The sequence below is a fragment of the Clavelina lepadiformis genome, chromosome 8 (genome assembly GCF_947623445.1).
Source record: "Clavelina lepadiformis chromosome 8, kaClaLepa1.1, whole genome shotgun sequence".
Taxonomy (NCBI): domain Eukaryota; kingdom Metazoa; phylum Chordata; class Ascidiacea; order Aplousobranchia; family Clavelinidae; genus Clavelina; species Clavelina lepadiformis.
This window is the reverse complement of record NC_135247.1, coordinates 1,800,204-1,910,447: the sequence shown is the minus strand read 5'-3', so window position 1 is coordinate 1,910,447 and position 110,244 is coordinate 1,800,204. Positions and strand designations below refer to the sequence as shown.

Genomic DNA, 110,244 nt, shown 5'->3' with positions numbered 1-110,244 from the left:
AGACATTATTCGGTTAAATCATGAATTTTTTAACAATTTGGTAACTTATTTCGAATAAACGATGCGTTTATTGCTAATAAATTGATGACTTTTCGGTGATGAACGAAAAGATTCGATGACCAGACGGCGATGGCTGCTGAGGTGATATGGTACGGTACAGTATCGTCAGCTCAGTAGCTGCACAATAGATCGAGCACTGGCCTCGCAATAATGCGGCTTGTATTCCGAGTTTAATACCCAGCCGCCCTATGCTGTTATAATGGCTTTGTACAAAGCATTAACGTCTTTGCTCCTGTTCATTACACCTAGTGGACAGTTCCAAATTCGGCCAATATAATGTAAAACCAAAACACAAAATAAAAAAATGCGAGGCAATCGAAACTTGCACCAAGGTTAGCTCCACAACCCGGACTAGAGCGAAGAGAAATCATCCCTGAGCGTAAGTTGTTCAAAGACAAAGAATAAAAATTACCAGTGTTGTAATGACTTGTGTCACGTAATGACGATTTTTATGACAAGAAAAGCGACTTTAGATAACAAAAACGGATAATTTTCTTGCTCCTTATTAACGTTTATGATTTTCGCTATTTCAACTCGTCTCATTAGGAGACGCAGTTTGCTTGAACAACCTTTAACCCCTATGGTTTGTCCACAGATTTTGTCGTCACTAGCGTTGGTGCTAACGAAACTTCAGTATGTTAGTGGTTCCTGTATCTTTCCTTGGTTTCTCCACTTACAGTACAATGCTACTTCTTATGCTACCGATGTTACATCGCCCACAGTGACCTTTATTGATCTCACACGACCCGATTCACCGTTTCCACAGTCGCCTCCCTCACCTTCACTACCGCTTTTCGACCAGGTCAACAAGGCTCTAGTTACTTCATGCCTCAGTGCATTGATCTGGCTGAATGGCAACGAACGTTGATTCGTATCGTACAAAAACAATTTCAGCCGTTTGGAAAAACATTTTGGTACCAGTTCTTGCATTTCTTGCGCCACCAACCACTTCGGCTGCAGATCTTCTGTCTTGGTTTCAGTGAATGGAGGAAATAGTTCAGCTGGTTCCAAAATTTCTTTCACCCGTAAAATTCTATACCATGATAACTCCTACATCCGCTATCCATTTGGCTCACTTGCAGCAGTTTTATAACTTAGTTTTATAACCTACTCGCGTTTTGTGTTGCTGACGAAAATCTGCAATCCGAACAGTTCAAACAATATTTGCAAAACATGTTGCTCTCGGCGTTTTCCTCCACGATGTAATTGTATTATCATCTGTAAACATCATTCATTTGTCAGTGGTAGTATCACTCATCATGTGCTTGTACATGCTCATGTTTGTTGCCACCAATATGTTACATTTAAATTGTTAACTTTTTCCTTGTGTAAGGGGCAGGAAGGCAGTTTGGGTAGTATTTTCTAATGCCATTACATCATTTCTTGCAAAATGTTTTCTAGTTATTGATTGAACTTTACGAAATTGTTTTTGAATTTGCTTTTTGCTTGAACACGCCACTTGCTCGTCTGCTTCATTTTTCGCTTTTTCAACTTATATTTTATGGATTTAACTAATTATGAGTTTAGTGGCCGTGCTATAGTTGTTACCGGCAATTACTAACGTTATTTTTCTTGATTACGTTTAAAGCCTTTTCGACTTTGTTGCTTTTTCTTGTTGATTGGCGTGTGTTAGTAAAAATTGGCTTGAATTTTCGTCCCCACCGGTCTTTTGATGAAAAGTGAAGTGATGAAGTGATGAAGGAATGAATGAATGGTAAAGACTTGAACTGTCGATTAACATTTGGACACTTGCTTTGAATAACTTCGTGTGAACACTCATTTTAGTACGTTCTCAGGTTGTTTTCCAACATCTATTGTGATACGAAACCTTTATTGGAAATGGCTCGGGTTCCAAATAGCGACTGTCAGAACAGCGACTATCAATAGAGCGACCACACGACAGCGATTCATTTAAAACAGCGACTGCCACAACAGCGACCTCACTTCTTTTATTAAATCCAAGGCTTACGCGCACACGCACTTCCATCCCCCACACCTCTCTACACACGTATGCACGCAGAAACAGACAAATACTTGTCTTCGAAGTAATTTACGAGAGGCATTACTTCTGCTGGGTAGTCTGCCACCAATTCATCAAAGGCATCGCTCACTTCATCCACTGGTAGAAAGGCAAGAGCAAGGAGCATTTTCAGTGCCATCCGAATATTGTCGTCTTGCACATATAACCGTTGCAGTCCGTTTTCCTGAATCTTTCTCCAGAGCGATTGTCCCAAGTGAAAGTAACAGCCGTAGATGTGCGTTTGAGGAAATGCTTCAATGAGCGCAGCTTTGGAAGCTAGTTCAAAGTCGATCTGTACACTTCTTGGAGCGAGTCCAGGTTTCAGTGATTTGATTTCAGTCCACATTTGAGAGTATGTTACTTGTTGCTTATTTGGGAGTAGAACAAAAATGCAGGGAAGCACATTGTTTCGTATCATAGCATGCACAGTGTATACTTGATAAAAAAGGGATGGTGACACTTTGAATGTACCATCACACATCCAGTGTTCGGAATCGTGTAAGGTTGGAAGAAACTGATCTGTGCTGAAAATAAGCATCCGATGAACATCTCCAGGCCCACTGTCATAGAGCAGGAAGCCACGCTGGTCTGTTGTTTGTCTCAACATATCAGGTATGAACAGTTCTCCTACATTAACAGGAGCTGGGGGGTTGTTGTCTGTTGCTTTCCTTTTCCGTCTGATGGTTTGACGCAGATTTGTGGAAGAGCCAACAGCTGCTGCAACTTCTTCATTAACTTCGGTCAATGCATCCTGCACGATTCTTCGTGGTGGATCCCGTGTTCTTACTGCAGCTGTTTTTACACTGTTTTCAACTCTCCTGGCTGCCACTTCCGTAGGGTTTGGTGGATGCGTGTGGACGCCACTGCTCACTGGGGGTTGTTGTTGCTCACGATACTGAAGGCTTGTCGTTAGGCGACCTTTACAACCTGTTTTAGCACATCTCCAATTGATTGTATTTAACTTTGTTTTGTCTTTCCTGTACAAAAAGCCTTCATAACTTATCATGTCACTTCCTTTTCTTGAAATTATAAAATCCATTGGGGCAAATTTTTCAAACGACCTTAAAATTAATGAAATTTTTCAAACGACCTTAAAATTAATGTGACACGTCATAGTGTTGCCTTCCATTTATAAATGCCTCATTCGACTCAGTGAATTCAACTCAGTGAACACGAGTTAAGTCGCTATCATAACAGTCGCTGTTTTAATGCGGTCGGCATTTAGACAATCGCTGTTTGGAATGTCGCTCACTTGATTACGTCGCTATTATGAAGTCGCCATTATGACAGTCGCTGTTTTGACAGTCGCTATCCTGCCTGGATGCCATTGGAAATGCCCCCTTCTTAACCTTGACAATGTTTAATTATCCTTGTCCGTATATGTGAGCTTTAGCTAGATGTAGGGTATCTCCCATTGTCTAAAAATTGTTTTGCTCGCTGCTCCTGCTACAACTGGCAGCGTTTTTCATGTCGAACATCTTAACTCCCATCACCTTCACGTTATACAAGCTCGCACTTCTACCAGCGACTTAGTGAGCAGAGTTTGCCGAGTGGATAACTAAAATCAACAAATGAGTTTGTAATGAAAAGTGGTATATGGTACCTTAACCTGTAAGGTTTACCCACTTCACTACAAAGGTTACACAACAATGACAACTGTATATTTTGATTATATTGAAGGTTCTTTAAACGCACACATTTAGATAAGACATTGGGACAGCTACATAATAAAGTCGACCACTTTCTAGGGTTAACTTAGTAGACTGTGACGCAATGAATAGCTATAAATGAAAGAATAACTCACGTCACGATTTATAACGATACACAGGAAGTCATGCATAGGCGACACGTAACGCAATGCTTCGCAAAGTAGATTTTCCAAACCAGGAAGTATATATTATTTTCCATCTGTGTGGTATAATATGCACCGTACATCACAAGTTGTCTAAGCCAGGGCTTCTCAAACGTTTTAGTTCTGCACCCCAATTTAGAAACAAATAACGTATGTGACCCCGGGTAGCCTACACGTTAAAGATATTAAAACAATAAACGTCTAATTACAAACCTTAAGTGGTATTTTTTCTCTGGCAAAATCATACAAAAGCACACAATCTAACAAAGTACAGTAGTTGTAGCCTACAGTAATAAAAGAACCTCGTAATGGAAAGAGCAAAGTGAATAAAAAATTAACAAAAGATAATTCAATTTATTAAAACTGAATTTGTTTCAAGTCCCCAAAATCACATTTTGCGACCCCAAACCGGGTCGCGACTCGCGTCCCACAGTTTGGGAAGCCCTCTCTAAGCGAGTCATGGTGATTGCAACTCAATAGACATCTTATAAGCGGTGGTATTGCTTATGTTCTTGGTTATTCGTATTATTGAAAAAGTGTACAGCATCTATAATAAAACATTTTCTTGTAAACTATTTCTGTTGTAATATTAAAACCTTTCGACCGAAAAAAGGTTAGAGTAATCTAACCGTACGTAACAATAGAGTCAGATAACAGGTAATTTAAGTAAAAATACCTTCGTAGGCCAAAATATCTCTTCAGAACAATGTAGTAATGGACAACGTTGGTCAACCTTGATATGGTACCGGGCGCGGTTGGTTAAAGCGTCTGACTTAAAAGAATACGTGGCCATTGTTGTAAAATATAAATGCTAGCGCTTTTATTTTTAATAAAAACATAAGGGTTGAATGACAGAATACCAACATACCATGAATACGTCATTATGGTTGTGATAGTCAGATAGTGAATACAAGTGATACAACGATGGCAATTCAGCAATTGGGACGCGTAATACGTTACTTGCTAGGGTTTACCTTCCAAGCTACCAGGCCAGCGGCAGCAAACACGTTGCTACGCGAATAAATTCATTAGTTTGCACAGAATTGTTAATCAGTCTTAAATGAAAATGCAGCATATCGTTTTTGCCATTGTTGAAGAAGAAGGGTTTTAAAACAATTTGGGTGTTTTAGGTTTTGCCAGTAGGCCCGCCTATTGTTATTGCTATTGAGGTCGTAGCATACAGGGCAGCTAGCCTATGGTCCTAGGCCCGACTTGAAACTGAAAGTAGCTACAATATAGGCCTATAACAGTTTTGACAAAATATCGTGCGTGTGAAGAGTAGGTTAGTCGCATTTTAAAGCTTGCACTAAGTGTTGGGTTCATGTGATCCTGTTCATCACAACGGCGAAGCTTTATTTACAAGTTTATTTGGATTTAGGCCATTATAATTTGGTGATCATGCAACCTATTTTTCCTTGTGTTGAGTAAAATATAAAACTAAAAGCAGACTCCGGTTGCAGTTTTTAAAACCAGAAATATATTTCACCCGAAGCGGGTAGGTATCAACAGTCTTCTATTTGAATAAAACAAGATCTGTCAACATGTTCTACCGGCAGATCGGTACAAGACCAAGTAAAATGATTTTCTCAGAAAATAAACCCAGACCCCCCAAAAATACTTGGGTTTTTATGTTATCACTATGCCAAGCATTGAAGCACATGCTAGGCTATGACAGTACTGCAGTATGACCTGAGTAAAATTTTATTTGCTTTATGGTAGGTAGTTAATATTTTGTTTATTATATTTCAGATTTTTGTAGCTATTGTGATGGCTTATTTGAATGGTAGAAAGCTTGTTGTTAAAAATCTTAAGTGTAATGCTTTCAGAAGTGTTTGTGTATTGCAACATTATTCTCATGCTTCTAAAGCAGCAAGACTTCAAAGTGAAAAACCATCTGAAAATGCTGACAGGAGATTTAAACAGGAAGATTTCGACAAAAGATTTTATTTGAGCCAAATTTTAAAAACCAAAAAAGCGTATTCTTCCATAAGAGTATCGGAGAAAAATTATCATCACACTCAAAATCTCCACGTGCTTTCCAGTGATTCCCTTTTGCTAAACATCAAGGGTAGGATATATTTTATTAACACAAGTAACTCTTCACATCGTCGGAAGCAATTATCTGGGAAAAGCATGCCGGAAGTTGATAGTTTGTTTTTCACCAGATTTGATTTGGCAAGCTTTACAGGTAGTTTGTTCCAAATTTTTTCTAAACTTCCTCGTTCTGATACTGGTCAACATAGAAACATCAATATCTTTGGCCCTCCATGTATCGCCAAGTATATGAGAAAATTGTATGGAGTGCTTTTACCCAAAATGGTACAGACATCTGGCATGTCTAACTACACTTTCCACTCAGCAGAAGTAAAGAATGTTATACATTTTCAAGATGAGCAAGTTGCCATAAAAATGTTTGGTTTAAATCATGTTGATAAAAAACCAGAATTTTCAGATAATGACAATTGTGACACATCAGCGTACATTTTTGAATATTTTCACACTCAGAAGACAAAGCAAATGGATTCAGACCTCGATAATACCGAGGAAATATTGCGAAGTTGGAGAGACTTTGATACTATTGATCAATATGTATCCTACATTTCAAACTGCCATTCAAAACTCCAACTATCTGAATGTAGTTCCACACAGGACAAAGAACTCGTGTCCATTTGTATTTTTGATTGTCCTACCTTTCACCACTTGGAAGATTTATCAAGAAAATTCCCTCTGCCTGAAAGTAGCACAAACAATCATTGTATGTTGTGTGTTCACATGACCCCATCTGACATATACGACAGTGAAGAGTACAAAAGTTGGACTCGTAAGTTTGGACCTGAATGCAGTCATATCCCTGTGAATGAAGAAAACATGAAGTGGTTGAATAATCTTGTTACACTTCCTGACATTCACAGAGGCATCAATCATATTTTGAACCCTGAACTATTTCCACTCCACGCCAACCAGCATTTACTGAAGTATATGCAGGAATCCCTGCATGCATTGAATGCGTCCGTTGAACCTGGCATATACGTGTTAACCAGCGGTCAAGTGTTGGAAGCAACGCATCCCAACTGTGTCCGTCAAACATCTAAAGATCTTCTTACACGATTGAGCAATGTTAAGTCATATGATGTTTCTCACTGTGGCAAGTCTTCTAAATCCTATCCATCTCTTGTTGTGCTCGGTTCTGGCGGGAGTCAGCCGTTTAAAACAAGGTCCTTTCCTTGTTACTTGCTTCGGGTTGATGCCAGAACATCAATCATGATGGATTGCGGTGTTGATTCTCTTACACAGTTGTATAAGCATTATGGAAAGGAAAAGGCTTTGTCTATTTTACTTACCATTAAAATAATTGTGCTAACACACAGGCATCATGACCATTGGGCCGGGTTTATTGAGTTGATGGACAAAATTACTGCTGTTCGAAACAAAGCTCATTTTTCAAATCAGGATAAAGTGAAAATTTTTGCTCCACGCAAGTCATTGGATGTTGTACGAGATTGCAGAGGAGATTATGCAGAAATCTTCACATTGGAAGATGTTCATAAACATCCTGACATTCTAGAACGTACGGCTGAAAGTTCACATTTAAGTAAAATCAGCTTTGTTAAAGTGGACCACTCTGTGAATACATTTGGAGTTGTGATTGATACTCTTAACGGGAAAAGAATTGCATATTCGTCCGACACGTTACCAATGTCAAAAAATCTTATCAGACAAGGTCAACGTGCTGACTTATTAATCCACGATTGTTTGCTAACGAATGAAAAAGAAAGACCACTTGCCGACCACAGAATGCATAGCACCATGCAAGGAGCAATAAACACTGCCGATGCGATGAACGCCAAGAACCTAATGTTAACACATTTTTCGACTAGGCTTGGTGTATTGCCTGTTGATAAAGTTAACCCAAGTAATCTGTATGAAGGAAACGTATTTTGCGCGGTAGATCACTTAGAAGCGTCTTTGGATCAGTTGAATTTGCTTCCAGCCTTTCATGATGCCAAGGTGCAGTCCTATGGCGGTGAAGTAAAACATGGCCAACGTTTGACTGCTCAGAATTTAGTCAACGATATTGAGGCAACCATCAATCTTCTCAACCAGTCATAGGATGTGCCAAAGTATATTGTGAGCAATCTTTATATTATAACTATCAGGAAAAATTATCTGCAGCATGTAAAATTAAAATAATAGTTGTAGTTTCATGTTTATATATAGCCTTATATGATTTCGGTTCCTTTTTTTGGTCATGGACCCCTTTAGAAAATTGGTTTGTGACCCCTTACATAAAATAATCCCAGAAACTAGTTGGCTCTATAATTTATGTAGATCATAAATATGCTATAGTTACTGCATTGGTTATTCTACAGCAAATTTTTCACAAGATCTTGCTAGATTTACACTGAATCCTTAGTCAATGCAGCTTCTGGATATTCAACACCCTGCAGCTTATGCATATGTTGCATTAAACAACACAATAATACATATAGTATTGTGGATGATACGTACTTTGACATTTTAATGGCCGTTAATGTAAATCAACTTTATTTTCACAAAGAACAAAATACGTGCCAAAGCTCGAATAATTAAGAAATAAATGTGAATCAAATCTTTTTAATTTGTTTTGTTTGATGTTTCATGGCATTCATGTTATGTCTAAGAGTCTGTCGCTCCAGGATGGGAACCACTGCTGCATGATAAATTATGTGATGAAATGGTTTTATTTACAAACAATCATATTACCGTAATTTTTTTTAACTGTTCCTTTTCCTTGCTAACTTTGTGAAATTTAGTAACAGTTGACATCTTTTACTTAAAGCTTTCATAAGATCAAGTTTGAGTGCTATTTAGCATTGCGGCATATTACTTTTTGACCTGTTTTAATGTCATGTTAATTATAAACTTTCCTACACCATCTAATTTTCTCGTGAATTTCTTTTTATTTTTAAGTTATTTTTGCAGCTTATTTCTTGTCAACTAAGATAATGATTAAATTCTGATTTAATTGCACTTGTGTCCCATCAACCAGACTAAGAAAAATAAAATGGTGTCAGGAACAATTCAAATAACCGGAGAAAAATTGTCAACGTCTGAAGTGAAGGAAATATGCAGGTCACTGAAGGATCATACGTTGGTTCTGCTCTCTCTCCGTGGTTGTGAGGTATAACTTGCTTGATAATGTAATTGGCATGAAGTGCTATGTCAAACATACACAAATTTTTCTATAGATCAATTATGACAACTTTCGACGGCTCATGAAAGCAGTTGGTAAAACGAAATCTCTTCGACAGTTGAACCTTAATCTCGGTGCCGTTGCAGACGTGGAGTTTGCAAGCTTGTTGTCTGTTGCCTTGATGACCAATAGATCTATTCGATCGCTTTAGTAAGAATGGTTACTTAGCTCAGACGACGCAAATTGTAACAAAGCAATATCATACTGTATATTTAGTCAAAATTACTTGATACTTAATCTGTTAGAAAGCCTTTTTTCAGACTGTTTGCTATGAAGTTAATGTTGTTTTGATGTAGAACGCATTTTTTAAAACAAATTGGCATGTAAACTTACAATTTTTAAAGGAATTTTTTAAACATTTATACATTCTATGACGCAGCATGCACGGATGCCCACTTGGTGAGAAGGGTGTGAAAGCTTTGATGAAATCATTGTCGATGCATCCATCAATCGTTGACCTTGATCTCGGAGATTGTCTTCTTACTGATGCAAGCATCAAGATGATTTGCAATCTCTTGCCACCAGATGGAGCCAAACATGGTTGGTTGTCATGTGCCAACTGACAGGACAATTAACACATTCATACTCCCCACTTTGTAGATTTTTGGCGGAAGTTAACTTATCTTAATTTACTATAATGTTACTTGCAATTTACCAAAGTGAACATTATGCATTTCACTTTTCATTAGCCATTTTTTCTTGGAAATCTTTCCTACACTCACCAGTCACAAACATATATTTTTACCAGGATTGCACGAGCTTGTCTTGAGCGCGAACCCTGCAGTGACAAGTAGGGGCTGGTCGAGGTTATTTTGTGCCATTTCTGCGAGCTCTTGCTTGAAATCTCTCACCTTAGATTACAATCCTTTGATCGGAGATGGCGGGGCAAAGTTGCTAGCTGTTGCCGTAGCGGGGAATCGAACTCTGAAAACAGTTGACTTGGAAGGATGTGGATTGACCAATGAGGCAGCACAGGTTCGATAAGATTATATTCTATCTACTTGCATTTATTTGTCTTTGTTTATAAAAAACGAAAAGCTGCGCGAGCAGAGTTGCAAATGTTCAAGTAAGAGCATTCAAGTAATGCTTGAAAAAGATGCAGTGAAGTACTTCTGTCAATTTATTCTTTGTTTTGTGTACAGTACCATATATGATTTCACTACATGTAATCTTCTGGTGGATAAGAATAATTTATGTTGCTCGGCACTTTATTGTATTGTTTTTGTAGGTATTCATTGATATGTTGGAAAGTTACCCAACACCTCTGCGCACCTTGGTTTTAGCCGGCAACAAAATTAGTGCAAAATTGCAGGAAGATGTTGCAAACTGCTTGCAAGACTCCTCCGATGAAGACGATTAAAACATCATAAAGATGTTTTTACATTGCGTTGTTAATGTAGTTTAGTGTTAGTCGTTTAGCTACTTTTAAACTGCACTTTACGAGAGGAATATAATTTCATTCCACTTCAAACATTTACTTTGACCGTGAAAACTGTTGGACTTTTAAAGTAGTTTTTCCAAGTGAAGTGAGATCTGGTAAAAATACGCTGACACAAATTCTTGGTAAATTAAAATTTGTCTAATCCCAGTTTGACACAGTTCCATGCCCTACTAGTTTATAGGTGTTACTTGGCAGGAATTAAACACATTCTTGTTTTTAGTTTTGGGTTCTGTCATAAATTCTTTCCATTTGCTTTCCATGCAAATGATCATTTCATTTCGTCTTTAATTTTCAACATTCCAATATTAACTAGTATTATCGGTTGTTTTGTTTCTAACTCATTCTTATTATTTATATACATTTTTAAACGGTTGTCTACGTTTTTGTATGGTCTTTGTACAAAAATTAAAAATCTTTGCTGATCCAATTTTTACAATTTAATCTATTGCTTGTTACCATACTGTATAGTTAAATGCAAAGGAGTAATTTTTCGTACAAATTTTAACAGCTTGGCTTGTGTTTCTGCTCACATATATTTTTTATGAACTCTGCCTGTGACTGTTTGAGAGTTGGGATTTGAAGTTCATGACCAGTATAATTATTATTTCAATGACTATCACTGTCAAGTATATCATACGTTCACTGTTAATGTAATTCGTATTTGTATAGTTTTATATCATATTTTAGTCATTATTTTACCTAGCTTTATACTGTAGTATTATTTGAAATGTTTTGCTGTGATGGGGTATTTGCACATACGCCAAACTTCAGATCCTATCACAACCAATCAAACCTTATATTCTTGAGCAATATGGCGCTATTGTGAGTTTGAATTCTTTACCTGCAATTATCCTGTATTTTGCAGTATTTAGGGACATTTGTGCATAGTGATTTTTTTATTGGTTGTATTAATGAAAGGTGTTTCATTTGATATTAATCTTGAGTAAGCATCATTTTTCAGCAATTGAGCAATTTGCAATTTGTTTCTTTGTTTTACACCTACAAAATGTGGACATTTTAAAGCTAGAAAGTCACCTCAATAATTTGTGGAATTTTTAAGTGTTGTAGACATAAAGATTTTGACTACAGTGTGCATTAATGCTGTTAATTTTCTGAAGTAGTAGCATGTAGTCGACTTACAATAAAAATTGTAGTAACTGCAAAACTTGTGGTTAAATCAATGGAAAATAATCCATTATGTAGAAGTATTTTCCTTCCACCAATAGCTAACAACTTTCTTTGGAAACGTCAATAGAAAACGATTGGTTTGCAAATACATCAAACTGTTTTCTAATTGGACTAAATGTTGTCTTTAACGTAAGCAAACGTCATTTCCTTGACAATTTTAGAAGGCATTATAAACGCGTTTGAAAATTGAGAGAATTCTGGGCGCGAAGGTATGGTAGTCAATATGAAAATAGGAACGGAATACTTTCCTGGATTGAAATTTGCAAAAAATATTATCGACAGGCTAGACCAGCGACTAATTCTTAATACATTCTCTTAAAAATTGCTCTGCTCTGGATGATCACAGCGAAATATCAAAAAATAAACAAACCGTGCTTATTTTAGAGCGAGAAAAAATTCACAGAACGCGTATGCTACAAAAATTAAAATAAACGTTTTAAGTTAATTATTTTTGATATAATTGTCAACAAAATATTTTAAAATAAATTTATGATAACCTTATATTATGAAAGATTACTCTTTACTGCATTATAATACTGTTTTATGAAATACCATTTCTTTTATTACCACCTAACGAAGGTTTATATGAAGTTATTCAAACTCAAAATATTACAAGATTACAAACGAATGACAAATGGCAAAGTAAACAGAAACGAGTATAAATGTCTGGGAAACTAAATATTACTGAGTCCGTAATGCGCGGGCAGGGCTAATTAACGGACATCATTATGTGAGAAGAGAGGTAATAAAGTGGTTTTTCATCGCAATTTGATGCTGGTTTTAGGAAAAATGTCCAGGTTAGCAATTTGCTAGAATAGTTGTAGTGGAGATACAGACCTAGCCCTATCAACTTGAATCAAGCTAGCAAACATTCATAGTGAAAAGTGTGGCACTTGTACACTCAGGAAGTGTATCAACGTGCACACCAAACTTTTTTTTATTTTAACGCCTATTTATAATCTATAAACAAATAAAAGCTGGTTGTTTAAACGCCAATTTATAAGAAATGAACAAGAAATTAAACCGTCAGTGCACGCTATCACCCCAAAATTTGCGCCTTTGCACGCACGATTTCTCGTCAAAAACTGCCGTAATTTCCAGTCAAGGCAAACAGTCAGATAATGTCTCGATTTTAGACGGTGTGCACTGGTTGACTGGACAATCAATTCTTTGTTCATTTGTTACAGATTAGCATTCTAAAACTAATTTGGCTATGTTTATAATAAATTGTCGTGGATGTGAACACTTTAGCATGTACGTGCACCGAGGTTCTTTGATAAGTCTTGTGAGTGTGTCCAACTCAAGCTCATGAAAAGCAGTATTGAGTGGACCTAAGCCAAACTCTGTGGTTTGCCTGTATAGAAAGTTTGTATGATACGCCAGAGATGTCCAGCGTGGTGAAGGAGCAAATGTCATTTTGCCACTGGTGTAAATATCAGCTTTAGCCTTTCTGGTGTAGCGTCGAAAAATCGTTTCACAAGAACTAAGTATCATATATAAAAATTGCAAGTGCGAGCCAACAGCTTCTTAATCGCGAAAAATCAGCTCCATTCATTAAACTAAGAATTAGGCTAGGCCTAGCTGTGGCGGAAAATGAATATAGTTTTAATATTGGTGTAAGCGTAAAGCATAGACACTAATTGTTTTGGTGTAAATCTTTATGTGCTAAAATGGTGCTCAATACAAGAGCATGTGCCACGTTTTTTGATCTAGTGCTGAACTGCACAACTAAATGATATCCAAACTTTGGAGGTGGGGCTGAATTTCTAAATTAAAAATGATATATGATGCATAAGATTTAGCCTAAGTAGTGCAAGGTGTTAAAATGAAAATGAAAACGTGAGCCAATTAAATAAGATGACAACTGCTGGAATGAAAATACATTAATTTATATGATAAAAAAGACTAATGAAGATATGCAGGAGAATTTCAAATATAAGTTAACCTAGGTTGTGACTTGTTCACACAAGATGTACATTAGTATAAGTTGTTGGGGTCTAGTGCAGAAGTGCATAACGTCAGAATGAATTTGTATCATATAACTAGGCCCAGCTATTCAATTTGTGACGTCTTTTGGTTGTGCACTTTTGCACTACACTCAGTTGTAAGTATTTTCGGTAACTACTTTTTATCCAGAAAAACTTTAATATTTTAAAATATATAATTAACTTTGTTCTCAGAAACAGTAAGTCAATATTCTTAGAAATATTAATAGTAATGAAATATGAGTGAAATATTATAGTCTAGTCAATGTTTTTGCTTAAACATGAAACCTCCACTTACTGAAGTCTACACCATGGGCGCTGGGCAATACAATGCCAAAGCGTCAAAGGTACCGTATGCTAGAACCTAGTTGTAGTGTTTCAAACAATAAATAACTTTTTTTGTCATATGTATAAAAATTGTTATTTGTATGATTCTGGTATGAACACCTGTAAATTATCTAAGGTAGCATTGTTATATATTGTTATTGTTACATGTTGAATATCTTAACATGTTTTCGCTTTGTTAGAGTTTCATTATTCTTACATACAGATTCGAAGTTCTATTACGTGGATAATTAGCTTTTCGTCTCTCAAAAACAAGGGAAGAAAAATTTGTTCTGAAGATTGTTTCGAAAGAACTGGTGCTCTTACATCGACTGCTGCAGAATATTTAATCAGTGGTGAATGTTTTTTCTGTAGTTTTGATGATTTGAAGCATAGATAGGCTACTGTGTTTTGTTTATACAGTTAAGTGGGGTAAAAAATGTCATTCAGCTCTTGGAGAACTTGAGAAGTCATACATTTTTCTGCACTTTTATATCTATTTGGCAGCTTTCAGTCTGACATGCTTTTTCTACGAAGGAGTCTATTAAAACTATTGTTATTATCACAAATCTATTATCAAATATTTTAGAACAATAAAAACACATCAGAGGTAAAAAAGAACAATTTTAACTGAACACTGCTTAACATTTGCAATGTTAGAAATATGATACAGCAGATCATTAAACGTTCACTTACTGCCGTTATATACAGTTTTTATTAAAAAAACAAATATGTCTGCAACATATTTTCGCATACCATGAAAGTTAAAGTTTGTTGTTGAGCACGTCACATTCTTACTTGCAAATTTTCAGTTTGTTTAATTGTGATTAAGAAATTTAGATCAACAAAATCATCATACTTTTTACTTTTGAAAAACTGAACGCAAATAAAATTTGGAAAATAAAAATCACAGTGTGCAATTGAGCAACTTTAAGAAGGTCAAAATGCTAGACTCTTACCAGGTTTACAACGCATACTGGCAAATTAAGTTGTGTTTTTCGTTATAGCAGTTTCACTTTTAAAGAAGAACTGGCTGTCATAACCAATTCAATAAAAAAAAATTTTACCCCACCTAATGTCCCCAAAATAACTTAAAAAACACTCCTAGATATAAAAACATTTTTCCTTTATGTGGTCACTGTTTTTACCTCAGTTATACGCATAACATGTTGCTAAGTGATGCACTTATGTTAATTCCTTGCTCTAAAGATTAAATGTGTAACTTTACACCCTAAGTTATAAAATACCCTTTCAGGTTTTCTTGTAACAGTTAAAAAAACACGAATAACATGTGGTATCTTACATGCAGGTACTCCATACAGAAGACTAATTTATTACGTGTTCAAAATACATCCTTCTGGAGATAGATATGAATCTATCATTCAAACTTTGTCTCAATACGGCATGTTTTTCCTCAAGAGTGAGGATTCCGTAATAACCTGTGATCAGCTGGAAGCAAACCCAATATACATGGTTTGTGATAACTTTGCATTCTCTTGATTAATGAAGTCGTTAAATATGTTCTTGTCACAAACAGTTGTGTTATACTTAAACTGAAGAGAACTCCTACTCTAAATGATTTGATAATCCTCAGGTTACTGGTACCCATATAGGCTGTGCTAGTGCTGTAATACTGTACTTGCAATAACAGGGTACGACACTCTGCGTACTTGGATAATGCTATATTCGAGGTGCTTTTAACCTGGTAATATGTTGTTATTGCTTTCTATAGGATGCACATTTGCAGTTGATTGACATGTTAATGAACGCAGCGGCTTCCAAATTATGGGCTTCAACATTAAATGTTGTGACATCTGTGAAACGTTTTTCTACTTTTTTTGCCTCTAAAGAATTGCCGACTAATAATGAAGAATCAATTATTTTGTGGTTAGGAAAGGTATGTTTACTCTCTCCAGTTTTAAAAAATATTAAAGATTACGATTATAGCTGCTTGTATTCATATTTTGTGTGTTTGGATATTTTTATTCATAGGTTCCATATAGACTCTAATACAGCTGTACATATACATAGGTGATATACCCGAAGTAATGTTTTTAACTTTTTCTTCTGAGTTAGGTTTGCTGCAAGGTTCAACAGCTTGAAGAAGTGTCAGAAGTTCACAAGGTAGGAATTTTTGTTGTCTACTTTGTTTTACTATTTAGTTTTGCAACAATCTATATGCATTGGAAACTCAGCCACACAAACGCTTTTATAACCAACCAAACGGCCTGGGGGAAGGGGCTGTGTTTCTGCTTTACTGGTGTTTGGTCCCAAGCAGACTTAGCCAACTTGAGCTCTGACCCAGCCCTCTTATATACCAAGCCCGCAAACTGCAGTATTATATTACCAGATGTCAGAGACCCTTGACCACAGGGAGATCCTGAAAATAAACTTTGTAATTGCATTATACATATACGCAATATAATGTATTGCCGCACTAACTGACGTTATAGTGAATGTTTATGAGCCAGAGGATTTAGCAGCATCTAGCTTTAATCAAACTGAGTTACTACCTCAGTGAAATTACCACACACATGGAATTGACATTTGGGATCGTAAAGACAAATGGACATGGCCAGAAACTGAAGTGCTTGCTTTAACAAGGTTTAATTGCATAGACGACAATATAGGCAGAAGCTTGGGACTTGAAAAAGCCATCAAGTATTGGGGTAGTAGTGCACAGGAATTCCACTCATAATGATGAGTGAAAATTTTAGGAAAGAGTTTGTACACATATATATTTAATTATTAATTAGTTAAAGTATACACTCAAAGTTATTTTATCCTTGAGTTTTAGTCACCCATGCGCCGTGTATAGTTTATTTTATTCTCGGCTTGCATCTCAATACAACTTAAGTGCAAACTTTTTTTTATTCCTGTCTGACATGTTAGGAGTTAATTTAATGGCGTCCTGTTGTGAATTTTCCCTGATTGTGGCCACTCAGATGGCCACCCTCAGTGACTCATTGTATTTCTGAGGTCGGCTATTTTGATAGAATATGGTTTCATGTATGCTACCTTTACTCCATTTGGTATGTGTTGAATATAATTTGTAAGCCATAACTCCTTTTTTTTAAAACAACGTTCGACCAAAGTAATGTCAAGCAAAGTATGTTGCGTTTCACTCAAACTTCACTTCTTTTTTTCATCATCCAGTGGTTTAGAAAACTTTTTCGAGTGAGTATGGCATTGATGAATCAATTTTACCTTCAGATGCCTGCTTTCATTTCTTACATCTGTCAATATGTTGTTGAAAATGAATAAATGCCTGTTTTTACCTTCATGTTGTGGATTAAATGGTGTGTTATTGGCTAATCTGTATGTTATTGTTTTCATAATAAAAAATTTAAAATTTTCGGCCTTGCTTTAATTAAGAATGTTTGTGTGTCCAGCGACCATGCATCGGACATTTTTTATGACTCTGCATTCCTGCCCACTATTACACCCTCAGATTGTCCAATTTATTTGCTTACCTCAGTCATTAAATGCTCATTCTTTGTTGTTGTTAAAGCACTGCTGGCTGGCGTACAATACATTCTGAATTTGGTTTGCAGTTGCATCGTTCAAACAAGGCTTTAATGTATCTTTTTTGTGATAAAATATTATTTATTGGTTCATTGAAAATCGAAACATACATGTCTCATAGTCATAACTTTGAGTTAAAACTATCTTTCCGTACATTGTGAAGTCCTAAGTTATGCATTTGTTCAGGAAAAACATTGATTTGTAGTGTTATTGCATTTCTGCAGACGTCATCAAACAGAACGTATCCAACAGTTACTGAGGATGTTGATGATCTCTGTGATAGCTGTGTGCTGGCTCTTGTCATACATTTTTATTGCCCACACATGATACCTTCGGAAGGTAATGGATTTGTAGAGGCTTGCTAACAAACATTTTTTAGACTTCCTCGTAATTTTGTAACGGCAGCATTTCTGCCGTCATATTTTTCTGTTCACATAGAACCATTGAAATGCAGTTAAGATAGTTTTATATTACTTACATATTTCATGGTGAAAACTTGGTAAAAAATAAAAAAGCAAAAACTAAAAGCAGGTTCCATGTTGTTTGTTACAATACAGCAACATGCAGTCTTCCCTTTTCCATTTTTTAGCCAAGTTAAACCATGTATTTACATCATTCTAATATACATTTTGATGAGGGGTTGACACAGTAAAAATATGTAGTTAAAGTTAAGTAAGAATGTAGAGACCTTTAACAGCATTTGTGATTGTAATAGCCACTGTATGGTATCCAAGATTGACAAATATATATGGTATCTATATACAGTTCATTTTTCTTTCATTTTCTACAACAGATATCATTTTAAACAGTCTGATGTCAATAGCGGACTCTCTCCATAATCTTCAGATTTCCCTTGAGTTTTGTTACGAAACGTTGTTCCCCAGCTACAACCTCCCAAGCATGGAGGACTTTTTAAGTGCGGAAGATTTTCTTCAGTGCTCCGAAGAATTGCGACAAAACTTCCTTACATTTTATGCTTTTCTCTTTTACTGCTTTGAGGTTGACCCTCACCCAGAATTTGTTAAACCGAGAGGTAACTTTCCTTCATTATGATGCATTGAAGCCGACAGTTGCTTTGCAATAAGTGATTTGTCATTGCAGATGGTCATATGAAGAAATGTGCTTCCAAGCAAAATGAAACCAGACCTCATTCTGCTCACCAGCCATTGTTAAGGTAGATCAGGGGTGTCAAACTCAATCGCACCAGGGGCCAAAACTCAAAACTTATTTAACGCCGCGGGCCGTAAGGATAAAACTTGATTGAACGTTTCGTGACACGAGTACATGAATTGGAACAGTCAACGAAACAGCACCAAATTTTTGTTTTTTTGGCGGTTTTGGCTGGGAATAAATCGATTTATTCTATCGCATGATGAGGCAACTGTTGTGCTGCTGTATTGTGCGATTTGTTATAATCTTGTTTCTTGCTTGAAAAAAGTAAGTTATACTGCACAATGATCTCGCGGGCCGGAAATAGTTCAATGTATAAAATAGCATTGCGGGCCAAGTTTTATTGTAAAGCGGGCCGGATGTGGCCCGCGGGCCGGGAGTTTGACACCTATGAGGTAGATAATAAGGTCAAGTGCTGAACAATAAACTGTAGAATTTTGAACTTTCTTTAAATGAAAATCTTATGTGGTTTCAAAACCAGATTAAGCAACCTCCATGAAAAAAGTGATGCGGACGCCGCCAAGATTCTTCCGGAAGCAAAATCTTTGCTTAGCGAGGCAACAATAAGAAGTTTCTTACCAACGAGTCGGAGCAACAGTTCATGCAGCAACTCATCAACATCTAATTTGCAAGTGAGGAGTGTTGACAGATGACATATCCTGAGTTATCCTCGTCTTAATAGCTTGTTTACCTCACCGATGTGTCATGGCATAACCCTGAGCACAATCTTCAGTTAACCTGCTGCTGTATTATACATAAATAATAATGCTTATGCTGTGCTATTAGTTGCAATAATTTTAAAAATTTGATTTTTTATTGTTGTATTAATACTTGTCGGTCATGAGATTGAAGCTACCTTCACTCGGAACCCCAGTGATTAGACACAATAAAAGTAAACCCACAGAGAAAACTATGGTACCAAAACAGCGATCACCGGAACTCTTATAGTGGGCAGTCAACATGTTAAATATGTGTCTGTTCTTTTTTAGACAACTTTCTCTCGAAGCACACCCGATCTTGCTGCTAAGGTTGCTCACATGGGGGTTCCCCAAGTGCCACTGCTGCCGAAGAGACAACAGGAAGGACGGCCACCTAGTCGTGCCACTCCCAGGCTAGTATAATGCGTTGTGTTGCTGTAAACTATACACATCGTCACTTTACCATTTTGATACATAGTTGTATGAAAAGGATTGAGAAGAATGCATTAACTTCAAAGTTGTTGAATGATTGCGATAATTCAAAATAACAGTCGTTTGTGTGTTCACGGTTACTTTTTTTCTTAACAAAACGTCTCAGTTATGTCTTATTTAACTCAAAAAGTTTATCACTTTTTACTCGATTAATAGCTTCGTGTGAGTGCTTTAGAAGTTTGTTTTTAAGCTTTTGCTCTTGTTTTCTCAGACTCTCAAGTAGAAGGCTTGAAAATTCATCTTTACGAAAATCAACATCGCTTGATGATGTCACAAATGGTGTGCCAGAGGCAGCTAACACACCTTCGAAATGGAACACCAGAGTTCAGGCGTTCTCCGTGTACAAAGATGGTCGGTTTTATTTCAATTCTTTGCATAAGCCTGAATAGGTCCGAGGGTAGAATAATGTGTGCAGCTTCAAATACCTTGTGTTATTGCTAACTCTAATTGTCAGTAGCAGTTACAAGTAGTTAGTGCAGTTGATGAGGAAATTAACTGTGTTTTATGCATGAAACTCCATATTTTAAACTAAACTAATGTGCAGTTTATAGAAAATACAATATGTTTTGTGAATTGACAAAGCAGTTAAGTAGTTAGTGCACTTAGTGTTTTATGTGTGTAAGACAGCAAGTAACCTCCGCTAACTCACTTGTAGTTATTGTGAACATTTATTTGTAGAAACGGTGACACCAGAGCGACCTTCGTATGAAACTGATGCTCACTCAAGCGCGACATTTAATTATCCTGGCGGAACCAGCTTGCTATCGAGAGTCGAAGTTGACGACGAAGTGGATGATATTTTAAGCGGGAGGGTGCGAGATAGTGAGGTAAATTAAAGAGAAGATAGCGACAAATTCAAATCAAATATGATGTTATTGGTGTGCATTGGCAGACTTGCTGCGGCACAGTTAATCACCGACTGTTATGTACTTCTTGTGCAACAATTGTAAATTCTTGACAATGTTATTCCAAAACTATTAATGCCAAGATGTTTATTTCGGAAATCAAAATATTTCATGAAATCAAAAATATAAGATATGAAATAAAAAAGTGTGCAAACGGCTCATGCCACAATGTTGCAAAGTTGTTGATTAAATCGACTATCATGTCACAATCAAAAGTACAGTGTTGGCATGGCACACAGCTTTCAAAGACTCACGCTGCATGCTGATGATGTACCCGATACTTTTAAACGACATGTGCATAATTATGGCAATTTCAACATAGGACCTGAACCTCACACAAAGCTTCGACCTGGAGTGGAGCGGATTCACAAAAGGAGAAATGAATAAATCCCGCACCGATAAAGAAAATGTTTCAGTGAATGCTGGTGATATGTTGTTAGAAACCGTTCGAACAAACGAACACAGATCTCCGCTGTCAACGACAAGGACCAAGTTCAACGCTCGACCATTGACTGACAGCGGTGATTGGGTCGGGGACACGTCGTCCGATATTACGTCAGTCACGAATCTCACTTCGGATTTAAACGGGCTGGGTGATGGTTTGGATGATTTTTCGCCATTTATTTCAAGCACGTCTAAGGAAACCACTTTTTCAGCCAGCAGGTGAGCAACATGCCACTGCGCTTGCATTTTCTATTGCATTCTTGTAGTGTATATCAGTATTAAAATTTGATGTTTTTATCGGTTTTCAAGTTTCATGATAAGTTTTACCTGATATGCATTGGACCAAGATCTTTTTTCTTAGCATTTTATACAAAATGGTTTGGCGTTGTTAGTGAACCAGTCAGTTATATCAGAACAAATTCTCTCTGTTCCACCATTACCAGCTCTCACACCAAAACCAGATATAAAATACACAGTGTACTGTATGTTGTGTGTCAGGACCTCCAACGTTGGAATAAGTGCTGACTCACCTGAAAAAAGCAGTTTAAGATCTCCTTGGACATTGAGTGAACTTAAAACAAGCTACATAGTTGAAAATGGGAATTTCAACACGGCCGACTCTGCTCGAGCGGCCGGTTATCCCGTCATAATAGACCCAACTGAAGCCCACTCCATTCATTTGAAGGAGGAGGTAATTATTACCAATGCAATAGATGATGATATTATTTTATTTATGTGCAAGTAACTGTGGAAATTGTAACAGTTTCAGGATTTATTTGGATTATTTCTGCAGGAAAGTCGAGTAGGAAATTGTGCATTCCAGGATGAAAGAGCTGAAACCCGAAAGTCTCACAGAGCAAGGCTCGCTGATTCTCCTCTCAGGGCATCGGGTGAGTGAGTCGTTTTAGTTAGACAAAGTCATAAAATTAACGTTTGTCTGCAAAGAAATCTGACAAAAAACACAAAAATATTCACGAAAGGTTTGTGGTGAAGCTGCTTGGCCTGAGCTTTCAACATTTTTGTGTATATTTTCAATATGTTCGTATCATTGTGGTTCGTGCTGAATTTATTTGTTGTTACTCCTATTTATATCTTGTAAGTTGCTTCGATATTTATTTCCCAGCCACAATTATTTCACCGAACAAAGTAGCCGATACTTCACCTCAAAAAATACAGGAGACACGCTGGTCATGTTTAGCTCAGGTATTAAGCACAATTTTTTTTACTCACATAAAGTCACTTGTCCGAAATTATTCATTTCATTTTGGGCAAGGTAAAATTTCATTGGCAGCTATTTTCTACTATGGCATGTCATGTGATAAGCCTGCTAAATGCTTGCGTATTTCACTCGTAAGGTAATAAAAATTTTATTTCCTGCTCTGTAGCAACGAGGTTATCGTGATAATTCTTCAAACAATAAAGTCGTCACAAGACCGGACGCTCTTGAGCTTTTTCGTCAACTCGAGCTGAGCAGGCAGAAATCAGCCAAACGTGAAGCGGAATATCGGTTGAAAGATGCGAGATACGCTGAGCTTCTTCATCAGTTCGAATTATTAAAAAGAGAAACTGCTTTAACAAAACAGACAAATTTCAGGCTCAATGTAAGTGTTTCAGTCCACTAATCACCTTTGCTTTGTAAACAAAAACATAATTTTTAAGACGTAATTTGTTTTGTATCAAGATGCAGTTGAAACAACCAAAGAATTTAAAAGGTGAATTCATTTCGGATAAATCAGGTCAAAATTCTATGGTTTCATTTTTACGCTACCCTGTTTACCTCGCTAATCATAACTTTGATCCTTAATAGGTGTGACAAAGAAGGATGAGATTAGTTCCGATTACTCCTCCAAGAGTCCCAGTCCCGCAACATCTGAGAGGAATTTGGAAGGAAACACGTCAGGTTTGTTATTCAATATAAAATCTCTTTGTTTTGTACTGAGTAAAATTCATAATTTATTCCAACTATGAAATTAGCACAAATGACTTTTTCAGAAACTTTGCCTGCAGAGCAGCTGAGCAGTGACTTGTCCGTACTTCAAAGTCAGTCGAACGAGTCCGGAAACACTATCATGGGATCTTTCGACATGGACACTGTTATTTTCGTGCCTCGTAACATTGAAAAATTGAAGCAGTCTATCGATGAAAATCAAAACTTTAATAACCGGGTCATGCAAAATAATCAAACGCAGATTTTAAGCCGGTCCGATGTTGATGCGAGATTAAATAATCCGTCATCCTCTAACAAAATGACTCCCGGTATTACTTCGAAAGTGAACTCACCTCAGTCAGCATCCGGATCAAGTCGGAACAAACACAAAGATCTTTCCTCGCAAAGTCCGACTCGCTCTCACGCAAAAGCAAGCAACGTTGTTATGACGGAGACAGCTGTTGAAGACAGTCAGACTCGACGATCATTATTTCCTTCTGGCAGCAAAGGCCACAAACAAGATCCGGGTAACAAGTTGCTACAAAAGTCCACATCTTTGTGTATTCATAGGAGATACTATGGTGCATTAACTGTGCACTGAAAACTATTAAACAAAATTTCTTTGTGATTTGATCGTTTCAGAAACATCACAAGAATCTCATGACATTTCAATCAACTACAACACGTTTTCCGACCGGATAAAAAGCTCATCGTGTCAATCAACACCCTCGAAATCGCCTCGTGCAACCTCTTGTAAGTAGCTGCCTCGTTCAATTGGACATTCAGTGTTTGGAGGAATTTTTAATTTTTCTTCTTGATGTAAACAGCTCAAGCTAGAGACGACTCCTTCTCCAACCTGGATGATTCGGAGAGAAGAGGTATGTGTTTTGCTGCCAACCACTCAAGTATATGTTGGTCAATACAACTTTGCGATCATGATACTTCACCCAATTCTCAGTAGTTGAATGACGTGGATTATAGTGTTCTTACCGAGGGTCCACTTTTTATACAGCGATGGGTTTCACGATCGTCGATGAGAATAGTCCGGCGAGCAAACTTGCAAAGAAGAAGGAACAATTCCTCCTCTCACGATTAAAGAAAGAAGAAGAGCAGAGGAAGAAGCAGATGGAGCGAGAAAAGGAATCAGAAGTGAGAAAAGTCGAAGCCAGGTTCGTCTTTGATGAAAGATTCCTTTTCAAATTCAGGGCGATGGACAAAGAGGGTTATAGAATCCTTAAACCTGTCAATACATTACCATTTCATTTAAATTTGTTCAGTCTACAATTCTACATGTTGTTAGTTTTAATTTTCCAATTGGTAATTTGTAAATATCCCGGCAGACTTCAACAGGAGAGAGCTTTGCAGAAAAAGGTGGAGGAAAAAGAAAAAAGAGAAAAAAGATTGAAGGAGTATCAGAAAAGAAAAAAGCAAGAGGAGGAGGCGTCTCTCCATCAAGTTGGTGTCATCGGCTCCAGTGGAAGTGCAAAGAAGGCAAATAATTGTTGGGTTCAAAGTTTCTCTGTATTGTACCCATTGTAAATAACCAACTTGAACTAAACTCAGACTAGCAAACTTTTATATTGTAAAAATCTGCTCGTAATAAATAAATGAAAAAAATAATTTGTCGCTGGTACTTGCAAATTGTATCTTAAAAGATGTTTCCTCGACTGGTTTCAACCAAATTGTTATTTCTTGTAAAACTAATAAGTCGCATCACATGTTATTCAGACCCCCAAGGTAAAACTCACTCCACAGCACCCAGAACGTGATGAATCTTCAAGAAATTTGGAACACGGTAAGATGATTGAATAAACTGGCAACAAATATCGTCATATAACAAATGTATTTATCTTGTTCAGATGTGCCATCTACAAGCCGTGGGTTGACTGTTCCCTTCTCCCCGAAAATCTTTGCCCATAGGGTAGGGATTGAACTTGATGCATTTTATAAGCATGTGGTTTTTACGACATGTATTTTTCATACAAAGGTTAAAATACAGCTAAATTTTGATAAAATGTTCTTCTACTTTAGTCGAGTTCTCGTGAAGATGATTCAGATTCGTTGGGATCAACTCCAGGATCTGAATACACTGGTAAATACTGCATGCAAAGATATTATGTTAAACAAATAAAAATTATCGTCTTTTAAGTTTTACATCTAACAGCTATCCTAACGGTTTGATGACAAAAACGTTTTCAAATGCTTATCTTCTAACAGGGCCAAAGTTATACAAGCAACTTAGTGTTAAATCGAACAGGACTCTGATAATGAACTCTCTCAATCATTGCTGTTTGTCTGGTAAAGTGAATGAACCCGTTCGCAATAAAACGCTGCAGGTATGGATAATATGAAGAGATTGCAATGTAGAGTGCTTTTTATTATTAACCGAGGTGTGTGGTGCTCGCGGCTGATTAATTACCAAGGTTCTGTCAGACCAAATCAACTCGTTATTACTCTGGCGAGCAAAAAACCAGAGTAGTGGTGAAAGAGTTGGAATCGGCAAAAAATCCATGAAAACGATTTCGAAGCCGACCTTTGTAAACAAGATTCTCGCACATTGCAGGCACTGGAGCAAAGTGAAGCACGCCACTTGATGGTGCTGTTCAGGGACGGCAAATGTCAGTATCGTGGCTTGTACAGCTACCACCCCGATGAAGAAAAATTGCACAAGATTTGTGGGACTGGTATGTGTTATGCTCATACCTGGTTGCACATTAATGTTATCGTTAACTTGCACTCACAAATGCCTATTTGATAGTGGCCAGTTATTACTGCATGCAGTGCTAAGGTTTCACTTTGGCGATCACTAAAAAATTTGAAAAGAACACGACTTTTAAATGCTAACTGCTAATTTTGCTGTTGTAGTTGCAAAAGTAAAAATTTTGAAGGACTGTTGGAGAAATTTAAGCGATTGTTTCAGTCCCTCAAACACATTTAAAAATGCGTTGTAAGTATTAAGTTTAATTTGTTTAGGCCCACATACCATTACACCTCCAATGATTGAATCTCTCTTCAAATACAACTCTGGAAGAAGGTCATTTTCCAGTGTCCCTTCAAAAACATTGTCGGTCAGCATTGATGGAATCACTATCAAGAACTCTCTCTGGCAGCATGCAAAGAAATGAGATCTTTTTTGAAAATCTGCATTCTATGCTCCATATCATATTTTTTATTTCCTTTCGTTCACTGTTTGAAATGGTTGCATTTACTGTGCACACTGTGATAAGAATCATATTCACATTACTTTGTGGTTGACTTGCATTTATTCTGGTACTAACTCATAGGTAACTTATATTAATTACAAAGCTGTGAAAAAGTTAACACAGATTCCCAGCCTATTAAGGTGCTCTTGAAAATCTAGTACATTCGCAATTTATGACACTGTTGTCCATTCGGTACCTTCAAGCTTAATATATATAATGATTCTGTGTATATTTGGGTGTTTCGTTTACTTGTAGTGATACTTCCTTGGCAAGCCTGCTTTCGTTTTGTTCCTGCATTCAAGCAATCTGTATAATGTATATCAAAGTGGAGAATCTCTGATGACAGCGCTTGCCATTAATTGTTTAAATTTCTGTTGTTGCTGAGTACCAGTTACCTTTCCGTTGATTGTTGTGTGACACAATGTACTGTTATTAAAACTCTTCAATAGCAAACATTCTGTTTTAAAAACCATCGTTATATTGTGCAGTAAGACCATCGTAATATTTTACAATTTTAGGCAGCAATGAAAATATTAGTCATCGTCAAAAAGCTTTAAAATCATAACAATTTTTTCTTTGCAAGAAGTGACGTTGGGATTTCATCTTTATTTAATCCTTTAACGGAAAATAATCTCTCAGCTCTTTGTGTCAAATCTCCCCCACACTTCATACCACGAGCAATCAAAGCAGATTTCAACGCTTCCGGACCCAAAGATTTTAATTCCTCCACATTGTTGAAGGATGAGAGATCAATATCAGAAATGTCCTGCTTTTTTTCATCTTCTTTATCAGGGGTAGAAGTTCTAGTTGGGTCATCACCTGCTGCTGATGCATCATCACTGGACTTTTCTTCATGACTTCTCTTTGCTTCATCACCATCCTGGCTGATATCCTCTTCATGGGCAGGAAGTTTGGCGGAAGTCTCTTTCAGAATGCTCTGTTCTTTTTGTGGAGGAGCAGAGATCACTTCATTATCTTCCGTTTTGGAAGAATCGGTGTTTATGCTGGTGGAAAAGGATTCATCTTGTAAAGATGAACTTGATTCTGGAAACCCATTACCTTGCTTCATGGATAATCTTGGATTGATGTCTTCACCATCAGAATCAGAGGAGGAATCAGTGGAGTCGTTTATACTAAACCATAACTTGCTCCTTTTTACATCCACAGAAGATTTCATTTTGGAGCTGGAAATTTAGAAGTTTGATAGAGATGAAAAAGATTGAAGAGGTATTGTATCCATGACAACGATCATATTCATCAGTCATTACCTTGATGGAAGGTTCTCTGCTTTTCGCTTCTGTGCAGTGAGTCCTTTCTTTAAAGCATCTTCCACATTATCTGTTGCTTCTTCCAACTTGCGCTCATAATCGGGATCATTAAAATAGTGTTTCGGACGTTGAAGTTGCTTTTCTAACTTTTCAATTCTGTAAGTGATGGAAAAAGTGTTTCAAAAACTGGCAAATGATTCAAAGATACGAAGAATTCGTGAGAAAATGTTTCATACTTTTCTTGTTCTTTCTTTCTATCGTTGTCCGCTTTCTTTTTAATCCACTCCATCATTTTTTTCTCGTTATTTACATCCCGCATCCTTCTTCCACTGAGGTCTCTGCACGCCTCCCTGAAAAACAAATCCACAATTATAATTTCAAACACAATTATCAATTTTGCGTCCGTACATGCAAAGAAATAACTATTGTGTTACATTAACTAACACCATATTAAAAATAACAACCTGGTAACGTAAGCGCTATGATACTAGATATTAGTAAACTTTACATGTTCGTTGTCTTTTCAATTTGTGATCCGAGAGCCCGAAGCATCGATCCAAATCCTCCCTTGCCTCCACGAAGTCTTACATGGGCAGCAATGTAATCTCCTTGGACCAATATATCATCATCTTTGGCACAAAGACCATTTCGTGTCAAATAAATCGATGACTTTAAAGCAGACGGCAAAACATTGTTGTTAAAGAGAAGTCCAGCAAACTTGGCCATCGTACATGATGAATTCACTTCAACTTCAACAGCAGGCACAAAAAGTTTTTCAAGATGAACTTGCACTCTCATATTTTCAAAAGATGTTGATCCAAGTGATTTTCACAAAATATACGAAGTGTTGTAAACCTAGTAAGTATATTGGCCTATAGTCTATAATACCAGACAATATTCATAAGTTGGCCTATCAGATAAGGTAATCCAGCGATTTGTTAGAACTATCACAATATAGGCTAGCCTAAGCATACATAGATATGTGTAGGCCTAGTTAAAGCCTTAACGAGAGAGAATTTATTTTTCGCCATTCAAAGGAAAACTCAAAGGACTTTTGTCATTCCGAGGAAAACCATCATCCTACCATAACAAAAATTAACAGTTGCTTGGTGTGGGGCGGCGAAAGACCTTGCGGTCATCGAAGACTGCAAGTTTAATGCTTTGACTATTTAACTTGCAGGGAAATTAATTTTTAGTACAGACACTTGGACGTTGGGCAATGGCGTAGTACCCCTCACTCTTAGTAAACTTCTTTACAGTGAGCTGGCTGGCTCCCTTTAGGTTGTAATGGATTTGCAATGTTCCCAGCGTGCACTGGTCTGGCTGCTTATGGTCCGACTTGGTGCCCGAAAGTATCCATTGTCCACCATAATCTGTGGTTTAGTCGAACGTTCACAAAAGATTTAAAGATGTTTTTTTTTTGCCGAATAGTAAAATAATACACGGAAAAATATCCTGTAATAAATTGTTTGAATCAGGGCTGCAATTGCAGAGTCAACAAGAACCATAGCTATAGCAGCATTTTTTACTTTGTTAACCAGGGTTTGGAATGTTTTACTTACTATTTTAGCTTATTTAGCTAGCTACGACTTATTTTACAGCAGAACGAATAAGAACTTTAATTAGTATTTTAAAGACTTCAACACATCACCTGCTAATCTGCTTAATTTCACTTTTTTCAACTTTTGTTTTTTGGATTTAACTAATTATAGGTTTAGTGGCCGTGCTAGTTGTTATCAGCGATTATTACCTTGATTATTTTTGAGCACGTTTTAAGCCTTTTCGGCTTTGCCACTTTTTCGTATTCATTGGCTCGTGCTAAGAAAGGCATACTTCCTGCCACTCCAATGGGAAAATATTACCGCATTTTCACCCATTTTAATGGGCGGAAAGCAGACGAACCGGGTGAAACTGGCTTGATTTTTCGTCTCCACAGCGCTTTTGACAAAAAATAATATGATTGAAATATAAAACAGCTATCGATACATGAAACTTTTTGTTGTGATGCAGCTTTTAATTTTTTTTACGGATTTTTGCATGTAGCTAGTGTACTGTACACTGCAGGCTTCGATCCACTAGGTTACCGTGCATTCATGGAATAATGTGCTACACAGTGCACAGATCCTGGCACAGATGGTACATGAGTGTGCTGGCGCGTTACATAAATGTTTGACATAGGCTGGGCCTATTCGTGATGCGATTAAGTTGTTTACGAAAAATAAAAATAAAACGATTGATTAATTGATGAGGGCCGCCTTCCGGTACGAACAACGGGCTATAATTCCACAGTAAGCATAATTTAACGTGCCTTTCCTATAGTTAAATTAATAGCTAGGTAAACTCAAAACACTAGTCTTGTTGCTAGTGCAGAAGTGAAAAATGCACAATACATCTGTCTGTCAGCACACAGTCTCACAGTAAGCTATGTTAAACTCAAAGTAATTGTGTCATCACCATTGGGTAGCAGGGTGTTCATACACTGGTTAGTTGAGTAACCTATATCAGGTTTGTCACAAATATATGTGATATTATTCTGCACTAGACCTTATTTCACAGGAAAATGCTCGTGCCATAACTGCTCGACCCACTTTGATTTTTGTTTAAATTACAAGTGTTCTGGGCATTAGATTGTAAATATTTTGCTCAGGTGAGTGCCATATGAATTCTTTTAGGCGATAAAAAACTGTTGAAAATATGTTCCATGGTTCTTACTTCATAGCGATTTGAAAGCTATGCACCTTGGACTTAGCATTTCATTTTACACTTTGCTCCTTTTGCCTTGATTCAAAATTGAACCAGCATACATGTGATTGGATGGAAATTATTCAAGTGGCTAATAAATAGTTTTTGAAATATTTGGAAATAGATAAATTTGTAATAACATTTAGGGGGTCTAGTGTATGATACAAGTGCACAATCAGATGACAACTTTCAAGGGAAGTGGACTATTTTAAGGCATATCATATTTTGTTTGTTTGGATAAAGATGTTCGAAATGGTAAAAATTTCCAATCTTTGGTCCAGGCTTTCGTAATTCAAAATGTTTTGTGAATATATATATGTGTTGTACCGAGATATTTTTTGAGCGGAACGCAATTGAACACCTGGCTACAAAAAGTACCATTGTCTGAAAGCTTTCTGTATGGACGTTTTTAGACAATGTACAGACATTCATTTGCCAAAAATTTTTTCATTAAGCAATTATGTCTGTTATTTAGCCAGCAGAGCTAAATTTTGGAACATTATGAGTCACCTTTTCCCTGTGTACCTGACTGTAATTTTCTGTTTTGTGAGTAGGCAATGATGTGTAGAAGCGTGTCACATGTAGTGTGTGTTTCTGTGTAACTCTTGTTGTCAACATGAATTACCAAAAAGTGTTCAAAACTGAACTAGACTGGAATAAGATATTACAATCAGCAATTAAACTGAAACATAAAGAACGGAGGAAGTTGATCAAAAAGATCAAACGATCTTGTAAACGTAAAGCACTTGCTTTCAAACGTGATGGAAAATTACATGATGTTTCACAAGAAACTTCGCTTTCTGAAGAAAGCTCAGTTGATGAATCGACTTCGCCTCCAAGAAAAGTAATTGATTATCGTCAGTATTTCACTGAGCCACCTCTTCTTACGGGACAAGGAATGAAAAAAACTAGCAACAGTGTAACCTTGTCATTGAATCGTGAAGATGATTTGAAAACTGGTGTTCAAGCGAACAAAGTAAATTCACAAGAAACTTGTGCGTCAAATGACAGTGGCAAAGTTTCTCCAACTCCCCAAGATGAGAGTAAAGAGCAAGAAACAGTTCGAGTTGATGAGGAGGTAAAAAATGCTGCAATTGCCAAGTTGCTTGACCAAATAGATGCTGAGGCCAGTGAGTGGCGTAACCCATATGAACCTCAATCTGTGTCAGGTGATGTGACTTCCAAGAAAACTGATGTCAGTTCAGTTAAAGCTGTGTTATCTACCACCCCCGCAACATCTACTGCACGGCCTTGCACACTACGAACTAACAATAATAGAGTGCCTTGTCAATTTTATGACAAAGTTGGATCATGTCGTTTTGGTGACTTTTGTTCAAGGCTGCATGAGAAGCCATCTCGGACCAATACGATTCTCCTTCGTGGAATGTTTAACACATTTGCGTTTGACATAATGCAACGCGCCAAACGCAGCTCTCAGGGCGATGAAAATGACCTTGCCCTAGAGCATTCAGAAGCTGATTTGTACGATGAGTTTGTTGAATTTTCTGACGACGTTTTACCTGAATTAGAAACGTACGGAAAAGTTGTTCAATTCAAAGTGTGTTGCAATCGAGAGAACCATTTGCGTGGCAACGTTTATGTTCAATATCAGACGGAGGAAGACGCGGTGCATGCTTTTGAAAAGTTAAATGGACGTTTTTACGGCGGCAGGTGCCTTTCATGTGAATTCATAAATATTAAAAGTTGGAAAGGAGCAATTTGTGGAATGCATTTTAATAATCGCGTCTGTCCTCGAGGCAACAGCTGTAACTTCTTGCACGTGTTTAAAGACCGAGCACGAAGATTTTATAATGCTGACTGTGATTTTACTGCATCTGAACGGACAGTTTCAAAATACCGGAACACATTCCATGGAAAGCTGAGCGTTTCCAGAAATTGGGACACAAGACACCCTAAAAGCAAACGAAAACGCAGCCCAAGCCCCACAGACGCTAGAAAAAGCCGAAAGCGTAAGAAGCGCAAATCAGTTTCATCAGATTTAGATGAAGATTTGTTCAAAAAAGAAAGTAAAAAGTCAAAGAAGAAAAAACACAAAAAAGAGAAAAAAAAATCTCATAAAAATCATAAACATAAAAAGAAATCTCACAGTGCTGGCAATTCTGATTAACTCAGTTACTTTTTCCTGTGCTATAGATATATTTGTACGTAAAATATAAGGTTCTTTGCTTCTTGCGGTGAGTATTTCAAATTAGTGTAAACTTGGTAAATTTATATATGACGTTATATAAACTAATTTCAAGGACAGAGCTATAGTATCATACATTTATCAGCAGATGCATAAATGTGGCTTTTCTTTAAGTTGATGTGCATTATTATTAATATCACTTCGTAGGGCTTAACAGCATGAATTTGACCAAGTTTGTTGCAATTTGTTGTTATTTTCTGTGCTGATGTGCATTTCATAACGGAAAATAAGTAATGACATTTCAAGCACTGCAGATAAAGAAGAATTTGTTACACTAACGTGATTAGTAAAACTGTTCATTATCATGCAGCGGAGTTATTTTCTTACCAATACAGGAGAACCCTATTTATACTTGAATCATTTTGTATGTAAATGCATTAATACACGCAGTAAAAATAATATGTTAGAGGTAGGAAACACAGTTAATACCTTGCAATTGAGAATCACCCTTAATGCAAATCCTAAGCTTGACTGATGTCTTTTGTCAGGTATTGTGGGATTTTTATGGTTAGTTTTTTAAAATGGCCGACTTAGCTGATTTGAAATTTTGTCAAGAGCTCCCAAAGATTGAACTTCATGCTCACCTAAATGGGTCATTGAGTGATGAAACCTTGAATAAGCTCTTGAGGAGAGGGCCTACCAACAATTCATATGGTACGTGCAGTTGTTACAGGGATATTGTATTTTGTTGTGACATTAACATGCGTTTTACATTTACATTTTTGCCATATTTTGTAACACTGTCCCATTGTTTTTTGCTTTCCAGCTTCAACGATTATCGGCAAAGGTGAACGAAGAACAATGCAGGAGGGATTTGAAATGTTCCGAATACTTCATGAAATCGTTGTCAGCCCTGAGGTAATGCCAATACGTAATATTATTTTTCAAGGCTTCAGATGTTTAAATTCTTTCAACTTAAAAACTCGCATAAATTTCTGTGGTGTTGATTCAGCTGGTATTTTACTGTGTAGATTGTGGTGGAAGTCACAAAAGACGTGATAACAGACTTTGCTTTGGACCAAGTCAAATATCTTGAGTTACGAAGCACACCAAGAAATGTATTAAGCAGTGGAATGACAAAACGGAGCTATATGGAGGCTGTTCTGACAGGTAACAATTCATAGCTAGTCGATTAACTTTGGCTTCAAATCATGTTGACATCTTTATTCCGACTATGGTGAGTTTTAATCCGGAATGATAACAACTTGAGATCACTCAACGTAATTGAAAGGTTTCTTCGGCTTTAAAATAACAGAATCCAGTGTATTAGTATGGACTTGATTATGCTATGTTATGATCCCTTTGTTAGCTATTCAAAGATATCGGGAAGAGAATGAAGATCGATGCAGGATCGATGTCCGTTATCTTCCTTCCATTGATCGAAGCAAAAGTGTGGAGGAAGCTCACGAAACTGTGAAATTAGCCGAAGAATTTTCACTTTCAACCAATGGAAACTTAGTTGTGGGTATACATAAGCTTTCCGTAATTCACCGTGCAAAATTTGACATGACATCCGCCCTTTGTATGTTAATTTTTGTAGTCAGTTTTAAGCGCTAATCTACAATCAACCGATAAATCTGCTCTCAGGTTGAATAATTATCAACGCACCACGCTTCACCACAGGTGTAGATTTCAGCGGCAATCCTCATGCAAATGACGGCGCAGATTACATCCCTCCAATGATGCAAGCAAGAAGAGCAAATCTTCATCTTGCAGTGCATATGGCTGAGGTGGAAGGTAAGAAAGAGGAGACGAAGAAGCTTCTGGAACTTCTTCCGGATCGGATTGGCCATGGCACCTTCATATCAAATGAACCGGGAGTGAGAGATGTTGTGTTGAAGAAACGGTAAAATCTTCGTTTTGTCCCACCACTTAACCCAGCTACTTGGTCCCAAGCACAAAGTTTAACTTACAGCAGAATCACAAACTTACTCAGTCCGAGGATATAGACTTGGTGTTGCTGATAAAGCACAGAATCGCAATCGATTTTAGGCGGCGCCATGCCATTGTTGTAATGCCCTTCGGCAAGGCATTAACGACGCTGGCTCCTGTTCTTAGGTTGAAATAAGCAATTCTAAATTCAAACAATACCAGTAAAACTAAAAAAGTACATTAACGTAAAAACGCACAAAAATAAGGTCAGTGACCTGGGTTCGAGCGGTGAGAAATCATCGCCGGGTTTACTGTGTGCAAAGATATTTCTTCAGCCCAGGGATAAAGATTCTGATACGACCGTACTGAAGGCTCCAGGATTTTGCCTTAGAATTATGGTAATAAGAGCTTTCCAAATTTCTGGGAACCGAAAGCTTTACTGAAAAACTTTTTATTATTTCCAGAATTCCGTTAGAAGTTTGTGTCACGTCCAATATAAAAACTTGTACTGTCCCCGAGGATCACACGAAGCATCACTTCACTTGGTGGCGCCAAGAGCACCAGCACCCTTGCATTGTTGGAACCGACGACAAAGGTGAATTACTTGAATGAGTTACAAAACATTCTATGAAACATTTTGATATGATTCCTGAGAATGGTATCATCGGTATCACCGAAATACACAGCGTGTAACTTGTTGATTGAGTAATATGTTATTTGTCAGCAAGTACTGTGTTCTCTACCATTTTAAAAATTATACTTGAACAATCTAGAATAGCCAGGGACGTTGAAAAAATTTGAAATCATTCAGACCTTAAACTTTGACATAACGTTGGTCCATGCACTGTCCATAACGTTGGCTATCCACATAAATCCACGACGATGGGAGGTTTTCATCTATAACATTGCCCGGTTCAACTTAATATTCTTGCTACTTAGATTTAAATCAAGTTCATTTAAAACTTGTCCAGGCGATTTCAAACGAACAAACAAATTCTTTCCTGTCGTAAAAAGCGTCCCAAATCGTGTGGCCCCTCGCCGTTAGTCTACAACTCTACTGTCACGCTCGCTACGTTCTTCCAACGCGAAATCCTCTCGGAAAAATTTGGGACCCAACTATACAACTGCTCTGCTCATGTTGTGTATTTTCATATTCAACGTATTCAGCCTTTTAACGTCTTATTTGCGCAGGTATATTTGCTACAAGTCTCTCAAACGAATACTCCATAGCTGCCGGTGCATTGGGCCTTTCCCGCAGGGAGACTTTCAATTGGTCGAAAGAAGCTATCGATCACGTGTTTGCTGACGTAGACACCAAAAGCCGATTGCGTCAGACCTGGGACGATTATTGGAAGTCTAATTTGGAAGTAGACACGTAATTTAAAGACTCAGCGTCTCTTCATTTGTTCATAAGTTTGTTGCTGTTGGCAATTTCCTTTAAACCTCATTCAACCAAAATTGTTTTTTTTTAGTGCCAGCATTGACGGTTAAACAGTTTTTCCCGCTAACACGATTCAATAAGTTGGTGTCGCAAACATTTTTCCTGCGCGATTTTTCTGCCAATTAAATTAATTAGAAAATTACCTATATTGCATACTAACGTCAACAGACAATTTATTGATCACTGTAAACTTAGATAAAATGCGATGTCTATGGGCGCAATTTTTTCATTTTACGCTTTCGAGAGTAGCAAGTGGTCTGTATTCTACCAACAAAGTGTTTTTCTATAGATGTTGTTTGCGATATGGCTTCATATAATACGATTTGTTCCACTGTCGCTGTTACTGTCTGGTTTAACTTTTAGGCTAATTCTCTAGCAAGGATTAACACTGTAAATTTATGTTCAAAATAAGAGAAATTTTGTATCCAAAATAAAATTTGTGTTTGAAACTGCTTTGTTGGCCAATAAAGTTTGTTTTTGTTCGTTAAATAATTCACTTTGTGTGCTCCTTGGTATCTGGTGACGTCAACGGCTACAACCAATACATCGATTTGAACGCCTTCAAGTCCAACACAGATCTTCAGAGCAGAAACAAATTTTAAAATGGTGTCTTTGTAGGTCGAGTTATTTTTTTGGATTTCAATAGGGACCGTATTTTTTAATGCTTGGTGTTTATCGGTTCGTAATTAATCATGGAGTAGCTATGTAGGGCTATCTGGGTTTATCCGCAAAGCACATGGCAGGCTTTAAAGATTAAAAAGGAAGAAATTGAGACTAGATCGATGGAATGATGAACGATTGTTCCGTTTTCCACTACCAACCAGGTGACATTTAGTGCATCAGGGCCTATCAAATATTGATATATTTATATTGCACCGCAGGCTTTACATGGAGTCGTGCGTTTTACAGTGATTAAAAATCAGCCTCTTAATATACTGCTGACAAGATCTTCACGGATAAAATCACTTAAGCGTTGCAATGAATTCAAGTTTTGACTGCGAAAGGTTGTTTATATGTGCACCAGCAAGGAAAAAGTGTTTGTTTCTTTCCCAACTAATAATTGTATAGAGTGACTATTTCACCATACGTAGGTCACGCAGCCTGTTGTTAAAGATAACCGGCTAAGTTCGGAGTAAGACCACGCAAAAAGTCCGTTTTAGTAGTTTAAGGTTTCATTGGAGTTAGATTTAGATTAGAAGGTAGATTAAGGTTAGGTTTAGGTTACTATGTTATGACGTTATAACATTTAAGTTAGGTTATCACAAGAAGCTATGAAAAATAGCTTTAGACGCCCGTTTGTTTTCGGTGAAATAGTGGCACTCTAAACATTTTAACGTCGAAAACCAAACTGAAAAAAATAGAGCAGGCTGACATATGGAATTGTATAGGCAACATCTTAAAACCTGTCCAGCGAATAACTTATAGCATAGGCCGCTATACAATGCTTGTAAATGTAGGTCCACGCAAACTGTCTCTCTTCGGCGTACATTGGTAATCTGGTTGCGTTGGATTACGCATAAAAGTTTTGTACAGAGGGTTTCATGGCTTGCTAAAACAAATGAGATAGTTTCATGATTTCATTCCAATGTTACGCCCTTTGCAGCCTTCACAGTATACAGTATATTTACAGATGCTTGGTCATTGTATCCTAAAACTCTGATCAACTATTAGAGCTGGAATCATACTTCGCAGACTTGAGAACCACAAATTCAAAAAAGTTGAATATTTTTACTGAGTTCTTGTATACCTTTTTCTTGGCAAGTATCTTAATCGTCCATATTTTATTTTAACTAACAATTGGAGCGACTGTAGCTGCCAGGAAATAATGGAAAGCTCAGTTAAAAAGTTCCCGCATCTAACAACCTTAGAAGTAACAAAGGAGGTTGAAAACCCCGAACCAGTCACTGGTACAGTAACAGGTAAAAATTACCGATTGGGATTTCTAAAACTTGTAAAGCGTTTCTCGGTAATTAACATTAATCACATCACACTTCGCTTTTGAAGATTGAGCCAATAATAGGAAATTGCTTTGACGACAAATTAGCATCTAGTTTTGTAAAGCAGTAAGCTATTTTTATTTCTATGTAGGTGAAATCCCGCACTGGCTAAACGGAAGTTGGTTCCGGAATGGGCCTGGAATTCTGCACTTCAAGCAAGAAAGCGTGAAGCATTGGTTTGACGGGATGGCACTTTTGCGAAAGTACGTGCACTTGAACCATAGTTTGTGATGAACTGGGCTACTCGTCTAATGAAAAAAATTCAAGTCAATGAATGAAGTCTACCTATGTTTAACAACTGTAATAAATAATAATTGCACCAGTATTTGTATCGTATAAAGCACAAGCTGTAACAGTATTTGTCAGCAGTGTAGGCCTACGTAATGCGTGCTTTTGTTTTTCAGATTTCATTTTGAAAATGGCGTCGTCACTTACACAAGTCGGTTGCTGCACGGTGACAGCATGCAGAAGAACACAGCAGCTGGATGCGTGGTTGTGTCCGAGCTGTACACTTCTGCCAACAAGAATGGAATTTTTCGAAGGTAGTTAGATGTCTAATTTTGTTCAGCAATATTTGGATTCTCTCAAATGCTGCTTTTAAAAACGGCTAAAGTAACGTGAGATTACATTTTTAATATCATTTTTCTATGGGTGTTAATCTGGATTATCATGGCAAGTTAGAATTTTTTCGTTTTTTTAGAATTATTTCCTTAAAACTTTGATTTAAATCTTTTTATCTTAGACTAAAGAGTTTTTTGTCTTTGCCGGAACTGACCGACAACTGTCTCATAAATTTTCTTCCGCTTGGTGGCCACCTCTGCGCCATCACAGAGAGCAACTTTACCAGAAACATTGACCCTGTCACCTTGAAAACGAGAGAAAAAGTCAGTTTTTAAACTTTGTTATTGTTTTAAAGATCTGGTATTAAATTTCAAAAATGTTTGAATAGTTTATGTTACACCAAGGCAATGTTTTCGTCAGGCAACAATTCTAAGTTACATAAAACAAGCAAATGTTTAAAATTATAGACCTAAAACGAAAAATCCTAGTGTAGAGAAATTAAAAATAAACGTTAACCTTGGAATAGGCTACCATCCTATATCCTGCTTTTTAGTTTACTATATATCGCAAAAGTAGTGCACTTGGAAGCGCACTACTGTATGCTGAGCTGTGTATAGACTATAGACTGTAAAAAAAGTGAATTGATTGAACAATTCGTTTGAATTGCAAAAATAATATTGTAAAATTTCTTCATCATTCTTCAAAACAAATGTAGTAAATGTCCGTTAACCGTTTAATTTCAGGTGGATTTGGCGAAGCATCTTCCTATCAGTTTGATGTCCTCTCATCCTCTGGTGGATGCGGACGGATCAGTCTTCACATTCAGCACCTCCGTCGCCGGAACGACCCGGACCCGATACAATTTGATCAAGATCCTTCCATGTCAAGGTATTTTTGTTGCTATGATCTTCACGGTGTGCATTTGCATGATATGAATTTTGAAAGAAGGGATTAAGTTATAAAAAGAGTTTTGGTACTGGTAAGCTAGAGTCTACCGGGAAAACTTTTTCAGAAAAGGTTGACAGCAGACTTTACAAACGTTACGATGACGGATAACAACATCGCGGTTTTTGCTTCATTTATCCCTTTATCAGCTGACGTGCCGCTAGAAGAAGTTTTGAAGAGAGCAGTGGTGGTAGGAAGTATCGACTCAAAGTGGTTCTTGAGCCCGTCTTATTACCACAGCTTCGCCATGTCACAAAATTTCGCGATCTTCATTGAGATGCCGATGAAGATGAATATTCCCAAAATGGCCATTGCTCATCTTCGTCATATAAGCTACAGCGAATGCATAGATTGGCGTCCAGAGATCAAGGTGTGATAATCTATACTGCGAGTTTGTTGCGTTGTGTTACATTTATGTCCTTTATTCCTCAGCATGAAGCAACAAACTGCAGCTAACGGTAACAGGGCTGATTCCTGATTTCAAAACTCTACCGCTAGAGACGAATATATAATCAAGGTTCTTATCACACCTCATGCAGACCCGTATCCACCTTGTCGATAAAAGGACGGGAAAACGGTTTCCAGCTGTATTCGAAACCGACCCGTTGGTCGTCTATCACTACATCAACGCTTTCGAAGAGGACGGTCACGTGGTGTTGGATATGTGCTGCTACAAGGGCCAGGGATTTTACGAGAAGTTTTTGGTGGAGAATCTGGAGGAAGGTCCTCAAAATTACCGGAGCAAATTCGGCTCCGATGATAAGATTGTGCGAGCGACGAGATTCATTCTTCCTTTGACTGAGGACACGGTGAGTACGCTCTCGCATGAGCCGCCGAGAAGCTTTTCTCATCAAGTCTGCGAGTGATTTTTTTATTTTTTATTTCGAAAGAGTTCTTATGTTTGGACTCAGAGTTTTTTGTGCCGTGATAACAATTGAAACAGTTATTGGCTAGTTGCTTGTCGTATCGAAATTGCCTGAACTTTTTTACTACCTTTAGTAGCCAGTTTTTAACACAAACTTGGTTTCGTCTATAGAGCTTGTGTGATAAAGAAAACCTTGTGCGGCTCTCGTACACCAATTGCGCCGCAAAAGTGGTGAAGTTTGGCGAGATATTTTGCTCCGGCGAACTGCTTGTGTCCGGAACCGAAAACCCGACAATCAACAACAAATACCTGGGCAGAAAGTACAAGTACTTCTACTCGTCGGGTGGTCTTAGTCTTCCACCTGGAGAAATGGTATCGGATGCTTTTTCATACAATTAGACTTTCTTGTACCGCACATCATTTAATGACGTCATAGTTTTAATTTTCAGCTGACCAAAATCGACGTGGAGAAGAAACGTCGCATCCACACATGGAAAGAAAAAGGATGTTGGACTTCGGAAGCTTTGTTCCTCCAACGTCCAGGAGCCGTGTCTGAAGACGACGGTGAGTGATTTTACAGATGTAGGCTACGATGAACGCGAATTCATATCAGCGATGGCGGAAACTTTTTCAAAGTGAGTGATAGGCCAAGTGGGCCGACATGCAGAGTTTTTTTGTAAGTCTACCAATTTTTAACACGTTTTGCTTTTGAGAAAAAGCCATTACAAGAGAGAGAGGCCTGACCCCTCTCAGATCTACGATTTATGTCCTATACTGTTTTTGCTTAACATACAAGCGGAAAGTAACGCAAAATATAACTGACGGAAAGCACGCCCTGTTGCACAAAATCTTGAAAATATCTCAAGTTTTTATCACCCGTTACTTGGCCTTATAACAGCGAAACAGGCGTTTACACAAATTGGAAATACTTTCTACAGATTGGTCTATAGAGAACAAACTGGAGTGAGACTTGGGGTAAATTTTTATTACTTTAATTGAATGTGTCTATCGAGGTTACACTTTGCACTAATTTCTACATGATCTTCTAAAGCAATTGCTTGCGCTCTGCATTGCAAACAGACCACATTACAAGTATAGGCAGCCTGATAAGCTACATAGTTTGTGGTAATAAACAATAACGCATCAAGTGCTAACAAAAAGATTGGAAGCTGGTTAAAAACTGCATCTGAACATCTACGAATTTAAAACAAATAACAATTTGTTCCTAAGAATAATAAAAGTATACATTCACACGATAAATTCAGATTTTTTGTCCGCTGGAATGTAAGCAAAAATGGTGACGCCATAGGAATGGGAAACTAGGAGAAAGATATATCGCGTAAATATTGCAGTTTGCAGCTGATTATAATTGACAAAAACGTTTTACAACGGCAAAAGCTTTTTCCGAGGAAAGATAAACTTGACTCCATTTCGTGCTACTAACTGTAATTACAAAGTTGAGAATACAAAGTTCGGAGTTTAGTATCAAAGGTGTTGGCTTCATCAGTCTCTCAGAAGAATGATGTCAACGTTATCGTGGACTCCTTGAAGCAGTAATTCTCCCTCAAAGGCCACAATCTTCTTTCGCTTTGCAGCACGCAGCGTACCAACCAGCGCCTCGAATATGTTAGCGCATCTGTCGTCTTGGAAGAGCACGCCGAACTTCACAACGTAGCGGTTTTCAGCATCTTTAATATACAAGTCGATATCATAACGGGAATCCTGGGTTAATCAAAAGCACTTTGTCGGTAAAGCAACATGTTGCTGGTCAATTGTAATGGCATTTGCATTTTGGCCTACTGTTCTGTATTCATACAAACGACGACGGTAAGACCAACCAGAAACCTATTCTTTATCTTTCACACGTTCTTAGGTTGATTCAACCCACGAACAGTAAAATTCATGTTGACCAAACCCAGAACAACTCAACCAACATTTGTGGGCTAAATAGTCCTTGGGATGAATCGTCTTGGGTTAAATCAACTGATCATCTTATAATACATACTATAAGTATTTTAGGTATTCTACTGACATAAGTAGGTTCTGACAAAACTTTTTCAAAGTAACAGTATTTTCTTTCTTTTTAAGTTAATTTAACGGAAACACAGTACTTGGCGTCCCCAAGCGCTTCATTTCCTGTACCAGCAACTCGACTTCATGATTTACGTTCATCTTTGACGTATTTCCACTTAGCTTGTAGCACAGTAAAATTGAAAACTTGTAGAATATGTTGAATCAGGTTACGCTATGATTAGTGGTTACGGTACCCTGCAGGCTTATTCAGTAAACTGATAACATAAGTATCGAATATTAAACTAGAAACGTGACAGTTGCAAGCACATCTCACAAAAGTTTTGTTTTTCTGTAGTCTTGTCATAAAGTATATATTTATAAGTTTGCGATTTACATCGTTAACCCTGGTAACTGGCACCACACGATAAACAGTTAAAACTAAACTCATATCTGACATTTACTCAGAGAAAAAACTGTAAATTAAACCCAACTTGCTCTGCGCTATCTTTTCCTTTTTGTTGACTCGTTCGCCGGCTGCGTCACACACTGGCACGCTTGAGTGATTTTTTTCCGCCCGCGGCATTGCGTCATCTCCTTATTCGGCCTGTGTGCTGGCAAAATATGGCCCGACTGAGCTATGGTATCGCAATACTTATTCTCGAACTAAGAAGTATCTTTGCACAAATTAAACACGGGAATAATTTCTCACCGCTCAAACACCATTCAAAAAGGTTATTTGGCAACATTTTGCAATGAACTCGATACATTATTTTATTGCGGTTTTAGTTTTGTTGTGATTGTTTTTAGATGTAGCATTCATTGATACTTTTTAAACTACTTCGAATTTGCAATATGTTGGTATTTTTGCATTACTGTTTTCCGTTAGAAAGGCCAAAGCTCAAAAAACTGACAAATCTGCCTTAAATATATGATGTTTACTGTTGCACTAATGTCTGAACATGGGGCTTCCCCATATGATACATGTCATTTTATTAGCTAGTGATTACAGAAAGTTTTAAATACATTTGAGAGATTTCATTTATGTAGGACATCAAGAATCAAACCAGGGATACATTTATCGCAAAACAGACTTATCATGAATGTTTAGCAATATGGATAGAACAATAAAGCTTATAAATAATAAAAACTACCGGTGATAAATTTTAATAATATGCGCTGAACTACGACAGTTTGGCAAAGCATCTCTTTGAATCTCTGTAAGCTGTTATGGAGTAATGTTCAGAGGTTAGTAAAGAACGTCGGCTCCAACCCGTCGCCAGCCGCGGACGGAGAAGTTGTTTTGGCCGTGGATGCAGGCGCGGTTGGCGGCAGATGTACGTGAAAATGCTCGACCGTTGGTTTTTTCCTGGACATTTGAGAGAGCGATTTGCTAGGGCTGACAGTACACTGCAGTGACCCCACTGATGATCTTTTGCTTTTCCGCGGCGAAATAACGTACGACTTCGGGTTGAAAATTATCCTGCTTTAATACACAGGATAAACTGTGAAGTTCGGCAAATGGACGCCAACTTATCTAACAACCCGTGTATAGCCTCATATCTTGATAAGCAACCAATTCTTGGTGAACTATTCAAAGTCAAAATAAACTAACCTGGTTTCATTGTTTAAGTCGAAGTCTGCAGGCACTTGGTAGCTGTGGTTGTTTGGCAAAGTAAAACCGATTGCGTTTCGGCGGTTCTCCTATGTAAAGTCAGAAATACTGTACTTCAATAGGCAATCGCGTATTCTTGATATTTCATATTTAAAGAACCTCCGTGCTATAACTATAACGTCAACCTGCGCTAACCAAAAGTCTGGCTATTCTGGAGTTCCGCAATCTGCACTTTTCTGCCCCTATGGCGTATAATTGATCTCTTCGCTGTGTAGCCATCTCGAGCTGGCTCTGAATTTTCCGGATACCTATTTCGTGTCTCTTCTTATCCAGATCAATCATTTGTTTTGCTCGAAGCGTGTACTTCCCAACTACAGTTTTGTAATGGGCCATCTTTTCCGCTATTTTCTCCTTTATCGTTAAACAAAACAAAAGGTCGTTTTCATTTAAACCGAGAACTGTGGCAGTTTAAAGAAGTTACCTTTCTCCTTTCTTCAGCCTTTTTTAATTTTTTATCCAACGCTTCCGCTGTTTGTTGTTTACTCTTTCTGAGCGATGCCAGACACCGAGATGCTGCTGACGTATCTTTCTGCACACAAGGCTGCTTTTCACCGTACTTTTGCTTATGCACGCTCTTGTTATGCACTTCGAAGGACAGGCCATCTTTGGCCACCCTTTAAGTAAATGTTCCTTGCCTTCGATTGTCGTACTTAACTAATGCGTATGCTATCGTTGCTAATGTTTCATGGCTGTCTCTCAACAGTATGTGTACATACTCGTAGTATACCCGTACACGGGTAGGCTAACCTTATATTTGCGACGCTTCCTGATTCTTGCAGTCGCTTTAGTTCTTTCACTCCTTTGTCCTCAATTTTTACTCCAACAACAGTGAGATCAATTCCTATTTCCTCAAAACAAACACCACAGTTATTAATAGCCCTCAGACTATATAGCCTACTACGGTTATATACAGTAGGCCTATACCAGTAACAAACTTCAATTGGTAGTTAGCCAATAGGCCTAAAAGGCACCGTAATTAGTTGCTAACTACTGGTGTGCAGTGGCCTTTAAACGTACCGTCACATTACCTTTTGATTTTATCGTGCTCTCATCGTCTTCAGATTGGCCTTGTGACGTACCATTTTCCATTTCTTTTGGCATGTCCTTGATATCTTTCCATTGATAAGGGTCTTCGTATTTTATTGCTTGCTCCTTCTGTCTTTCTTCATCAGTAAGGCAGTCATCTAAATCACCGGGATCACATTTACAGCGCAGATTTGAACAGCAATGTGGTATTCCTGAACCACTTTCGGCATTGCTGTTGCTATGACGTTTTGAACTTCTTCGTTTGCACGTATGTTCGCTATTTATACTACATCCTTTCAGATTTTTATGAGAAGTCAGTCTTTCAAGAATCGCAGAATCAATGGGCTCCAGATGTGTGGGAATTTTCCTTCGCTTTAGGTGGTTGCTGCGATGCTCCATTGCGCTTATAAGTAATCGCTAATCAGCCTACGCCTCGTCAGCCGGAACTATTTTGCAAACAATTGGATATCGTGTCCGTAGCTTTATTTCCTAAATGCAGTACTGTAATAGCTGAAGTGCAATGAAGTTTCAAATTGCACTCCAATTATGACGACACAAGCGTAAACAATTCCTTTTAAAATCTGATTATTACGTTGAACCAACTACGCAAATAAGCAGGGATTGCTGAAAAAGCAATTCATTTCTGGACCATAACTTCACTTATCTTTATCCACTGTTTGAAAATTGACCAGCTGTTGAAAAATCACAAAAAAACTAACACGTTCAACGATCAATTTAGGACTTTCTATTATAAATGCATGCTGGTTTCATCAGGAGTCAAAGTGTCAGACATAGCGAGATTCGAGAACCTAAAAAACGCAAATTCGTAATAATGTGGTATTTTTGCCGAAATCCACTCACAAGTCACAAGATATCTCTTTGTAGCTCAAGCCGTAGACTTTATTCAGTGTTTTCTCTTGTAGTGGAGATTTTTAAGTTTTTGACAAAAAAGCTTCATATGTGTCTTACAGATGTTTCTTAAACAAATGGGGGTAAATTAGACCAAAAGTATAATTTTGGCTTCAAGGTGTATAAGCGTGCAAAATCCTGTCTTAAAATTAATTTAAGTAATAAATGGATGTCAGTATAATGACCGCTGTGAGACCTTTCCAGCCTCCAAGCAAAAGAAAATTATATTCAAAGAATCTATTATACAGCCCCCTTTCAAAATCTTGTACGCTCAAGGGCGACATGTTGCCGACAAATAAAAAAATTGGCAAGTTCCAAGTTCCAACAGCTACTGAACAGCCGTTTGCTGCCTGCTGACTTACGAGTATAGCTGTGCTACCGATTTTGCATCCTGACGTTTCATATTGAAAACAATATTTTCTGTGGGCCTTCATTCAAAAAATATTTACCGCAAAGATTATTCTTATGTGTTTTCCATTGCCCCAAAACTGGCGTTAGTGTACCGCTGATTTGTTACCGGTTGAAAGCAACGCGACGAATCGACGATGGTTCACAAACTTGGCTGGCGCTATTTCTGTATGAACAATCATATTCAATATACACATAATATTTTCATTGTAGCACACAGGTAAAATTCTACATTTTAATTCTTTATTTTGCCCAAGACGCATTTTCTTGCCCTGTGGGTCCTCCAAACCTGTGCGCTCAAGAGCTCTGGCCGGTTTCACGCTCAGCATCATCTTGAAGTATTGCAATTATAAAAAAAAGTTTAAATTTTGGGCCTCTTGTATAAGACGCATTGGATTATTCACTGCATTGTCCGCGTGTCCTCTCAAAATATACAGTGTGGTCTGATGACAAACGAATGAGGAATAAGGAAACCATTGTCTAGTTTCAAACACTGCGTCTCCTGTCTACTAACCAGGGTTGCCAGATCCCAGTCATCAAATAAAGCCAAGATGACAATAAAAAAGAGCCAAAAAGAGCCAAATAATTTTACTAACCACAAAATTACAATTCAACCCTAGATAATGGGTTTAAAAGCAAGAAATAATGAATTCCGAAGCCAAAATATACACCTAACACTATAGAGTCAACTGTACATCATCTTTAACACTATATTCTCAACATCTGTAAAACCTATATTAAAATCAAAAAACCAAATTGTTGTAAAGTTTGTTATGATAGGTTTGAAAATATTAATTGGCTACTAAAGAAATAACCAACAAGAATATTATAAGTAATAAGATAATTATATATTTCACACTTCCTAAATTAGGGATTATTATTTATGCAATTAAATTCAATTTTCATTAAAAGAGCCAAAAAACGCCAAAGAGCCAAAGCAAAATTTTGGGAGCCAAACAGTAATAAAAAGAGCCAATTTCGAAGAATTTGGCGTCAAAAGAGCCAATATGGCAACCCTGCTACTAACTAAACAATAATATTTTCTGTACGCAGGCTTGCTAATTTCATCTGTAACTTGTGAGGAAGGCAACCCGTTCATTCTGATCCTGAACGCCATGACTTTCGAGCAAATTGCCCGGGTACACTTTGACACTAATATTCCCCCTGATATACACGGCATATTTATTCCAGGCGCCTAACTGGTGTTGTGAATTTAATTGTTATTTTGTTCTGTGTTTGATTATGAAATCTGTCTGTGTTTAGTACTCCTTTTAACAATTTAACTGTTGTGTTGTTTTGTGCGTGTTTCGGAGTCAGACCCCAAACGTCTGCTTTGTTGTATCGAGTTGCTATTTGCTTATTTTGAGTTATATATTATTTGGTCTCTTCTGTAGGTGACATGTTTTATAAGTTTGTTTAAGCTTAGATAAAGCCAGGTGTTATGATGCGCTTCAGCTGGTTAAGAAAACCATTTATTTACTTTCATAGTAAACCCGCTTATGATTAATTAAATATTTTAAACTTAATTGGCAACCAAGGGAAAACAGTTATTGCTATTGCATTTTCCAATCGGGTTTGCTACATCTTATTCTTTCGATCAGAGCTTATGTATATCGAATGTGCAATACAATATTTATGTGTCAGTGATGTCCATTGCACAAGTTTTATCGGTGAGTTCAACTCAAGGTCAGGAGTTAAGAAAAAATTCGAAATGTTGGAGTCGGTCCAACGCGGGTTAAATCAGATTCTGGTAAACACCTGCGGTGAGCAGATAATCGTCAGACTGCTGTCGAGGTTGAGCTTGCTTTTGTACAGAGATAAATCCATTTGAATTATGGCAATGCCGCAAAAGACAGATGCGATTCCGTGTAGGATTTTTGTTGGCGGAATTGACCGTTACACTACAGAGGACGAACTCTACAACCTTTTCCAGGTAGGTTGAACGTTGAGATTTATAAGAAAACTTACTGATATTATTTTACAAATTTATGGTATATTGTAATCTTTTGACGCAGAGATGTGGTCAGATTGTAACAATCAACGTAATTCGTGATGCAGTTGGGCCATATGCGTTTATCACCTTTGTCGAAGAAGAAACAGCTAAAGTGGTGCTGTCACAGCGAGTAAGTGGCATGCTTTTATTTGTTCCCAAAAATACGATACAAAAAGCGATACCTAGTTGGCTAATATGTTAATAATTATGCCGCAACGTGGAAATAAATTGTAGTCTAGTATACAAGTGCACAACCCCAGGATGCCTTTGTATACTAGACCCCAGCTACTCAAAGTGTGACGTCATCCGGTTGTTCACTTTTATACTAGGCCCACAAATTGATTATCACATGCGATGGAGTTAGAGTAAAATTAATTTATTTCGAAAACGCTTTTTTCTTTTAAATCGACCAGAAATCAACCATTATATTCATGCAATTTAAATCCTTTGCGTTAAAATTTGCTGATCGAGTAACCGCTAAACGGAACGGACGATGCCACTAATTTGGGTTCATCGTGCGGTCAACTAGCCGCGTATCTTCAGGTTATTTCGAGTTCAAATAAGCTTTTGTAAACCTGGCGACTGATTAATTAAGTTGGCTACGATGTACAATATATACGGATATATTGTAGCTGAAAAGAGCATATAATAATACAGCTGGTATAAATCGCAGCAAAATTGCAATCGATTTTGAAGTATTGTAAACATTGCTGACTATTTTTGTTTTAGTATTCGTTTTACATTCGTGGAAAGAAACTACGACTGTCCTCGGCGTACTTGAGCAACAAACCTAGACCAAGCTACCGGTACATTTCATTATGAATTTTAAGTGTCACATTGCTTGCAGATTCTCGTGTTTTATACAATAAACAAGCAAAAACAAAACACAAATACTGTATTGAAACCATACTGGAAGCATATCTCAAGTTATGGTTAAGGGCGAATCAGTTATAGCTTTGTTTTGATTCACAATTGATATAGTTTGATTCAAAGTAATAAGGTTTTAATGAAAAGTCTGATAGAAAATATAAAAGGCTGTTGTATGGAGTTAAGTCTGAAGGGCTGTAGATGCCTTATACATTGCTTATAAGACGGGCTTGTACTATGTAGCCTACTATAGACGATTTTCGGTTGAAAGTGCATTTCATTCCGTCCTAAATTGTGAGTTATAGCCAAAGTTTACCAAAGTATAAAAGAATTCCAGCTTTACTACAAAAATGTTGAAGGTAGACGTTGCGCAATCAACAAAAAGTTGATGTGAGATCCGCTTCTAATGAAAGCGATTGCTAGAATTACTTTCGACTGAGGCTGACATTGTAGCAGAAAATATTCATTAATAAATTCCTTTCACGGGATGACGGTGGCGGGTTATAGTTAAAACTTTGTGAGACTATTTGAATGGTGAAGCTTTTCCTTTTCGTTGAAATTTTGGTCGGCGAACTTGCTGCATTCACCAATTTCTTCCTTTTCTCTCTCTGCGAGGCTGCCGATACTTGTTTCTCTCACCTGCTGTCCTGGTTCTGTTAGGTGTACGCCGACCACCAGTTTGTACACTGTGGAACCTAGCAGTCCCCCCAAAATAGGTCCGACTATTGGAATCCAGAACCAGTACATACCTTCGGGTTCACTGCAATTGAAGTATAACTTTTATCAAAAACATCGGGGTATTTATTTATACAATTATTGTACGATGTACAACTTGTCTCAAAACTAACATCCGCAACTTTTATTAAAACTCATCTTAAGTAAAACTTACGTGAAGACACCACTGCCCCATCCAGCTATCGACGTAAACAATCTGGGTCCCAAGTCACGTGCTGGGTTAATGGCGTAACCGCAATTTACCCCAAATGAGAGTCCTGTAGAAGTTTAAAAAAGGGCGATTTTTGTCTCAAATAGTCAATTTAACCGAGTCAGCATATTACAATCATGTGTGGCTGATATTCGGCTAAGATGAAAGAGGTGGAATTTATATGAAGTCATCTTTGACATAATCACACCATAATTTTGCATTTTCCGAGCAACCACAAAAAGCATTGTATGCTACATTTATAATTAATGCTTCAAAGCAAAATACTCACCAATCGTAAAAACCAAGAAACCAATTATCAAAGGCTGCAAGCCGCTGACTAGGTCGTTATTTCTTTTGTCGGTGACAGCGAAAATGATTCCCACCAACAATGCAGTCCCGAATATCTTTGTAAACATATAATTAACAGAGTTAGAAACCCACAATGCACCGTGTACTGCATATATCAGAGCAAAGGGGTTTACTAGGATACACAATAACACATCTTTGATGGCTTTATACTTACTTGGTCCCAGAGTCCGCTTGTAAGTGAAAGATAGGATTGCGGGTAGGTTGCAAAAATGCCGGCTGTGCCATTTGGTCCTAATATTTGTCGAACTCCTCCGTCGAACGCATACAAGGCGTCTACATGCATTCAATATAAAAGCAATTTTACATTATATGAAAGCTCTTTGACAGGGTGATCGGTCATTTCAACCAACAGACGAATAAATCCGGGGCGTTTTAACTCATCAACCCACAGACGTTGGCCCTGGGTAGAATCGACCGGGAACTGTTTGTAGGCTACCTTTTTCGATCATAACAAAGCTTAATTGTTATTCAAGCCGGAATATACACGTGTTGGGTACCGTGGTAAATCGAATACACTGCAGCGCCAGACAGAAACCCTCCGAGAACCTGCGCGAAAATGTAGCAGGGCAATTTGTAGAGTGGCAACTCGCCGTAAGCAGAAAAGGCGATGGACACGGCTGGATTAATATGGGCCCCTGCGACACAAAGGTAAAGAAGAACATGTTACTTTACATTCCTTCTGGGCCCTCTTGTTCTGACGACAGGCCCAGAAGACTTCTAGCGACAGACTTTGCACAAAAAGTGAAGTAACAGCATACCTGAAACGCGACCAGAGACGTAAACGGCCATTGTCACACCGAGGCCAAACGCCCAATTTATGGAAATGTATGTCCCGTTCGCTTGCCGGCTGAGAACGCTTTGGGCGACCGACCCATTTCCAAAAACCTGTGATTGTTTGAGCTTGATTATGGGAGTTCAGTTTTCGTCAGGAAAGTAAACAGGAAAGGATAAATTGATATGGAGGTGAATCGTCTCGGTGTTTTAAAATTAGGCTACAAACGTGCTCTTTTCTTTTGCAAAACCGACGCAAAATACTGCATTAGATTTACGAAGCATCATACAGTATACTGTAAAGTGATATCAAGAAACCTGACTACAGGAACCACCTATATATACAATGATCGACCTAAGACTGTGATAAAGAAGAGGTTAATTGCCAAGCAAATATACTTGTGGTTGCGTCTCGCTATGGTCGTGCTGAAATTTAAAGCCTTCTTCCAGTAATCAACGTCGATGTTGTTAAAGTACATGGGGCCTGTTAAGCTACCATAAGGTTGGACATGCTACTTGCCATTAAAATGAATGTTCCAAGACATTCTGAAAGCATTTCTCTGACGAGAACGTTCTTTATTCTAAAGAAAGATGACAGCCTGTCCGTTACCAGCTTTCGACGGTTGCGGTCAATGCCACCTGCAATAAAACATTAATATGAAAGAACATAACGCAAAACCAATGATTCATATGCAAGTATAATTTACGCATTTTGATCGCGCTTCAGACATATTAGTTTATGATCATCCATAAATGGAACCTATTTGGACGAATATTACAACATTATGGTCTCGTTGAAAAAAATCGCTGTAAAAATATAAGAAGTAGCAAAAAAAGAATACAAAAAATTCCAGTTGAAGTAAGTTCCTGGAAGAAAATCATGCATCCTAATCTTGTAACGGCCTAGAGCCCTAGACAAATGGTTCTCAAACTGTGTGCCACGGCACAATACTTCGCTCGTGCTGTGAGAGCTTTCCGGGTGTGTAGTTAGGATTTTGGAAAGTGTTCCCAAATATTTACGTTTGGAAATATACGACCACTATACAAAACGGTCGCAGTAACATATGTCACGTACGTGAGTGCTTTAGTTCCCAGGTCAAGCTTGTACAGCCATGCTAGGCGTATGCTGCTATAGTATAGCACAAGCGATGAAATGCATCTACAACTACGTACTGTTACGGTGCAACCTATTTTATGGTACGATTCGTGTCCTTCTGACATCAAAGTTGGTTATAAGTTGTTCAAAGCAATATTAACTGATGCACAGTTTGTAGCGCATTTTCGAATTAGTTACAATATTAAAGACAAAGACAACTATCACAAATCTTGTAAATCGCAAACTTTCTTTACCTTTTCTTGATGTAGAAACCATACTGTAGGCTATCAATGTCGCTAAAACAACTGTGTTTCAAAATTATTTGCAGAACTTAGCAGTTATCACATACCTATCTAACCTATATCTTTGACTCTGAAAGTAGCAGACAATAAAACCCAAAAACCGTACTCCAATATCTTGCACTCCGTTAATTTACCACTACCGTCTCGCATGGGTAATCATGCATGCAACAAAGGATATCGTTAAAATTTAATCACTTAGGCCTACCCGTGAAGCACTTTTTATTATGAGATGCAGCAAACATTACCGAGCCAAACATTGTTTGCTAACTTCCCATGCTAATGACAAATGGTACCACTCCCTACTCGTAGCGCGCTTGCTTGTAAAAAGCCTGCTGCTTGTCTGTTAGAATGCCGCCGTGAATTGTTCCCAGACGATATTCTGTAAACAAAACTCTACTTATGGGCTGGGCACTAATTGTCAAACCTTGCATTACCCAGGCTTGGCGTGAAAGACTAGCACGGCTCACAGCCGCCTCTGTTTTACAGCCTTTGAGATGTTAGAGTTAGACCAACATGATCCATGATAGCCTACATTTCAGAATGTCATGTAGATGACGTTATATAGGCCTAAGTTTTTTCCACAAGAATATTGGTTAACATAAGCGGGCGCTCCGGAGCGGAATGCAAAAAAATAGAATGTGTTAGTATTAGTGTTCGACTGATTTAATTCGTTAAAAGAAGATTGTATTCACTAAAAAACTCATTCTATCCTACCGTAAAAAGTTTTTCACAGATGAGAAATCTGCAACCTAGTAAAAATCTTGTTGATTTTAAAACGTCAAGACAGGCATTGATTTTGGTTTACACTCTTATTATTATATTTTGGTCATTTTGATAAAGGGTTTTCAAGCAACCACCCTAAGTAATTAATTCATTTACACCAGAATAATGTAAAGCTATAATCTATTATTTCTAATATGAAGTAGCCTATAATCTATAGGCTGGTAAACCTAATATAAATCTTAATGTATATTATTTGAAGATCAACACCAATGTTTTCTCAAATAGACTCATGTAGTGATGTAATGACTCGAGTCACATTTTTCAATGATTCGACTTGAATCGAATAAAATGTCCAAAATGGGTCAACAGGTTTAACACAACTCATACTGGGACGTCCGAAAAAATTTTCAAGTTAAAGGACTGACTTGACGAATATTCATGTTTATAGCAAAAACTACTCGTCAAGAGAACTTGAACAATCTTGCTTGTTTCATCAAGTATAAGGTTGCAAACCAAGCTCCTCGTAAAGTACAGAAGAATTTTCTTGTTTTTTAGACCTTGCAGGACGAGCAACTGAAAAAATTAATAAAGTTATATTTTCCAACGTCGCAAGACATTTTCTTGTTGTGATTCCGCAAACGTTTATGTGCATGTTGTCTAATTATGGTACTTTAAGAAGAAAATTGACTCTGGGATTTCCAGTGTTGGTAAATTTGACAATGATTATAAGAAACCTCTTTTCATGTATTGATTTCTAACACTTTCAATTTCGTATTGGTAGGCCTAGATTTGACATTTTCATTTCTTACTCAGAAGTCAGAACGGTGATTGAACTTGTTGCCAATCGCGCTGGGCAATCAGCTTTCCGGAAAGCAGTTTGTATCTCAATGAAATATTTTTTTGCGGCGGGCACCGGAAAACGAAAGTTGCAGTAAAATCATACATTGAAATTAGTCACACTCCAAATGCTGCAGACAAAGAACCCAATTAAATGCCATGAAATTGAAACCAAATGACTAATAAGAGTAAGCGACTAAGCGGGTACCCAATGTCCCTATCCTTTGGTATTAAAATCGGTTAATGTACCCTAAATTTGAACCCAATTCAGCAACACATGCTCTAATCTTTTTTAAGCTGTATTTTCTTTTTGATCTTAAACTTGGTGTCTAGTTTTAGCCTACATCTTATAAGCATTTAGTTTATGGACAAAAATATGAAATACACTTGAGAGCCATAAAAGAAACTCATGGTAAAAAAATTTTAAATTTATTGAGTAAAGATAATAAAATTATGTCCACTAACTTTTGTAAAATAAGACCGTAAGATGATCAGCCAGCTTTTGCGCCGTTTACAGTTTGCGCTTATTTTTCTGTGGGCAGTTGGACACCGCCCTATGGTAATCGTTCCGCTTCAGATAAACCTTGTTTGTTTAAGTTATTAAGTCAACAACGCCGGCTGTTGGTTGCTGTGAATCTCGCTACTACAGGCGAACGAGGGCGTGGATTGACTACGTGAGCTCAAGACAATTTGTCGTTGCAGCATCACAAGCTAGCCCAGCTTTTGAAAGCAGATATCGGATGATCGAAAAGTTCAGCTTTTGATTTTGAGCTGGAAGAAGCATGTAACGCTTGTTATCGACTAGGGTACCGGTAGTTTTGCGTCATGCACTGAACTAAACCACCGCCTTTATAGGCATAGTTAAATAGAGATAGCCTAGCTTTAAAGGCTAAATACAAGCTGACAGGCCATAGTGGAAAGCCGCCCGCCGAACTTTCTTATCTTCGCGCTGGTTAATAATAAATCAACAAACAAAAGCTGGTTGTTTGAACGCCAAGTTCGGTGTTGCACGTTGATGAATCTTGTGCGTCTAGGTTCCACTATGGTTAGTAGTTATGTGTAATAGTTGCAACTTGCAATAGTTGACAAAGCGAATTGAGTTAAGGCTAGTTGATGAGTTATATTATATGTCATATCATAGAACACACATAGGAAATCAAATGTGCTTTTTTTTGTTTGCAAAAATTCAGATAATTTTTTGCATATTGTAAAAATTACCGTGGTATGATAATCTTTATCTTCACACTGGGGAAAGTTTTTGCACGACTTAAACTCAACGAAGATTTCACATAACTCACTCACGAGCTCACGATAATGAGCTTGCTTTTGTGAAAGTTTTGATGCACACACGTTTTATTCGGTTTTCTTTGTTTAGTGCAAAAGTGCACAACCACAGGATGCATTTGTATGGCCTACTAGACCTCGGCTACTTATATTGTGTCGTCATTTGGTTGTGCACTTTTGCACTAGACCCAGGTTTCTGATTTTTATATTGTGTTGCTCAAATTTGGAATTGTTGATCAAGACTACTGAACAGGAGTAAATGTTGTTAGTGCTTTGCTCAAGGACTTAACGATGGTAGCATAACTTGGGATTGAACCCAGGTCGCGTTTTTATGGGCCAGGCACCCTAAGCGCCACCGAGTCAACCTCTTATAGTTATTGTGAACAGGTTTGTAGCTTAACAACCTGGCTTAATCTGAGCACATTTCTTGCGATTTGTGTGATGTCAGAAACATTGTCTGCTGCTGCATCGATAGAGGAGAAGATTGTTGCGGAAAAAGATGACATTCCTGGCAAAGGTATCACTTCACTACATGAAAGCTCATAGCGTTTAGTTTGTTGGAAGCACCGCCTCTTAATTCATAATTGGTTTGTGGTTCAGTTACTTGGGAATCAAACTTTTGAGTTAAAATTGCTTTGTTCTTTTTTACATCCTTTAGTAGCGAATCGAAAAACTCTCTCCGGTGGACCTGATGGCATCATATCTCAGTCTGCTACCCCTCCGATTCTGCCTCGAGGCTGCCGTCCACTAAGTCACCAGGTCGCAGGTCATAGATATGGACAGGGACGCTTGGGAATAGGTAATGCAAATGTGTTTTATTTTTGCACTTTAGATGTCACAGTTTGATATTTGACATTTCACATGTTTTTATTTTACTTATCAATATAACAGATTTTACTTTTTCGTTGCAAAAGCTTCCATGAATGCGAAAATTGCTTATTTTCATTAAATGAGTTTTTTTCTTGCTTGTAAAATATGTTTAATTTTAAGTTATTTCACTCAATATCTCTCATTTTGCAGGAATGCTACAATACATGGATGGCTCAATTTTGAAACCAGTACAGCCGCCGCCTAGGGGGGAGAGAGAAGTTAGGTTTTATAGAGAGTTGTTTGATCCCAATTGTGAAGACCCCGTTTTTCTCACACTTCGTCCGTTTTTGCCAAAACTTCTTGGGATTTGGACGCCCCCAGTTCCTGCTGAAAATCCCACCGGTGCACCTGCTTGTACGTAACTCCACCACTTGTTATCAATCATAAACTGAAAATTTTTGCTGCAGCGTATTTTTAACTATGACTGTGTTGTAATGACTTTACTTTCGTTCCTTGTGTTATGACTAGTTTTTTTTTTTTTTTTTTAAGACTCTTACTTGAAATTGGAGGACGCTTGTCGACGTTTTAGAAATCCCTCCATTTTGGATATCAAAATCGGTCGTGTTGCTCATGACCCTCATGCTGATGAAAAGAAACGAACGGCAATGACTGCAAGATATCCGCCTTTATCCGAAATTGGATTTCAACTTTTGGGCATGAGGGTAAATAACTTCTTTGTCTTATTAAAATTTTTTACCTTGATCTATTGGTTGCAATTAGTGTAAATATGGCTGATTTAGGTGTTGTGAAGCATGTTCACTTACACAGCAATAATACCACCAGAATGTCATTAGACCTTACCTTCAATGGTATGCATTGTGTATGTGCCCAGAGCAATGTGTGTAACTTTATCTCGTGATATTTCACATCATGTTTCTCTACTTGTTTGGTACATGTGTGATGTGCTTGATGCTATTGATTTACCAATGTTGTCTACCTATTGGCCCACACACAGTAAATTTTTCAAGCTGTTTGTGAAGTGAACAGTTCCATTACTGTAATATTTTGTAGATTGCCGGTCCATCTCCCAACGAAGCTGTTTTTTATGGCAAGGATTATGGCAGAACCTTAACCAAGGACAAAATCATAGAAGGTATGGATAAACAATAGCATACAAATATTCGCAAAAACTTGCTGCATGCAAGCACAACATTTTAAGCACTTGTTTCCTAACTTTTTTCTTCCATAAAGTCAGTGATGGTTTCTCATGTATCATCATTGCACAACATTTCAAGTGCACACTTCCATACGTTTTTGCATTTTCTTGTAGTTTGTCTGAAGAAATAGTTGATAGTTTCAAACTCAAATCATTTTTAACCCTCAGGTCTCAATCTTTACTTGTCGGGGAACCTCGCGTGGAAGAAGTACATAGTTAAGGCATTCATACAGCGTTTGGAGATAATTCTCAGTTGGTTTGAGTCCCAAGAAAGGTTTGTTGAATGTCATCGTTACCTCCTGTGCTTGATAAGATTAAACTGAAAAACATGTTATGAGATAAATAGCTTTCCAGCAAACTTACGTCGTTGTCATGAACAAATTTGAACCAATAATACACATAACCTGAATAGGCTATTTGCTGGACAAATATGCTTAGCCAATTACTATATTACGGCTGGAGTAAACACGTTAATGATAGCCTACTACTCTTAATGTATGACATACAAGTTGATTATACTACACTTGATACATGACGGCTTGGTAAAACAGAGTAAAGCACCACTGCTTACAAATCCACATTATATGTGCTCCGAAGCCACACGTGACAGAGGATTATGTCGTTTGAAATATTGAACCAAGGCAAACAACATGTTAAAATCTTTTGTTTGTCGTCTACCCATTGGTTAGTGTTAGTGCATGATATCCTGCTCCGAAGCTGACAATAAGTTTTGAAGAGTTTTTGTGTTTGTCTTAATTTTCTTTGTTGGATATAAACTGAATTAGTTTACCAGTTGACAGCTTATCAATGAAAAAGGCTTAAGCACATTCTTTATAAATGATCAAGTTTGTACTGGTGGCTTGCTCTATTCATGAGTGGTTTTGCACAGCCTTCTCGTTAATATAAATAAATTATGCATTATCTATTATTATCTGGCCACTCCTTAAAAAATTCCCTTCAGCTGCAATTACAAGAGTTCTGGACTGGTTTCACACCAGTTTGTTCATCTAGAAAAGTGACTCTGTTTATTAATTATACACAACAATGTTGTTAAAGGTTTGAGGCTTCCTTTGTGCGGTGAGTTGATTGGCTTAATCGTCCATTAATGGCGTGTCGCATTTATCGTGTAATCTTTCAGAGCATTAATTTTTCTTATTTTGAAGTACTTCCATCACATAAACCTGGGTTTCATTTGTCTTGTGAGCATTGGGCATATTCCAACTGTGTAATTAAGCCATCAGATAGTGTTGACCTTGTGATGGAAATTTTTCTATGGCCTTTGATTTGATTAATAATTAAATTATCACTATGGCATAATGCATATGGCCATGAGTAAATAATCTTGCACTTAATCAGAAATTTCTTTGTGGTTTAAAAGTTAAAAATAATCTTCCACATAAAGGTTCCAGTTCTATTCCTCTTCTCTTCTTTTGATCTACGAGGGAGAATTTCTGGACGGATCTTCCGATTCTGATGAAGAGTTCATCCACAAATACCGCCAACTCAGAATCCCATCAATGCCCAACGATACATATCTGGCGACAGTAAGAAAATTTCTCAGTAAGACCTTAGAGGAAGAGCTCAACGACAGAACAGACACCAGTAAGTGGGAATCTGACTGAAACTGTTCCAATTATGGGACTGTGGTGGCAGCAGTTGTGCTGGGCAAGCTTGAGAGTTGTTATTCAGGAAGTCTGTTAATCTTTTTCTACGCCCTCCGCAAACAATGATCTGTTTTAAGTCTTAATTCATAGCTTACCGCGACTGTTTACATTAGGTGGTTGCGCTTTTAAATATTAAGTCATAGATTTGATTCACGGATCGTTTTTAAACAGAAAATGAAGTTAATGAAAATGAAAGCTCAAAGCTGAAACCAACAACAACAGGACTTCCTGGATGTACAGCCAATGTTCAAAATACAGATAAAACGCAAATGGAAGCCGCCACAAATCAGGACAAATCTTCCAAAAGTACTGGTAGGTTGTTCAATTAGCCCGAATACCGATGTACTGAATGGAAAATGGTAATCTCGATTTAACGTCATATCTCTGCTTGCTATGTCCATATCATGTGACACAATGTAATGAAATAGGGCTCCAAGACAAAGGCACTATGGGCGTTGTCAGGTCCGGACACCAAGGAGATGATTTTGCGGTTCCAGGCGTTACAAGCGGCCGCGAATCTGGGTATGTTTTGGCAACACCAGATAATAACTGACATACTTTTTAATGTACTGTATATCTTACCAAGAGTTGCCAGGCTGCATAGTTACAGCGTTGTCGTTTTAATTAACAATTTTTTGACTTTGCGATTCTTCTTTGTCGCCAATAACACCTGACAAATGGGGATTCAATCTCAAACAATTACAATGGACGACTACTGTTTGCCATTCATTCCCTTGAAAAGAAATCAAAGCACCACCCACCACAAACCATTGTCCTAGCCGTGGTTCTCTTGTCACAGGCGGGTTTATAGTTTGCTATTCTCGAGCGTGATATGAAGCCTTTGTTCGGAAATAGTTGAACCAGCAGCGATCTTGAGATAAAAGTGACCGATTGCAAACCCTGGCATAAACCTGCCTTGGCATTACCTGGTGGTGGTTGCCACCAGTAGTTCACCGCTGCAGCATATCCGTTACATGTATCTGTTCCAGCGCTAGTACTTGTAAAATTGAAGTAGGCTGCTGCCTTTTGCCCACTGTCGGTTTCATTGGTCTCGTATTGATTGGCCAGAGCGCAATTGATGATCGTTCTACGCAACTGGCTCACGCGCAAAGAATCAAGAGGTCACAATAGTCTATGTTTGAGCTGATGACATTGTAATCATTCCTACCACAGAAAGCCCTCCATTCAAAACTCGTGTTGCCGGTTGCAAAATGTTTACAAGGAACTAGCTAATACTATTTATCAGCAGGAAGCATGCAACTTAATGGTCATTTTCTCATGTCATGTCACGCTTCAAATCTTACCGAGCTGATAGGTCTGCTTTCCGATATGCGACCATGTAAATGAGCAGAAGATTAAGAACAGAGAGTATTTGAAGTGTGTACGACGGCTTCTGAAAAAGCACTTTGGTAATTCATTTACTTTTGAGACCCGTGGTCCGTCTAACGCCTAGTTGCGTCATAAAACGGATCCATTTGCGTGTTTTACGACCCATTTAGAAATTTTGTTCAACATGTGTGATCAGCATTATTGTTACAACACCGCCGAAGTTGCTTCGAAACCGAAAACGTTTTTTGGGGGCAAACAGCAGTCTTAAGTAATTATAGTGAGCTAAGATATTCGGAAAACGAAAACTTGCCAAAAGTTTTAGGACTGCGCGTTAGCTGTTAACCGCACATTGAAGTTCTCGCATTTTGGGAGTGCAGTTACGTCTGCAAAAGTGTCCACTGCATTTGAGTGGACGTAAACCCCATGCAACTGGCCCACTAACTAACCATTCCGTTTTTAACTTGCAGATATTCAAGCGAAGCCGAATCGAAGCTTTCCACTCGTAGGGCGCTCGACAATAATAGAGATTTTGTGACGTCATTAAATCGCAGAATACAGGAATCGGCGTACGATTATCAGAAATATCGTTTTCCGCCCGATATCGTCGATATACGGTGAGTATTCAACAACAAGCTTTGCACGTTTTGCGAACTAAGTATCCGAAAGCAGCATAGCATTATGTGGGCGGAGGCTAAAATACGGATTTATTTGGAACAAAGATTCTGAGGACTAGCGGAGAAAATCCGCTTTCACCCATGCCCCAGTTGAAACGAAACGCGCTTAAAGTGAAACCTGAAACGTAATCACCTTTCTTTTCTTTCAGAATGATCGATTTTACCCACGTCTACGAGGAGCCGAAATCGGACGACAACTACATCTACGGACTCCGAAACCTTCTGTGTTATCTCCGGCAAGTTTTGAAAACCCTCTGATCACTGCCATGCGTTTTATTGCAATGTACCAGACGATTGACGTAATGGTTGATGACGTCGTGAGCCGAGTGCTTCACTGTTTTGTCAATTCTAGGTCGAAAGTTTTGACATTCCGTTCTGTGAAGCACTTTCTATGTCGAGCCTTATAAGATTAGTGCTAACCTTTTTCGTTTCAAGTCTATTGCGGTCTTAGCGCAGCAGCGCCTGAAAGATTTTTATCGATGAAGTCATGATGGCAATTGAGTTTCGTTTCGGCAAACAACTTAACCTTTGTACGTCATACTTAGCGATGTCTTTTTAAATTTTTGCCAGGTTTAATGTGGGTTAGTTTTTTCGTTGTTAAAGCGCTTTTAAGGTTTCCAATCGCTCGCATTAAATTTCAGTTGTCTCAAAAATGTTCTCAAAAATCGGTTTCGATTGTTAATGTTGTTGTGATCCCTACACTCTGTTGCTTCACCACGCACGTGCTAATTGACAGTGACGTCAGAATCACAGGATCTTTCGTCATGAATTGAATTGCGCCATCACGTCCAAATAAGCCGACCCACAGCGTTACCGCAACGCGCTATAAACAAAGAAGCAGGTTATACGTCACGATTGGAAAGTAAAGTTTTGCTGACCCGATAACTGCCTCGTCTGTTGCAAGTAACCGCTTAATTATTTTGTGTCGTTGAGATAAAGCGCCTTATGTTTGCACTCAGATCACCTTCTACTCGCTACAACCGCCTTTAAGTTGTGAAATCTCGCGATAGATTTAGATTGAGTTGCCTGAATTTATTTTATCGGCTGATCGCATCGATTAATAATTCCAGTTTTTTTTTGAACTTTACAGGACCACGTTAAAATCTTTTTTCTACAACCGTCGAAAATGCAAAGCGGTCATTAGTTTTGATGGCTCGGCTTAATATCGCAAGACTTGCGCTCAAATTCCTCTGCGACCGCATCATCGAACTTTATGACGTAAATTTTTTTCATACACTTATGAGCAAGGCGCTAAGCTGCTGATTGGATAATTTGAATTTTCTGATATGACGCGTTTATTCATACGCCAACAGAATAATGCCACGCTTTTGATACGCAAAGCTATGAAGTGATTTATACACTGGTCATGGTTGAAAAGGTGACTAATACGGTGTGCTGTGCAACTTGTCTATCTGGTGCAAAACTCATTCTTCCACAAGTCGTGCGCTCTTTCCGGCTAAAACCAATTCCCCGGCGTTTACATTTGTGCTCAAAACCTTCGCAGTTTACACAAAACTGATTTTGCCGGAATTGGTTCGTTTTAACACTGTCTTAGTCTTGCAAACCTGACAAATACACTCACTTAAAAAGACAGTAGTTAAATTCGTTTATTCTAGCAATCCTCGTCCAAATTATTCTGTTTTCGTTTAAAAATTTCGTAGTGTTTAGTAATTTGATTTCTCTGCATCCACGTAAAGGTGTTTCACATAACAAAATATTGCTTCCAAACGGCCATTAACCAATGCAGTTGTGATCTATGCTAGTCCGGAATCGTTACCGCCATAATCGTCAAAACCGGTGTTTTGCGTTTAAAAATGAGTAGAAATTTCATATGATCTGTAGGTTTAAAAGCGACTATATCTTGTTTTGCAAATAATTCTTGGTTTTAAAAGTCTTCGCAAGTCAAATAATTTTATCCGCTAGACGGAGCAGCCGGTCCTTCTTTTTTCGATGGCCTTTTAATTGAAATCTTTGACTATTCTTCAAACTTATTCGAAACAAACGTAGAAATTAAGTAACGCTATAGATTATCTTTATACGAATATATTGCTATTTTACATCGTTATAGACTTACATACAGTGGTTGTTATCTTTTTTGGAGATCGCTTTTCATTCGAGGTAAAAATCGAATTGCGGTTTTAAAAATGCGATACAGTCAAACAGAATTAATGTAACTGTGAGGATGCCCGCGCGCTACGTTACAAAGGTTTCAAAACGAAAAGATGCTGAATCTTTGAGAAACTTTTAACCATTCCAACGCCCCTCACTTCTTCACAACGATAACTTTGCAATTTTGTGTATTGCATCCGCACTGTATTGCCGTTTCGCGTGCCCGTAGCTCACAGCGTAGTTTGGCTGTAAACCTTTGAAGATTGAACCCCGTTTATTGCACTTATCATGGTTCTATGTCTCATATCTTTCTGTGTTGAGTATTTTGACTACGGCTGATATTGTGTTGTAAGTTGTGATCCATTTGATGTTTTACCCGAGTCATTGAGAATTTGCCGATTTGTGTCGTTTTTCTGACTTTTCTGTGTGGAAATTTAGTCGAAATCGGCGTGTTCATTTTCTCAGAGTTTTATGCAAGTAATGAACGTATCTTGAACGCACCGGCAGGTCATGGAAATTATCAAATAATTTGTTCACGTGAGTATCAACACTTTGAAAATGTCGCCGTTTTCTTTGCATAGGTGCGAGCCAGATAACCGCTAAACAGCAGATTTTTTTGTCAAGTTCTTTTCAATGCCGATTTTAATGGTATGTGCTATTTTAACGTTGATATAATTTTTCGCCCGGTACCGGCTTTACATGTCTGTAATTGCTTACATCCTTTATTTCTTGCGGCTCAATTCCATGTCGCAAAATAGAAAGAGGTTGAAAATCTCGCACTGATTTCTGCAATTATTGGCGCGATACGCCCTAGCCATAGATACTACATAGGCCTCCTACATGCTACAGACATTTCTAGAATTATGACAGCGTCTTGTAGCTTAATAACTGACCTGCTGAGTGCTACAGCTATGTCCTATCTTCTAGCTACGAAGCCATTTTGTAGACGGTGAAGGCAATAATCTGATGTGAGTAAGTATTTTATTTGTATAACAATGCATAGGAAATCTACCCTTTTGAAAACACACTTACGAATACTGCAAACACACTGGTTCGGAACACCAACCAGCAACCTGTGCATGATACTCTCCAAATTTCTTCAAACCTAATCTTGCATCCCAAGCTATCTTCCGAGATCCAACCTCCCACCAAAGACGCGTGAAAATGTGAGTGAAAACAACAAAGAAGTCTCGTGACGTCATCAGCACGAACAACAGCAACATCAAATGTAACACTAACACTGCGATACAGTAGAAATATTTCGCCGCAATCCGTTTGCGATCCTGAAAATGTCTTTTTTCAGGGCCAACATGGCCACGTGATGAGCAGCAAGCCTTAATTGAAGCGGTTAAGGTAATTGCGCGGGAAGGAGTCGTGGTCATGTGATATCCATGCTACGTCGTTGTTTCATCTAAGCAAAGAAAAAGCGACATTAATTCCCTAATTGGTTATTAAGCAATTAGCTAGTTCCCGCGCTGGTACATTATAAAAGCGAGATATAGCACACAATGTATACGGGAATAACGAGATAAGCCCGTAATTTTAAAAAAGGAGCCAATTGCATGTACTAGAGGTCAGAGGTCACATACCCCGGTTAATAACAGCAGATGAATCGTCTTCCTCATCTAGAAGCTCTGTCGGTGGAGGTGGTTGCTCAGATGCGCTGTATCCGACGTTCCAAGTGTCGCTGCCTTCGCTCCAACTTGGAGGAACTGGAAGATGAAACATTTAATACACATCAAGATAACTGTAGCAGGGTTTGCCTACCATCAGCGGTTAAAGTATTATCATTTAAAGCAATGGTGAAGTAAATTCCGCCCAAGTAATCTCAAACGGATAACCAATCTTTCAAGCTCCGTACCTTGCACACGGAGAGGCTGCAGCGGAGCAGTTTGGCCGAGGAGGCGTTCCTGGCTGCTTCTCGATTCTCCTTCAAAGCCGGAGTCGTATTCCGGAGCGATTTTTCCGTCGATAAACTTCACCCGTTTGTCGCTCCGCCCGTTTTGATCTTTAGAAAGCCGCCGATCTCCCGATGAGCTGAAAGACCAAAATTATTCACATCTGACCCGAGAGACTGACAGTTGTTTAACCAATGCCTCCCACAGCGGCTGTTATTATTAAAACCGCGATGACTAGTCAGCAATTATGGCATTACCGTTGTGGTCAACAGGACAATAAAATAAACACATCTAGACACACTCAGGCTAATAGGCCAGTTGGAAACCAACCGCAGGTATTTCATATTTATACATAGAAATCAGTGACATAATTGAGGCAATGGTGAAAAAAAACAAGCAATTTACCCGTCGTGACTCCAACTTTGCAGGATGTCGACGTGAGTTGGGCTGCTAGGTGACTTGCACCTAACCGGACTCCGACTGTGACTGTCTTGATGGTTGTAGTTCAATGGACAGGGGTCGTCTCGCGAACTCGTTCCCTGTTGGGGTCCCGTGAATACAAGCGGGTACTTTTGTTCCCCCGTCTCCTGTCCCAAGTACACGTGGCAGTTTTTGTCGTTGGGGTAAGTGAATTTCTTGTGTTCGAGGGGTTTCTCTTGTCCATTCAGGTGGCAATATTGCAAATGGTTTTGATCATACGAGGGATAGGCGGGTGGGTAGATTATTGCCGAGTTTTCGGGTAAGTTTGGCGGCTTGGTGGGTATAATACAGAAATCTTCTGCAAAATAAAGCAAGTTTTATGAATGAAAACATTTTTTAAAAAGTACTCGTAGATACGTAATAATTACAGGTCAGAGAGCAACAACAATATAAGAAAAGTGAGAATATCATCAAATATTTGTTACAGTTTCCACTTAGCGGGTAAAATCCTACCTTGGGCAGACGTGCTATGTGGCGCTGAAGAGTAACTCCGTACAGATCGTCCGCTGTTATATCTTCCCGATCGTGAGCGCGAAAAAGAAGTTCTTTTGCGTTTAAAGATGATTGCTGCTGAGACGACGGCCATTAAAAGCAGACCAAGAACCACAAAGAGGCAGCTAAAGAGAACCAGATTGTTGTCACCTAAAAAATAAGTTATCATAATCAAAATCGGGGTGATACGGCCCTTTTTGGCCCAAACCAGTAACCTTCAATCCCTACTGTTCACAGAATTTTCAATTTCATTTAGTAGTTATGGCGTTGGTTACATAGCTGTCCCGGTACTAGTTCGGAAGCGGCCGCACAATTATAAGAAACAATTTTAGCCGGTAAAAAGTTCATGAAACCATGCATGCGGCGAGTAACACGTAAGTAAGTACGGAATCGTCACACGCAATTTTGCTAGAGTATCCCGGTTTTTTTTATTGCGGTTTATGTTTATACTTGACACCGATGCACTTGTACCGTTAACCGAATGGATAAAAATGCATTCCTGAAATATAGTGCCTCCCATGTTTTAAATACATTTTCTGGAAGCTAATGAGGGCAAAGGCTGCAGCCACACCTGTAACCTTTCGCCAACGGGGCATAACGTTCTACACATGACTGGAGAGACGGGCTAAGTAAGACAAATGGGTTCAAAAGTGTTTTGCCTCAACCAAACTAGGCGATGTTCTCACTGCACGGTTGTGACTTGCTTCGTGTTAACTTGTCACGCTTCAATTGGCACCAGCGGGTCTGTGAATTTTCTGTAACTGCTGGTTACAAAGGGACATTTAGCGCTTTACACAGTTTGTAATTTGAATAGAAAACCCTCGTTTTCCAACTTGTTGATTAACCGCGGACCTGGGGAAATTTATCCGTAGATTAACTTAGCCAATTTCGATATGTTTCCGTAAACAGTCGGCCATTCATCACTTATAGCAGTAGTAACCGAGACAAATGTAGTAAATGTTCCGTTCACAAAAACAGTTTTAACGAATACGGTTATAAAATTGTTGTAACAGTAAGAAGTACAGAACCAGGTGGACTGACGTGATGACCGCGACTTACTTGGTGCGTTGTGTTGATTCCCAGCTTGAGCAGCTGTTGTTGTTTTCATTTTGAAGGTTTAGATTTTGCAAAGAAAAATCAACCGATCGCAAACAGCAGCACATGAAAAAAAAAGCATCCTTGGTCGGAACATTGTTTGTTTCGAGATGAAATTATACAGAAACCACTCTGACAAATATCCTCAGGCTTATACATAACGCAGCTTACAGCATGCAAAGTGCGACTCCAAAAATACATTTTTTTCCAAGAAACAACAGCGTGAGAGCGGACGAAAAGCGCGAATTTTCCACACCTTTGAAATTCAGCTCTAAGTGATTGACAGCTCGGTATTTTTATCAAACTGCAGCAAGAAATTAATCCAAGCAAAGACGCGATGAAAGCGACTCTGCCACTCAAAACCCTCCCTTTTCAAACAGAACACGATATTGGATACAGAATTCTCGTGAGACAAACAACTAACTGAGCTCGATGCTTCTGATCGTGTTGTTTGCATTGAATCGAGTTAACAGAGTCAACGCAAGACGACATTGGCAATGCACGGTTCGTGTTACGTAAAGGAGAACAGAGTTTTTTAACTTGACTGTGACGAAACAGCTTTTAGAAAGCTTTTCATGCCTGGGCGCCCCATCTATCGTCGCTAAGTGTGCTGACTGACATGTAACAAATTTATCGGATACTTTTGACGGGAGTGTTAAAATATCTGGATTCAGTTACAAATCAAAGTACACATATTACATACGTGTACATCGCAAAAAGCGCACATAGGTAAACAATACACAACTTCAATTTTATATTCTATATAAGCGCATCCTGATGCCTTTCTTCAAATCGCAGTGTTCCCCGAAACTTATCATTCACATACCAATAAAGTTTTATCAATAAATCGAGATTTTTTTCGTCAATAACAGGACAATAAAATCACGGCCAGTATAAAAAGTCACACTCTTACCGATGCATAACCCATTCGTGCAATTTCTCGTCTCGATATCAAGACCAGGACAGACGAGACCGCTGTTGTGTGGATGAGGCCTCGTACAAGTCCTTCTGCGACGGTGGACGCACTCCGGACTGCAGGTTGACCAGGAGGACCATTCTGTCCAGCCACCGTTCACTGAAAACAAAAACCGATCCTTATCAAGACTTTATCGAAGTTAGGAGTGCTTAGTCTGTCGGTTTAATGTAAAAATTTCAACACAACAAAATTTTGATAAAGGATGTTGATAAGAAATTAAACTTTTCCTCAAAGTTCACTCCCTTTGGGATCTTTGATAACACGGGCGGTACCAGAAGGCATCCGCCGTAGATTTGGTTAAAAACTTCCCTTGTATAGTCTGGGCAATCTCACTTTCAAATACGTTGATAGACAAGCAAGAAAGCTCTCTATGCCAGAGTCCAATCTAGGCCTGCTTGGGCGGTGTCAAAAGGGCATTTGTGGTTAAACTGGGACAACTAAAACCGATTCTTATCGTTGATAAATTCATACTGGAAAGATTTAGAGTTGTGTTTAAGTGGCCGAGACAAAGCATGCACGGGACTGATAAAAAGATACTTGAATGGGGCTAGAGTTCGGGCAAGAAGGGAACGGTTTCGTTTTAAGCGAGAAATATATCCCCGGAACGGATCAAGCAAAATGATTTGGAAAAATTTTCCAACGGCAACGAACGAGAATCTTCGCAAACTCTCGACCGATAAAGATTTAATTTTCAAGCAAAGGCTAAAATCTAAGCCTAAAAAACAAAGCTATTGTGACGTTTGCATTACCTGGACATAACCTGGTGCAGTCTCTTGTCTGGACGGAACTCCCGGCGCATTTCGCCCCTCCGTTTAGCGGAGTCGGATTCGTACACGTCCGTATTCTCCGCTTTTCCCCAAGTCCGCAACGACTCCGGCAGGCTGACCATTCCGACCAGTCGCTCCATCCGCCATTGACTGAAAAAATCAAAAACTTCATTAACTTTTACATTTAAGATTTTTTCCATAACAATTTTAAGTCGGTGAAGTTGTCGACACCAAATCTACCAAGACGGCCGAGATAAATTACACCTTCCAAGTCAAACAAATTATCTATAAACATCATTAAGTCACCACTAATACCGCGTTTATACTAGTCGTAAGAGCGATGTAATGCGACTTAAACACGGTCAAGGTTCGAATCAAAGACCAGAGCCGAAAAAATAACTCTCCAATCTAACGTGAGAAACCGAACTAGACTTAAACGACAACTTAAAACCTCTTCAGCAGTCCTCGGCTAATCCGCAAGCGTTATGTAAGCTCATCGCAAGTACCTGACAACAACTCGTATGACCTCATAATCACCATTCTGGGGTCATAATAAGAGTGTTGTGCGACTTGTTCACAATGACGACGGCGTAATGGTTGGTTGTTTTATTGAATTTGATATCACTTTGAGCGTTCGTGGTTGACCCGAACGGGTTTGACTCAGAAAAAATCGAACCTTTAGGTAAGTGTTTGGACCGAAACTGTCGCCTTCTGTAACGTTATGTTCATGGAATTGTGTCTTATCAGAAATGACACTTGCCTTTATTCATAAGTTGATTGTGAATGTAACATATTTAGAACGATTATACAGAAACAATCATTATTTTGAAGTGAAAACGCATCAAAACAATTTACCTGACAAACAAGAAACACATTCCTCAAATGCGCAGCGCCTTTGTGTGTTACGGCGAAAGCTTATCAAGCTAAAGCCCTCGCCTAATTTCGCCTCTAATACGCAAACATGGAGTTGACGCGGTTGTCTCTGTATATTTGGATGAGTAGGGAAACAAGAAAACGTAACAATTTTGGCGCCGTTTAGATTACTGATCGAACTATAATTGATGTCATGCGCAAGCAAATATTTACACCTTCTCTTGGAACTGTCGCAGTGGTGATAAGATACCAACACCAGCCCATCATCAAATTTACTGGTTGATGTTGCCGTTTTTCTTCAAATTGTTCGTTGGAGAAGTCACACGCCAAGTCAAATAACAAATTGCGGTTATGTGGAAGCGGTTAGTTGTTGGAAGTTTTCGGATTCCAGCAGAAAATGTCTTCAATGTGAAATTAAAATCTGCCCAACAACGACGGTTAATTTTGAAGTCGGTTGTCTGATGTCTATGTCTTTATCAACCGCGACTATTTACAAATTGTAAATCTTTTGCAACGCTCCATCTATGTCGTCATAATATGAGTGTTATCTCGTCACAGAAATGTATTATTAAGTCCGGTGTAAAACTGTAAACAGGGCTATCTACTGGAAAAGGGCTTATGGCTTGTGGAAAGCTGGGTTTAAGGTTACAACGCCGTCTTAAGCAACACCACTTGAGTGAAGCTAAGCAAGCATCACAAAACATGGCGTTAGTTGAGAAAAACTTTCTGATGATTCGACTGATTCGGGGTGTAGGTATGTTTTCGCTTCAAGTCATTTGACATAAAATAAACAGACGATTTTTAAGCGACCCTTTTCTCTGACGTATTTTTCCGGGGTTGGCCGTTCTCTGTGAGATAGCCGACCAATGTTTGTTTAAGAGCGTCGCCGTAAAACAAACGTTTCTTTTTCTTAAACTGACGTCACGAAGACAGCTCCAGTTACCAGAAACTAAGCTCCACGTTTTACTTCTCGCGAAAACGAATAATTAGGGATTAAGGGGCCAAGAGCCCCACAACTCGGCGAGCGTCCTCCAAACTGGGTTCAAAATTGGGAGATTAATCGACAGAACAGACACTTGTTTTTGCAGCTGGCGAATTAGTTGGAAAGTGTAGACGCCGTTACAACCAACCGTGCCCTGCCTTGCAACTTAATTAACTTCAATCTAGTTAAAATAGTTACCGACGAGGCCTCGCGTCACGCCACGTTAAAAATCAAGATTTTACACAGAACACGTCTCAAGCACGAAAAAAAACTCTACACTGGCTAGTACTCAACCAACCTCTTAAAAACTAAATAATCTGTGATAATAAACTGTAATAACCAACCACCATTTATTGTAATCAATGCTAACTTACCGCCAACTCGCACCGAAGCAGTGTGACTTCTTCTTTTAGTGACAATATTTTTGGCCACACAAGTGTAATTTCCCGAATCTTCGATGCTTCGGGTTTTTATTATCAAATCGCCGCCTTGGGTGATTAGGTAGTTTGATTCTGCAGCCGGGCGAAGTAATTCGTCGTTTTTCAGCCACTCAACTGCGAGGACGAAGAAAATACCGGGGGTTAAGCGTGAGGTATTAGATTGTCGTTCGTCAAAGTCTTTGTGGCAAAACATTGAAAATACGATGAATTTTGGCTCCAAACATTCCCATGGATTTTTAGATAAAGTGCTTTGAAGCGGCACATGTCAAGTAAAAGATTTATTAAGTTGGTTTTATCGATGACAATGGACTCTCAGTTTCCAAAGACAAGTTGTTATGAGAGGAACTGAATGAATGTTTTTAATAGCAATATGACAACATGTGAGCTCACATGAAATACGAACACGGAATCTTAATTTCTACAAAATATAAACAGACATAAAATCCAAAGATTTGCATGGTTTTAGCAATCAGACCCGACAATTACGTCACTGCATTAGCTAAAGTATTACGTCACTATATATACAAGCACTCACTTGTCGGGGCTGGTTTGCCATGTGGCGGGGCGCAGTGGAGTTTGTACTCCTCCCCGACCGTCACCCGCCCTCCGATTGGATCGTGCTCGAAGTTACGATGAAGAGCTTCGTTAAAATGAAAGTACTTCAAATAATTTCGCGTGGTTTGACAACGCAACGTTATGTAACTATTTATTTACGATAAACAAAAAAGGAAGAAATGCTGTGCATGGCAAACAATAAACATAAAACATAACCAACTGCATAGCGCAGGTTAGACGGATATGCGAGGCGCGGGTACCAGCTGCCTTCAGCTAACCAACTATTCGAGGTTTTATTAACAGGCCTTTGTGATATCATAAATACTCTGACACTTACATGCCAGCTCGACTGTCGCCTTTCTGCTCTTGGTTTCTCCGGCGCCACTCCACGCCACACACTGACACCAGTATGTGTATGGAGCGAAAAACGATTCAATTTCGTTTCGAGAGATGTCGATGGTAACCCGGATGTACCTTCAATAATCAACAACAAACGTTAAAGATAAAATTTTGGAGAATGTTCTCGCGGTTTTTACTTGTTTTGCTTTTTGTGTAAATTTGGAAAGAAACCAGCGCTTTTGAATGGAAGCAAATTTTCAAGAATTTCAAAACGGCTTAAAGTCTTCTCATAAAATCAGCAAAAGTTTTTTAGTTAATTAACTTACGGTTCGCCCGTTTCCTCGTCTGTTTCGTCATAATGCCGAGAGGAAGCAAGGCTCTTCCACTTCCCATTGCACCGAAAGTCCGCAGTCCGGGCGGAGGTTACGGAGCAGGAGAGATGAGCAGGATGATTCTTCACGACATATTTATCTTCCGGCTCCTTGAGAAATCGAGGAACAGAAGGTTTTTCGTTGTCGAACATCGTTTTGGGATCTGTGACAAGGTGATTATCTATTATGACGTTGTCGATAATATGTTTAATTCGTTTTAACGTAACTTATAATTAAAACAATTTACAAGATCATTTTCAAGCCAAACGTTATTTATGACTAAAAACTAAATGACAACTAAAAACTAAAAGTATTTTAAGGTGGCATTTCATTAAAATTAAATCTTTAAATTTAAATTTTAAAAAGTATTGAACAAAAGCGACCTAAAATTGAACGTATAATATATTCGTCTAATAAAGTTATAAATATAAATAAATAAAACCATTTTTTATACAAATTGAAAAAAGATTTATTCGCCATAAAACAAAACGCCGCGCTTAGCTATTAGCTGGAATATGAAATTCGGCAATTGTACAAATATTGCACCTGAAGATAAGACAGAATTGCCGCCAACTTGGTAAGGATTGCGGTCCACAAGCAAATTCTTTAATCCAAGAATATCAGTCGTTGATAGTATTTTGTTATCGTCAGCATTCGCTTTAACCAAAGGCAAACTTAAAGGAATGTCTAAAATTTAAAAAAATTATTTGTTGATATTTTTAGAGATAAATTGTCTTTAAATTTTTAAAAAACCACATCGGAGAAAAAAACTTTCATCTATTAGAAAAATCCTAAAATGAATTTGATTTCCATAAATAACTCGGTCAACTAACCAAATACAAAACTCTATTTACACGAAATAAATTATTCCGTCCTGTCATAGCGAATATCTTTATCAATATTCAACGTTTGAGATGAGATTATTTTGCAAGCCTCAATGCCCTTCATCTGGTAAGCAAACAGCCGCACTCATGTCGCTTACCGACTAATCGCCTTCCTAAACTTACACGGTCTTATGTAGAGTACTTAGTCAAATTCTATTTGCATTAGTGCTAATTTGCTGTCTCTCGTTCCAGACCAGCGACCGGTTCAGGCTAATCTGGCCCGACTATGCGCGTAATTATCCGGCGGCGGCCCTACTTTTGAAGAAATCTTTAAGCCTGGTATCGTTGCTTCTTCGTCTCTCAAGCTATGAGCGCAGGGAAAAAGGAATTCTATAGAGATCCTATTAATTGCTGTAGACTCGCTTATCCAGCATAATATCTTTTTCAAGTTGTGTTATTTCTTTCTTAGATATTGGAGATTAAGTCGAAATTCTAATAAATTTCAGACAAGATGCATTGGATTCGCTGAACACACCGAACAAGCGTAAACCACACAAGCAGCAACCTCTAACGTACTTTAATGCTTACTTAGCCAAGCTGAAATGTTCAAAACGTTTATACTTAGGACTCGTTACACTCAATTTGCTAAAGCCGTCCAAATAGCAATAACTGATGCTGCCAAATCGTAAATCTTCTGCAAGCTTTCATGCATCTAAATCTTGACAGTTAAGGCTCTACAATGGACACTGTGTGTGACTTAACAAAACCGTACGATCGACCTCACTGACGCCGCTCTGGCTGGGTCCTAAAGTCGCGGACACAGGCTAATTATTTACTCGGTATACCATTTTTCGATTATGACACACAGTGTTGTAGCAGTCTCGCGGCAACCAAGCTCGTTGTTTGACTTGATCTACTTCGTTGCTGCGATCTGTCGAATAAAAATTAAAAAGCGTTTCACTTCCTGAGTGCAACAGTAGCAGTAACCACCTTCCCACGGTATGTAAAGCAATCCGTGCCACCGGGCTCATGGCTGAAGTAATCCTTGCTTTTACGCGTTGGTTGATAAAATAAGCTTATAACTGTGACGTCACTTACTTCTTCAATACCCTACGCATAATCTGATGCCGATCTCAAAGTGTTCGACTTTGCTATATACCTACAACCTCTGCTACCAACTGTTCGTATGTCTGCTACGAGTAATTCCATACAGTTTAACAGGAAACAGCGAAAAACGCGTAGTTCCATGCGTTTTTTTACGTCTCACTGGCGTACACTTTCAACAGAGCCCCACACAGCCGATCGCCAGCGCTAAACTGAACGAGAAAGTCAAATTTTATCCGTTCTGAGAGATTTCGAGAGGCCATACAAGCTCTGTAGATTTTAATCGTGGTGGCCGCATACCAAGATAAACTCGACCGAAGAGCAGAGACAGTGCGACGCCGGCCTCTCGGTTAATCAGCCGACAGCAACATTAAAACGATAAACAAGTGGCGCTATTAAGATAAGATAAACAGTTTAACGAAGAGCTGGATGTTTGTATCATAGCCAACCATCACTTGGCCGGTGGGTATTGGCGGTTCTCAAAAGCGCTCCTTACATTGTTCATAACAAACCTATTACAAATCATGTATAGTAGTACAGTGGGACCTCGTTAATCCGGACCCCGATGAACCGGAATCCCCGCTATCCGACACAAAACTGCCGGGAACGGATTTCTTCCTATGCATTTTACCCCTTTAATCCGGAAACCCCGCTGTCCGACTCCGACACAAAAGTTTTGGAACAAATGTGCTAAATCAATAGCAATAAAATCCGATAAACCGGATTATTAACAGTTAAGCGAAAATGATTCACGATTGTCCTAATACAGTATGTTACTTTGTTGACGAAACAATAGCCGATTATTATCTACGCATAATTACGTTGCGTTGCATAATGACGTTGTAGCAGCGGTGACGGTCCTATTCGTTGTGGCAAGCCACTTTGTCAGTTACAGCTGAGTAAGCCGCACAGCTTTTTAGTCATACTATGAAATACTGTACAGTATTTTAGAAACGAAAAAATAAATTGTTCATCAACACTAACAAACAACGCTTCCGCGGTCGCAAAAAAAAACGTACATTACATAGGTTGAGTACGGCAATCTATTGAAGACAAACTGCTGCGACTCAATCGTGCTATCAGTTTTTGATATCGCATTGCGCAAAGATTGGAAACAGGTCAAAGTAAGTTCAAGACTGCTGGTCCCGCCGGAATGCTTCGCCATGCAAGAGCGGTTGTCAAACCGATTTGCGGCCGCATGTTCGTCACTTCTGGCTTAGAGCATTCGTCTTTAATACGGTGGTTCTGGGGTTCGACACTGGGTCGGATCATACAAAAAATATAATTATATTTTAGTTGCTGTCCAGCCAGAAACTTGGTACTTAGAATTAGAGTAAGGTGCACACTGCGTTTTGAACACGGTACTGCATTTGCAAGATTGATTGATTTTTTACTTTCCAATAATCCGGATACCCCGCTAAACCGACATTTTTTGACGAAACGAAGTGGTCCGGATTAACGAGGTCTCACTGTACTCGATCATTGGTTGGCCCACACCCGAAGCATTGTCATCCCACCAGGGTGTTCTGACGTTCGATTTAAGCCAGTGTTAGCCGGCGCTGTTTAATATTCTGGAAATCTAGTGGTTAAACACTTTCAGAACTGCGCCGACCACATTAGAACGGGCCGGGCCGTCATTCAAAAGCCTAAAATGTGTCTTTTCAATCTAATTAATCTTTTATGGGCATATATTTTCTAAAAAACGAACGAACTATAGACATCGTAATGTACCATGTCAAGTGCACTTTTAACGGTCAATTACAGACAATGCCTGCCGAAAATATTGAAAAGCGCGGGCAATAACAGTGGGCATAGACAAGGCTTCATCAAAAGTGCGCAACAAACAAGTTCCAGGAAGAAAGTTTTGCACCAGTTTGCAGTCAACTGCACTAACTATGACATATCTTAAAGCTGTAAAAATTCGACCATCTGCATCTCTGAAAAAGTTTAAAATCAAGCCTAAAAATATTTGTATTTTTGTCTGTTTTGAGATCCTGGTCTCCACTGGGAAAGTCGCAGGAAAAGATTGTTTGTCTGAAGATTGTTGCCGCCCGGCTCGCCGACGCCGCATAACTCAATCTGTGAGTTAATTTTAAGCCATTGGTGCCTGCTTGTATTCCCAGCCCTATATTTATCAGTAATTGTTCTAACTAAACTTTCCGCAAAACGTAAACGTCCGCTGTTTAACTTTTCCGAAAAAGAAACTACGTACTACGTCATATGGGCGGAAATAAACCGGAGCTGAAGGTGAAGGTGGGACCGATTTAGATAGTTTGCGAATATTTTTAAACGTTGATTCGAATAATTTACTCAGCCCATAGTAAAAACGTTGAAATGCTCAAAGATTCATGCCTAATAATTAATGCTATTGCGAGGTCAAAACTATTTAACCAATTTTTTACTACAATCAATTCCAAAAACTTGTGGGACCTAATTTGTGAAACTGCAGAAAAATTTAACCTAAAAAAGTTTTTGTCGTAGGCGAGAGGGCGAGTTTATCGAAGCACGCGACGCCGAATCGTGAATCGCTAAAATAAGGTAAAGAAAGACAAACAGGGATGTAATTCCACAAATATAAACCGGAAAATCGGCCCAAGAAGCCGGAATTGATCAAATAAAATGGCGTCATTCGGATACACTAGGTCTGCTCTTGTAGCGATGTCGGATTGTATACACAACGATTGATAAGCTTATTATGCGCAAAAAACAAACAATAACAAGATACAAAGACGCTTAAAAGACTAAACCAAGTATGTGTAGTCTGCCAGACGCCTAGAGGTCCAATGAGCAGGCACTGTCCATTGTCCATATAGGTCAGCTCTTTTACAGATGACAAACAATGCATTTAATTTGCTATCGCCCGAAACCGGCAATCATTGGCGATTTTTACATGAACAAAACGAGACAAAAGTACCTTCTTGTTATTCTTTAGCGGACCTGTCTCCTTGTCTCCAAAAATATCGGCCAGCTCTTTAGGTTTGTTTAGATTTATTTTCGACTGAGTGGCGGCCAGAAGTGGGAGAAATAAAATCCGTTTTTTGGTCTTGTCCGTCAACCGGTATTGTTGCGTTTTAAGACAAATCAATTGATTTGCGTCAATTAGCGAGCCAGTAACGGCGAACAACTTCTAATTAAAATGCTTGGAAAATGACTTTTACGAACTTCTGGCAACCGACGTTAAGAAGGCTTTGATCATGGAGCGTGAAAGAAAGCGGTCAACAAAAAAAATTAAAACTTCATGATTCGAGCAGAAATTCCTCACCCGCTCTTGCAAGTAACCTGTCAATCAAACATCGACAACTTATAATGAAATTTTGCTTCGGGCAAGCCTGACTTGATGTCTGTAATGGTTTTAATGGAATTATAAATAATCAACTTGCATTGATTTGAAATTAAATTGCAGCCGTAGTTTTCAATGAGATTTTAAAAATCTCCTAAACGACATTACCGAGGTGTTCTTCGCTTGAAAAAAATTTAACGAAAACTACAAGTAGGCAAAACCAACGTCGTATGGTCAGCTTCAATTGTTAAATTTGCTAAATGTCGTCCACCAAAGCGGCTTACGGTTTATCCGGTTGCTGACATCGTACGTTGTTTGCCACGATCGAGTTTCTAACAAAATTTACCAACCCGCCTTGAACTAATGAAAATATTGTTTGACCTTACAAGGTAAAAGAGAACAAAAACGATTTCTTCCCAAGTTATCATTAAAAAAATTGAGTAATCTCATCTCAAATCTAAATAACCTGTCACTTGCCATATGATTTGTTGTTCACTTGACAACATACGGATTTATACCCAATTCTATACTTTTGTCGAACATACAAACTTGTATTTTACACATACGCAACTTTCAAAATCGACTTCCTACAATAAGCTGAAATTTAAATCATATTTAATCGGTGTTATTTACCACAAAACTGTAAGCTTAGGGGAAACAGAAATCTCTTCGAAGCTAAATTGTTCTGTGCTCTGTTTTGTAAACCAACCCCGCCCTAATCGCAATCTTCCAGCTATCATGGCGTCATCAAGTTTTTGTGACGTTGTTATCGCGTCATCTGTAAATTCACTGCCGGTTAGGCGAAGGAAAAACAATTGAACTCAAAATTAAGAAGACGTATGGCACATGTGTTGTTGCATTTTTAATTTTGAGTCTCGTTATTGTCAAAGAAAGTGTCACCATAAAAGGTACAAGACCTGCTTATTGCGGCAAATTCAACAACCAACAGCCTACACCAACTGTCAATCAAGCTCTTTAACAACCATGAAGATTACCGAATGATTATTTAAACTTGGACGCACGTTTGGTCAATCGTTTTTTAGAAAAATACCTGTTGTGTAATTTCCTGTTTGTTTGATGTAGCGATAATTTTTCCCCCATTTTGTCTGTTTACGCTGACGCATAAGTTAGTTGCTTGAGAGCGCCCGGGAAGTCTGTCAGATGCGCTCCGTGACGAATTTCTTTTTAAACAATCGGCTCCGTTCTTTCGGGAAATAGCCACAAATAACAGCTCTAATTATCCTGTGATAAAATTATGTATAAATCATGTTAAATAGCTGTTCACTGAAATTGACTGAACCAATCTCAGTCATCGTGTGCTGAATCGTATCACGGGCATGGACCCGAGGAAGCCACATCATAACTGAGAGGAATACAGAAACCTTAAGACATAGAATTTTGGCAAAACAACCAACAACAACAACAAAATTAGGTAAATTGCTCTGAAAACTCTAAGGGCAAAGTACTGATATAATTTGCGAGATCGTGACAGTGCGCATGCGCAATCGGCATCTACTAAAGTGCGACCGATTTAGGATACAGGTTACCATGCAGTACCAGGGACCTGGCGATTGACAGGTTTGGTCGGGTTCGCGCGGGTGACAAACGATCAGAGATGAGTGAGCCGCAATGTTTGCTGAGCGATCACTGGGCATACATAGACGCGTGTAAGGGGGCGTTAAACCGCTCAGAATCAGAGAATGACACGCAACAAACACGCAGAGGAATATTAAGCAAATAATAGAATCGAGTAGCCGGCTTCTTCATATGACAGTATCTTTAAGGCCAATTAGCATTTTACCGACGATTACGCGAAGAAGATGGTTAAATAAACTTTACACCAGAGCGAATCGAATTTCGAGACACTTACAGACTTAAAATAACAAGCCATTATCGAAATCGCTAAACTAATTAACTAAACCTACAATTTTGCGCATGCGTACTTACGCGGAAACGTCAAGGCTAACAGTTAAGGATGTTACGTCTATATGACATGACTCTATAATTTATTCTATAAATATCTAACGCACATTTTCAATCAAGGGAAAAAGATTATGGAGTCGTCGAGGTACTATGTCACTACTTTCAAAGGGAACTTTTACGACTGGTGAATTGTGTCATAATAGTTTCAACGAAAAGTCATGTAATTTAGGACGTGCTTAACGATGTGGCACCTGTTCTATTATCCGTTATTAAATCACCTGACACGTTTTTTCGATGACGTAATAATACGAGTTCGTTTAGGTTGTCCGACGTCATATGGGGTTTGAGAATAATAAAAAATTGCAAGGCTAAAATATGCATGATACAACCTTCTTTAAAGGGTTTTTCTCTTCAAAAAGATTGCTTTTAAAATCGTTCCGTCAGTATTTAATTTAATCCAACGTCACGGCTGGTTGGGGGACATCATTGTGCAGGTTAGGACAAAAAATAGACTGGATATAGCCGAGATACATCGCCGAGCTATCACAAACCACGGTAAGGGATATAAAGAATGACCGGGTTGGCGCCAGGATTAAGTGCACGTATCGTCATCTACAACTATACAAGCAAAGTAAAAACTCTGCTGATGCTGTAAAGGTTTTCAGAGCTCCTCCGAGACCATAGCGAGGATTTGTGGTCAATTGTTTTTAATTGGTCCGGGCACCAGTAATTTTGGCTACCTTTACCTACGCTGGAGTTTACCAAATTGCCACTAGGGCATTGGCATTTTTGCTGCGTTGTGTAATACATTGGTTCTATGAGCCGTAATCGACAAAAAAATTTTCTTATGTAGCGGATATTGACGGAAAAAACTCAACTCTAAAATTTATGTCAAAAATGTAACACAAGCTAATTTTTTCTAGCAGCAAAACCAAATTGTCAAAATCCAACTTCGCAAAATTGTTTGTGTTACGCAATCAACCCCTGCACGTATTTTAGATAGCAAGAGCTCGAATGTTGAAGGGAACGTTTTGTAAAGCTAAGAAAGTTCAATGACATGACATATTCCATTTCAAACGGTAAAATATAAAAAATGTGTCTGTTGCAAACAATCCATTTACAGCAAAGGCTGCTGTTTGTGGCTGTTCTATAAACGGGACTTTTGTATTTGCGACGTCGATATCACTTTACAAGGCGGAAAAGTCGATATGGGTCGGAAACGTTCTGTTGTCTCACACAATTCGTTATTGACCACCCACGTCGAATATGACCTGGCACCACGCCACAACTTTCCGTGGCGCCTGTTAAACCCAACGAGACGTTTATCCACGAATATCTATGAAATCGTTTTCTTAAATGACATACATTTATTTAACCGCAGTGTTATTGGACACTTTTGGCGCAGTTTCTGTCTCTGCGGTCGGCATTTAGTGGATGGAAGACTAATTTTGGAATCAAATTGCTTCGTAAAACTATTTTTAAGAACATCACATCGGCTCTATAAAATGATAAATGATGTAAGAAGGTTATTTGGAGGGGCCAATGACATCATTGTAATTCACCAAAATGCCTGGGAAGCGAAAAAAAACCTTTTTAGTGACTTTTCAGCAAAATAAAAAGATGAAGCGTTGAACTGTAATTGGTCAACTTTTTACTGTTAAATTTGCAGTTGCGCTTTTTGCTCGTAGCGAATTGCAAGGAATCTTTTAAGCGTTGTAGGCTAGTGCAGACTTACGTTCATTTGATATAATCAAAGTTATTCGATATCACAAGAGTCGTTGTTTAATTGATGGGAGCGTCGCATGGCTCCGGGCATCGAGGAGCGTGATACTACAAACCGCAGAAATACCTGATAAGTGTAACACCCACCAAATGGCTAAACTCGGTGTAAAATGAAACATTACAGATTGATTACGAATCTCTTTGTGAAAAGAATTTAGCGTGTCTAAAATGGCGGTGCCTTCTGCCAAGGAAAAGCGGAAGGTGATTAAATTGCATTTTAAGGTCACGTGTTCAGCTAGTTTTCCTATTAAGTTCCGGTAAAAATGAATTTTGGCAAAAGTCATATCGAAGCCTTTGATGCAAAGAGAGGCGTATAATTAGCTTACAAAAACATTCTGATCAACGGTAAAGCTTTCGTCGGCTGAACCTAATTCCTTATCGATTATTATGACGTGTTTTGTTCGAGGCGCCAAGATGAAAATTTATTTCCGAAATTTTATTTTAACATTCTGTGAAAATTAATTTTTAATTCCGTCCTAATGGCAGGCGCCCTTAAAACAAAATTATTTGCTGAGAAGCCAAAAGGTTCCTGACATTGACACATCTTCAAACTATCAGGGCCATGACCGGCCGACAGATTTGACGTTTCTGTGTCAGTGCCAACAACGCACTTTTCTTAAAATTTTCAATAATTGTCAAAAACCACGGTAATCTAGGAAAAAAATTGACAGCAATATTGAAATGGGAAAAATTTTTTAGCGGCTTTTAATGTCTGGGGACTGTGAAAACACAACGCTTAAAATCGAGTTTTGATGTTTTTCGATCAACGATCGACTGCCTGTCGACAAAGACAGCCCGGTAAGTGTCAATCATTTTTCAGTGCTACAAGAAGATACCACATGACGTCAGAGTCTTAAGATTGCCAGAAGTAAAAAGCAGAACCGGGATCCCTAAAGCAAAGCTATCCCATGCAGCCACATCAGCTATGCGCTGTGTCAGTTTATTTCTATTTTGCAAAAATCTGTCGTAGAAGTGAAACCATCAGACCGCGTCCACCAAAGTCTTGCAGAAATTCACTCGCCTGTGAACCATGACCACTTGGGGCATGGGATTACAGAAAGCTTTTTACTTTCGACCAAGTGCATGGAATTAGTCACAAGCCGATATGTTTTGACCAAAATAGCGCCGCGTTTGGGAAAGACGAAAAAATGTTAAAACGCTTCGTTTCCATGAAGGCGTCCAATGACAAGATCATAAAGCGATCGTTGGTAATCTATACACAAGCGTAGAAACTAGGCAACGAAAGAGGAAATAGTTATTTTAACACGTCGTGCACCATTTATGCCAAATGGAATATCTGAACGGCGGTAAAAAACTCATAAAAACCTTTGTACGAAATTGTTGATTGTTATCAGCAGAGAAGCTTCAGAATTCAGCAGACCGTGACGATCACGACCTGAAATTACGCTGGTTATGGCAGACAAACTAACTTCGAAAAAAAAGACTTTCATTTGCAAGGGAAGTTCTGTGTCATGTAAGCTGGGTAAAAAAACGTTCGAGTGTTCGTTAATAGTTTTGCGGTCGCGAGGTCTAAAGTCAGGTAACGAGGGCATACCAATGGATAAGTCATGACTGCTTCCAGCTATTTCTCACGCAAACATAATTTGTGCACCGAGACGGGTAGGGTAATCCTTTAAAATGTCTATCCAGGCTGTTGAGCCTGTTTGGGGAGGATTTTGTACGCTACTAAAGAATAAAAAGAACTGCTAAACTCTAAACCTTCTTGTTGTATCGCGAATTAAAATTTGACATCGAGGGACACTTCTGGGTGTATCTTTTCAGAGTGGCATTCACCGTGCTGTCAGCAGATGGGCCTGATCGCGTATTAGGCCTAAATCACGTTGTCAGATTGATAAACTAAACGCCAGCTATCTGTCGCCAAACACTCGAGACAGTTTTGCCTCGTCTCCACGTTTCAGACTGGACCAATTCACCGAAAGTGGCGAATTTCTATCTTGTTTATCTTGGTCCCAAGTCGCAACGATGATAATCGTGTAAGTTGGCGCCGATAATCGTCGTATTATCGTCCGTGTCCCAACGCTGAACAAACTCTTGTGGTTAGTGTCGCTTCAACTTACAAATCCATTTACAAAAACTTGATTTTTTTGTCGTCATTTTTAACGGTATAGGCGACATTTTACGTTGCTGAAAGAATTGATGGCAAGTCCAGCAAGTCAAAAAAGAGCTAATACGAATTTGTTTGCGTATTAAGTACCCTATAATTTTAAAGCCAGACACGCCTTTGAAAATGAATTACTGATGCTATAAATTAATAAAACGTCACCCGCTAATGATAATTTTATGTCACACAAATACATGTGGCGCCTGCGATTTACAAAACAAATAAAACCAGACGCTTACGGCGAAACAATTTCAGTAATACGGCAATTTGACATCAGGAAAATTTCGACAAAATACGGCAAAATATATTGTACAAATTCGGCTTTAAAATGACGGCACTAATTTTGACAAACTAACACGTTTCTCGAAAAGTAATAAAATCAACGCTCGCGCTTTTTCATGGTAAAAATAACTTTTCTTATACTAGGAAAAAAATCCCTTTTTTCTTAATTTCGGGTCATTGAGAACGGACAGGTTTAGAGGCAAAACAAGCCCGTTGAAAGCAAGGTGCCGCCATCACTTGAATCGACCTCTTTCAAGGCCGCCCCGGTTTGAAATATGATCAGACTAAACCATGGTAAAATAAACGACCGTGACCGACATCAGGGTTTTAAAAACAACATCAAGATTGTTCTGGAGGGCTGTACCTGACTGTGAACTACATAATATCAAGTAACAATACAAAACGGCAACAACATCGAAACGTTTCCGTTGTTTTAGGACCTATCTCCCACTTTAAAACAATGCTCTATTGTGTTTGCCTGTAAAAAATCTAAATTTATCCAATGTCCTTCACTCTGTCTTAAAGTTCACGTGGCTGGCAGCATGACATTTTGCAAAGTAGTTTGGCGCACATTCTTCTAGTCGCACAACGTCGTTATGTGTTCTTATCAGCTTTCGGTTATTGACGTTTGTCTAATGTTGTGAACCCGTAGGTGCAAATAACACAGCAGCTATATACACGGTATCGATGTAACATATAGTGGCCAAATTGTATCAATATAACACGTTGAAATTTTTAAATGCTTTGACGACCAAAATACTGATGTGTTCGCCACCTCAAGGAACTAGCAATTTAAGGTAAACAAGGATAAATTTCTTGTTTTTATAACCTGCTCCGAAACAAGGGCAATTTGATCTTAATCAGCGAAAAGCGTTCGACGCTGTAATCTTATTACACGAAAGGGGAGAGTTGGCAAAAGTGAGGGCGATTTGTACCTAAAAGCATGAAACCTCGTCCTGCTTTGACTTAAAACAACTTCGCTCAAATACCTTAGGCGAAGCGCTATAAGCTGTGGCTTGCCTGGTTACCAACTCGCTTTTCCCAGCCTTTGCAACGCAAGCATGTTGCTTACACGTGCTAGGGTTACATTGCACATTGTATAACTTAGAAAATTACAGCAAGGCCCTCAAATTCAATTTTAGTTTGACGTCATCGACTTGAGTTTTCCGTTTCCTGGTTGCTTGACAATGACTACGAAGAAAAACGTTGACATTTGACCTGGGTGGTGCATTGAAAGAAACGTGTGTAACAAAATAAGACTAATTTTCCACCTCAACGTCATTTTGATCAAGGACAGTAGGCCTAAGTTAAATTCGTTTGATGGCGAAAACTTAGTCTACACAAGCAATAAATAACTTTACAAAACCGACAACGTAATTTTGACGTTATAGAGTTGCAAGCGAACATAAAGACAAGTTTAAGGGTATTCGGGGATGTAGAATGCTCGAGCTACAGCCCAAAAATCCTTTAGTGTTAGGTTGCATAATGAAACTTCACGCTAACAAAACTGAAAACCGACTTTTCAAATTAACTGCAAAAAAGCAATAAAAGCAACTTGGCCAGGATTGGCATTTGGTTCCGTGAATTCCAAAAAGCTATCAGAAAACAACATGCCGTGCGGTACCAGTATACCTTAGGCTACTTTGTGTTAAGCCTAGCTGGTGCAGTGTCATGCGAAATTTGACTTGCATCGACATATTATTAAATTCTCCCTGCAAAAGTGATTCGTAATCGACGTAAACTTTGGTGCTACAAGGCTACTGGCTGGCTAACTGAATTAATCTCAGTTGTTCAATCAATAGTTTATTCGTAATCTGATTTAGTTTCAAATTCACAACTGGATGCTGGCCTCACGGTTATTCCCAGCGGATGGCATAACCTTTAATGGCGATTGTAGGCGCGTTTATGACATATGAATGTAAAGATTATAACGTTAATAACAATATGCCATTAATCACGTTTTTTCACATAGTTTCATAGTCATATTACAAAAAATTACACAATTATACTAAACTTATAACTTCCTTTCAAGAACAGCAAGCTCTAACTGAAGTGGCAGTTACTATTGCGTCACTTGTGTCAATTCGTCAAGTGCAGATGTGCCTTGTCACTCTTTATTAGTGTTGTCAGGGCAACAATTTTGTGCGTTATCAGTTACATTTCCCAAGCACTAATGCAGCAATATCAAATGCACTTAAGGAGCCATTATAATTTTTCTTATGCTGTGGGAACGGGAGTAATATGACATGTTCGATAATTTACACAGATGAAACAACAGTTTGCCTTCTGTGTTTTTTTTTGAGTTATCGCTCAAAACGATAAGGCTTGGTTAGAAATAATAAGAAAGCATATGTCAATCTTCACACTTCGAACAGATTCCATCCCATTTGCAAGTATAATCATTGTACTATGATCCTTCTTATCTGTTTCATTTCCCATTTCGTATACTTAATACAAACCCCGATTATCTTGAAAAGAAACATGTTTGAGAAAGATTAGGCTAATCCGCGGACACACTAGGAGATGTTTATTAAGCGGATGAGGAAATTGTTCCAAGTAATCGGATGAAATCCAACATAATTGACAATGTTATAACGATACAGGCAGTACGTATAGACTTCTAAATTCGGTTTTAATACCGGTAATCGTTAATACGTTTAATATAATTACACCCAACACAAAAATATTTTTTTAAGTAGACCAAACTTGTCTTCATAATTAGTCTCATGGCCAGGTTTTATGCTTAAATGACCAAACTTATACAACGATGGTCAAACATAGTAATGAACTAATAGGTCACACACAAACCTGCAAACGTTTTGCAAAGTGTTTTTCGATGAGATATGTTGGCCTATATTAAACGCACAAGCCTGAAGTTTCAACTGCAGCAGCGACTCTCTTTCGTCACCCAAATTATTGACTGTTGTTAAGCACGAGGCTTAGGTTCCAATTATAATGCGCTATTCTCGCCAACTGTGGTATGCACAAGTTAAAGCATACTTTGTCGCTTTAGGGTTTGCAACTACAAATCGGAAATTCTGCTTGCCAATTCAGGTAAAAAGAATCAAATTGCTTGGTCTAAAGACTTCGTTTACGCTTATCTACCTTTAAGCATATGCTTTGTTTGATATAAAAATTATGTAGCAATGATATCAGAGATAAGGTAAGGTATTTAAACTATCAACAAAACGTAGCTAGGTAAATTATTTTAAGCAAATCAGATTTGAAATATTAAAAATAACTTACCATTGTCTTTTCTTGGTACGAAGCCATTCCCTTGAGTGGTAAACAAGACAGCAAGCAGAACTGATAAGACAAGGTGAAAGTTTTGCGATATCTGCCCCATAACAAACACTTGATTGCCGCCGCGACGCTTGCCACACCCGTTCTCTTATTCTAACCTTTACAAAGCTGCAGACTTGGCCAAATACTGATTGACACTAGAGACTCGGCGCCGCCACTTGCACGAAAAAGGAAATATATCTACAGAGCGTAGATGGCTTCTCGCTTCGTTTCGCGTCGAACCGGAGACCTGTTTGCCAAACTTGTTTACTCTGTTGTCCGTCTTTTTCCAGATGCTTGCTACATGCAAACAAACAGTTGCGGTACTTTGTGTTTCAGTGACCAACACCGACGAAAGTTTCAAGAAAATTTATACTTTATTTGCTGGTGAAAAGCTTGAATCTCTTTGGAAACTTTCACAACAAGGTAATTTTAACGCGACCACGCAAGCATAAGTGGTCAGACTCCCTTAATTATTCAGTAGATCTCCAAAACCATAGTTATCACAAAACAATTGCATTACTTCGCATTTTTTCCCGTAATTCGAAAACAGTTAACTGGTGGAAACGAGTTTCGCACTTTGCAGTCCTTTTTTATGACGTAACAAAGAGAAGAAATAACAGTGCCAGAGAAGGTCCTTTTGTGACGAAATAATTTGATCATTATCATAATTACCGGCTTTGACGGAGAAGTTACAAACCACGTCACGGGCGGCATGTGACATCAGAGTTGTAAAACGTGCCAGAATACAAAGGAATTGGCAAAAGACTCGTGCTGCGAGGGTGTCGCCTCGCCATGAAAGTTCACCGCTTTGCCGCCATGAACAATGGAATCGCTCGTACTTTGTAACGTTAGAAAGTGTGGACGGTCCGTTTTATGACCTGTTGGCCACTGCTAGCGAGAAATTAAATCCAAATTACGTCATACCGTGTACTTGAAGCATTTAGGTAACTGACTTATGTATTCTAAAATTACACTTTTCTTCATTGCTGAGGGATTAGAAGATGTATGGAAGATGTATACGTAGATAGTTTGGTTGTCTCACAACAGTGCAGCTTAATCTATTTTCTGTTTAAAATATTTTCAAGGAATTGTTTATTTACTTCATTTTAAGCAGTAATTCATGCTTCTGAAGGGAGCAGTTAAGTTAAGTTGAAAATTAATTTGGTGTGTTTCGCAAAAAGAGGAAAAACTTACAAATTATAGGAGCAAATTACAATCATTGGCTCTCGTGTTATTAATCCAATCATTTCGTTAAAATATTTTGTGAGTCCAAGTTGACGAAAGTTCCTCTTGTTCTTTTATGACGTTAAGCAAACCACGTGGTCTATAAGGTGACATATGAAAGGTCACGACCTGCCGCAGGGATCAAAGCACAGGCATTCAACAAATAAACATCAAATGGATTTGCAAAATGTAAACTTCCTTTTCTCAAGCCCTCGCCTTTCCTATTTAATTTACACATCTGATGCTTCCGTGCTTAACTTCAATGGCCAAAGACTATGGTCTTTCTTATGAAACGTATGAGGCGAAACTTTAATTTCCATTCAGATTTTGGTCCATTCTCTTTTGATATTTACTAAAGAACTAATTTGAATATACATAGCGTGTACAATTTCATTGCTTTCTGGAAAAATAGTTTGTCAAAATATTCTACAGTGTGGTAGTGGGTGCCGTAGATATGTAGATCAGTATAAAACCATAAACTAATTGCCTTAAAGAATCCACAGCCTAGCTTTTTGTAAACATTATAGCCTATTTTAAACGATTGCAGTTGCACATTTCTATTCCCTTCTATCATTTACAGATGCGGATTGCTGGCACTTTGGCAGGGAGAGGTTCAGGAATACATGTAAGTGGGGTCAATTTTTATATTGTTTATTTTTGCTATCTTTAGATTTTGCAAAAAAAAAATTTATTGCAACTTTACCAGCGTAATCGCGCTCACTCAAAAATTAGAGTAGCCAAGACGTATCACTTTTATTCCAATCAGCTTTTTCTTCGTTTGTCTGTTTCTTCGTCTTCGGAAATTTTGGGTTTGAGGTCTTTGATTAATCTTGTGAGGAGGCATGTACACATTAGCCGATTTTATACCTTTCATTTGTATGCCAAGTGCTTAAGAGGGAAAAATGTTTTATAAAATGGCATAAAAAAAGCAAAACTTAAACGAATAATTACCGTATGTATAAAATATAACACATTCCTTAAGTAGCGTTGATGATAAAAAGTACCTAACCTAGAATTTCAAAAAATGACAGACTCGTTGCCTGTCCTCACTCCTCCTTAAAAGTGTAAGGTCGGGAGAAAGACTTTGCTTCAAAAATCAGTAAGAAAAAAGTAAGAAGAAGCAATAAGTAGGCTACTACAACTGCCGTTAAAACATGTTGTATTTACTTGGCTGACAGCCTAGTTTCAAAAAATCAACAAACCATTCTTCATCATGACGTTGGTGAAAGTAAATTACAATGAAGTGGAAAAGTATAAAGAACTGCTCTGTTCAAAAGTTATAATTTCAAACGTTGAAACACACGGAAAACAATAGACTTAATGGAGATAAAAGGCAAACAATAATGACTACAGCACAACGGTAAATTGCAACTCGCTGTATGAGATTTCCAAGTTGGAATGGGCAAACGTATAGTACGGTATGGTGGTAACTTATGGCATAACATATTAGATGAAAACGTTTAAAAAGAAAGGATTCGCCATTCCCAAAAACTTGATTGTTAAGGGGTAGTTTGGCTTAAGTTATTTTATATGTTTCATGAACTTTGACCTCGTAATCTCTCTAGTATTGTGAAATTATTAATTTATTGTTTAGTTATCAACTTATCATTGATATAAGTATTATTATTTATAGTTATTAATTGTAATAATTCGAATATACAACTTAGTCAGTAAATACGTAAATAAAATACGATTTTACCTGCAAATATGTTTCTAACATTGTTAAGTGCTTTAGATAGATCGGAGATTAGTACTGTATAGGCCTATTAGTTGAAGAAGTGTTACAATTATATGTTCGATGCTTTTCATGCGCCCTTGATTATTTCTACGTGTGGCTTTCCCATGCAGTCAGTCATTATGTAATCTACAATAAGGAAACCACAACATAAAATCAGTCAGCAGTTAACAAACGCATTAACCTCAACCTCTAAAAATACTGTCTGCTGGGAATAAAGACCAAATAAACCTTTTATTGTGAAATCCTCAGATGAAATTCGTGGTACGCTGCATTATAATATCGTTGAAATTCATCCTTTAACACGATTGCCATAACTTGCCAATGAAGAAATTCTTTTAAGTGTTATTCGAAATACGATTTAATAACTACACTTTTTTTCCAAGTGTTTTAGGCAGTAATGGATTTAATGATTTATAAGAAACGGTATCATTTCGTAATGTTTCTGAAAAATGTTTTTCTCTACGCTTGCAATTATTTTAGTGTTTTCACCTCTTTGCTTGCATTTAATACTGACTAAATAAAGTTTAGCCACTAGCTGTCGCAGTGTTGCCATGGTATCCGGTCAGAAACTTTAGACGCTGCGACTGGCGCTGGTTTCAGGTCGAAATTGCAAAAATAAATGTAGGAAGGCTCATGATTAAGTTCTTTATTATGAAACTTCTGCAGATTTTAGTGTTATATATCGGATTTATGTTCATGGTTTATAAAGTAGCTTAGTTTTTCTGGCAGTTTACCGGTACGTAGGCTAGGCCTATCGCTGTTGGTAGCCTATGTTAGAAAGGAACAAAACTCTTAGGCTAGACCCGCAGCTTTGAGCTTGGTTTTGGCTCAGCTCTTTTTAATCCGGATAATTATGTAAATGGTAGAAAACCGTGTAGAGAACCGTGCACCATCGTAGAACAAAACGTTTGAGCAGCTTCAGTTGTCGGCTCGATATCCGAGTGGTTCGAGCGCTGGCCTCGCAATAAGCGACTCAGTTCCTGTGTTCTTTGTAATGGCCTTGCTCCAAACATTAACGGCACTTGCACCTGTTCAGTGGACTGAAGGATAGTCAGTGATTTTGAAAATTGAGTGCACAGAAGTTCTGTCCAAGTCATTAAGTGTAAAACAAAGCACTTTAAAATCGGGACTGAAGCTTATGAAAAGCAGTATTGAGTCCGCCTGTGCCAAACTCTGCCTATTGCAATAGCCTAGTCTACTCATTTCTGGTTTTTATTTCTTTCATTCCAGAGAAAAATCCTACTCTTGACAAGTATGGTTTGTGTCTAACTTACCTTTGGTTATTAATATTATAGCATTTATAAGTTAATGCTCTTCGGTTTTCGTTTGGAATGATTTGCAAATTTTGACACATTTTTGCACCAAGTCATTAAATATATAATATATGTCTAGTGTTGAATAGGCTATATATGCCTAATATGATATAACCGATGTTGAAAAGCTCTTTCTTTGCGTTGTTTGTTTAGAATCATTTTTGACCTTGTTAATTTTTTATTGAAAAAAATGGGAGCTTCTTTAGCTCGTGCGGCTCAATGGACATCTGCGTCCGATAGTGGAAAAGGAAAGCTTGAATTATCACCAATGAATGAGAAACTGCTAAATGATATCATTCAGGTAGCAACAAAATTAGTTTGAATTGTTTCCTTATTCATAAGAGTATGAAGTCATATGTGTATTCATATATGCTATTACGAATTTATTTAATTTTACTATGAACATTTTCCAAGAAAAGTTTTAGTTGTATTTTGTGTCTGCATTCTTAAACTCCATAGGAAATGTTAAACAATCGAGGTTGTGTGACCACAAACGTGTTTATTTTTTTATAGTTTGTGGAAGGATTTAGCTCAAAGTATCCCGAAGAAGGCAGGTTTGTGTTCAAAGATCCTCTGATCTGGGAAACTTCAATTATACCAAGTTCATTTTCAACTGGATACAATGCTTCGTGAGTTAGAAGTTTTATGTTTTTAAAACCATTTTACCCAACCATTTAAAATCATTTCACCCATCATTTAGAACTCCTTTGTTCCTTTAACTATTATATATACTATGCTGAGAAATACAATAAAGTACATGTTCTGAAAAGCTTCTGTACCTTCCACAAATCACAATTTGAAGTTTTATTTTTGGTACTGATTGTTGATGTATGGTTTATTTCATCTCAACTTTAAGTTGTACAATTAGTGATAGCGCTGTCACATCTAATGACAAAGATGCAAGTGGCAATCCTCTGCTGGAACTTTCTGGTGGCGTTTTGCGGGTTAAAAGTTTTGCACAGCTTACTAACATTTTGCGAATGGCAAAAGAAAAGAGACTAAATGAAGCACGGATGTGCTTAGAAGGTAGAATTGTGATTTAATTTGGATTTCTTTCTTACTTTCATATTATCAGCTTTTATCATTTTTTAGATATGCTTTTCTTGGCTGTCAGATTGGTTGCAAGTTAGCAAATATAAAAGCAGCTGTTGTGGTGTTAACCAATCTGAATTACACTTTCAACAATTTAAACTGTGCACTTTTAAAGTACTTACCAAAAGTAAACAAGCAAATTAAGAATTGTAATATCAGAAAAAATTTAAATATATGTTTGACTCTGAATTTTGATGTTTATAACTGGACCAGGAGCACATTACTTTTAAATTTAATTATTTATGGGAAAGTAAGGCCAAAGCATGTGATAGTGGTTTTTAAGTGCCAAGCTTTTAGCATGATATTATGTCATAAAATATGAACATTTTTTATACTTAATATGCTTGCTGAATATATTGTCAGCAAACCGAGACCCTCTGGTGAAAATTCTTGGTCCAGGGTTCGCAACTGTTGATTCTGAAGATTCTACTCTCATCCGGATGGTGGAAAAGGTGGGAGCATTTTTAAAAATCGGTTTTTAATACTTGACTGTCTCAAGCCTCATGGTCATTATTTTTGCTTGTTTCATGAATGACACAGTTTATCAGTGAAGTCAATTATTATAGTCGTTTCATAAATCTCCTAGATATTTATAAAGACATGTTGTTTATTTGGTTTATTCCAGAAAAGAGAAATTATATCAATGCTATCTTACACAATTAAGACACTCAGTTCTTTGCAATAATTACTGCTCCAGTAACACATATTGCAACCACACAGAGCAAATCCGATGACAGTGCAGAAGGTGCTGTGAGACTGCGGCTTCTTCTGATCGTCAATGAGTTTGACATGAAGCTTCTCAATTCATGCTTTCGGGAAATTTCCAAGTGAGGCCTGCCATAACTTTGTAGTTATATTAACTAATACACAACTGGTTTTTGGTAGTTGATGACGGTGGTTAGCAATCTTAAAGATTGAACGAACCGACCGGGTATAACTTCCATCAAATGAACACCAAGTTAAGCCGAAATGTCATTGCAAAGACCATATCATACCAATCATACCAATCTGCGTTTTATTCTTACCGATTACATTGAAGTTGTTAATTGCACTTCGTGTCTTCAGTTATCTCACATTTTTTGTCATGTGATCTAAAGCTTTGTTCATTTGGTCCTGGATGTCTTTCTGATTGACACGAGAAACTTGCTTGTCCAAAAGGCTCAAGTTTTAATGCTCACAAGTGTATGAGCATTAGGGGTAGCAGAATTCGCAAGCCTTCTTTGTTGAATATGAAAACTTACTTTCAATGTATTGTCATTTGTTGCGTACTAAAAATGGAAATTATCGGGATAAGCTAAGAAATGATTTCAGAACATTTTTTTGGTCATAATATTAAATTGTTGCATCACAGTTACACATCACACATTTCGCTGTGTTAACCAACAGTAAGGTTGAACTTAGCGCATGGCTTTTTATCATTCATAACTCACTTTTGTCTCTACCATCGTATTGAAAAAGTGTAAGTTAAAAGATCAAAATATATCTAAAATCCATACTGGTGGTGTAAACAAAATTATAACAAAGAAAATATAGCTCCATGAGTTACTGACCACTAGATTAAGATGATATCTTTTATGAATGAAGGCAATGGTTGTATTTTTTGCCTAATGGTCCCTTTTTGTCTCTGTGTTTTCCAGAAAAGTGCGGTTAAGTCCAGATGCGGTCAATGCTGAGGTTGAACTTCTTCAGTCATTCGCTGGTGAGGCGCCCAACACCCTCTTGAAGGACATTCATTTCACTACTCGTAAGTTCGTATTTTCGGAAAAACGTTTTATAATCCTCTTATGTTCCCTATTGGCATAAATCAGGTTAAGAACAAGATATACAGAATGAGTTTCATATATTTTGGATTATTTACATTACTTACAGTATAATATAGCTTGCATGTTACAGTGCAGTATGTGGTATGCTTTTATGTAGTTTTGTTATATTCAAGAAAACCAAAGAAAACTAGTGTTCTGTGTGAAAATGCAGGAAATTTTTCGTGCTGTGCGTCTGATTTTGTGTTTATTTTTGTCAGAACTTGTTTTCTCAAACAAGTGTCGTGCTCTTCCATGGCGACAAGTTCACGGTGATATTTGCTATGTCGTCATCAAGCCACACGATGGCGACTCATTCTGTGTTACAGCGAGTACATCTGGATGTTATGTTAATGGGGTGGGTCTACCATCGATTGTTGTAGAACTAACTAAGGTTTTACTTGTGATTATGGCGTATTTGCATTGAGCTTTTGTTATTTATATACTTCACCATTCCATACCGTTCTGCAGCAAGGTCAGCACCATACTTTTCACTTTCCACTGTCAATGGCGAAAAATAAATAATACAATACAACTTGTTCAATGATGTTTAAATATTGAGATAAAATGTAGTGGGTACAGTAATTCTGGATTTAGCTGCTAATGCGCACCAAATACCAGGATCGATAGTTGGTTTATAATATGCCATAACACATTCATATGGCAAGGCAGAAGTAAAATAGACCTGTCATCTATCGACAGAATACTTTTTAAGCCAAAGTTACACATTTGGTTTTAGTGTTCCGTTGTTGTTTTGCTTCTGTCTTACAGTGAATGCTTTTCAGGGTTTCGAAGAAGAAACTCAGACAGTGAACTTTGAAAAGAAAGGCGAAGTCTATAAAGATCTGGTGTCCCTTCTCAGTGATAAATCGAGGCAATTTGCTGACAACATTGCAAAGAAAGTAAGTTCTTTTGCAAGGCATCCACGTCATATAAGTCAAATCTGAATAAATTCATCGACTGCACCATTCGATAATGACGTCATAATGTCATACTTATCAGGAGTTCTCTATGCAAGAAGATAATATGAAAGAGACAGAAAAGGAGACAGCCGTCATCAACGATTTGTCGTCGGAGCAGGAAAAAGAAGACATCCAAACAGAGAAGAAGCAAAAAGCTCTCAAAGATGCCGGAAAGAAAGGTGAGACTGAAACACATGCTGCTTCTTTTACGATTTCCTCAAAAACAAGTAGAAGTCTTCTTTAAAACGTTTTATCTATTTTTAAAAATGAATTTTTATCAAAAAGCACGTTGTTTTTTTGTTTGGCTGTATCGTGTGGTGGGGCACTAGGGTTCTAACTTGTGTGGTTGTTGTCTTAGTGTAGTCTGTGTGATATCCTTTTTGTTACATTAATTTTGTTTGCAAATTTGGATGTTTATGCTTCAGGCAAAGCAGGGAAGGACCAGAAGAAGAGCATGCAGCCTTCCTTAAAATGGAGGAATTTGGAAGACAGCAGGAAGACAGAAAAAGCACAAAAAGAAACAAAAAAGAAAGTGCAAGTGACTTCAGTTCCCGCTTACAGAAGGCCATCTTATTTCGGGTAGGTTCTTCAACCGCCATCGTTTAAGATGAAACATTTCATGGTATTCATCAAATAAAAGGCACAACTGGCGAACAACTGCCTTATATTTGATGATTATTATGCCTGGCGGAAACTGCAGTACATTTCTTGGTACTTTCACCGTCATTTATCAATGTCACTTTAATTTGCATGTTTATGTTATTTTTTAAGCTGCTTGGTATGGTATGCCAGCTTGTATTGTTTACCCTCACACTTGCCATTATTACCTCACAAAGATCGGCTTTGTGCGTTTTGCACACCTGTAAGCGCTTTTATCTCATCATAAACTAGCTCATTGTTTATCACAATTGTTCATTCATGATTTTGTACAGGATTTGAGTTAAGAAAAAGCTTTAACATTTTACTGCACTAGGATAGGCCAGGTATAGATTTTGTTAGCATCAGAGCGAATTATGTTTGTTTGAAGAAAGATACGAGCATGATAAAGTTCAATATGGCCATCCCAAGTACAAATGCAGTTCCTGACAGAGATATTCGGAAAAGCATTGCATTACTCAAACGACTCAGTATTTCCCGGTAAGTGAAGTTTTTTTCAGCCAAGGTAATCTTTCAACTCGCAACAGAGATTTGCCTCCTATGATTTTTGCTGTTTGACAGAACAGTTTTCTGGTAAATAAAATAACACGGTGTTGGTTTATTATGTACAGTAGCGCAGTCAATAGAGTAGTAGGACATTGTAGATCAGAGAAAACTGTTTTCCCTTTCAGTCAGTTGAGTATTTAAAACAATCTTACGACAGTGAATACAGATTGTAAAAGTCTCAAGTATGGTTTGTCTGCAGCAGTAAAATTTGTCAAACATTTACAAATGTGTCGTATAAACGCTGCGATTTTAACTCATTTTCCAGCAAGAAAACACCGGCAGATGATGATGACGACATGAGTGAGAGTTCGGATGAATCTGACGAGGAAGAAGAAATCCAGGATCGAAGACAAGATGCAGGGTCTGATCTTCCATCCGAGTACTGGCAGATACAGAAGCTGGTGAAGTACCTCAAGGGAGGAAACCAAACTGCTACGATTATCGCTCTCTGTTCCATGCGGGACTTTAACCTTACTCAGGAGACTTGCCAGTTGGCCATCCGGGATGTTGGAGGCCTTGAAGTCCTGATCAATCTTCTGGACACGGATGAGAACAAATGCAAGGTGAGATTTGTATGACGCGGTGGCCTCATAGGTTTTCTTAGCGCGCTGATAGCCTGCGTGAAGGCTAGCAGAGATTTTTGTGACTTTATAGCAATGTGGAGCATGATGCTGAACGTCTGGGGTGTTAGCGCGGCGACATTGTAGCCATGCTTGAGTATCACAGAACGATACATAATGTTTTTTTTGAGGGACGCTAGATTGCTTTTACAAACTTCCTCACACATCAAAGAATGCCCACATAGAAAAGATTCATTCATTTTCCTTCTCTACAGATTGGCTCGCTTAAGATTCTGAAGGAAATCAGTCGAAACGTCCAAATCCGACGAGCAATCGCCGATCTGGGTGGCTTGCAAACTATGGTCAGGATTCTCCAGTCTCCAAATAAGGACTTGAAATGTCTCGCCGCTGAAACCATCGCAAACGTCGCCAAGTTCCGACGAGCCCGCCGCACAGTTAGGCAACATGGCGGCATTAGAAAGCTAGTGAGTATGGAACCTTCGTTATAACTGTTGGTGTTCATTTATTTTTCACCATTCGCTTTGGAAAGTGAGCAACGTGGTAACCAATAACACGTAATGCATGAGCGTAACCAAAACCAATAACACGTAATGCGATTATCTTGGAAAATCTTCGTGGTCTTGCTAACGGTGGTGGGTGCAACGGTGGTCAGGTTTTTAAGATGGTTTGATTTGCACTTATGGGAGAGCATGGAGAATATGCTCGAGTAATAGCTGCTCAGTAGTTACAGCTCTAAGCGAGTAAAAAATTTGTTAGATACAGTTCGAATACGCGCTTGCAGGTAAGGATTTGAGACAATAAATTTTTGTAGTCTATCAACACACAGAGAGCGGTTACTAACGCATAAGAAATGCCTTTTTTCCGATAAACTTTGTAGCCTAGCGTGATATACTTTGCTAATACAACAAATCTTATCCCGATTTCTGTGAACTAAAAGTGGTTTTTCTTTTCTAATAATAAGGTAACTTCATAACTGGCAACCAAGGCAGTTTACCGCCAGCTAAAGGTTCAAATCGCAGCCTCAGTTGTCACGATCGTTTCCTTTGCTGTCATTTCCCTGATCTCCTCGCCATCAGGACTAACGTTGCTTTGTCTCGCAAGAAAACCTTCAAAGGGAGAAATTAATTATTTTGAATTTTTTCAGGTCGCTCTGTTGGATGTTCCCGTCAATTCGGCAGACATCGGCAAGGACATCGAAGTCGCCCGATCCGGAGCTCTAGCGCTGTGGAGCTGCAGTAAATCAACGAAGAACAAGCATTCGATCAAGAAGGCCGGTGCCATCCCGATGCTGGCGAAGCTGCTCAAATCTTCCCACGAGGAAGTCCAGATGCTGATCCCTGTTGTTGGGACTCTGCAGGAATGCGCGTCGGAGGTAACAAGATTGCAAACTATTTTGTCCAAATTTTTATATGTAGTTTTCTGTTTTGATTTTAAAGCAAGTCATTATAAGCGCCAACGTGGTAGAATTGTAGACCACGCGATCAGTTGTACAAGACCGCTTCATGCGGCCCTTTCGTACATTTCAGAAAAGTTACCGGCTCGCCATTCGAACGGAAGGCATGATCGAGAATCTGGTTGCTAACCTGAGGAGTGACGACAGTGAACTTCAAATGCACTGTGCGGCTGCCATCTTCAAGGTAACTTAACTTGTCTTCTGCCGCGCGTAGCCTTTGTTCTTCTTCTGTTGATCGTCTTTCTTTGCCAGTGCGCGGAAGACAGCGTGACTCGCGACCTTGTGCGCCAGTACGAAGGTTTAGACCCGCTCGTTGCGCTCCTGCCTCAATCAGACAACAAAGAATTGCTGGCGGCTGCCACCGGTGCCATATGGAAATGCGCTATTAGCTCGGAAAACGTTGCTCGGTGAGACATGAATTAATTTGTAGAAATGTGTGATTCATTGCTCGTTCAATTCGTCTATTGGACCCTGCACACGTTTTGCGACCGTCAAATTATAATTACCGACATGGAACTTCTAACGATTAACAAAAAGAAACGAAAAACGGTAGTTAGAGTTGAAAGTTAATGTTTTACAAAGTAATCCTGTTTAATATTTTTTCTATGTCCTGTCTAGAAAGACTGAGTGCAAGTCAACATGAGAACGAGTTTCTTAATCTTGACGCTTTAACGATTTATGTTGTTTCCCTTTCGTCGTAGATTCCAGGAACTGAAATGCATTGAACAGCTGGTAGCTCTACTCAACGACCAGCCCGAGGAGGTTCTCGTAAACGTGGTCGGGGCCCTCGGAGAATGCGCCCAGGAGCCCGCCAACCGCATCGTCATCCGCAAATCCGGAGGAATCCCTTCGCTAGTGCACCTCCTCACGGGCACCAATCAAGCCCTGCTTGTAAACGTCACAAAAGCAGTCGGCGCATGCGCAACGGAACCGGAGAATATGAGGTTTGTGTTGTTGACGACCCTTCTTATCAATATCGCCTGCCTTTTGTGGTCCCTTCGAACTCCACGATGTGTTTTAACCGTATAATTGTTGGTGTATCGAGCAATTAGTTTTCAATTGGAGTAGCTAGGTTGGTAAGCAACGCAGCTATAGAATGATTGTCTCCATCTCGTGGCCATCAGACGAATTTAAAATTGTCACATGCTGTCGTGAGTGAGCTTGAATTTAGGGCAAACTCAACCAACAAAATATCCCCGCGTGCTTTTACGTAAGGTTGAAGATTGCTGAGTAAACGTGATGGCATTTGCCGATAACACTTTGCCGGTCACGAAAAAAACCACTTGAGCTTTATACTTCCAATGATATCACGGCTGAACTAACACGCTTTACTTTCCAAATTTAATTCGACATCTTATAATTTCATTGGTTGTTGTGAAACGTGTTTTGCGAGCACGCGGGTACAATTTTTTGCCATGATTCAAACGAACCCCGGAACGTCTTAGAACTTTTGTTTTTTTACCTTAAAAGATTTAAAAGAAGGGATTTAACTGGTCATCACTGCATTTGAGTTATCAATGCAATTGGTTGTACACCACCAATCAGCAAAAGTGTTTGACAAATACTTTACTAAAAGTTTAACCTTTCCAGTGACATATTGTATTGCGATAAGCCGGAAGATAAAATCTACTTAACATTTTACAATTATTCATAAAGTGCTAAAAAATCGCTTTGAAGTAAATTCCAATCTAGATATGACATTTCCGCTATTTCGCTCTCGTTGTGTTGATACGAGCGGATATTGTGACGTGCCTTTGACTTCCGGCAAAGTGACTTTAAGCGGAAACTCCTCGTCTTTTGAAGCATCAACCACTTTTTTGCCACCTTATACCTGTGGATAGATTAGAACTGTATACGTAAGACCAAGCCCGTTTCTGACACGAAAATTAATGAGCAAATTGTCGTTTTTCGTTAGTTTTTATTTGTTAGTAATATGATGTCGCTTGCTTTTGATTGCTTTTATCTAAATTGTCTAAAAATCAAAAAAAGTTTAATTATCCAAAAAGTTTTCATTTTTTTTATGGAAGTAAAGTTACTTCTCGTCACGCTCAGCCATTGTCTGAGACAGAGTTGCTACGGATGTTTATTTTTCTCCCACAGCAACAACATGTTAGCTGTCTTAAAGACTCGCTTTTCATCATTATTTCCCGAATTTATCGTAAACAGTCAAACTTTTTTATTCGTAACAGCATAATAGACAAGTTGGACGGGGTTCGTCTTCTCTGGTCGCTCCTCAAGAACCAAAATCCGGAGGTGCAGGCATCCGCTGCATGGGCGGTGTGTCCTTGCATCGAGAACGCCAGGGATGCGGGAGAGATGGTGAGATCGTTCGTCGGAGGACTGGAGCTTATCGTCTCCCTCCTCAAGTCTTCCGATCTTGAGGTTCTGGCAAGCGTGTGCGCCGCCATCGCCAACATTGCGAAAGATGAGGAGAACCTGGCCGTCATCACCGATCACGGAGTGGTTCCGATGTTGGCCAAACTCGCATCCACGGTGAGTTGAGGACCTCGGGAGCGGGTACTTTTGGAGTTTCAGAAAAATGTAGAATTTTTTATCGGATAAATCTCAGAATTAAACCTTTGGTTCGAAATCGACCAGTTTTTGGCAAAACCACTTTCTCCGAATTTACACTTTTTCGATATCATTGACTAACACACTGCAACGGCTGTTTCAACCTTGGTGCTATACTTCACTGCCACCTTTTACTAGTGCTCCTGGCACGCCGATTACCAGCAAACACTCGCGTTTATTCGAGTGTTTATAATCGACTGGTTTCTGAGGTGCTCAATCCATTTTTCTGTTTCTTTTTGCCGTGAGTTTAAGTGCTTGTGAAAAATTGCGTTGAAGCTTTGAAAGCACTGAGGCGGGTTAAGTTTTCGCATAATTTAGCATTTCTTTATTTCTTAGACTCTAGTACTTAGAATGCAACACTTTTAACTATCATGTCTATTCTTTACTTGCTTTTTTACATCAGACCAACGACAAGCTGAGACGCCATCTTGCTGAAGCAATTGCTAGGTGTTGTACATGGGGAAACAACCGCGTTTCCTTCGGGCGCGAAGGTGCCGTAGCCCCGCTGGTTGGCTATCTGAAGTCCGAAGACAAGCAAGTTCATAGATCTACTGCACAGGCCCTCTATCAGTTGTCACGTGATCCCGATAATTGCATCACAATGCATGAAAATGGAGTAGTGAAGGTAGGTTGGTCTGAACAGGAAATGTTTTAAGCTATTGGCTCATAAAGGAACTCTCTGTTACAACAAGGTTCACTAAACCGCACGTGAGCACTAGGGCGCAGTACCCGTCAGTGGTCAATGTCGGGCCGGACATTTTAGCGCGGACCCGGGTTCGGACTTAAGTTCGGGAAAATAGACTTGCCGAATTCGGGCTTGCACGCAAATCTCAATCACAACACAAATACAAGATTCCATTTAATGACTGCGGATTAAGGATTTAGTTTCGTGCCATCTTGGCTTCTCTTTCATTGAGAACAGTGCAAGCAGAACGCACTTTGACTTGTATCACAGCGGATGGTCAGTTAAAGTGCTTCAATTTATAGATGTTGGGTTCGGGCATAGACCCAGGTTTCGAGCCCATCTCCCTAGCCCCTGGTACACCACAAACCAGTTTTTGTGGTTAATCGATTTTGTGGTTGTCGAACCAGCTGATAAATTAGATTATTCAGTAAAAAAAAAGAATGAAAAACCTTTAATTTCCATAATTGTTTTTGGAACAGATGCTTCTGAACATGGTCGGTTCATCTGACAGCGCACTGCAAGAAGCGGCCGCCGGGTGCATCGGCAATATAAGGCGTCTGGCTCTGGCCAATGAGAAGGCGAAATACGCTTAAAAATTGTTCATATTCTTCTGTAGAGTTTTTTAATCCAAGTGTTTGTGTTTGAGATTGCGCTTCTCTGTTTTATTCACGCGTTCCCGCTTCACTTTCATTTGCAAAGAATCGACACCTGAGTTAACCTTGACCGTGGAGAAACGCTCCTAAACGGGGCAATGATGAAAAATACTCGAATCTATATTTTCAATAAACGTCCATGTGTTTGTAGCAAAACAACTTCCTTGGATCTACAGCTACACGGCTGTCCTCAAATAACCTTTTCCGGGTCACATGTTTGGAGTAATCAGTCATTGGTCGGTTGTCACACCTGCATGTGGTATACGTTAACCGTACCACCCAGCATGTTACATGCGCGGAGTTTTCTGTAGTAAACCGTCCAATCGTTTGCATTGGTCATATATCGACGTGTTTAATTAGATGTCTATTCCGTTGTATCTTTCATTAGATCCAGTTTGCATGGAATCGACATGCGCGGCAAGGAACTTAATCGTCCTCACGTGACTTGCCTCACTAAGTTGGTCAAGCTGTGTGTGTTTATATTGGGACTTGCACACAAACTATAAGCTCAGTAGCGGGGGCTCGAACGATGAGGAATCGTCGCCGAATCTCAGTCGTGAAAAATAATTTTCGTCGGTCGGAGGATAGAGATTGTGGTACCATGTAGAATACGTAACTTTGGCAGCGAAGAACGGTAAAAAAGCAAAAGTGGTCTAGTTGGTCGAAGTGCGGAAAAATTTTCTGTTAATATAATTATAGGTCAGAGCAGGAAATCAGTGTTATGCAACGTCCAAAAAAATATTCACACGGTCACATTTGCATATGGATTGTTATCAAAACTTCGTTATCCAGCAATTCATTGCCTATACGTTACGCTGGGGATTATTTGTCAGAATGGGTTACGTTAGGACAGCAAGATCAGCATGCTGCTTCACGTAAACACTGCGCTATTTTTAATTATTATATCGCTCATGGCGGGTTTACTCAAGCGCTCACCCAACAGTGGGTATTTCCAAGCAATATTTTCACATGGGACTTTAATATTTTCGTCCGATATTTCACGTTTTAAAAAGTCCCACGCACAAAATGCATCGATTAAAAATGCTGGTGCAAAAATTAAAAATCCTTCTGGTCTCATAGGCTGAGGTTTTGTGCCCGCGCATGGAAAATCCTACAAGTCAATACTCACACATACTTACGACCATATAGGCAGTGAAATCAGCATCGGTAGCCTATGTGCCTCTTTGGCGACCACGACGTGTTTAGAAGATCGCGATATTGTTGGCTTGTTGAGGAGAATTTGGGAAACCCAAATTAAAAAACGTAAATTTAGATACCGAGATTTGTTTACCAAGTGCGATGTTAGCAACACAGGAAAATCAATTTACCAAAGGTGAAAAATGAAACACTGGTTTTCCGTCTTTAATCTTTCTCAATGCTATGTATGCCAAATAGATTACTTGCGGTTTTGAAACCCATAGTTTAAGTGTACTTATCGTACACGTAAACGGTACACCAACGAGAATAGTTTATCTTTGGCTGGTCCAGCTGACATGTTTAATCCCGATAATAACAGCTTAAGCTTTCCGGAAATATGATCCAAAAATACTCGAAATAATGGTAATAACCTATACGCAGTCAGAGCTCAAATATTAACAATCAGAATCTTTTTTGTTTTTTCTGGAAATAAGAAAACGTTCGTTTCAATACAAAAAATGTGAGTTTGAGAATAAAAACCAGTCATTTGACATTCTTCAACAATAATGTCACTCAAGACGAGATAGGCTTTGTATACGGTACTTCGTCCAAGTCACTGGTTGATTGGAAAATAACTTTGATCTACAACCGCGGGAAATCGCTTTATGGCTCTGCACATACCATTTCACATGCTTCGAATAGGTCTGAAAACTTATTTTTTACTGTAGAGTCTCGAAAGCTTCCAAGTACCGAGACAAAATTTTTCTGAAATCAAACTTGACAAAAGCATGTTTATTTGTGAATTTCGAATGACACTTTCAAATTTGCGAAAACAAGACGGAACGTCGTTCCGGCACGTTCACCTCCATTTGCATAATACATGACGTCATTGCAGCGATAAATGGTTTTTATTAAAAATTTAATAGAAATCAAATAACATACATTAAGAGCAGTACGTAAAAAGCTGCAAATAAATGACTGGAAAAACACTAAAACATACACGTGATTCAAAATGATTGACAAGGTTTTAGTTGGTTCCGGCATAACAAGCATAAAGGCATTTTGTATGCATTTGCCGACAAACATTATTGCATCACTATACGACATATAAATACAACATAACATGACATCTGAAAACGCTTTCCTATTTGAACAATGGGCAAGAAAGGGTACAGTTGAATGTAAAAACCAATATCCGGTATAAAAACAGAAGTTATATTAACTTGAAAGCATTAGTTAAGACATATGTGGGTAAGTCTACAAGAGCACATGCATTGATTTTAGCGCTTCAAAATCTGTGGAGTGCAAAATCATGTTTTCGTCTATGAACTCAATCTGACTGTGCATCCTTCTTGAAGAACAAATTCGCAAACATTCAACGTAGGCGCAGAAGCACAGTGGTTTACCACAAGCGTTATAAATAACTTTTAATTTCTAGAAAATCTACGTTCTACTAAAATGCCGCTTTCGCCGCCAATAACGTCGTCTTCTGATACTGGTCGCGTATCTTCGCGTCCGAAGCGATGTATCACTGCAGAGTCGATTAACTGAAATCTCCAGTGTCTTCATCAGCGCGATCATGTGAGTGGATACGTCATTTCCGTTGTGCCTTCTCTTTAAAACCTAAAAATTAAGAGGATTTAATTGAATAGAAATTCTTCTGAAATGCACAGTTTGCTGAACACAAAGGTGAGATTTCGTGATGTTTCAGAAAACAAGATTTTGCCGTTTTTAGTGGATAACAAATTTCCAAATTTTTATAACGAGTAGATATATCTTTATAGTTTCACGAACATTTCGTTCATCTTGATCTTTAACATGAGCATTTTTAATCTGTAATTTTTTTTGGGAATGACCATCAAACTTATGTATGACGTCATGGCTGACCTATATTAATCGCGGTAGGATTAAATTAATATTTTCCTGCTGCTTTTGGGATCACTTTGAACGATACAATTTTAACTAATTCCTTTTCAAACTTGCTGGTATGTTTTTAATCTCTTATAAATTGACAAACAATTCCAAGTTTCTTAAAATTTAATTTTGGTATTTGTCCTGGTTTTACCTCCAAATCTTGCTGCTAATCATGTTTGACTTAAACACGTCAACATACTAACACATTCGCGCGGTATAACGTAGCCTAGAACGCGGCTGACTCGGCGGCTGGTACCGATTTTATCGACAAGGGTCTATAAACGTTTTTGGGCCCGCTGTCAACTTTTCTTCCTTACGATAGCGACTAGCACGCCGTAACATTTGTGGGGAGGACCTTGGGGCATTCTACAGTCGGTGCAACGCATGAGATGCAAGACGGGTAATGGAAGGCACGACATTTGCACACGATGTAAACCTTTACCGTAAATGCCACGAAAACGGTCTTCGGTAGTAGCGTGACCGACGTCATCACACTTGATTCATTAATCGTGACGTAACTACGTTTGCCAGCGCTAATTCGTCAGCGAAAACAGAACTTATAAGCAATGACTCATTATCTTTACGTACACTTACATATACGGTTAGACTTGCTGTAGATGCGACGTTTTTAAGAGATCAAAATCGTTCCAAATATTTTGCAAAAAAATTTATCAACGATTTATGGCTCATACATGCACTGAGTCAATCGTTTTCCGTTGGTGTTATAAAATATGATTTTAATTTATATGAATTAAACAAACACAATCAAATTACTTATTAGTGAAATAATATATCTAACGCAATTGCAACCTTTACACTATTATAGATGGTCAATAGTCGATTCTGTTATCGGTAGGCCGATTCTTTATTGATTTCAAAAACTTAAAAAATAGCTTTATAAGAAAAAACGCTATAAAAACGGAAAAGGTCAAATCTATGGTTTTATTTTAGTTCTACTAACAACATGACTCGTTTTTCTTAGTGAAAGACGTGGAATTTCTTTTCTGGTCTTGCTGAAACTCATGTGAGAAATGATTGATGATGGTAACAATGTATAAATTGTGCAATGTAACAAACAAATTATCGCATCAGAAATGCATAACATTGGTAACAAAATCGCTTTGTTTGGCGTTGATTCGTGGGGCGTTTTACCCAATCGGTTGCAACATAAAACCTAGTCTTACTTAATTTCCTGTTGAATTGAAATTGAAAAGGAAACTGATAAAAGTGAATAACTTGCAATAGAGTGTTCGTAATGTGGTGCGTAAAAGTCAATCGACCTAACAACAACAAAAGTTGACTTTTATTGACTTCATAACTTGGCTAATATTGATGCTGCGTTCATAAAACTTCCACTATATCCTTGTCAAACAATTTATTGACCACAAATCGCCAAAGTTATCGGTAGAGTTGAAAGTTGAATTGCCATCGCAGATGCCTCTGTCTATTGCAAAGATCCGATACAACTAGAGGGGCAAGTTGGTCTTAAATCAAAGCGCAGTTGTCGGTGAATTTACTGTTTTGGACTTTCCCCTCATTGTAACTTGCAAAATGTTTGCCAAAACGTTTTCTTTCCAAAATTTAAATGTTTATGTCGCCCCATACTTATTTGTTTGTATAAGCAAATATTTTTCGTTTTGTTTCAAGTTTTACTGCTTTGTGGTTTCATCATGGTTAAGGTCTAAAAAATCTTTAGATGTTCAGTATAAATGTTTAGTCTTGAAGTCTTTATCCCAAAAAAATAACATACCTGTAACCTTGTTCGATTCGTAGAATACGAAGGCTTCTGTAAAAAGTTAATAGAAGGCTTGATTAGTCGAAGGTAACGTATTTAGTACTTATTGGAAAAAAATTAAAATCTAACAAATAATGGTAATCAAGCCAGGTGCAAAATATAAATTATATTATTACCCCACTTTCATGAACTCTATATTTTAAAACATGAAATAAAAAGTTTGAGTATAATATTTCAAATTTCTTTTTGTTTTTAGCAACCATAAGTGAATATCCTGCTCATAAGTCGAGTGTAGGAAAGAAACTCATTCCTGGGTGACTAAAATTTTCGGTTGAAGCTTAAAGTTAAATAATTTTTCCGTTGAGTTTTGAATTTAGACAAAGAAGGAAAAGTTTGTGAAAAAATCTTACTTTTACACGAAGCAGCTCCTTCAGTTCGGTCTGTAGCTGCCTGTTCTTATAGACGAGAGGTCGAAGCAATTTTGGACTCGCCAAGTTAGAATTTTCTCGGACGAATATTTGCAAATGGAATTCCAATTCGAGAAAGTATTGAATCATCGCATCCACTGCGAGCTCCGGGCTTCGTCCCTGTTAGTGATCAATGGCACAAAATATAAAAAATCTTTTTCGAAAACAATTCAGCTTATATCTATAATATTTCTTGCATTTTATTGATTGTTTCATCAACAAACAAATCCGTGCTTTACAGTACCCTGGGGCAAGTGCTGACCCCAAAATTTGCATAGAAGTATTGAAAAATGAGCACTCGGTTGACGCCCAGTAATTGATTAGTTTTATCTAAACGTTAAATTAAACTGTTTCAGGTTCTTTCTTGGCCTCGATCGTTTACTTACAGCCGTGGTCCAATGCAGACCCTTGTCCAGAACTAGGTTTGTACCGTACAAAGAGCTGGCCTCTGCATTAAATACATGTCCGACTTTGCGAAGAATGCTCTGTACGGCGTATATATCCCGTTTTGATTTTGTGCAAATAACACTCGCGGTTCTCCATGCTGAATCCCTGCGAGTTCTTGACAGTGGTTTGAAAACTTTTCTCGGAAAGTTTTTTCCCATTTTGCTCTTGTCGCGGCTTAAACTGCTTCCGGATGATGAGAGAGGTTCGGACTGGCAGGAGAGAAGAAAGATAGAGACGATGAGTGTGCAATATGTCGCCAGATGCGGGATTGTCACTTTAATCCGAGATGACACGAGTTTATTCGCAAAAATCATCGTTTCTGCAACAACAATGGAAGATATGAAGCATATGTATAACCCTGGAAGAACCTGGCAGACAACCTTTGAACTTACAGTTTAAATGTTCTTACAGCATTCATAATTCAAAGCTAATGGTTCAAATCCAAATTGTTCCTATTGCGTCATGTATAACTTGGTATAAATTCAAACAGGTTTTCTTAACATTGGATTTTTACGAAACATATTACGAAAGACATCGTTTAAAGTATTGTGTCGGTTAAGTTTATAACGCAATTATCTACAAGCAGTCCCAATGTAAGTTTAACAGTATTACCCCTTATTTGGTCATGTTGACTAATACAATGTTTCGGTATGATGTCATAATGTAGTATACTGAGTCAAATGCAAATTCCCGTTGCCCACAACGAGTTCAATTGATAATTATCTTTTCGCTCCTAGTAGTTTGTTCTTATATTATACCCCATTAGAATTGAACATCGGCGTGTACTCGGTCGAACACGTGTATACGTTTCTAGAAAAACGGTGACGATCTAAGCTTAAGGTTTGTTTAAGACAGATGTATGCTGATGAATTTATTAAGCCAGATTTATGATAACAAGTTTTTTTCGTTTCTATACTCAGCCCATAAATCTCTAGTAATGCCTGATAGTTCACTTGCGGTTTGCAACGTAATTGCTATACTTTCTCATTACCAAGGGCGGGCTTGCTCAACACCTCAATCCAGCAATAAGTAAGTGGCAAGACATTTTACCGTATACGCTACTGTGTTACCTATTAATATTATATAATAGGCTTTAATTTTTCAGCTTTATCACGACTGCGTAGACTGCTAAAGACCCATATTAAATGTATTCTTGCAGGTAAAACTTACCGGGGTTCTGGCTCTTTCAATGCGCAAACAAGAATTACTAATATAAGCTTTCAAAAAAATGTTCAAAACTTTGATTATTGCAATTCACGTATAAACTACGACAAATGCTTTGAGCTTAAATGTCTACGTTGTGTTACGTTGCTAACAGAATACTCACACAAAATGACAGAAATTCCTCCTGTTGATCATCTTTTGGCTTGACTAAAAGCAATTTCGACTAAATCGGCACTTATCATAAGACCGGTATAAAGATCTCACATTTGTTCCCGCCGCTTATAAATACTTTTCCTTGCCACGGTATATCTTCTGTATCCGATCCGCCCTAGGGGTTATTATACTCACAAAACTGTACGGTAGAAAAAAACAGGTCAGACTAAATGAGAATAACGTGATATGCTGCGTGCTATTTACATAACGTGCACGGGGACAATTTGCCAATTTCTTGGTGAGAAAGTGACAACTAAATCATTTTGCACGTGAATGAAATGCTAAAACTACGTCGCGGCGATTACCCCCAGAAAATACCCCCTCAAACTCGTGACAAAGCTTCGAGCTTCAACGAAAATATCGCGCATTGATTCCCCCCAATCCTCAAATGGCTTTCCTGTGAAATAACGACCAATTAACTTGGTCGTATTTACATTAATTTTCTGCTCACTGCATTGGGTTTACATCGGCTGCTGTTTGACCGTCAGTTTCCATAATGCCAACGTGCTTGATACAAAGCTACTTAGGCTACTCTCACGTCAGTCAACCGTGGACATGGGCTATACTGCAAGTAGGCCTACCACAGATACAAAACATGAAGGGCACCAAAGCATGCTTTGGCTGGGCTCCAATAAAACACCGATTTTGAAACATTAATCTTT

General features: G+C 38.4%; 16 protein-coding genes across 22 annotated transcripts; 9 read left to right on the top strand and 7 right to left on the bottom strand.

Annotated features, from left to right (window-relative positions):
* Window positions 1–1,918: 1,918 nt before the first annotated feature.
* On the bottom strand, window positions 1,919–3,231 carry LOC143468943 (uncharacterized). Its single transcript, XM_076966430.1, has one exon. The coding sequence runs from the start codon at window positions 3,117–3,119 to the stop codon at window positions 2,061–2,063; it is 1,059 nt and encodes a 352-aa protein (XP_076822545.1). The 5' UTR covers window positions 3,120–3,231; the 3' UTR covers window positions 1,919–2,060.
* A 2,450-nt stretch (window positions 3,232–5,681) lies between these two features.
* Window positions 5,682–8,363, top strand: LOC143469099 (zinc phosphodiesterase ELAC protein 2-like). The gene has a single exon (XM_076966660.1). It carries the CDS (start codon window positions 5,700–5,702, stop codon window positions 8,040–8,042), a length of 2,343 nt encoding a protein of 780 aa, XP_076822775.1. The 5' UTR covers window positions 5,682–5,699; the 3' UTR covers window positions 8,043–8,363.
* A 142-nt stretch (window positions 8,364–8,505) lies between these two features.
* Window positions 8,506–11,771, top strand: LOC143469100 (leucine-rich repeat-containing protein 73-like). Its single transcript, XM_076966661.1, has 5 exons — window positions 8,506–9,093; window positions 9,161–9,315; window positions 9,545–9,705; window positions 9,914–10,140; window positions 10,394–11,771. The coding sequence occupies exons 1-5, from the start codon at window positions 8,977–8,979 to the stop codon at window positions 10,523–10,525; spliced, it is 792 nt and encodes a 263-aa protein (XP_076822776.1). The 5' UTR covers window positions 8,506–8,976; the 3' UTR covers window positions 10,526–11,771.
* Window positions 11,772–13,978: 2,207 nt separating this feature from the next.
* Window positions 13,979–26,920, top strand: LOC143468208 (calmodulin-regulated spectrin-associated protein 1-B-like). 6 transcript variants are annotated; one of them, XM_076965245.1, is made up of 31 exons: window positions 13,979–14,126; window positions 14,330–14,459; window positions 15,413–15,576; window positions 15,836–16,000; window positions 16,180–16,227; window positions 17,260–17,280; window positions 17,853–17,967; window positions 18,422–18,661; window positions 18,730–18,802; window positions 19,280–19,430; window positions 19,788–19,909; window positions 20,200–20,339; window positions 20,667–20,815; window positions 21,216–21,556; window positions 21,836–22,028; window positions 22,131–22,227; window positions 22,461–22,540; window positions 22,723–22,938; window positions 23,025–23,049; window positions 23,145–23,237; window positions 23,330–23,791; window positions 23,907–24,017; window positions 24,092–24,142; window positions 24,277–24,433; window positions 24,605–24,755; window positions 24,993–25,059; window positions 25,124–25,185; window positions 25,296–25,356; window positions 25,482–25,600; window positions 25,828–25,948; window positions 26,238–26,920. In XM_076965245.1, exons 1-31 carry the CDS (start codon window positions 14,061–14,063, stop codon window positions 26,387–26,389), a joined length of 4,143 nt encoding a protein of 1,380 aa, XP_076821360.1. In that variant the 5' UTR covers window positions 13,979–14,060; the 3' UTR covers window positions 26,390–26,920. The 6 variants fall into 6 exon arrangements, with proteins under 6 accessions (XP_076821360.1, XP_076821357.1, XP_076821359.1 ...); XM_076965242.1 differs by having other exon boundaries at window positions 23,025–23,073; XM_076965244.1 differs by having other exon boundaries at window positions 23,019–23,049.
* Window positions 26,921–26,922: 2 nt separating this feature from the next.
* On the bottom strand, window positions 26,923–28,888 carry LOC143468210 (splicing regulator SDE2-like). The gene is made up of 4 exons (XM_076965249.1): window positions 28,244–28,888; window positions 27,972–28,085; window positions 27,736–27,891; window positions 26,923–27,651 (listed from the first exon to the last, which is right to left on the bottom strand). The coding sequence occupies exons 1-4, from the start codon at window positions 28,531–28,533 to the stop codon at window positions 27,027–27,029; spliced, it is 1,185 nt and encodes a 394-aa protein (XP_076821364.1). The 5' UTR covers window positions 28,534–28,888; the 3' UTR covers window positions 26,923–27,026.
* A 1,012-nt stretch (window positions 28,889–29,900) lies between these two features.
* LOC143468209 (uncharacterized) lies at window positions 29,901–33,171 on the top strand. Its single transcript, XM_076965248.1, has 2 exons — window positions 29,901–30,382; window positions 30,624–33,171. The coding sequence occupies exon 2, from the start codon at window positions 31,094–31,096 to the stop codon at window positions 32,603–32,605; it is 1,512 nt and encodes a 503-aa protein (XP_076821363.1). The 5' UTR covers window positions 29,901–30,382; window positions 30,624–31,093; the 3' UTR covers window positions 32,606–33,171.
* A 29-nt stretch (window positions 33,172–33,200) lies between these two features.
* LOC143468211 (N6-Methyl-AMP deaminase-like) lies at window positions 33,201–36,488 on the top strand. Its single transcript, XM_076965250.1, has 7 exons — window positions 33,201–33,337; window positions 33,450–33,541; window positions 33,655–33,793; window positions 33,993–34,148; window positions 34,307–34,529; window positions 35,020–35,150; window positions 35,747–36,488. Exons 1-7 carry the CDS (start codon window positions 33,205–33,207, stop codon window positions 35,932–35,934), a joined length of 1,062 nt encoding a protein of 353 aa, XP_076821365.1. The 5' UTR covers window positions 33,201–33,204; the 3' UTR covers window positions 35,935–36,488.
* A 1,082-nt stretch (window positions 36,489–37,570) lies between these two features.
* On the top strand, window positions 37,571–48,006 carry LOC143468874 (beta,beta-carotene 15,15'-dioxygenase-like). Its single transcript, XM_076966338.1, has 10 exons — window positions 37,571–37,915; window positions 38,085–38,196; window positions 38,398–38,535; window positions 38,736–38,877; window positions 39,298–39,442; window positions 39,649–39,869; window positions 40,039–40,308; window positions 40,536–40,736; window positions 40,814–40,928; window positions 47,446–48,006. Exons 1-10 carry the CDS (start codon window positions 37,822–37,824, stop codon window positions 47,589–47,591), a joined length of 1,584 nt encoding a protein of 527 aa, XP_076822453.1. The 5' UTR covers window positions 37,571–37,821; the 3' UTR covers window positions 47,592–48,006.
* On the bottom strand, window positions 41,329–42,656 carry LOC143468879 (costars family protein v1g158749-like). Its single transcript, XM_076966343.1, has 2 exons — window positions 42,476–42,656; window positions 41,329–42,052 (listed from the first exon to the last, which is right to left on the bottom strand). The coding sequence occupies exons 1-2, from the start codon at window positions 42,534–42,536 to the stop codon at window positions 41,868–41,870; spliced, it is 246 nt and encodes an 81-aa protein (XP_076822458.1). The 5' UTR covers window positions 42,537–42,656; the 3' UTR covers window positions 41,329–41,867.
* On the bottom strand, window positions 43,351–45,564 carry LOC143468875 (uncharacterized). Of its 2 annotated transcripts, none has more exons than XM_076966340.1 (6): window positions 45,078–45,564; window positions 44,797–44,890; window positions 44,471–44,663; window positions 44,185–44,400; window positions 43,990–44,078; window positions 43,351–43,857 (listed from the first exon to the last, which is right to left on the bottom strand). In XM_076966340.1, exons 1-6 carry the CDS (start codon window positions 45,472–45,474, stop codon window positions 43,617–43,619), a joined length of 1,230 nt encoding a protein of 409 aa, XP_076822455.1. In that variant the 5' UTR covers window positions 45,475–45,564; the 3' UTR covers window positions 43,351–43,616. The 2 variants fall into 2 exon arrangements, with proteins under 2 accessions (XP_076822455.1, XP_076822454.1); XM_076966339.1 differs by having other exon boundaries at window positions 43,351–43,860; window positions 45,078–45,563.
* An 82-nt stretch (window positions 48,007–48,088) lies between the features above and the next one.
* LOC143468878 (protein boule-like) lies at window positions 48,089–49,256 on the top strand. The gene is made up of 3 exons (XM_076966342.1): window positions 48,089–48,325; window positions 48,408–48,515; window positions 49,115–49,256. The coding sequence occupies exons 1-3, from the start codon at window positions 48,227–48,229 to the stop codon at window positions 49,205–49,207; spliced, it is 300 nt and encodes a 99-aa protein (XP_076822457.1). The 5' UTR covers window positions 48,089–48,226; the 3' UTR covers window positions 49,208–49,256.
* A 7-nt stretch (window positions 49,257–49,263) lies between these two features.
* Window positions 49,264–52,827, bottom strand: LOC143468877 (aquaporin-3-like). Its single transcript, XM_076966341.1, has 8 exons — window positions 52,668–52,827; window positions 51,838–51,956; window positions 51,305–51,431; window positions 51,044–51,181; window positions 50,701–50,819; window positions 50,467–50,581; window positions 50,142–50,244; window positions 49,264–50,012 (listed from the first exon to the last, which is right to left on the bottom strand). Exons 1-8 carry the CDS (start codon window positions 52,687–52,689, stop codon window positions 49,760–49,762), a joined length of 996 nt encoding a protein of 331 aa, XP_076822456.1. The 5' UTR covers window positions 52,690–52,827; the 3' UTR covers window positions 49,264–49,759.
* Window positions 52,828–55,678: 2,851 nt separating this feature from the next.
* Window positions 55,679–64,138, top strand: LOC143468288 (inositol polyphosphate multikinase-like). Its single transcript, XM_076965409.1, has 11 exons — window positions 55,679–56,076; window positions 56,218–56,358; window positions 56,580–56,783; window positions 56,919–57,091; window positions 57,441–57,522; window positions 57,754–57,859; window positions 58,988–59,187; window positions 59,421–59,561; window positions 59,678–59,771; window positions 61,046–61,192; window positions 61,402–64,138. Exons 1-11 carry the CDS (start codon window positions 56,001–56,003, stop codon window positions 61,508–61,510), a joined length of 1,473 nt encoding a protein of 490 aa, XP_076821524.1. The 5' UTR covers window positions 55,679–56,000; the 3' UTR covers window positions 61,511–64,138.
* Window positions 64,139–64,323: 185 nt separating this feature from the next.
* Window positions 64,324–87,699, bottom strand: LOC143468286 (netrin receptor UNC5C-like). Its single transcript, XM_076965408.1, has 14 exons — window positions 87,193–87,699; window positions 73,176–73,316; window positions 72,585–72,792; window positions 72,257–72,393; window positions 71,900–72,004; window positions 71,299–71,478; window positions 69,052–69,219; window positions 68,240–68,401; window positions 67,291–67,323; window positions 66,193–66,381; window positions 65,665–66,037; window positions 65,223–65,398; window positions 64,951–65,073; window positions 64,324–64,772 (listed from the first exon to the last, which is right to left on the bottom strand). Exons 1-14 carry the CDS (start codon window positions 87,290–87,292, stop codon window positions 64,756–64,758), a joined length of 2,112 nt encoding a protein of 703 aa, XP_076821523.1. The 5' UTR covers window positions 87,293–87,699; the 3' UTR covers window positions 64,324–64,755.
* A 3,939-nt stretch (window positions 87,700–91,638) lies between these two features.
* On the top strand, window positions 91,639–102,664 carry LOC143469524 (outer dynein arm-docking complex subunit 2-like). Its single transcript, XM_076967258.1, has 19 exons — window positions 91,639–91,807; window positions 92,020–92,135; window positions 92,375–92,532; window positions 92,962–93,050; window positions 93,319–93,425; window positions 94,236–94,342; window positions 94,619–94,755; window positions 95,183–95,299; window positions 95,400–95,538; window positions 95,785–95,938; window positions 96,828–97,125; window positions 97,398–97,607; window positions 98,288–98,515; window positions 98,670–98,780; window positions 98,849–99,003; window positions 99,298–99,540; window positions 100,786–101,089; window positions 101,571–101,792; window positions 102,332–102,664. Exons 1-19 carry the CDS (start codon window positions 91,697–91,699, stop codon window positions 102,443–102,445), a joined length of 3,120 nt encoding a protein of 1,039 aa, XP_076823373.1. The 5' UTR covers window positions 91,639–91,696; the 3' UTR covers window positions 102,446–102,664.
* A 1,763-nt stretch (window positions 102,665–104,427) lies between these two features.
* LOC143469773 (uncharacterized) lies at window positions 104,428–109,716 on the bottom strand. The gene is made up of 5 exons (XM_076967584.1): window positions 109,533–109,716; window positions 108,145–108,524; window positions 107,702–107,878; window positions 107,307–107,342; window positions 104,428–105,265 (listed from the first exon to the last, which is right to left on the bottom strand). The coding sequence occupies exons 2-5, from the start codon at window positions 108,517–108,519 to the stop codon at window positions 105,086–105,088; spliced, it is 768 nt and encodes a 255-aa protein (XP_076823699.1). The 5' UTR covers window positions 108,520–108,524; window positions 109,533–109,716; the 3' UTR covers window positions 104,428–105,085.
* Window positions 109,717–110,244: the final 528 nt, after the last annotated feature.

What these genes read in the sequence shown, in the direction of transcription:
- LOC143468943 (XM_076966430.1), bottom strand. Translation starts at nt 3,119, where the DNA reads ATGGATTTTATAATTTCAAGAAAAGGAAGTGACATGATAAGTTATGAA.
- LOC143469099 (XM_076966660.1), top strand. Translation starts at nt 5,700, where the DNA reads ATGGCTTATTTGAATGGTAGAAAGCTTGTTGTTAAAAATCTTAAGTGT.
- LOC143469100 (XM_076966661.1), top strand. Translation starts at nt 8,977, where the DNA reads ATGGTGTCAGGAACAATTCAAATAACCGGAGAAAAATTGTCAACGTCT. An exon ending in AGATCTATTCGATCGCTTTA is followed by an intron (nt 9,316 to 9,544) that starts GTAAGAATGGTT and finishes TCTATGACGCAG; the next exon opens with CATGCACGGATGCCCACTTG. An exon ending in TGACCAATGAGGCAGCACAG is followed by an intron (nt 10,141 to 10,393) that starts GTTCGATAAGAT and finishes TTGTTTTTGTAG; the next exon opens with GTATTCATTGATATGTTGGA.
- LOC143468208 (XM_076965241.1), top strand. Translation starts at nt 14,061, where the DNA reads ATGAAACCTCCACTTACTGAAGTCTACACCATGGGCGCTGGGCAATAC. An exon ending in AGAATTTGTTAAACCGAGAG is followed by an intron (nt 18,662 to 18,729) that starts GTAACTTTCCTT and finishes TTGTCATTGCAG; the next exon opens with ATGGTCATATGAAGAAATGT. An exon ending in GCACAAGATTTGTGGGACTG is followed by an intron (nt 25,949 to 26,237) that starts GTATGTGTTATG and finishes TAATTTGTTTAG; the next exon opens with GCCCACATACCATTACACCT.
- LOC143468210 (XM_076965249.1), bottom strand. Translation starts at nt 28,533, where the DNA reads ATGAGAGTGCAAGTTCATCTTGAAAAACTTTTTGTGCCTGCTGTTGAA. An exon ending in ATTGAAAAGACAACGAACAT is followed by an intron (nt 28,086 to 28,243) that starts GTAAAGTTTACT and finishes TTTGTTTTTCAG; the next exon opens with GGAGGCGTGCAGAGACCTCA. An exon ending in AGAAAGAAAGAACAAGAAAA is followed by an intron (nt 27,892 to 27,971) that starts GTATGAAACATT and finishes CATCACTTACAG; the next exon opens with AATTGAAAAGTTAGAAAAGC.
- LOC143468209 (XM_076965248.1), top strand. Translation starts at nt 31,094, where the DNA reads ATGAATTACCAAAAAGTGTTCAAAACTGAACTAGACTGGAATAAGATA.
- LOC143468211 (XM_076965250.1), top strand. Translation starts at nt 33,205, where the DNA reads ATGGCCGACTTAGCTGATTTGAAATTTTGTCAAGAGCTCCCAAAGATT. An exon ending in TATGGAGGCTGTTCTGACAG is followed by an intron (nt 33,794 to 33,992) that starts GTAACAATTCAT and finishes TCCCTTTGTTAG; the next exon opens with CTATTCAAAGATATCGGGAA. An exon ending in CAATGGAAACTTAGTTGTGG is followed by an intron (nt 34,149 to 34,306) that starts GTATACATAAGC and finishes GCTTCACCACAG; the next exon opens with GTGTAGATTTCAGCGGCAAT.
- LOC143468874 (XM_076966338.1), top strand. Translation starts at nt 37,822, where the DNA reads ATGGAAAGCTCAGTTAAAAAGTTCCCGCATCTAACAACCTTAGAAGTA. An exon ending in CAAGATCCTTCCATGTCAAG is followed by an intron (nt 39,443 to 39,648) that starts GTATTTTTGTTG and finishes TCCCTTTATCAG; the next exon opens with CTGACGTGCCGCTAGAAGAA. An exon ending in TTCCTTTGACTGAGGACACG is followed by an intron (nt 40,309 to 40,535) that starts GTGAGTACGCTC and finishes TTTCGTCTATAG; the next exon opens with AGCTTGTGTGATAAAGAAAA.
- LOC143468879 (XM_076966343.1), bottom strand. Translation starts at nt 42,536, where the DNA reads ATGAACGTAAATCATGAAGTCGAGTTGCTGGTACAGGAAATGAAGCGC. An exon ending in GAAGCGCTTGGGGACGCCAA is followed by an intron (nt 42,053 to 42,475) that starts GTACTGTGTTTC and finishes TGTATATTAAAG; the next exon opens with ATGCTGAAAACCGCTACGTT.
- LOC143468875 (XM_076966339.1), bottom strand. Translation starts at nt 45,474, where the DNA reads ATGGAGCATCGCAGCAACCACCTAAAGCGAAGGAAAATTCCCACACAT. An exon ending in CCAGAATAGCCAGACTTTTG is followed by an intron (nt 44,079 to 44,184) that starts GTTAGCGCAGGT and finishes GACTTTACATAG; the next exon opens with GAGAACCGCCGAAACGCAAT. An exon ending in GACTTAAACAATGAAACCAG is followed by an intron (nt 43,861 to 43,989) that starts GTTAGTTTATTT and finishes TGTGTATTAAAG; the next exon opens with CAGGATAATTTTCAACCCGA.
- LOC143468878 (XM_076966342.1), top strand. Translation starts at nt 48,227, where the DNA reads ATGGCAATGCCGCAAAAGACAGATGCGATTCCGTGTAGGATTTTTGTT. An exon ending in AACTCTACAACCTTTTCCAG is followed by an intron (nt 48,326 to 48,407) that starts GTAGGTTGAACG and finishes CTTTTGACGCAG; the next exon opens with AGATGTGGTCAGATTGTAAC. An exon ending in AAGTGGTGCTGTCACAGCGA is followed by an intron (nt 48,516 to 49,114) that starts GTAAGTGGCATG and finishes TTTTTGTTTTAG; the next exon opens with TATTCGTTTTACATTCGTGG.
- LOC143468877 (XM_076966341.1), bottom strand. Translation starts at nt 52,689, where the DNA reads ATGGTTTCTACATCAAGAAAAG. An exon ending in GGTTTCTACATCAAGAAAAG is followed by an intron (nt 51,957 to 52,667) that starts GTAAAGAAAGTT and finishes GTTTTATTGCAG; the next exon opens with GTGGCATTGACCGCAACCGT. An exon ending in TTTCTTGGTTTTTACGATTG is followed by an intron (nt 50,245 to 50,466) that starts GTGAGTATTTTG and finishes AAACTTCTACAG; the next exon opens with GACTCTCATTTGGGGTAAAT.
- LOC143468288 (XM_076965409.1), top strand. Translation starts at nt 56,001, where the DNA reads ATGTCAGAAACATTGTCTGCTGCTGCATCGATAGAGGAGAAGATTGTT. An exon ending in CAACGACAGAACAGACACCA is followed by an intron (nt 59,188 to 59,420) that starts GTAAGTGGGAAT and finishes GTTTTTAAACAG; the next exon opens with AAAATGAAGTTAATGAAAAT. An exon ending in CCCGATATCGTCGATATACG is followed by an intron (nt 61,193 to 61,401) that starts GTGAGTATTCAA and finishes CTTTTCTTTCAG; the next exon opens with AATGATCGATTTTACCCACG.
- LOC143468286 (XM_076965408.1), bottom strand. Translation starts at nt 87,292, where the DNA reads ATGGGGCAGATATCGCAAAACTTTCACCTTGTCTTATCAGTTCTGCTT. An exon ending in CAATTCTGTCTTATCTTCAG is followed by an intron (nt 72,793 to 73,175) that starts GTGCAATATTTG and finishes ACCTTGTCACAG; the next exon opens with ATCCCAAAACGATGTTCGAC. An exon ending in ACATAGCACGTCTGCCCAAG is followed by an intron (nt 66,038 to 66,192) that starts GTAGGATTTTAC and finishes TTTATTTTGCAG; the next exon opens with AAGATTTCTGTATTATACCC.
- LOC143469524 (XM_076967258.1), top strand. Translation starts at nt 91,697, where the DNA reads ATGGGAGCTTCTTTAGCTCGTGCGGCTCAATGGACATCTGCGTCCGAT. An exon ending in CGGATGAGAACAAATGCAAG is followed by an intron (nt 97,126 to 97,397) that starts GTGAGATTTGTA and finishes CCTTCTCTACAG; the next exon opens with ATTGGCTCGCTTAAGATTCT. An exon ending in ATGAAAATGGAGTAGTGAAG is followed by an intron (nt 101,793 to 102,331) that starts GTAGGTTGGTCT and finishes TTTTTGGAACAG; the next exon opens with ATGCTTCTGAACATGGTCGG.
- LOC143469773 (XM_076967584.1), bottom strand. Translation starts at nt 108,519, where the DNA reads ATGATTTTTGCGAATAAACTCGTGTCATCTCGGATTAAAGTGACAATC. An exon ending in GTCTGCATTGGACCACGGCT is followed by an intron (nt 107,879 to 108,144) that starts GTAAGTAAACGA and finishes GATCACTAACAG; the next exon opens with GGACGAAGCCCGGAGCTCGC. An exon ending in CGAATCGAACAAGGTTACAG is followed by an intron (nt 105,266 to 107,306) that starts GTATGTTATTTT and finishes CTTAATTTTTAG; the next exon opens with GTTTTAAAGAGAAGGCACAA.